The sequence below is a fragment of the Nerophis lumbriciformis genome, linkage group LG35, assembly GCF_033978685.3.
Source record: "Nerophis lumbriciformis linkage group LG35, RoL_Nlum_v2.1, whole genome shotgun sequence".
NCBI lineage: Eukaryota > Metazoa > Chordata > Actinopteri > Syngnathiformes > Syngnathidae > Nerophis > Nerophis lumbriciformis.
In genome coordinates, this window is record NC_084582.2 from 23606069 (window position 1) to 23750247 (window position 144179).

A 144179-nucleotide genomic window follows, 5' to 3' on the forward strand; every position below is an offset into this window, starting at 1 on the left:
CGTGTTGATATCGTTACAGCTACTACCTGTCGTGTTGATATCGTTACAGCTACTACCTGTCGTGTTGATATCGTTACAGCTACTACCTGTCGTGTTGATATCGTTACAGCTACTACCTGTCGTGTTGGTGTCGTTACAGCTACTACCTGTCGTGTTGATATCGTTACAGCTACGACCTGTCGTGTTGATATCGTTACAGCTACTACCTGTCGTGCTACTACTTGTCCTTGTACCTGTCGTCGTAGCGGTTAGCTGTTCCTGCTAGCTATTTGTAGTTTGCTTTCTCCTAGCTCTTTTGTTTGGTGTTTTCTTGTTAGCCATTAGCTGTTTCCAGTTTTTCTGTTTGCTGGTTCCTGTTTTCAGTTTTGGCTATTCCTAGTTCCTGGTTTGTGATTTTACCTTTATTTTATGAACATTAAATCATGTTTTCCTGCTCAACGCCTGCCGCCATCTCTGCATCTTGGGGTTCGTCACCTACACACACTGACAGATATAACAAACATAAACACACACGCACATGAGGACAATTTAGTGTGACAAAAGGGTTATTTTAAAGAATAAAGTGGTGATATAGCAAACATAAACACACGTACATGAGTACAATTTAGTGTGACAATAACATAACCTTCATGCTTCAAAAGTAGCAGTAAGGAACAATTTATGGATTCAAGGAACCATTGGGATAAATCAAGAGCTGGTAAGTCTTGTGTTGGTTTGTTTTTGTTGTTTTTTTGCACCTGCTAGCTCCACCTACTTATCATCATCATCATCATCATGGTCACTTCCATGCAAACAGGACTGAAGCAAAACCTGCAGCTGTCACTATGGACATCTCTATCCAATCAGCTTCCGGCTCTTTTTCAGTGCAGCAAAGGGCCTCAAATTAGCAGCAGCAGGCAGCTGACAAATGGTACACACACACACACACACACACACACACACACACACACACACACACACTGTGCTCTGATGACGTGTGTTCTTCACACTTGTTTGTTTTGACCATTAGAAAAGTGTTCCTGCTGAAGTGAACGAGTCAGAAGCGGACGTGTCCAAATGAGTGCGATCGCTACTTCACATGGAAGAGCTGCTGATGGTGTGTTTGACGGAGGAGCAGCTGGAAAGAGATACCGTAAATGGTAAATGCTGTACAATATTATTACCTTCCTGCAGTTGTTGGGAATACATTTATATTTCATTAACATTCATACAATAGTTCTTATTTAAAAGTGTTTATTTTTGAAAGGCAAGTTTCATGTTGAAGCTCCAATTCAATCTATTTGACTCATTTTCATTTCAAACACAACTGTCCGCTACAGAAGCAATGGTTATGTGTCTGCTAGTTTAGAGCAGGGGTTCTTCACCTTTTGAACTCTGGGCCGAACTGTTCAAATATTAACACGGAATTGGTGACACTACTCTTGTTTTTAGTCCGAGTCAATGATTATGTCTGACGTAGTTGAAGAGGATAAACATTGTCCAGTGACATGAAAGCACGTGTTGATCACAAAGATTATTGCCAAGGTTTAGGTCAAGCTGATTAGAAAAATTAATACTAATCAAAAATACTGGTGAAAAACAAATGTACAGTACATACAATTAAACAGTGCTAAAATAAATCACTTTTAACTAAGTTAATAAGTTATGATGATATACATGTTTCAGAAAGAAACAGTCAATACAATTGAAGTGCAAATGAAAACACAGCTTCACCACTTTAGTCATAATTTTTGCGCTGAAGAAACTGGCTTTAGCTCCAGACTTCTTCTGTTTGTTCGAGACAGAGTGGTGTATAAAGAGTATGGCCAACTAAACAACCGGCGCCATGTTTGCTACCAAGGACGTGTGCGGCTGTGCCAGGATGCATGCAATTGCTGTCGTTTTGACGTTAGTTTTTCTGACGAAATGAGCAAAAATAATATATCTATATATAGTTCTAATCATACTCCAGATCATAAACTTACAATAAAACTTTTATTTTGTTAAAGTGTAATTTTGCAGACGTATTTGACGCACTCGGCTGCTACATTCCTGCAGTGTTTCCTGACCAACACGCACCCGACGGCACAAAAAACATAAAAAAAATAAAATAAAAGAAAGACAGAAAACTTATTACCCTAATTTTTCCAACATGTTCATTAGCTTTGGACCAACAACCACGGAGAAGTTTAGTGTGAAGTATGTCAACTGTGGTGTCTGCCTGCAATGTAATCCTTATATGTATCACTCACTATATATTATTATACAAACCCCGTTTCAATATGAGTTGGGAAATTGTGTTAAATGTAAATATAAACGGAATACAATGATTTGCAAATCATTTTCAACCCATATTCAGTTGAATATGCTACAAAGACAACATATTTGATGTTCAAACTGATAAACATTTTTTTTTTGCAAATAATCATTAACTTTAGAATTTGATGCCAGCAACACGTGACAAAGAAGTTGGGAAAGGTGGCAATAAATACTGATAAAGTTGAGGAATGCTCATCAAACACTTATTTGGAACATCCCACAGGTGAACAGGCAAATTGGGAACAGGTGGGTGCCATGATTGGGTTTAAAAGTAGATTCCATGAAATGCTCAATCATTCACAAACAAGGACGGGGCGAGGGTCACCACTTTGTGAACAAATGTGTGAGCAAATTGTTGGACAGTTTAGGAAAAACCTTTCTCAACCAGCTATTGCAAGGAATTTAGGGATTTCACCACCGTAATATCATCAAAGGGTTCAGAGAATCTGGAGAAATCACTGCACGTAAGCAGTTAAGCCCGTGACCTTCGATCCCTCAGGCTGTACTGCATCAACAAGCGACATCAGTGTGTAAAGGATATCACCACATGGGCTCAGGAACACTTCAGAAACCCACTTTCAGTAACTACAGTTGGTCGCTACATCTGTAAGTGCAAAATAAAACTCCTATGCAAGGCGAAAACCGTTAATCAACAACACCCAGAAACGCTGTCGGCTTTGCTGGGCCTGAGCTCATCTAAGATGGACTGATGCAAAGTGAAAAAGTGTTCTGTGGTCTGATGAGTCCACATTTCAAATTATTTTTGGAAACTGTGGACGTAGTGTCCTCCGGACCAAATAGGAAAAGAACCATCCGGATTGTTATAGGCGCAAAGTTGAAAAGCCAGCATCTGTGATGGTATGGGGGTGTATTAGTGCCCAAGTCATGGGTAACTTACACATCTGTGAAGGCGCCATTAATGCTGAAAGGTACATACAGGTTTTGGAGCAACATGTGTTGCCATCCAAGCAACGTTACCATGGACGCCCCTGCTTATTTCAGCAAGACAATGCCAAGCCACGTGTTACATCAACGTGGCTTCATAGTAAAAGAGTACGGGTACTAGACTGGCCTGCCTGTAGTCCAGACCTGTCTCCCATTGAAAATGTGTGGCGCATTATGAAGCCTAAAATACCACAACGGAGACCCCCGGACTGTTGAACAACTTAAGCTGTACAACAAGCAAGAATGGGAATGAATTCCACCTGAGAAGCTTAAAAAATGTGTCTCCTCAGTTCCCAAACGTTTACTGAGTGTTGTTAAAAGGAAAGGCCATGTAACACAGTGGTGAACATGCCCTTTCCCAACTACTTTGGCACGTGTTGCAGCCATGAAATTCTAAGTTAATTATTATTTGAAAAAAATAAATAAAGTTTGTAAGTTTGAACATCAAATATATTGTCTTTGTAGTGCATTCAATTGAATATGGGTTGAAAAGGATTTGCAAATCATTGTATTCCGATCATATTTACATCTAACACAATTTCCCAACTCATATGGAAACAGGGTTTGTAACTCATCTTTCTCTTTTCTAACATGCTAAGTGAATACTTTTGTACTTATTCCCCATATTTCTGCACAACAACTCAGATATGCTAACATTGGCGAGCAGTAGAGATTATGGAGAGATTTTTGGTCAAAAAAGTAACAAGTGCCGAAAACACACAGCATCATCTCGAAGTTGGTAGCAGTCATGGCGCCCTGTGGTCACGTGAGTGCCTTTCGGCCAATCATCGAGGAAATGGCCTGAAACCGAGTTGGCCATGCTCTCGCTCTCTCTGTACACCACTCTGGTTAGAAATTTTCAGTCCTGCCCCAAATGGTGGGAAAGTGTATTACAACTGAGTACGCAGCGATCAAGAAACAATGGTTTGGAGAAAGAGGAAGTGATAGTGGAACGTGTGTGAGGTGCTGAAACACTCCACAGAAGGAATGTCAGTTAAAGTGTGTCAACTTAACATACAATATATACCTTTTGTAATTACACAATATTTTGGTATATTAAATGGAATTTTTACAGGTAATAAATCACCATTAAAACAATTAAAGTATTACATCACCATTAAAACAATGAAAGTATTAAATAACCATTAAAACAATTAAAGTATTATATCACCAATAACACAATGAAAGTATTAAATCACCATTAAAACAATGAAAGAATAAATCAACATTAAAACAATGACACCATTACATCACCATTTAAACAATGAAAGTATTAAATCACCATTAACACAATGAAACTATTAAATCACCATAAAAACAATGCAAATATTAAATCACCAATAACACAATGAAAGTATTAAATTGCCATTAAAACAATAAAACTATTAAATCACAATTAAAACAATTAAAACTATTAAATCACCATTAAAACAATGAAACTATTAAAACACCATTAAAACAATGAAATTATTAAATCACCATTAAAACAAAGATAGTATTAAATCACCATTAAAACAATGAAACTATTAAATCACAATTCCATCCATCCATCCATCCATTTTCTACCGCTTATTCCCTTTGGGGTCGCGGGGGGCGCTGGAGCCTATCTCAGCTACAATCGGGCGGAAGGCGGGGTACACCCTAGACAAGTCGCCACCTCATCGCAGGGCCAACACAGATAGACAGACAACATTCACACTCACATCCACACACTAGGGCCAATTTAGTGTTGCCAATCAACTTATCCCCAGGTGCATGTCTTTGGAAGTGGGAGGAAGCCGGAGTACCCGGAGGGAACCCACGCAGTCACGGGGAGGACATGCAAACTCCACACAGAAAGATCCCGAGGCCGGTATTGAACCCAAGACTACTCAGGACCTTCGTATTGTGAGGCAGATGCACTAACCCCTCTGCCACCGTAAATCACAATTAAAACAATTAAAACTATTAAATCACCATTAAAACAATGAAACTATTAAAACACCATTTAAACAATGAAAGTATTAAATCACCATTAAAACAATGAAAGTATTAAATCACCATTAACACAATGAAAGTATTAAATCACCATTAAAACAATAAAACTATTTAATCATCATTAACACAATGACATTATTAAATCACCAATAACACAATGAAAGTTTCAAATCACCATTAAAACAATGAAAGTATTAAATCACAATTAAAACAATGAAAGTATGACATCATCATTAACACAATGAAACTATTAAATCACAATTAAAACAATTAAAACTATTAAATCACCATTAAAACAATGAAACTATTAAAACACCATTTAAACAATGAAAGTATTAAATCACCATTAAAACAATGAAAGTATTAAATCACCATTAACACAATGAAAGTATTAAATCACCATTAAAACTATAAAACTATTAAATCATCATTAACACAATGACATTATTAAATCACCAATAACACAATGAAAGTTTCAAATCACCATTAAAACAATGAAAGTATTAAATCACAATTAAAACAATGAAAGTATGACACCATCATTAACACAATGAAACAATTAAATCACTATAAAACAATGAAAGTATTAAATCACCATTAAAACAATCCATCCATCCATCCATTTTCTACCGTTTGTCCCTTTTGGGGTCGCGGGGGGTGCTGGAGCCTATCTCAGCTGCATTCGGGCAGAAGGCGGTGTACACCCTGGACAAGTCGCCACCTCATCGCAGCCATTAAAACAATGAAAGTATTAAATCACCAATAAAACAATGAAAGTATTAAATCACCATTAAAACAATTAAAGTAGTAAATCACCATTAAAACAATGAAAGTATTAAATCACCAATAAAACAATGAAAGTATTGGCGGCTGGTGTCATCAAATGGACTTGACACACTAAAAATATTTTTTTTTGCTGACTTACAAATCAGTATGTATTTTTCTAACAGCTCAATATTTTGAAATGATATACAGAATGTTCAAAGCCAACTAGTCCTGTTTATTTGTGATGCACATTACTGCCACCTACTGGTCCGGCTGTCACACCTGCTGGCTGGAAATAATACAAATATTACATTTATCTTAATTGTTCTGCACCATGAAAAGAAAATATCTCCAAAATGTCTCATTTGTTTTTAATCATTGTAATATTTGTTGTCACATACAAGACAAGTTGTGTGTCTGCACATTGGATGTGAGTCTGTCCCTGCTACTTCTTCAAGGTCATTGTAATATTTGTTGTTACAAGTTTTGTGTCTGCACATCGCACGTTACACTTGTGTGTTTGTTGTCACATACAAGACAAGTTGTGTGTCTGCACATCGCATGTTACACTTTTTTGTGTTTGTTGTCACATACATGACAAGTTGTGTGTCTGCACATTGAATGTGAGTCTGTTCCTGCTACTTCTTCAAGGTCATTGTAATATGTGTTGTCCCATATAAGACAGGTTGTATGTCCGCACATTGGATGTTTGTCTGTTCCTGCTACTTCTTCAAGGTCATTGTAATATGTGTTGTCCCATATAAGACAGGTTGTATGTCCGCACATTGGATGTTTGTCTGTTCCTGCGACTTCTTCAAGGTCATTGCAATGTTTGTTGTCACATATAAGACAAGTTGTGTGTCTGCACATTGGATGTGAGTCTGTTTCTGCTACTTCTTCAAGGTCATTGGAATGTTTGTTGCCACATATAAGACAAGTTGTGTGTCTGCACATTGGATGTTAGTCTTTTCCTGCTACTTCTTTAAGGTCAATGTAATATTTGTTGTTACAAGTTTTGTGTCTGCACATCGCACGTTACACTTGTGTGTTTGTTGTCACATACAAGACAAGTTGTGTTTCTGCACATCGCACGTTACACTTTTGTGTGTTTGTTGTCACATGTATGACAAGTTGTGTGTCTGCACATTGATTGTGAGTCTGTTCCTGCTACTTCTTCAAGGTCATTGTAATATGTGTTGTCACATATAAGACAGGTTGTGTGTCCGTACATTGGATGTTAGTCTGTTCCTGCGACTTCTTCAAGGTCATTGCAATGTTTTTGTCACATATAAGTCAAGTTGTGTGTCTGCACATTGGATGTGAGTCTGTTTCTGCTACTTCTTCAAGGTCATTGGAATGTTTGTTGCCACATATAAGGCAAGTTGTGTATCTGCACATTGGATGTTGGTCTTTTCCTGCTACTCCTTCAAGGTCATTGTAATGTTTGTTGCCACATATAAGACAAGTTGTGTGTCTGCACATTGGATGTGAGTCTGTTTCTGCTACTTCTTCAAGGTCATTGGAATGTTTGTTGTCACATATAAGACAAGTTGTGTGTCTGCACATTGGATGTGAGTCTGTTTCTGCTACTTCTTCAAGGTCATTGGAATGTTTGTTGTCACATACAAGACAAGTTGTGTGTCTGCACATTGAATGTGAGTCTGTTCCTGCTACTTCTTCAAGGTCATTGTAATATGTGTTGTCCCATATAAGACAGGTTGTATGTCCGCACATTGGATGTTTGTCTGTTCCTGCTACTTCTTCAAGGTCATTGTAATATGTGTTGTCACATATAAGACAGGTTGTATGTCCGCACATTGGATGTTTGTCTGTTCCTGCTACTTCTTCAAGGTCATTGTAATATGTGTTGTCCCATATAAGACAGGTTGTTTGTCCGCACATTGGATGTGAGTCTGTTCCTGCGACTTCTTCAAGGTCATTGCAATGTTTGTTGTCACATATAAGACAAGTTGTGTGTCTGCACATTGGATGTGAGTCTGTTTCTGCTACTTCTTCAAGGTCATTGGAATGTTTGTTGCCACATATAAGACAAGTTGTGTGTCTGCACATTGGATGTTAGTCTTTTCCTGCTACTTCTTTAAGGTCAATGTAATATTTGTTGTTACAAGTTTTGTGTCTGCACATCGCACGTTACACTTGTGTGTTTGTTGTCACATACAAGACAAGTTGTGTTTCTGCACATCGCACGTTACACTTTTGTGTGTTTGTTGTCACATGTATGACAAGTTGTGTGTCTGCACATTGATTGTGAGTCTGTTCCTGCTACTTCTTCAAGGTCATTGTAATATGTGTTGTCACATATAAGACAGGTTGTGTGTCCGTACATTGGATGTTAGTCTGTTCCTGCGACTTCTTCAAGGTCATTGCAATGTTTTTGTCACATATAAGTCAAGTTGTGTGTCTGCACATTGGATGTGAGTCTGTTTCTGCTACTTCTTCAAGGTCATTGGAATGTTTGTTGCCACATATAAGGCAAGTTGTGTATCTGCACATTGGATGTTGGTCTTTTCCTGCTACTCCTTCAAGGTCATTGTAATGTTTGTTGCCACATATAAGACAAGTTGTGTGTCTGCACATTGGATGTGAGTCTGTTTCTGCTACTTCTTCAAGGTCATTGGAATGTTTGTTGTCACATATAAGACAAGTTGTGTGTCTGCACATTGGATGTGAGTCTGTTTCTGCTACTTCTTCAAGGTCATTGGAATGTTTGTTGTCACATACAAGACAAGTTGTGTGTCTGCACATTGAATGTGAGTCTGTTCCTGCTACTTCTTCAAGGTCATTGTAATATGTGTTGTCCCATATAAGACAGGTTGTATGTCCGCACATTGGATGTTTGTCTGTTCCTGCTACTTCTTCAAGGTCATTGTAATATGTGTTGTCACATATAAGACAGGTTGTATGTCCGCACATTGGATGTTTGTCTGTTCCTGCTACTTCTTCAAGGTCATTGTAATATGTGTTGTCCCATATAAGACAGGTTGTTTGTCCGCACATTGGATGTGAGTCTGTTCCTGCGACTTCTTCAAGGTCATTGCAATGTTTGTTGTCACATATAAGACAAGTTGTGTGTCTGCACATTGGATGTGAGTCTGTTTCTGCTACTTCTTCAAGGTCATTGGAATGTTTGTTGCCACATATAAGACAAGTTGTGTGTCTGCACATTGGATGTTAGTCTTTTCCTGCTACTTCTTTAAGGTCAATGTAATATTTGTTGTTACAAGTTTTGTGTCTGCACATCGCACGTTACACTTGTGTGTTTGTTGTCACATACAAGACAAGTTGTGTTTCTGCACATCGCACGTTACACTTTTGTGTGTTTGTTGTCACATGTATGACAAGTTGTGTGTCTGCACATTGATTGTGAGTCTGTTCCTGCTACTTCTTCAAGGTCATTGTAATATGTGTTGTCACATATAAGACAGGTTGTGTGTCCGTACATTGGATGTTAGTCTGTTCCTGCGACTTCTTCAAGGTCATTGCAATGTTTTTGTCACATATAAGTCAAGTTGTGTGTCTGCACATTGGATGTGAGTCTGTTTCTGCTACTTCTTCAAGGTCATTGGAATGTTTGTTGCCACATATAAGGCAAGTTGTGTATCTGCACATTGGATGTTGGTCTTTTCCTGCTACTCCTTCAAGGTCATTGTAATGTTTGTTGCCACATATAAGACAAGTTGTGTGTCTGCACATTGGATGTGAGTCTGTTTCTGCTACTTCTTCAAGGTCATTGGAATGTTTGTTGTCACATATAAGACAAGTTGTGTGTCTGCACATTGGATGTGAGTCTGTTCCTGCTACTTCTTCAAGGTCATTGCAATGCTTGTTGTCACATATAAGACAAGTTGTGTGTCTGCACATTGGATGTGAGTCTGTTCCTGCTACTTCTTCAAGGTCAATGTAATATTTGTTGTCACACGTTGTGTGTCTACACATCGCACGTTACACTTTTGTGTGTTTGTTGTCACATATAAGACAAGTTGTGTGTCTGCACATCGCATGTTACACTTTTGTGTCTTGTATTTTTTGTTGTGTGATGAATAATAGTTAAGTTAGTTATGGTTATGGTTTGGAACATGCATGCATACAACATGATACATCACACATGCATACAATTACAACATGATACATCACACATGCATACAATTACAACATGACACATCACACATGCATGCATACAACATGATACATCACACATGCATGCATACAACATGACACATCACACATGCATGCATACAACATGATACATCACACATGCATGCATACAACATGACACATCACACATGCATGCATACAACATGACACATCACACATGCATGCATACAACATGATACATCACACATGCATGCATACAACATGACACATCACACATGCATGCATACAACATGATACATCACACATGCATGCATACAACATGATACATCACACATGCATACAACATGACACATCACACATGCATGCATACAACATGATACATCACACATGCATGCATACAACATGATACATCACACATGCATGCATACAACATGATACATCACACATGCATGCATACAACATGATACATCACACATGCATACAACATGACACATCACACATGCATGCATACAACATGATACATCACACATGCATGCATACAACATGATACATCACACATGCATGCATACAACATGATACATCACACATGCATGCATACAACATGATACATCACACATGCATACAACATGACACATCACACATGCATGCATACAACATGATACATCACACATGCATGCATACAACATGATACATCACACATGCATACAACATGACACATCACACATGCATGCATACAACATGATACATCACACATGCATGCATACAACATGATACATCACACATGCATGTATACAACATGGTACATCACACATGCATGCATACAACATGATACATCACACATGCATGCATACAACATGATACATCACACATGCATACAACATGACACATCACACATGCATGCATACAACATGATACATCACACATGCATGCATACAACATGATACATCACACATGCATGCATACAACATGATACATCACACATGCATGTATACAACATGATACATCACACATGCATGTATACAACATGGTACATCACACATGCATACAACATGACACATCACACATGCATGCATACAACATGATACATCACACATGCATGCATACAACATGATACATCACACATGCATGCATACAACATGATACATCACACATGCATGCATACAACATGATACATCACACATGCATGCATACAACATGATACATCACAATTTCCAGTTTCTTTATTCAACATGTTTAAAAAGGAGTAGGAAGAAGCAGAGCCCCTTTTCCTTTACATAGCCTTAGCTGACACTTGTATTTACTTCATGTTCTCAAATTATTCACAATATACTCCATAAGTAATATCAATAAAAATAAATAGTAAGTTATATTTCATATGGTGAGATAAATAAAATTATGTAGAAAATGAATGGATGGATGAAATAAATTCAGAATGTTTATTTTCCTCTTTGTACTTTGTAAACACTTTAAATTTGAAGAGTTTCTCAAAGTGGATCATTTTAGTACTTTGTTTGATTTATTTGCTTAATTAATTCCATCATTTAATTCCACATACTGATATGCTAAATGTATTAAGTGTTGTACGTGTTGTACAGATGTTTTAAAACTAAGGTTATATTTCTCCTCCTTCGTTGAGAAGAATTGTTGTACATTCTTGGCTAGCAGGTTATAGTTTACATCATTTTAGATGTTTGCAAATGCACCAAATCATTGAATTTCAATATTTGTGATTCAATAAATAAAGTGTTTCTATGTTCTCTATATCCAACATGATGTATTATTATAAGTGATCTTTTTTGTAAGACCGTTAGTGAATGAAGTGCACATTTGTAGTTATTTCCCATATTTCTACACAATAACTCAGATATGTAACACTAGAGAGCAGTTGACAATATGAAGTGATTTATACAACACAGTTAGTGAATAAGTGTACTTTAGTCATTATTTCCCATATTTCTACACAATAACTCAGATATGTAACACTAGTGAGCAGTAGACAATATGAAGTGATTTTTGGTCCACAACATTTTTTGCTTTATTCATTATTGACGTTTTTCTTGCTGCTTTATGTTGTATATTTTTACATGACATTTCCAGTTGACTTTATCATCGATTATTATACCTAGAACTTTGGTTTCATTTAATCTTTCAATTTCTATTCCGTCTATTTGTATTTGTGTTTGACTTTCCCTTCTACTGTTACCAAATAACATTATTTTACTTTTACTGAGATTCAAAGATAGTCTGTTTTTGTCAAACCATCTTTTTAATGTGTTCATTTCTTCTGTTATTATTTGTATTGTCTTCTGTGTGTTCTCTCCTGAACAAAACACTGTTGTATCATCTGCCAATAATACTAACTTTAAGTCCTTTGTAACTTTACAAATGTCCTTTATATAGAGACTGAACAATTGTGGACCTAGTATTGATCCCTGAGGTACACCACAAGATGTATTTAGTGTTGTAAATGTGTGTTGGCCGAGCTTCACGTACTGTTTCCTGTTTGTTAAATAACTTCTAATCCAGTTAAAGACCAACCCTCTGATGCCATACCGTTCTAGTTTTTAAATTAAAATATTGTGATTAATTGTGTCAAATGCTTGAGTTAGGTCCATAAAACATTTTTTACTATCAATTGCATTGATCATCTCTTCCGTTATTTCCATTAAAGCCATCGAAGTTGATCTTGCAACGTTTGTTGTATTGCAGCATTTTTCACTTTCGGTTGTATTTGTTTGATGGTGTTTTTGGTTTTCAACCAGTGTTAAGTGCGTTTGGACATTGCTGAGCATTTGCATAATAATCATCAGAATGATGAAGAAGTCACGTCTTGAAATGTTTCACAATGTACAGACTTACACGTTGAATCAAACAAAGATATTCTAATTGACTCAATATGAAGGCCTTTTGAGGGCCTTTTAACATATCAATGTCAACTCAAAATAGACTTGAAATGCGCTCTTTTTTTAAGTCTAAATCTGAAAATACACAGTGTTACAAACCCCGTTTCCATATGAGTTGGGAAATTGTGTTAGATGTAAATATAAACGGAATACAATGATTTGCAAATCATTTTCAACCCATATTCAGTTGAATATGCTACAAAGACAACATATTTGATGTTCAAACTGATAAACATTTTTTTTTTGCAAATAATCATTAACTTTAGAATTTGATGCCAGCAACACGTGACAAAAAAGTTGGGAAAGGTGGCAATAAATACTGATAAAGTTGAGGAATGCTCAGCAAACACTTATTTGGAACATCCCACAGGTGAACAGGCAAATTGGGAACAGGTGGGTGCCATGGTTGGGTATAAAAGTAGATTCCATGAAATGCTCAGTCATTCACAAACAAGGATGGGGCGAAGGTCACCACTTTGTCAACAAATGCGTGGGCAAATTGTTGAACAGTTTAAGAAAAACCTTTCTCAACCAGCTATTGCAAGGAATTTAGGGATTTCACCATCTACGGTCCGTAATATCATCAAAGGGTTCAGAGAATCTGGAGAAATCACTGCACGTAAGCAGCTAAGCCCGTGACCTTCAATCCCTCAGGCTGTACTGCATCAACAAGCGACATCAGTGTGTAAAGGATATCACCACATGTGCTCAGGAACACTTCAGAAACCCACTGTCAGTAACTTCAGTTGGTCGCTACATCTGTAAGTGCAAGTTAAAACTCTCCTATGCAAGGCGAAAACCGTTTATCAACAACACCCAGAAACGCCGTCGGCTTCGCTGGTCCTGAGCTCATCTAAGATGGACTGATACAAAGTGGAAAAGTGTTCTGTGGTCTGACAAGTACACATTTCAAATTGTTTTTGGAAACTGTGGACATCGTGTCCTCCGGACCAAAGAGGAAAAGAACCATCCGGATTGTTATAGGCGCAAAGTTGAAAAGCCAGCATCTGTGATGGTATGGGGGTGAATTAGTGCCCAAGACATGGACAACTTACACATCTGTGAAGGCGCCATTAATGCTGAAAGGTACATACAGGTTTTGGAGCAACTTATGTTGCCATCCAAGCAACGTTACCATGGACGCCCCTGCTTATTTCAGCAAGACAATGCCAAGCCACGTGTTACATCAACGTGGCTTCATAGTAAAAGAGTGCGGGTACTAGACTGGCCTGCCTGTAGTCCAGACCTGTCTCCCATTGAAAATGTGTGGCGCATTATGAAGCCTAAAATACCACAACGGAGACCCCCGGACTGTTGAACAACTTAAGCTGTACATCAAGCAAGAATGGGAAAGAATTCCACCTGAGAAGCTTAAAAAATGTGTCTCCTCAGTTCCCAAACGTTTACTGAGTGTTGTTAAAAGGAAAGGCCATGTAACACAGTGGTGAACATGCCCTTTCCCAACTACTTTGGCACGTGTTGCAGCCATGAAATTCTAAGTTAATTATTTTTTGCAAAAAATAAAAAATAAAGTTTATGAGTTTGAACATCAAATATCTTGTCTTTGTAGTGCATTCAATTGAATATGGGTTGAAAAGGATTTGCAAATCATTGTATTCCGATCATATTTACATCTAACACAATTTCCCAACTCATATGGAAACGGGGTTTGTATTAGCCGCCCGCAATTACACTAAACTATGACGTTGAAGAGGAACTACACTTGTTTTTGTTTCCTGTCATTCCCAATCCTTATTTTTCTTTTAGTTATTCATTCTAAGTCGTAAAATGCGGCAAGTAAGAGGTGGCTAAAACTGCAGCTAGTGAGACTACACTATTCTGACCATAAAACCCTCCAAAAAATTGTCCAAAAAGTGCCAACAATACAATAATATTAACCAAGATTTAGCAATATTGTTACTATAAGCACTTTTGCAGACAAACTATGTTTAGCCGCGATCATAGAGATCAAACTAGCTTGGCAAGCTACAGTATTGACATACTGAGCAGCTACTGCTGCTGCTGCATTGCCTCTGAGTTAGTAAAAGTTAATTCTACATTTGGAGTCATGCCTCTCACTTGGATAATAGAGGTTTGTGGCCGCAAACTGAGAAGTCGGTCAACTTTGACATCCAACTGAGAAAGACACAAAAAGACGACGGTACGCTGCATTTTTTTTAACCAATTGTGAGGATTAGGATTAATTCTTCATCTAAACGGGAAAATATGAACATCCCATCAGTTGCAGACATTGTACAGTACGGGATTGTTTTATTATGTTTGAAATTTGTATATCATATTCAATACGTAGCAGTGTAGTGCCAGATGATGCTTAGGGAAAAGTGAATGTTGAGATGCGTCTGAGCAAAATGTGTAAATATTGCATGTTATTATGCATGTGCATATATACTTACAGTGTGTATATAAAACCATGATGGAGGCTTTTGGATGTTTTGTAGAGTGTTGTATAGGCGTAATAGACGACTCTAATTATCTCCATCTTAGCTGACTTTTGCTAATGTTTATTTACGAGTGAGAACGCATTTAAAAAAAAATACATATGTGGGCTTGTCTTACATAAGGATCGTGATTGATAGAGAAAATTCCCCCCAAAAGTGCAGTCCCCCTGTAAGCTAGAGGGCCACAGAATATGGACCCAAGTGATAGGGTGACAGGACTTGGTTTTTTTTTGTTTTCAAAGAAAATCTACTTAAATCAGAGCTACAAATACAAGGCAGCTCGCACAAATATGTAACAACAACAAAATAAATGTGACTAACTACGTTTGAGCAGGGACGTATAAATGCTAGTCACCTAGCATCCGTGCTAGTTTGAATTATTCTGTTAAATATTTAATAAACACACAGTCAGATCAATACAGTACGCTGCTTGATTTAAAAAAATGTTGACAGTAAATGATTGTGCATATATATATATATATATATATATATATATATATATATATATATATATATATATATATATATATATATATATATATATATATATATATGCATATATATGTATATATATATATATGCATATATATGTATATATATATATACATATATATACATATATACTTATATACATATATACATATATACGTATATGTGTAATCCATATACATATATATATACATGGACCAACATATATATATATATATATATATATATATATATATATATATATATATATATATATATATATATATATATTATATATGGTTGGATGGATGTATACATATACACATATATATGTATGTTTGTCTATGTATATATATATGTATATAGATTACATATATACATATATGTATATATATATATATATATATATATAGATAGATAGATAGATAGATATACATATATATATATATATATATATATATATATATATATATATATATATATATATATATATATATATATATATATTGATCCCTGGGGGAAATTCAGCACCACAGTTCGCTCACAATAGACAATAATGAATAATATAATATATATAATATATTATATATATAATATATAATATATTAATAATATAAATATATTATATATATATTCTACATTTAAGTGCAGTCAAGAAGGTGTGTATATAAAACCATGATATATATATATATATATATATATATATGTATATATATATATATATATATATATATATTAGAGATGAGCGGTTTGCGGACACAACCGCGGAGTCCGCGGATAATCCGCGGGTCGGGCGGGTGACATGACGAAAAAAATAGATTTTAAATAAATGCGGGCGGGTTGCGGTTGAACCAATTCGGAAATATATATACATAGTTAAATGTTGTTACCCACATACGAAAAACTTATAGATTTTATCGGTCCTTTAGGTGGAGCTGATGGTGCATCACCGAAAAAGAAAAGGATTGACTTCACAGAATGGGAGGAGGATACACCTGTGTTTGTTGATGAAGTAGAGGATTTTTTCTCTACAAACTTGCATCTCGACGGATCAGCAGAGGAAAATCTACTTTCCTTTTGGGGGAAACAAGGACAATCATTCCCACGACTACAGCACCTTGCCAAGAGAATCCTATGCGTCCCAGCAACAAATGGCGCAAGTGAGCGCTCCTTCAGCGCAGCAGGGCGCATTTTAGAGGCCAGGCGCTCTCGCCTGAATCCTGGCACTGTAGATGTCATTTTATTCCTGCATAGTGCTAACAAAAAAAAAAGTAAGTAGACATACAATTGGATATGTTAAACAAATTAGTCTACATTACCTAGGCTATACCAAATAAGGCCATGTCTAACCTATATTGAGTTCGGTCAGCTGAATAATTTTGATGGTTACGTGTTGTTTGGTCGCACTACAATGCAAAGGAATTAAGGCAATTGCGTTGTTTATTGTGTTTTTTTCTATTCGAGATATACTACTATGTGTGAATAATTATTTGGCCTCGCTTTCAAGTGAAGCGCATCTCCGATTGGCGACAATGTAAGGATATTTAGCCTGCTTTGTTTGTCGCGACCGTCTATTTTCATTATAATTCAAGTTTGATGATAAAGTGCAGTCTGATGGGTTTGATTTCCCCCCTTCAGCTTGTTGCCTTGGCCAATAAGTTGCAGGTAATTTATTATTATTATTTATTTAATTTATTTTTGTTTAAATAGGGATGACATACATATGTTATTGTATAATTTAAGTTTGTGCGCGTGATTGACAGCCTAAGGCTTATGAGGCACATTTTTTTTATTTTTTTTTATTTCAACTTAAAAACGTATGAGCCTATGCCTATGCCTACAACATAGGCTATGTGTTTATCTTTATTTTCCTGCCTGTCGTTGACAATGGAGATTGTCTGATATTTTGTCATGGCTGCAGATCAATCAATAAAGGTTCATCTTTGTCGCAAAATTGTTCACTGTTTCACTGTGCACCCCGCCCTCGTCCCTATTTGAGCATTATAACGTTAACAAGTTAATATTCATTGAAATAAATTCAGAAAAAACGAAAATATAGGCCTAGTCTTTCTAAAACATTTTTTAACTTCTTAAAAGCCTCGTTCTGCTTGCTGGAACTGCGCACACAAAGTGTGAGGAACGCACTCCTGATCTGAGGGCATTGGCAACAATAGTCAACACTTTCTTAATGGAAATGACAATAATACTATAATAATGATAAATAATATTATCACGCATTGAATGTCTCTGCTGCATTGGATCAGTCTCCTTTCTTTAACAGGCAAAAGCTTTCTAACCTCACTAATGCCTTGCATCGTCTATATTAGATATATAACAACTGGCGGATGGCGGGCGGGTGTGGTTTTGATAAATGTTGGTTGGGTGGATGGCGGATGGATGACGACTTTTGTGATGCAGTTGCGGATGAAATAATTGCCTATCCGCGCATCTCTAATATATATATATATACATTTATATACGTATATATATATATATATATATATATATATATATATAAAATGGTAAATGGGTGATATTTGTATAGCGCTTTTCTACCTTCAACTCAAAGCGCTTTGACACTATTTCCACATTCACCCATTCACCCACACATTTACACACTGATGGCGGGAGCTGCCATGCAAGGCCCAAACCACGACCCATCAGGAGCAAGGGTGAAGTGTCTTGCTCAAGGACACAACGGACATGACGAAGTTGGTAGAAGGTGGGGATCGAACCAGGAACTCTCAGGTTGCTGACACAGCCACTCTCCCAACTATATATATATATATATATATATATATATATATATATATATATATATATATATATATGTATATATTAGAGATGCGCGGATAGGCAATTTATTTCATCCGCAACCGCGGCAGAAAGTCGTCAACCATCCGCCATCCACCCGATGTAACGTTTGATCAGAACTGCATCCGCCCGCGATCCGCCCGTTGTTATATATCTAATATTAATAAAAATTTTTAAAAAAGGGTGAAAACTACGCGAATTGCACCTTGTGCAGACAAGATTTTTCGATCGGACACGGAGGAATTAGCGATGTAAAAGACCACGTTGGGACAAAAAAACACAAGTCTAATACCGTTGCTAGCGATACAAGTGGAAAACTTTCAACGTTTTTCGTCGCCCAAACAGATTCTTTGGATGTGATAAATGCCGAAGTTTTATTTACGGAGGCAATAATTGAGCATGGACTTCCAATCGCACTGGCTGATCACATGGGACAGTTAATAATGTAATGCAACCTTTAAAAATCATTACGCGGTGATCGCGATCCCAAAAATAAACTTTTCTTGCATGATAATGTCCAGAAAAATTCGCTTTATATTACTATAGAGTCCTTTTAACGAATGAGTTTGATGGTTTATCACAAACCTTAAATTAAAGAAGTCCTTTGTTCTCCTGCACCATGCATGCACAATCCTGTCGGCTGTATTTCACAGCACGACATACTGTTAAAAGTGTTTATACTATTTATACTTTCAATTAACAAATTGAAGTCTTGTGAAAGGTTGACAGGATAACTGGCATTAACTGTCAAAATAATTTCAAACTATTGAAGTTAGCTTACAGAATAAACATGTCAATCAACCCATATGATTTTTGCTGTAATATTTTTGTTTTGAAAAGTCACTGTGACTGATAGAAAAGTGATGGTTTTAGCAACATTTTAACCTGTCTGAATGCTAATAATCATTTTGCGAGCAAGCAGGTAAGCTACGCGGGCGGAGCGCGCGGAGTGACCCATGTTACGAGCCCCCGGCCACGGGGGTGGCGGGCTGCACGTGACGCCGGCCGCGGCGAAAGCGGACTAGGCGGGGTGTCGGTGCGGTGGGCGCGGTAGTGACCCTGGACGTGCGTCGGGCCCTTCTCGCGGATCGCCTCAGCTACGGCTCCCGGTGGGGCCCTCTCGGGGGAAGGAGCCTCGGTCCCGGACCCCGGCGAGGCGTCCCTCCGCTCCGTAAAAGTGTCCATCTCTTTTTTTTTTTTCTTCAGGTTGTGGCATATGCTGCAGGTGCCTGCTCGTTTTTCGTATGTGGGTAACAACATTTAACTATGTATATATATTTCCCAATTGGTTTAACTGCCACCCGCAAAAAAAAATAAAATAAAAAAAATAAAAAAAATATCTAATTAATCCGCCCGACCCGACCCGCGAGCGGATAAAATCTTATTTTTTTAAATTTCATCCGCCCGATCCGCGGATAATCCGCGGACTCCGCGGTTGTGTCCGCAAACCGCGCATCTCTAATATATATATATATATATATATATATATATATATATATATATATATATATATATATATACAGTATGTGTTTCAAACAGGAGGACTAATGTGTGAAAGCAGGCGTGCACGTGTGCGTGTGCACGCTTCATTGAAAGAGTCTCTCTCTCTCTCACCCCCCACCCGACCCCTCCTCCTCCTCCTCCTCCCTCATCTCCCCCTCCGCTCCCCGCGCGCAGCCTGGGTGGTCTCCCCCCTTGCCCTCCCTCCTCGCTCTCTCTCTCTCTCTCTCTCGCTCGCTCTCTTTCTCTCTCTCTCTCCGCACTTGGGTGAGCAGTCGCCTAGCAGCTAATAATAGGCGATGTTTGGGAGTCATTTGCTTCTTCTTCTCGGCCAATGGGAGCCGCAGCACTTTTCCATCTAACTCCCTTTTCACAGGCAGGATCCTCCAGACCTTGGCGCGACCAGATCGGAGGTGGACCTGACTCCCGGACTACTACTACTACTACAACTATAGTACTACTAGTACTACTACTTGTACTACTACTACTACTACTACTACTTGCACTACTCCTCACTGTGCGGACACGCTGTGTGCGGGCGGATGACGACTGAAGGATCGCCGGGGATTTGTGCGCATGATGTGGGGATGCAGTTCCGAGACTGCTGCGGCTCCAAGGACGACTAGAAGACTTTCTTCCAAGCGGACGCATGTCGGATTACCGCCGCCGGCCTCTGTGAAGTCGCACCCGCTTTGTGTCGCCTCTCCGGACCATGCCGTCGGATCGCGGGGTTCCGGGAGCCGCCGGCGTCTTGGGAGATTTCCCCCCGAGTTCCAGGCGCTCCCAGCCGGCCGCCGACTGCTGCCAGGCTGCCTTGGCGCTTAAACACAAGTCAAAGGTTGGTCAAAGCTGCTGTTGGGACTCTTACTCTGAAGGCTCACAGCACAGTGAGCCCAGGCTCTTGTTTTGAAATGCTGTAGAGGAATTCACTGATTGACTTTGATCTGACAAAGCATCTTTGGATGCTTGGATGTGTTCCAAAGGTTTGTAGCAGACTGCAGGAACAGAGCACGCCATCCATGTCAGAAATAATGGCAAACATTAGATGAACACATTCCAAACGCTGCTAATTGTGTTGCATCATGGGAGATCCTGCCCCAGCTCTAGAGTAGGTTCAGGTAGCGTGTTTGTGTTGCATTATGGGCGATCCTGCCCCAGCTGTAGAGTAGGTTCAGGTAGTGTGTTTAAGTTGCATCATGGGCGATCCTGCCCCAGCTCTAGAGTAGGTTCAGGTAGCGTGTTTGAGTTGCATCATGGGCGATCCTGCCCCAGCTCTAGAGTAGGTTCAGGTAGCGTGTTTGTGTTGCATTATGGGAGATCCTGCCCCAGCTCTAGAGTAGGTTCAGGTAGTGTGTTTGAGTTGCATTATGGGAGATCCTGCCCCAGCTCTAGAGTAGGTTCAGGTAGTGTGTTTGAGTTGCATTATGGGAGATCCTGCCCCAGCTCTAGAGTAGGTTCAGGTAGCGTGTTTGTGTTGCATTATGGGAGATCCTGCCCCAGCTCTAGAGTAGGTTCAGGTAGTGTGTTTGAGTTGCATTATGGGAGATCCTGCCCCAGTTCTAGAGTAGGTTCAGGTAGTGTGTTTGAGTTGCATCATGGGCGATCCTGCCCCAGCTCTAGAGTAGGTTCAGGTAGCGTGTTTGTGTTGCATTATGGGAGATCCTGCCCCAGCTCTAGAGTAGGTTCAGGTAGCGTGTTTGTGTTGCATTATGGGAGATCCTGTCCCCGCTCTGGAGCAGGTTAATGTAGCGTGTTTGTGTTGCATCATGGGCGATCCTGCCCCCGCTCTAGAGTAGGTTCAGGTAGTGTGTTTGAGTTGCATCATGGGCGATCCTGTCCCAGCTCTAGAGTAGGTTCAGGTAGTGTGTTTGGGTTGCATCATGGGAGATCCTGCCCCCGCTCTGGAGCAGGTTCAGGTAGCGAATTCGCTCCCAAAGACAGCTCCTGTTTTCTGTGTTTCTACTGGCACGGAAAGGTCGCCCATGTGACACCTGTTGCCATGTTCTTGTGCTCCTCAGGTGGGTCACAAAGCTCCTCTGTGGATCCAGGCCAGGTTCCAGACCCTGCTCTTCTCTCTGGGTTGCCACATCCAGAGGCACTGTGGCAAGGTGCTCTTCATCGGACTCTTAGTGTTCGGGGCTCTTTCGGTCGGACTCCGAGTGGCAGCCATCGAGACGGACATGGAGCAGCTGTGGGTGGAAGGTGAGTTCCACATGACTTCTCCACTTCAAGCTGGAATGCTCTCCATAAGGTGCTTGCTTACTTTTGGAAAGGGGGAGTCTGGAGGTTCTCAACTCCTGTTTCCATTGTGGCAGAATGTGTAGTAGTTGCAGTGCTGTTAGTGGTGTCCATCAGGACCAGTCCACACACACACACACACACACACACAAACACACACACACACACACCGTCCTGCATGGGTCAAAGCTATGGCACGTTTTCAGGGGCAGAAGCAGCTTGATTTGGTTTTTCACACCGGCCAAATTCCTTTTAAACCCCCAGGCTTTCAGTCTGATCCCTGCAGCAGATGGACTGTGAATGGTTGGCCATCTTTGAGAGGGGAAGGGGTGGGCTGGTGGGCTCCCTCCCTCCTCCCCCCGAACTCCCTGTGTGGTCCCTAACTATTCTTGGATTCCATTCAACAAGAGGCAGCCCCCCCTCCCGACCACCACCTCCTCCTGGTCTACCTCCTGCTCACAGTAGAAAAAAAAGCCAGTGAAGTTGACCCACCTGTTTTGCACGCTCTAAAAGCGCCTCAGCAGTTGGTGAATATAAACACACCCTAGAGGGGCTTTTTGGGGGTCTTGTTTGCATAAATGAGTGTGTTCATAAACACCATCAGATAAATGATTGTGTTCATCAACACCGTCAGATAAATTATTGTGTTCATCAACACAGTCAGATAAATGATTGTGTTCATCAACACCGTCAGATAAATTATTGTGTTCATCAACACGGTCAGATAAATGATTGTGTTCATAAATGCCATCAGATAAATGATTGTGTTCATAAACACAGTCAGATAAATGACTGTGTTCATCAATACCGTCAGATCAATGATTGTGTTCATAAATACCATCAGATAAATGATTGTGTTCATCAACACCGTCAGATAAATGATTGTGTTCATAAACACCATCAGATAAATGATTGTGTTCATCAACACCATCAGATAAATGATTGTGTTCATAAATACCATCAAATAAATGATTGTGTTCATCAACACCATCAGATAAATGATTGTGTTCATCAACACCGTCAGATCAATGATTGTGTTCATAAATACCATCAGATAAATGATTGTGTTCATCAACACCGTCAGATCAATGATTGTGTTCATAAATACCATCAGATAAATGATTGTGTTCATAAACACAGTCAGATTAATGATTGTGTTCATCAACACCATCAGATAAATGATTGTGTTCATCAACACAGTCAGATAAATGATTGTGTTCATAAACACCATCAGATAAATGATTGTGTTCATCAACACCGTCAGATAAATGATTGTGTTCATCAACACCGTCAGATCAATGATTGTGTTCATAAAAAACATCAGATAAATGATTGTGTTCATCAACACCGTCAGATAAATGATTGTGTTCATAAACACCATCAGATAAATGATTGTGTTCATAAATACCATCAGATAAATGATTGTGTTCGTAAATACCATCAAATAAATGATTGTGTTCATCAACACCATCAGATAAATGATTGTGTTCATCAACACCGTCAGATAAATGATTGTGTGGAATAGAATGTGTGCCACTTGTGTTGCTATGGGATGGAGTGTGTGTCAGTTGTGTTGCTGTGGGATGGAGTGTGTGTCAGTTGTGCTGCTGTGAGACTGGAGTGTGTGCCAGTTGTGTTGCTGTGGGATGGAGTGTGTGTCAGTTGTGTTGCTGTGGGACTGGAGTGTGTGCCAGTTGTGTTGCTGTGGGATGGAGTGTGTGTCAGTTGTGTTGCTGTGGGACTGGAGTGTGTGCCAGTTGTGTGGCTGTGGGATGGAGTGTGTGTCAGTTGTGTTGCTGTGGGACTGGAGTATGTGCCAGTTGTGTTGCTGTGGGACTGGAGTGTGTGTCAGTTGTGTTGCTGTGGGACTGGAGTGTGTGCCAGTTGGGCGGTATAGCTCGGTTGGTAGAGTGGCCGTGCCAGCAACTTGAGGGTTCCAGGTTCGATTCCCGCTGCCGCCATCCTAGTCACTGCCGTTGTGTCCTTGGGCAAGACACTTTACCCACCTGCTCCCAGTGCCACCCACACTGGTTTAAAAATGTAACTTAGATATTGGGTGTCACTATGTAAAGCGCTTTGAGTCACTAGAGAATAGCGCTATATAAATATAATTCACTTCACCAGTTGTGTTGCAGTGGGATGGAGTGTGTGTCAGTTGTGTTGCTGTGGGATGGAGTGTGTGTCAGTTGTGTTGCTGAGGGGTGGAGTGTGTCAGTTGTGTTGCTGTGGGATGTAGTGTGTGTCAGTTGTGTTGCTGTGGGATGGAGTGTGTGTCAGTTGTGTTGCTGTGGGATGGAGTGTGTGTCAGTTGTGTTGCTGTGGGATGGAGTGTGTGTCAGTTGTGTTGCTGTGGGACTCCAGGAAGCCAGGAGGCATCCCCCCTTTTAAAAATGCTGTGCCTTTAAGAGGCGGCCATGTTGTAAAGTCTCTTGTTTCCACCACGTTGACAAAGCCTCAATGGAGAGCAAAGTGCTGGTGGCACAAGGAGAAGTTCTTTCTCGCTTTTCTCCCGCACACAAATCCAGGAAAACACTGGCACGCTGCACAGAAAGCGCAAGACAAAGCTAATAAGACGGTATCATGGTGAGGGGTGTTTGTTTCATTCACTCCGTTTGTGCGGGTCAAATATTGTGGTTTTTTTTTTAAATGTTTTTATTTTAGAACAATTTTCTTTTTGTGTGACAAATAATGGCCGATAATTAGTTATTTATTTATTTATTTGAAGGAACATTGCTTTACTTGACTGGGATAGTGCACATTCATAAAAAATTGCTGAAAATTTACCAGAATTTTTCATCTATTGTCGCAAAAATTACACAAATACCGTGGTATATGTTTATATATTTCAATGTTTTTTTTCCTCCAGAAAACAATTAAGTCACTTTTTTCACTAAATACCACTTGGCTTTCCAAGTACCACCATAGTGACAACATTAATAAACAGTAGTGTAGTAGACCTAAGTATTCATTAAGTACCACCATAATGACAACATTAAATACAGTAGTGTAGTAGACCTAAGTATTCATTAAGTACCACCATAATGACAACATTAAATACAGTAGTGTAGTAGACCTAAGTATTCATTAAGTACCACCATAATGACAACATTAAATAGAGTAGTGCAGTAGACCTAAGTATTCATTAAGTACCACCATAATGACAACATTAATATACAGTAGTGTAGTAGACCTAAGTATTCATTAAGTACCACCATAATGACAACATTAAATACAGTAGTGTAGTAGACCTAAGTATTCATTAAGTACCACCATAATGACAACATTAAATACAGTAGTGTAGTAGACCTAAGTATTCATTAAGTACCACCATAATGACAACATTAAATAGAGTAGTGCAGTAGACCTAAGTATTCATTAAGTACCACCATAATGACAACATTAAATAGAGTAGTGCAGTAGACCTAAGTATTCATTAAGTACCACCATAATGACAACATTAATATACAGTAGTGTAGTAGACCTAAGTATTCATTAAGTACCACCATAATGACAACATTAAATACAGTAGTGTAGTAGACCTAAGTATTCATTAAGTACCACCATAATGACCAACATTAATCTACAGTAGTGTAGTAGACCTAAGTATTCATTAAGTACCACCATAATGACAACATTAATATACAGTAGGGTAGTAGACCTAAGTATTCATTAAGTACCACCATAATGACAACATCAATATACAGTAGTGTAGTAGGCCAAAATTTTCATTAAAACAAGGCAGAGGTTTTATATAACAAGCATGTTTCCTATTTTTAGCTACTGCACTAGTGGTACACCTACCACTGCACTAGTGGTACACCTACCACAGTTTACTAATGTAATTCATAAAATGGCCTATTTATTATTGTTGTTCATGTTTGTTTTGTCCCTGCATGACTTTAAAGAGATGAACACCATCTTAAATTCTGCACTGAAAAACAGATCAGTAAGAGAGAGTCCCGACGTTATTGTCATTTTTCCCAGCCTGCGTGTCCAATGTTTATTTTTATGGCTGCGGGACTTTACAGGATGTGAAGTTCATGTTGAAAATGTACAAAATACTTTGCTGAATTTGTTTCAATTCAAAGTAAGACCTGAACTACTGCAAACATGTCACTGTGACAGCACTTGTTGGGATATTACAGATATTAACAGTTCATTGCTGTAAAGTTGAAGTCTTAGTTCCAGTCTATTACAGTCAATGTGGATTACAACGTGAAGAAGAACTGCCGTACCTTTACAGTGTTTCTTTGCTTTTGCCGCATACACAACATGTTTTTTATTGCTGTGAAAATGTGTTTTTTTGTTGCTGCGGGATGCTCATGTTACTGAAATAGAAACCTGTGCGTGTTGTCTCGGTTCTCAAACTTTGGTACGAGTACCGCTAGCGGGACACGAGGTCCATCCAGTGGTACGCAGAAGAATCGCTCTTCAATCTATGTAACATTAAATCAATTGATATTTAATTATTATTTAGGCCTACTACGCTACTGTGTTTGAAATGTTTGGAGAGCCAAATGTTTTTTGAGGTGGTGCTTGGTGAACAAAGTTGGAGAACCACGAGGTAGATTAATCATTTGTTGAGTCACTGCCCGACTTTTACAACATGTGACACTCATGTCGTTAAAACACAGCACTTGAAACACAACAAACTGCTGCTAATTGCTTGTGAGATCAGGTGTGGATGTTGTCTTCACACCACACACCTGGTCAGGTGTCGTCTTCACACACCTGGTCAAGTGTCGTCTTCACACACCTGGTCAGGTGTTGTGTTCACACACCTGGTCAAGTGTCGGTCTTCACACACCTGGTCAAGTGTCGTCTTCACACACCTGGTCAAGTGTCGGTCTTCACACACCTGGTCAAGTGTCGGTCTTCACACACATGGTCAGGTGTCGTCTTCACACACCTGGTCAAATGTCGTCTTCACACACCTGGTCAAGTGTCGTCTCCACACACCTGGTCAGGTGTCGTCTTCACACCACACACCTGGTCAGGTGTCGTCTTCACACACCTGGTCAAGTGTCGGTCTTCACACACCTGGTCAGGTGTCGTCTTCACACACCTGGCCAGGTGTCGTCTTCACACACCTGGCCAAATGTCGTCTTCACACACCTGGTCAAGTGTCGTCTTCTTGCGTAAAATGTTTGTCTGCTTTGTGAGTGTGTGTGTTTACGTACCTGCTTTGTGAGTGTGTATGTTTACCTACCTGCTTTGTGAGTGTGTGTGTTTACCTACCTGCTTTGTGAGTGTGTGTGTTTACCTACCTGCTTTGTGAGTGTGTGTGTTTACCTACCTGCTTTGTGAGTGTGTGTGTTTACCTACCTGTTTTGTGAGTGTGTATGTTTACCTACCTGCTTTGTGAGTGTGTATGTTTACCTACCTGTTTTGTGAGTGTGTGTGTTTACCTACGTGCTTTGTGAGTGTGTGTGTTTTCTTACTTGCTTTGTGAGTGTGTGTGTTTACCTACCTGCTTTGTGAGTGTGTGTGTTTACCTCCCTGCTTTGTGAGTGTGTGTGTTTACGTACCTGCTTTGTGAGTGTGTGTGTTTACCTCCCTGCTTTGTGAGTGTGTGTGTTTACGTACCTGTTTTGTGAGTGTGTGTGTTTACCTACCTGTTTTGTGAGTGTGTGTGTTTACCTATGTGCTTTGTGAGTGTGTGCGTACTTGCTTTGTGAGTGTGTGTGTTTACCTACCTGCTTTGTGAGTGTGTGTGTTTACCTCCCTGCTTTGTGAGTGTGTGTGTTTACGTACCTGCTTTGTGAGTGTGTGTGTTTACCTACCTGCTTTGTGAGTGTGTGTGTTTACCTACCTGCTTTTTGAGTGTGTATTTACCTACCTGCTTTGTAAGTGTGTGTGTTTACCTACCTGTTTTGTGAGTGGGTATGTTTACCTACCTGTTTTGTGAGTGTGTGTGTTTACCTACCTGCTTTGTGAGTGTGTATTTACCTACCTGCTTTGTGAGTGTTTGTGTTTACCTACCTGTTTTGTGAGTGTGTGTGTTTACCTACCTGCTTTATGAGTGTGTATGTTTACCTACCTGCTTTGTGAGTGTGTATGTTTACCTATCTGCTTTGTGAGTGCGTATGTTTACCTACCTGCTTTTTGAGTGTGTATTTACCTACCTGCTTTGTGAGTGTGTGTGTTTACCGCCCTGTTTTGTGAGTGTGTGTTTACCTACCTGCTTTGTGAGTTTGTGTGTTTACCTACCTGCTTTGTGAGTGTGTGTGTTTATGCACCTGCTTTGTGAGTGTGTGTGTTTACCTACCTGCTTTGTGAGTGTGTGTGTTTACCTACATGTTTTATGAGTGTGTATGTTTACCTACCTGCTTTGTGAGTGTGTGTGTTTACCTACATGTTTTATGAGTGTGTGTGTTTACCTACCTGCTTTGTGAGTGTGTGTGTTTACCTACCTGCTTTGTGAGTGTGTGTGTGTTTACCTACCGACCTGCAGGACCACCAGGGCTTTGTCCAAATAGCACTTTTTAGAGCAGAACTAGGTGCACACCTGCGTAGAAGTATCTTAGTCTGAGGAAATCACCTCCCACTTCCAAGTGTGAAAGTCGAGCTCGGCAACGTGTGACTCGGGCCCTGGAGGGGGGGATGCAGGAAGAGGAGAGTGATGGTGGAAGACACCGAGGAGGAGTGAGAGAGGGGGGGGGGGGGGGGGGGGGGGGGGTCAGGAAGATTGGAAGTTTACGGCTCGCTGACATTCTTCCATTTGCCTTGTCTGGTGTTATCAGTGTGGTGAGGTGTTGCTCTTGTATAAAAGAAACATCTGCGGCGGGAAAAGAGGGAAATGTTTCTGTAGAGAAAGGAGTTGAGGTGAGCCGTGACGGCACGTTCAGTGTCCAAACACCAGTGCTGGGGAGACTACATCGGAGAGAGGGGTCCTGTGTACAGTAGAGCAGCATAGCCATGGAGCATCCACACCAGGCCTACAATGCTGGAGAACGTTGGCACCAAAATCACCAAATGTACTGTGTTGGAAGGGCTTCTCTGGAGACAAACCCCGGCAGGTAAATGTTACAAGTCATCAGCGCGAGGCCCAGGTCCGACAGAGAAAGGCGCTCTATGAGGCATTATTGGAGGGGAATATGCCCCAGCTAGATAAATAAACTCCCAGTGCTCAGGACCTCACTGGTGGAGAACAAACAAGAGCAGAGTCAACCTGGGTCACCTCCCAATGTTTATTTTTTACACTCCATCCTCCAGTCCAAGTCATGCCTTGCCTTTCTCAAACACACACACACACACACACACACACACACACACACACTGAGCAGGACCAGCCCTCAGACAACACGAAGCTTTAGACGCATGTTCATCAGACCTGACCAGAAGAAACACACTCGGTGGATTCATCATTGCACATTACACTCAACTTAAGAGGAGAATTGGTATGCTTTAAACGTTTGAGTTACAAGCATCCCTGGCATGAGTTGGTGTACCAGAGTGGACCCTGTAAAATCACACCAAAACCCTGCGGTCTTAAGTTGTAGCCAAAGACGGACATAACTTTGTTTTCCAACCATGGAAAGGACGAAAGAGAGTGTGAAGGCCAAGAACATTAAAATCATGTCCAAACAGTGGATTTGTAGCCATGAAAATATGGGAAAGCTGCAGAGGGTGTGTTTGATGGAGAAGCAGCCAGAAAGAGAATAGTGTAAGATAAATGATCATTACGTTACTTACTGTAGTTGTTGGATTTTGTACAATGTTTCTTTTCTATGAGTTATTTTTTCCTTTTAAAGGGCATGTTACATGTTAAAATTGTAACAAGCACCCAATACATTGATTTCAAAGATTTCAATGGGCAACGTTGATTTGAGATGCAAGTGTTTTGAGATAAGAGCGCCGCCACAGAACCAATGAAGCTCGTAAGTTGAGGTGCTACTGTATTTTACACCTTATGTGCTGTATCGTTTAGCTGATCATGAGGTAACACTAACCATCCATTTGTTATATTATAAATTTGGAGGGAGACTGTGCTGAACCCCTTTCCATCAGTGTAAGCTCTTAGGTGATGTGCGATACCACAGTAAAGTTCAGGCTGGTATCGGCGATACCAATCCGATACCGATGCTTTGTGCAAACATTTATAACGTGTCTGCTTTGTGTGTTTTGAAATAGTAACATTTCTATTTAAAAAACAATAAAACTGTAAGAAAAAAGCAAACATTTGGAATGTATGAGAAACAGCTGACATTTTAAAGTTAAAGTTAAAGTTAAAGTACCAATGATTGTCACACACACACTAGGTGTGGCGAAATTATTCTCTGCATTTGACCCATCACCCTTGATCACCCCCTGGGAGGTGAGGGGAGCAGTGGGCAGCAGCAGTGGCCGCGCCCGGGAATCATTTTGGTGATTTAACCCCCAATTCCAACCCTTGATACTGAGTGCCAAGCAGGGAGGCAATGGGTCCCATTTTTATAGTCTTTGGTATGACTCGGCCGGGGTTTGAACTAAGGCTGAAACGACGCGTCGACATAGTCGACGTCATTGGTTACGTAAATACGTCGACGCCGTTTTTGTGCGTCGGCGCGTCGCATATTTACGTCACGCTACTTTACTGTCATGGCGGAGCGCAAAGCAGACGATGCGAGCGAGGGGAAAAAAGCACGCCAAAAGTCGTCAAAAGTGTGGGAGTATTTCAATAAACGGCCTAATAATGTTGTTGTATGCACACTGTGTCGAGCGGAAATGGCCTATCATAGCAGCACAACGGCTATGAACGAACATTTGAAAAGAAAACCCCCGACAGCGTTCTTGCCATCACCATCAACAAGTTAATCGTCCGCGTGCGTATACGTTGTCATTATTACACAAAAACATGAATGTGTCATTTGTATCTGCGTTGTAAATTCATAAACTAAAGCACCGTTTCGCTCTGAGAGGCGCGTTTGGCGTGCCTGTTCAGTGTTTACAAAGACGCGCTCCTCTTTAACGCTGTGGAGAGGCGGCGGCGGCGGCGGCGAGCGAGCGGCGAGCGGCGGGGCGCGCCGGGAGCGACGCCGCAATCGTGCCCAGGTGCGCGATCCGCGCAGTTGGAAGAGAAAAGACTTTGTGTAAAATTAAAAGATTGTAAACCTGGCAAAGCCGTCTGGCGTTCAGTCTGTCGGTCCTGAAAGAACCCCACGGCACAAGACGTGTCACAAACGCTAACGTTAATTAGTTGTGCAAATACCTTTTACAACATTAACAGTTACATATACTATGTACAAACCAACAATTAACTTTCACTTTAATCATACTATCATTGTTGTGTTATTAAGCAAAATAAGCAATACTTTTACTTTTGTTGAAATGTTTACACTGTACACTTTTTTGTATTGGATGTTTAGCTTTATTTTTGCACATTTTAGCAAATAAGCAATACTTTTACTTTTGTTGAAATGTTTACACTTGTTACAGAATATTTCCGTTTTGCACTTTTTTGTATTGGATGTTTATCTTTATTTTTGCACATTTTAAAGCAAAATAAGCAATACTTTTACTTTTGAAATGCTTATACTATTGCAGAATATTAAGATTTGCACTGGATGTTTACTTTTATATTTGCACATTAAAAAGCAAATAAGCTACTTTTAATTGTGTTAAATGTTAAAAGTTTTAAATGTTTACATTGTTACAGAATATTTTGTCATGTTGTTGTCAATGTTGACTGAGTGGCCATACTTTTTTTTTTGTAAATAAAAGCCATGCCTTTTGAAAAAACTGGCCTACATTTATTTTTTCCTCTTCATTTTAAATTTAAAAAAAAATCGGTAAAAGGAAAAATAATCTATAGATTAATCGAAAAAATAATCTATAGATTAACCGATTAATCGAAAAAAATAATCTATAGATTAATCGATAGAAAAATAATCGTTAGCTGCAGCCCTAGTTTGAACTCACAACCTACCGATCTCAGGGCGGACACTCTAACCACTAGGCCACTGAGTAGGTAAAATGAAAAATAATAATATACTTAGTCACCTATAACACAAAGTGTTGTCTTTAAACATATATAATATCTGTATTTTAGCTTTTAAAATCATTTTTACAAAAATTCATCCAAATGGCCCACCATACCTGACTTTTCGGCCCTCTGTGGAAAACGTTTCGACATCCCTGATGTAAGATATTATAAACTCCCCCCAAAAAATACAGTATATATACCTAAAATAATAAACAAAGTTTAGTTGTTAAAAAAGTAAAATAACACTAAACTATGAATTAATTTTAAAAATGACAACAACCATAATAAGCAATATTATTATTATGAATATTTTCGCACAGGCAAAATTTTTGACACACTAAGTTAGGCATTTACACATTTTTATTATTAATATTTCTTACATGGGGAAAAAAACAACAGCAAAAATTTAATAAAAAAGAACAAAAATAAGTGTGTAATGAGAAAAAGCTGAAATGTTCCAACTAATAATTAATAATAATATACTTACTAAGTGGCACAATATCTGTTTTTAGCATTTAAAAAAATAAAAAATATCGTACATTTTGACTTTTCAGTGTGCGTTAGAGGTGGGAATCTTTGGCCACCTCACGATTCCATCAGGTTTTAATTATGGATGCATCTTGAATTGATGTATATTGATGCACTTTTACATTTATTTTCCTTTCACTTGCAACTTTAAAAAAAAACAGTGTATTTGTAATAATAAACAGTTAAATTAATGTATAAAAATCATTTAAATGTGTGACCATAAAATAGATGTCGGACCTCTGGGTGAGCTGCACTTTACAACTGTCTGCATGACTTTATTTACAATAAATACATCGATTATTGACGTTTACTAATCGATTTTATAATCGTACATGCCGGAATTGCGATGCATCTAAAAATCGATTATTTCCCCCACTTCTACCAAAGCAGTGTTTTTCAACCTTTTTTGAGCCAAGGCACATTTTTTTCATTAAAAAAAAAACGGAGGCACACCATCAGCAGACAAAGTTAAACAATGAAACTCCACCAGGTTGTCGTGCCTTATTTTGAGTTTGTTGTTGTTTCCTGTGTGTCGTGCTTTAGTTCCTGTCTTGCGCTGTTATTTTGGTGACTCTTCCTGTTTTGTTGGTGTTCTCCTGTAGCAGCTTCACGCCTTCCTTTGAGTGCTATTGACCGCACCTGCTTTGTTTTCACAATCAAGACTCTTTAAGTTGTGCGTACGCTATCCTTCTTTGTGGGGACATTGTTGATTGTCATGTCATGTACGGGATGTGCTTTGTGGACGTCGTCTTTGCTCCACACGCTGTAAGTTTTTGCTGTCGTCCAGCATTCTGTGTTTGTTGACTTTGTAGCCAGTTCAGTTTTACTTTTGTTTTACATAGCCATTCCTATGCTTCAGTGCCTTTTCCTAGCGGGAATTGCCTTGTTATTTTTTGGTTTAAGCGTTACATACCTTTGTACCTGCACGCTGTCTCCCGCTGTGCTCTGCATATTGGGATCACGACAAACCATCCTCGACGCGTTCCGACTTCTACAAAGCAATGAACTACCTGCTGCCACCTACTGGTATGGAGTATTACAAGATTACCCTGCCAAGCTCTACACAGCACAGGCACTAGACAACGGCACATTATCATGATTATTGATTTGCAAAAAAATATTTTTTGGACCAATTAGGTGAAGTTGCATAATTTCCCACGGCACACCAGGCAATATCTGATGGCACACAGTGGTTGAAAATCACTGTACTAAAGTATGGATATTTGGATTTAAGATTGGATATTAGAGCATAATTGTCAGGCTTGCCCCTGACAGTTTGGTTGTGTTTTAGTTTTTCCTCTGTGTGTAGTATTTCCTGTCAGCGCTCTTGTTTTGGTTCTGTTTCCTGTTTGTCTCCCTGAGTGCTGTGTCCCCTCAGCGGTGGCTGACTGGCACCTGGCCACACCTGGTGTCAATCAGCCAGCTGCTATTTATACCTGCCCTACCCTCCAGTCACTGCTGGATTATTGTCATTGTCATTGTCGCTAATACTTGTGGTCACTATTCACAATTAAATTAGCCTTTGTGCTATTTTAGTTCATAGCCAAGTTTGTTCTCCGCCTTGTGCGCGCCTTTTGTTGTTACCCTTTTGTTTGTTTTTTTGCTATAGTGCTAAATTAAATCATGTTTTCTCGCTCAATGCCTGCCGTCATCTCTGCATCTTGGGGTTCGTCACCAACAAACTGACAATAATACGACATCACTTCCCATAGCTGACGTGATGCTGGTCTCCTTGAAACAGCGCGTCTGCTGGTTGCAGCCGAGTACTGCGCTCTAATTGGCCTCAATTCCTTCAACTAATCAACATTGGAGTCCTCCATGCAGAGATCTTTAACGATGATTATTAAGCCTGCTGCTATCTTGTACGAGCCTGTCAAAGTCCAAACTGTCAGAGGAGCCCCAGATAAAAGCGTCCTGATGGAAAGTGGGCGGCGCCCTTCCTCCCGCTCGCCCAGGAGCCCGCTTTGTCTTTTGCGGTGCGCGACATAAAGCGACACCAGTCACCTTTGCAGCGTTTACAGCGCCGTGGTATAAAACCTTGAAGAGCGACGTGGAGGGAGGACTGGACAGTTTCTTGCTGTAAAAAAGAAGGAGAAGAAAGAAATGATCAATTCATTTCTGCTGTGAATGAGACCAGCAAGGTGGAAAAGTTGTGCCTTTCAGGCGGGGATGAATGTATGTTGCAAGCACACATTAAGCAGTATTAGCGCTCAGTGGAGTGTCTAATGTGACTATTTTCCACACTGCCCATGATTAGCATAATTAGCCTATACATATGGAAATGGAAAGTGCCTAAATGCCAGCTCTGCTGGAAATTGATGTGCACGTCTGAATAGAATGTAAGTGAAACAGGTTTTTTTTTCCTACTGTTCCTCCGGCCAGGAGGATCTTTCTCACATCCACGTATGGATGGGGATTCTATTCTGACCCTCACTAACAGACCAGCGCAACACAGAAGACTGTATTTCCCTAGGTCAGCTCGCCGAGTGCCAGCACCCCCCTACACTGAAAACTCTCGCAGCCTCCAGTCTGGCATTGTTTTACAAGCTGGGAACGTTTTGGTCCGTTTGTTGTGAGAAAGAGAAGAGGGAAAAAAAAATGTCTCGCTTTATTTGATTCCGCTGTTTGTTGGGGAAACATGTGAAAGAAATGACAAAAGAGTACGTGAAGGGTGGCCCATCGGACTCTGCTGGGTCCACATGTGACAAAAGGAGATTGGTTCTTCAAGAATGTGGACCGGGTCACGTCCTGTGCGTAATGTATTTTTCATTCGGGATATCAATGAATGTACTGTAACAAATTAGCACAGTCCAATACTGTAACATTAACCTTTATATTTCACAACAATGAACTGTTATTTTACAATAAGACAGTAATATCTAGGGATGTTCGTATCAGGGTTCTACCCGGCCGATCCCAATCATCCATGAGTGAGATTGAATCAAACTGTACATTTTCATGTATTTATGCCATTCCTTAGTCCCTTTTATTGCATCACAACAAAGTCAAGAGTACACTATAACTCAACTACGTATCTGCTACGTGTTGAAGTCCGTCCGTCCTCATTTGTCCATGGAATTATTCCCAAAGTTTGTAAACAATCACAAAAGAAGTTATTTTGAAAAAATACAAATATCGACCCAATCAGTTTGGTATCAATCATGTACTGATACGAAACTATTGACGTGATGATTGTTGATAATGATACTTAAGAATCTAAAAAAAAAATGCAGTTCATGAGGTGCTTATTTTAGCTTAGGGGAGCATATCCATCCATTTTGCACCGCTTATTCCCTTCGGGGTCGCGGGGGGCGCTGGAGCCTATCTCAGCTACAATCGGGCGGAAGGCGGGGTACACCCTGGACAAGTCGCCACCTCATCGCAGTTAGGGGAGCATAATTAGCTGCTAAAAATAAATACAGTGTCAGCCAGAGGGGATCGGCATTTAAAGGCAATAATCACATACTTTTTCATCCCAATCGGCCGATACCTATCGATCGGCACATCCCTCGTAATATCACAGCAAATAACTGTCAATTCAAACTAATTTGCCTTTTCAGGGGTTCCGTAGACTACATTACGCAATGGTGTGCAGTCGGTGTGTTGTATAACCCAGAGAGTTACTAGTAGGGATGATGTTTGATAAGAAATTATCGAGTTCGAGCCTATTATCGAATCCTCTTATCGAACCGATTCCTTTTCGATTCTCCAGATAGGTTGTTGTATAGGGAAAAAAACACACAATATTTGGTTTAACAAAAGCTCACTTTTATTATATAAGAAAAAAATAAAATCTAGTAAATAAATAAATGTTGACTGTTACCCCCCCCCTAAAAAAATAAAATAAATAAATATTGACTGTTGGTACCCAAAGTTTTAAGTGAGATTTTTAAGAAAAACAAATATATACAGTAACACAAAAACAACCTGTCTCTGTGATCACTATAGGTGTATAAATAATAATATAGTGTTAAATAAAATCGGTCCCTTGGGCACGAAACTGAAAATAATACAGCTCTCCAAAAAGTGCACTTCTGCTGCTATTTGACATAACTGTTTGTTTTGATGCTTTGACATTTTTGCACTTTATTTCTCTATTGAAAGAAAATTCTATGAAGAGAAAAGTTGTTTGCAAATGTGGTTACAATGCTAAAAAATGAAAAGTTAAAGCTAAAAAAATAAATACACTTTATTGAGTTAACATTATTTCTTTATAGGGGGAAAGATGTGATGTTATGAGCTAGGGAATATAACAACTACACTACCCAGCATGCAACGGGAGTGACGAGCATGCGCGGTAGCCCTGAAAAGTGTTGTTGCATGTCGTTAACCGGCAGCTAAGAATGAGGTTATGAGCACGCTGTGAAAGTAAACGTCAAGAACTCAGCCAACACGCCTCGTCTGCATTATTTATAATTAGACAGACAACAAATATACAGTGGGATTTTGTTTTGTTTACAAGGAAAGAAAAACAAAAGTTCAAAAAGGGAGATCATGTCATATATGTTGTGTATATATATGTATGTGCTGCGGTTGCTTTAAGAACGTTGCGACAGCTGCCGTAAAGGAGGTGCGTTGCTAGCCTGGTTGCTATGTTTCCGGTTGGTGGTAAAAGTGTTCGTCATGTCTTTGTACCCTGCTCAAATCTCTCAGTAAAGTTATTCATTGGATTATACCTTTTGTTTTGAACTTTATTACACATTGGAGCGCTTTTTCCGGTCCATTGTTTTTTCTGCTTTCGCTATCTGCGACTAATGACTGAGCTACATGACGTCATTTCTTGTGATGTCTCACGGGGCATCTCTGGTCGGGACGGGATTCGTTCCCAGGGATTCGAATAAAGAACCAACTCTTTTTCTTTACTATAGTGGTCTCGATAACGGGTACCGGTTCTCAAAAAGGGATTTGAGTCCGAGGACTCGGTTCTTTTCTTATCGAACAACCGGGACAACCGGTTTCGAGTATCATCCCTAGTTACTAGTGCAAGTTACAGTCATTAACCGTAAAATCACTATTTTGCAGTTACAGTAAATTGCTGTAAAGATACAGCATATTTAATATAGTATAATAACATGTTATATATATTATATTATTTATACGTTACGTTTATTATATATTATATATATATTATAATATATTTAGTATATTAATACATCCGTATTTTTCGGACTATAAGTCGCAGTTTTTTTCATAGTTTGGCCGGGCTCCAGTGCAACTTATGTATGTTTTTTTCCTTTTTTATTATGCATTTTCGGCAGGTGCGATTTATACTCCAATGCGATTTATACTCCGAAAAATACGGTACTGCCAAACTAATGTAGTCCTTGTGGACTTTACAATGAATGTTTTTCAATACAAGACATTTTGTCTAATATACTCGTGTCCCTGCTTGGAAGCAAGCACTTATGTCGCAGGTAGAAGAAGAAGAAGCTTTCAACCCTCCTCTTTTTGGGGGTCTTCCTCCAGAACAGCGTGGGGCCTTTCAGAAGCCCCCCCCTAATCCAGCTAATCTACCACGCTCAACTTTGAAGGTGGCCTGTCCTGACCTAGTGTGGCCTGGAACCAGGGACTATAGGCCTGGACCTCACCACCACCACTAGTTTGGCTGTTCTCCGAGCCTTACATATATTTACATATATATATATATATGTGTATGTATATATGTATATATCGTTTTCTCAGCTATAGGGAAATCTGAGCGTTGTGCTTTATTCCAAAGGGAAGGGTCAAAAGGAGAGGAAATGACTGGTTGGAGCCCAGCGTTTATACCGGACCACACACATACATTTGAGCACACAGACGTTCATACAAACATTATGTCTGCACAGCGTAGTCACGGAGCCATGTCAAGGCTTGTTTTGACGTTTTTTCCTTCTTAGACGTTGGGAAATGAAGCTCTTTAAAGCCAGCGTAAGAATTGTTTGTCAAGGCAATCTTTATTCACTTTTACCACCGTGGACTCACAGTTAAATCCTCAAAATGCTTCCGTAGTGAATGAACAATCCACTTGGCTGTTAAAACCACAGTCTCCTTACTTTAAGGGTTTTTTTTTTCTTATAAATGTACAAAAATACAACTTTTCTGTATATTGTATGCATGTATTTGTATATAGGTACACATATGTATGTATATACGCTAAGGAGAACTTAATTTTCCAGGAAGTGTCTCTTTAAGAGAGTGTGGGGGCACGGCAATGAAGAAAGAGGGGAGGAAAAGAGAGAAGTGGTTAGTGGAGTTGTGTTGAGGTGTTTGAGGCCGGACCAGGGCGAGGAGAGAGCGAGAGAGAGAGAAAGAGAGAGAGAGAGAGCTTGGGTGGTCCAGATGGGAGGAAGGAGACACAAATAGCTATAATTTACTTCAGCAGGCCTGTAATTACAGAGTCTCTCTCTCCGAGCCACCCAGTTCCTGTTCGCATCAAAACCCCAAACGCTGTAGAGGTTAACGTTTGAAATGTCAAAAAAGGTTTAACAGATGTCAACGAGGCGCAAGGATGGAAGATGTTGCACTTTTGTCTTTTGGGGGTTTTTTCGGGGGGGGGCGGGGACAGTTGAATGAAATAATCCGTAAACATTTTGTGTGGAATTGTTGCTCAATCAATGGTGACTTCAAAGTCATGTTTGTGTAACCACATGTGTTGCTCTTCTTCTCCTGACAAACACACCACATGGTGGCACTGTTTTTACACCCCCCTAACTTGGAGTGACTTGAAATTTCTCCCTAGAAAATTTTAAGGCGTGTCGCCGAATGCCCATGGAAATTGGTGCGCACCTTTGGTAGCCTGACAGGCACATGTGTGTAAAGTTGGAGCAAGACTATTCGTCTAAGGCTTATACAACTTTGAGGATGTATTACGTGCCATACAGACAATACTATTTTCATATCATGATAATGTATTTTAGCTGTGCAATATATCCCAAATGGCCTCTTAATAAGTGCAATAATACTGGACTGTGAAACAGAATAATGTGCACTAACCTGTCACCTTACGCCTCTGTCACTTTATATATGTATATATATATATATGTGTATGTATATATGTATGCATATATATATATATATATATATATATATATATATATATATATATATATATATATATATGTGTATGTATATGTATGTACCGTATTTTTCGGATTATAAATCGCAGTTTTTTTCATAGTTTGGCCGGTGGTGCGACTTATACTCTGGAGCGACTTATGTGTGAAATTATTAACACATTACTGTAAAATATCAAATAATATTATTTATCTCATTCACGTAAGAGACTAGACGTACCGATAGAAGAGGAAGCGGCGCATTGTCTACCTTTGGAGTTGGCAGAGTTGTTTAGAAGCGACATTGAGGAAGAAGATTTCATGGGATTTAGCGATTAGGAGTGACAGATTGTTTGGTAAACGTATAGCATGTTCTATATGTTATAGTTATTTGACTGACTCTTAATATAATATGTTAACATACCAGGCACGTTCTCAGTTCGTTTTTTATGCGTCATATAACGCAGTGGTCCCCAACCACCGGGCCGCGGCCCGGTACCGGTCCATGGATCGATTGGTACCGGGCCGCACAAGAAATAAAATAATAAAAAAATAAAAAATAAGTAAATAAATAAAATAATACAAAATAATATTTTTTTTAATTTTTTTATTTTTTATTTTATTAAATCAACAAAAAAAACACAAGATACACATACAATTAGTGCACCAACCCAAAAAACCTCCCTCCCTCATTTACACTCATTCACACTCATTCGCACAAAAGGGTTGTTTCTTTCCATTGTTAATATTTATGGTTCCTACATTTTATATCAATATAGATCAATATAGTCTGCAGGAATACAGTCCGTAAGCACACATGATTCCGGTCCGTGGGACAACTTTTCAAGCGTTGACAAAAAGTTACAAAAAGTTTGGGGACCAATGATATAACGTACACTTATTCAGCCTGTTGTTCATTATTCTTTATTTATTTTAAATTACCTTTCAAATGTCTATTCTTGGTGTTGGATTTTATCAAAATATATTTCCCCAAAAAATGTGACTTATACTCTAGTGCGACTTATATATGTTGTTTTCCTTCTTTATTATGCATTTTTGGCCGTTGCAACTTATACTCCGGAGCGACTTATAGTCCGAAAAATACGGTATGTGTATATATGTATATGTATGTGTATATGTATATATATGCATATGTATGGACATATGCATGTAAGTGGATATATACATATATATATATATATATATCTTCTTTTTTACCTTTTTACTATTTATATTAGTATATCATTGTGTATGCACCTTAGGGGATCTGCTCCAATGTCATTGTTCTTTGAACCTGTTCACTGTAATTATGACAATAAAACTCTATTATATTCTATTCTAAATCACTAAACCTCACCTGCAATAAACCTTTCTTACAAGCTGGAGGAGTTCATGACCAGGACTCGCTAAACATGCTACACTACACACATGACAATGCATTGCTAACCGCTAAGCCAGAGCTCTTGAGTGTGTACTGAGATGGGTGGATCGACCGTAATGTAGTATCAGTATTGTTTTACCCTTTTTTATGTGTTTTTGTTATTGTTTACCAACTGAAGTAAAAAGAGCCAAAACATTTTATTTGTATGGTTATTAGACGTCTTGTATGTCATTTTGAGGGGATAAGGCGGGAGTCGGCAACCGGCTGCTCTTTCGCGCCGCCCTAGTGGCTCCTTGGAACTTTTTCAAAAATGTGTGAAAATGGAAAAAGATGAGGGAAAATCTTTTTTTGTTGTTTTAATAAGGTTTGTGTAGGAGGACGAAAATGACACAAACCTTCCTAATTGTTATAAATCCCAGTGTTTATATTAAACATGCCTCACTGATGACAGTATTTGGCAAGCGCCGTTTTGTCCTACTAATTTCGTCGGTCCTTGAACTCACCGTAGTTTGTTTACATGTTCAACTTTCTCTGATGCTGCCACAGAAAGACGTGTTTTATGCCACTCCTTCTTTGTCTCATTTTGTCCACCGAACGTTTTATGCTGTGTGTGAATGCACAAAGGTGAACTTTGTTGATGTTATTGACTTGTTGGAGTGCTAATCATGCATTTTGGTCACTGCATGACTGCAAGCTAATCGATGCTAGCATGCTATTTAGGCTAGCTGTATGCACATATTGCATCATCATGCCTCGTTTGTAGGCATATTTGAGCTCATTTAATTTCCTTTACTTGTGTCCTCTGTGTATTTAATGTATGTCTCATGTCTCACGACACATTATCTGTATGTTATATTGGCTGCATTTATAACAGTTGTTTGTGTGCCATGTTGTTCCAGACCACAGCAATTGTTACCCAGCTTGCAAAGATTGTAATAAATCCACTAGAACTTGACTTTAACTTGGACACACACATCTATACCTTTGGCCATTCTAAGACAGTCATTTCCAGGAGTTATCTCACCTTCTGAGAAGCCTCAGTTTTACCCGTGTTTTCCAAATTCTCTAACTTGTGGTTAGAGTGTCCGCCCTGAGATCGGTAGGTCGTGAGTTCAAACCCCGGCTATAAAAATGGGACCCATTTCCTCTCTGCTTGGCACTCAGCATCAAGGGTTGGAATTGTGGGTTAAATCACCAAAATGATTCCCGAGCGCGACCACCTCTGCTGCTCACTGCTCCCCTCACCTCCCAGGGGGTGGAACAAGGGGATGGGTCAAACGCAGAGAGTAATTTCACCACACCTAGTGGGTGTGTGAGAATCATTGGTTCTTTAATTAATTTCTGGCGACGATTTGTGTCAGCCTGCAACATATAGTCATTTTGAGAGTAGGCTAATATAACTTATATAGACACTTACATCATGTGTTGTCTTTATTATAACACTTATATAAGACTTTTATAGTCATTTTGATAGTAGGCTAATATAACTAATATAGACACTTACATCATGTGTTGTCTTCATTATAACACGTATATAAAACTTTTAAAGTCATTTTGATAGTAGGCTAATATAACTAATATAGGCACTTACATCATGTGTTGTCTTCATTATAACACTTATATAAAACTTTTAAAGTCATTTTGATAGTAGGCTAATATAACTCATATAGACACTTCCTTCATGTGTTGCCTTCATTATAACACTTATATAAGACTTTTAAAGTCATTTTGATAGTAGGCTAATATAGCTAATATAGACACTTACATCATGTGTTGCCTTTATTATAACACTTTAATTTTTTTTTGTATTTTTGTTCCAATATGGCTTGTTCGACACTTTTGGTTGCCGACCCCTGGGATAAGGAAAATATATAAGTATTTGTGCAATTTGAGCACATCCCATACGGGGCGCCACTATTGTTAATTCTAGTTACAGAATGTGACAACATTGAAACAGGAGTTGAGAACGTTCAAAAAGCAAACGGGCATCCCTGCTGGATCATTTCCAGTGCTAACCACTGGAGCCAGGAGGAAATGACCTGTTGCCGTCTAACGTCTGTGTCAACATTCAGAGGAATGTCCATTTTGGGGATGGCACGGGCGACTGCAAATAAACGAGGTGATGCGATATCCTCAAGGTAATTAAAGCCGTGAAAGTGCAACGGATAACTATTGGACGGCGTCTCCGAGGGGGCCACCCCAGCTCCAGCCTGATCTCACACTTTCTTTGGCCTCCTACTTTGTTTTTTCTTTTCTCCCCATCAATTTTGGACCGCTCCAGGGTTTTGGGGATGGGGGCGACTACAGACTCTGGCAAGGAGTTAAGAATAAGACGAGGTAAAGTCGGGATGGAGTGCTGAAAGTGACCAAAAAAGTGACAGGAGTTAGAATTAGGGAGGAGATACTTTCCAAAGGCCCGCCGTCCTCGTTATTGTCATGTAGCGGGACAGCGAGGGGGCCAGACTCTTGTGATCCAGCGCGGCATGTTTCATGTCCACTTGGCACAGGCACATGTTTCATGTCCACTTGGCATGTTTCATGTCCACTTGGCATGTTTCATACCCACTTGGCACAGGCACATGTTTCATGTCCACTTGGCACAGGCACATGTTTCATGTCCACTTGGCATGTTTCATATCCACTTGCCACAAGCACATGTTTCATGTCCACTTGGCACAGGCACATGTTTCATGTCCACTTGGCACAGGCACATGTTTCATGTGCACTTGGCACAGGCACATGTTTCATGTCCACTTGGCACAGGCACATGTTTCATGTCCACTTGGCACAGGCACATGTTTCATGTCAACTAGGCACAGGCACATGTTTCATGTCCACTTGGCATGTTTCATACCCACTTGGCACAGGCACATGTTTCATGTCCACTTGGCACAGGCACATGTTTCATGTCCACTTGGCACAGGCACATGTTTCATGTCCACTTGGCATGTTTCATGTCCACTTGGCACAGGCACATGTTTCATGTCCACTAGGCACAGGCACATGTTTCATGTCCACTTGGCATGTTTCATGTCCACTTGGCACAGGCACATGTTTCATGTCCACTAGGCACAGGCATATGTTTCATGTCCACTTGGCAAGTTTCATACCCACTTGGCACAGGCACATGTTTCATGTCCACTTGGCATGTTTCATGTCCACTTGGCATGTTTCATGTCCACTTGGCATGTTTCATGTCCACTTGGCACAGGCACATGTTTCATGTCCACTTGGCACAGGCACATGTTTCATGTCCACTTGGCATGTTTCATATCCACTTGCCACAAGCACATGTTTCATGTCCACTTGGCACAGGCACATGTTTCATGTGCACTTGGCACAGGCACATGTTTCATGTCCACTTGGCACAGGCACATGTTTCATGTCCACTTGGCACAGGCACATGTTTCATGTCAACTAGGCACAGGCACATGTTTCATGTCCACTTGGCATGTTTCATACCCACTTGGCACAGGCACATGTTTCATGTCCACTTGGCACAGGCACATGTTTCATGTCCACTTGGCACAGGCACATGTTTCATGTCCACTTGGCATGTTTCATGTCCACTTGGCACAGGCACATGTTTCATGTCCACTAGGCACAGGCACATGTTTCATGTCCACTTGGCATGTTTCATGTCCACTTGGCACAGGCACATGTTTCATGTCCACTAGGCACAGGCATATGTTTCATGTCCACTTGGCAAGTTTCATACCCACTTGGCACAGGCACATGTTTCATGTCCACTTGGCATGTTTCATGTCCACTTGGCATGTTTCATGTCCACTTGGCACAGGCACATGTTTCATGTCCACTTGGCACAGGCATATGTTTCATGTCCATTTGGCATGTTTCATGTCCACTTGGCATTTTTCATACCCACTTGCCACACAGGCACATGTTTCATGTCCACTTGGCATGTTTCATGTCCACTTGGCACAGGCACATGTTTCATGTCCATTTGGCATGTTTCATGTCCACTTGGCATGTTTCATACCCACTTGGCACAGGCACATGTTTCTTGTCCACTTGGCACAGGCTCATGTTTCATGTCCACTTGGCATGTTTCATGTCCACTTGGCATGTTTCATACCCACTTGGCACAGGCACATGTTTCATGTCCACTTGGCATGTTTCATGTCCACTTGGCACAGGCATATGTTTCATGTCCATTTGGCATGTTTCATGTCCACTTGGCATGTTTCATACCCACTTGGCACAGGCACATGTTTCTTGTCCACTTGGCACAGGCTCATGTTTCATGTCCACTTGGCATGTTTCATGTCCACTTGGCATGTTTCATACCCACTTGGCACAGGCACATGTTTTATGTCCACTTGGCATGTTTCATGTCCACTTGGCACAGGCACAGATGCCCCCGGCTGGCCAAGTCTTTTCAGGGCAACCTCCTGTAATTAGGAGCATTCCTGCAGCCTCTTTCACCGCTGGATGTCTCTGACTCACCTCTTCAATCACATACACTTACTTGACTTTTGATTGGATTCTGTGCAGCGCCATCATCCATGTGTGCAGCGCCACCATCCATGTGTGCAGCGCCACCATCCATGTGTGCAGTGCCAGCATCCGTGCATGTTCCCCCAACCCCTTATGAGACAATGTCTACACAATATATTACATCCTGTTCCACAAATACATGAGTTTGTTTCTATTTGAATAAATATGTAAATTAATCCATCTAATTGCTCATTTTAGCATTTATATCATCCTATGTACTGTGTTACTATTAGGTCCTAAAGTGGGTACTTTTACAGGGATTGACCCAATTCTGTGGGTAGTACCGTATATCGATTGACGTAACATCGGACGTTGCCACTTTTCCATGACGTGACCACTGGGTGGGATCAAACACACGCTAACGGGCTATCTATCTCCAGGTTATGTTACCACTTTCCATGCCATGCCATGCAAAATTGATAATTTTGCATGGCATGGCATGGAAAGTGGTAACATAACAAATTTGCTAATTTTGCATGGCAATTTCAACACCTCCAAATGTGTAGATGAGAAAATACAACGCAGATGCCTGTTACAATCAAACAGTTGCTGTGTAATAAATACGATACTTGCAGTATAAACACTTTTTAAGGCACACCAATAGACTAGAATCATCTTAATGGCAAAGACTACTTCCTAGCTTTTCAACACAACATTACTGCTTTCAAACGTCTTGGAATTGCAACTGCATGCAAAGTCTACTATATAACACTGTACTTGCAAATGAGACTCAGAAGTGTAAGACATCAAGATAATACAACAGTTATCATTATCAGCTCAGTGCTACATGAAAAACATGATGTGATTGTAAAACTAATGAATATTTATTAACACAAACGCACACAGAAGTACCGAAGTTGGTATCAAACTTGATTGGTTCTATTTATTTTATCAATATATTATGTCAGTCTGAAACCGTGATTTGTGTACCAGTAGGGGTACACATGTTCCATCTCGTGGCACACCAAATCATTGTATTTTCCTATATTCAAACCCAGTGTTACTGTTCAAACTGTGTGTAATGTTACAGTGGCCAAAAATATTAGGTATACTTGTCAAATAAAACCATGTCCTCGTTTTAAATTAATACCTTGGCCTACTAAGCTTCTGTATTTTAATGTTGGCTATTATGGTGGTACTTAATGAATACTTAGGTCTACTACACTACTGTATTTTAATGTTGTCATGATGGTGGTACTTAATGAATACTTAGGTCTACTACACTACTGTATTTAATGTTGTCGTATGGTGGTACTTAATGAATACTTAGGTCTACTACACTACTGTATTTTAATGTTGTCATTATGTTGGTACTTAATGAATACTTAGGTCTACTACACTACTGTATTTAATGTTGTCGTATGGTGGTACTTAATGAATACTTAGGTCTACTACACTACTGTATTTTAATGTTGTCATGATGGTGGTACTTAATGAATACTTAGGTCTACTACACTACTGTATTTTAATGTTGTCATTATGGTGGTACTTAATGAATATTTAGGTCTACTACACTACTATAATGTCATGATGGTGGTACTTAATGGATACTTAGGTCTACTACACTACTATAATGTCATGATGGTGGTACTTAATGAATACTTAGGTCTACTACACTACTATAATGTCATGATGGTGGTACTTAATGAATACTTAGGTCTACTACACTACTATAATGTCATGATGGTGGTACTCAATGAATACTTAGGTCTACTAGTTGGAGAGTGTTTTCTGAGGTGCTACTTGGTGAAAAAAGTTTGATAATCACTGTATTATGTGTTAAAACATTTTCAAAAGATGTAATATTTTGTTATATTCCTAATTAGTATTATGTTTTTACACAAAAAGGAAAATGGAACTGTTTTATATTTTCTTATTTCACTCAGTTTAATAATAAAAGTGTCAAATCTGTTTCCAGATTAAACAAACATACATACATTGAAGTCCTTCCTTCTTCTATTGAAGTAACAAAGTCACTCACGTGTTACACTGTCTTGGCATCATGCAAACTGACATTTTGTAAAGAAAGCGAGGTGATTTTTTTTTTTTAGTTGGTGTGTTGAAGTTGTTGTTAAAGTGATCATCAGGGCTAACATGTGTTTGACGACAGGAGTCAATGAGAAGCTTGTATTCGTCATTTCTTCTGGCCAGTGTTTGAAGTGCCTTTGTCAAAAGTGTGTGTGTGTGTGTGTGTGTGTGTGTGTGTGTGTGTGTGTGTGTGTGTGTGTGTGTGTGTGTGTGTGTGTGTGTGTGTTCTGGCAATGCTTACTTAATGGGGACATCGATCTGTTTACACCTTTAGGGTACCTCACTCAGACGGTATGGGGACAAAAAACAGGTCCCCTAAAGGGAAACCTTTTTAAATGATAGTCAGATCCATTCTGAAGATGCCTAAGTGATGTTTAAGCTTTGGCCCATAAAACATGTTTACTGGTTAGTTTGAGTGTGAGACATTTGCACAGCAGACAACTTCATTACTGCTAAATAGCAGTTTTCAGTAATGTCACAGAAGATGCAGGATTTGCTTTAAAGGCCTACTGAAATGCGATTTTCTTATTTAAACGGGGATAGCAGGTCCATTCTATGTGTCATACTTGATCATTTCGCGATATTGCCATATTTTTGCTGAAAGGATTTAGTAGAGAACATCGACGATAAAGTTTGCAACTTTTGGTCGCTGATAAAAAAGCCTTGCCTGTACCGGAAGTAGCAGACAATATGCGCGTGACGTCACCGGTTGTGGAGCTCCTCACATCTGCACATTGTTTACAATCATGGCCACCAGCAGCGAGAGCGATTCGGACCGAGAAAGCGACGATTTCCCCATTAATTTGAGCGAGGATGAAAGATTCGTGGATGAGGAAAGTGAGAGTGAAGGACGAGTGGGTAGTGGGAGCGATTCAGATAGGGAAGATGCTGTGAGAGGCGGGTGGGACCTGATATTCAGCTGGGAATGACTAAAACAGTAAATAAACACAAGACATATATATACTCTATTAGCCACAACACAACCAGGCTTATATTTAATATGCCACAAATTAATCCCGCATAACAAACACCTCCACCCTCCCGTCCATATAACCCGCCAAAACACCTGCACAACACACTCAATCCCACAGCCCAAAGTACCGTTCACCTCCCCAAAGTTCATACAGCACATATATTTCCCCAAAGTCCCCAAAGTTACGTACGTGACATGCACATAGCGGCACGCACGTACGGGCAAGCGATCAAATGTTTGGAAGCCGCAGCTGCATGCGTACTCACTGTACCGCGTCTGCGCATCCAACTCAAAGTCCTCCTGGTAAGAGTCTCTGTTGTCCCAGTTCTCCACAGTCCAATGGTAAAGCTTGACTGTCATCTTTCGGGAATGTAAACAATGAAACACCGGCTGTGTTTGTGTTGCTGCAGCCGCCCGTAATACACCGCTTCCCACCTACAGCTTTCTTCTTTGCTGTCTCCATTGTTCATTGAACAAATTGCAAAAGATTCACCAACACAGATGTCCAGAATACTGTGGAATTTTGCGATGAAAACAGACGACTTAATAGCTGGCCACCATGCTGTCTCAAAATGTCCGCTACAATCCGTGACGTCACGCGCTGACGTCATCATACCGAGAAGTTTTCAGCAGGATATTTCGCGCGAAATTTAAAATTGCACTTTAGTAAGCTAACCCGGCCGTATTGGCATGTGTTGCAATGTTAAGATTTCATCATTGATGTATAAACTATCAGACTGCGTGGTCGGTAGTAGTGGGTTTCAGTAGGCCTTTAATGTTTAAGTGGTGAAACTTCTTATAAGAGGACAGCTGTAGTGCTTTATTCTGAGGATCATGTCATATTTAATTTGAACTTCTTTTTTTTTTTTTTTATTGTCCTCAGTAGTCACGTACAAATTTGTGTAAATTATGCAAAATTGTTTAAATTTGGTCCCCATGAATCATATTAACTCTTTTTCCCCAGGGTCCCCGGTAAGAATGATCAGCACAGTACTTCATCAAGCCAGAGATTTAAAGACGTGTATGAGCTAACTGGGCAGTGGAAATTTGACCTCATTTTTGTTATGCTTCCACAACCTGTAGAAAGGGTGGTCCCCACTAGTGATGATCAAAAACTTGGTCCCCATTCCAAATGATAACCAGTGTGTGTGTGTGTGTGTGTGTGTGTGTGTGTGTGTGTGTGTGTGGCGTTGATGGGCAAATACGTGTTTCAAGCTCATTCCTACCTGTATTTGTCTTGCAGCTGGCAGCCGAGTGAGCCAGGAGCTGGGCTACACCCGAGACAAGCAAGGAGAGGAGTCCATGTTCACCTCACAGATGCTCATCCAGACCCCCAAAGAAGAGGGCAGCAATATTCTTACCCAGCATGCTTTGCTGCTTCACATGGAAGCGGCGCTGTCTGCCAGCAAGGTGCAGGTGTCACTGTTTGGAAAGTAAGTGACAACTTCCTGTGGGGTTTTTTTTTCATACAAATAGTTGATTTCAATCGATGTATTTTTGCTCTCCCAGGTCCTGGGATCTCAACAAAATATGCTATAAATCTGGAGTCCCTATAATAGAAAATGTCATGATAGAAAGGGTAAGTCATTGCATTATTATTAGTATTTGCTCTTGATGTTTAATGATGTGCATTTGCTCTTTTCTGCTGCAGATGATTGACAAGCTCTTCCCTTGTATGATCATCACTCCATTGGATTGTTTTTGGGAAGGGGCCAAGCTGCAAGGAGGCTCCGCTTATCTCCCGTAAGTCTCACCTTCAGAACATTTCAATACTGCATAGACAGCTATACTTCTTTCATCACCTTGGCGGTAAAGCCTCTTTTTTTTTTTTTTGCGCTTTTCATGAATGAGCTGCGTAACATAGTGTTGATGCTAACACCATGAATTGATTAACGTGGCCCCCGACTTAAACAAGTTGAAAAACGTATTCGGGTGTTCCCATTTAGTGGTCAATTGTACGGAATATGTACTGTACTGTGCAATCTACTAATAGAAATGTCAATCAATCAATCAAAAAGCTTGTCAGAGTTAGCCTAAAAGCTACTTAGTTTGTGATTTAACCATTGTAGTTGTATTTTGTTTAATGATAGTTAAATGGGTAACTTTTGTATTAGGACCACATAAGCAGTTTGTTAGCTAACACCTGCTCGCTTGCCAAAGTTAGCACATAGCCTGGAGGCTACCACACAAACACCTTTTGTCGCCATAATAACACGTTGTTAACAGTTAAATGTGTATTAGTAAATATTTATGCAATCAGACCTTATTTGTGTTAGAACAGGGGTCGGGAACCTTATTGGCTGAGAGAGCCATGAAAGCCAAATATTTAAAAATGTATTTCCGTGAGAGCCATATAATATTTTGTAACACTGAATACAACTAAATGCGTACATTTTTAAGTAAGACCAACATTTTTAGAGTACGTATAATAAGTCTCTTATTCTTTTAAATAACATTGTTGAGCGTGGCTACCGCTGCTGCTCACTGCTCCCCTCACCTCCCAGGGGATGGAACAAGGGGATGGGTCAAATGCAGAGGACAATTTCACCACACCAATGTGTGTGTGTGACTATCAGTGGTACTTTAACTTTAACTTTAACATAATTCTGAAGCTAACCAATAATAAATACAATACTTCTGACCATTAATGCGACTTCTTGAACAGGTGCGGTAGAAAACGGATGGATGGATGGAATAAAATGCATGAGAATATTTTCTCTTTTCAACGTTATTTTTAACACTGTGATTACCAGCTGAATTATTCATTACTTATCGTGTTAAGCAATGTCAGCTAAGATTTATCTGAGAGCCAGATGCAGTCATCGAAAGAGCCACATCTGGCTCGAGAGCCATAGGTTCCCTACCCCTGTGTTAGATTATGCCTCATTTGACTCTTTTTATTTGAACATTTACATGAATTAGAATCACATAATGTTATGCTAGCATGCCAAAATTAGCGCATAGCCGGAAAGCTACCACACAAAAAACCTTGTTTCATCCAAATAACAAGTTGCCAACAGTTAAATGTGAATAATTTACTTCATTCGTATTATATTATTTCTAATTTGACTCTTTATTTGAACATTACATTACAATAAATCAGGTTAAGTAGCACCTGTTAGCCTGCCAAGGTTAGCTCATAGCCTGAGCAGACACCTTTGTTCATCATAATAAGTTGAAAGTGTATTTTTGCCTAATTCTTCATTCCTTATGTCTACTATATTATTGATCATTTGACCCATTGAACATTTACAATAAAAGCGACTTGCAGGTGATGCTACCTTAAATAGCAGCTGTTAGCCTGCAAAGTTAGCTCGTCGCCTGAAGCTAACATGCCAGCACCATTTTTTTTCGTCACAATAAATTGCTAAGACTGTAAATGTTTATTCCTCTGTCAAGTAAGAAAAATTCAAACAAAAGTTATGTAGGACAGCATCGGGTTAGATTTCTGTTGACGCCATGTTGGACCCCCTATGGAGACCCCAGAGAAGGTGATTATTTGGGGTGTGATGGAAAGATTCAGTGGTGTGTTTTTTTGAGTGACAGCGGCCATCCTAATAGAGTTCTTTTAGGGAGGAAGAGGAGGGGGGCAGGGAAATTGAAAAAGAGAAAGTAGAAAGAGGGAGATGGCTGCGCGGGGTGGTTGGGTTGGTAGAGCCGGCAGGGCAGCCCTTTGGGTCAGACAATGGTAAGCATTCTTTCAGTTTACGAGTGAGGGTCCATCAGTGCAGGGGCCCCGGCGGAGGGTGGAAGGGAGGGGGGGTGCTGGCGGCTAACACTCGCCATTCTCATGCTAATTCTCCCAAGTTGTCCAACAAATAAAACGGGCGGCATTCAAAGCTCAAGTCCCTGGAGAAAGACACGGAGAGGCAACATGGCGGCTACCAGCGCACTTCTTCTTTGCAACGCTGTCAGAGAGTACCAGAAGTGAGAGTTCAATGGAAACGTGTTTATGTCAAGGACATTGTTATGTTGCACCCCCCCATCTCTTGCGTTCTCCTCGGTTATTAATGATGCATTGTGGGAGTATTTTTATTTGTAGAGAAGCAGCCACCGTTTGTTGTTTATGGCAGCAAGAAAAGAGAGAGTGTGTGAGGACAATCTTGCTTCAGTCAAGTTTGTGGATTCTTCCTTTTTCTCTGCTCTTGGATTCAGCTTGGACCTCTTACCTCTCCAAGAACCTTATCAAGATGTTTGGCAGGCAGAAGTAATTGTTGTGGCATGGAGGATTGTGTCAGTGTGAAACAGGATAATAACGGCCATTTCATCCTGTCGGAGAAAGCTTTTATTCTGTCATCTTCTGGGCTTGCTCCACAGTGCAAAATGTCCATCTTCTGTTCTTGCTCCACGGTGAAAAATATTCATCTTCTTTGCTTGCTCCTCAGGGGGATGCCGGACATCCAGTGGATGAATCTGGATCCCGTCAAGCTGATGGAGGAACTGAGTCAATTCACGTCCCTGGAAGGATTTAAGGAGATGTTGGACAAAGCCCAGGTAGGTTCTACCATTATTGTGGTGTCTACTGTTGTCTAAGGTGTGCTTGTGTAGGTGGGCCACGCCTACATGAACAGGCCTTGTTTGGAGCCGTCAGACCCCGACTGTCCTCTCAGCGCGCCCAACAAGGAAGAAGAAGAGGTACGACTTGATGCTCTTGAAAGCTGCGAGAAAGATGGCTTCAAAAATCATGTTTCTGCTCTCCTTTAGAGCCCGGATATTGCCGGGCATCTCCGAGGCGGTTGTCATGGTTTTAGCCAGAAGTTCATGCACTGGCAGGAGGAGCTGATCCTGGGAGGGCGCGTGAGGAACACCCAGGATGCTCTGAAGAGGTGAGCTTATTTTAGGAGGAAGCAGCTGTCCATCAGCTGTGGAATCTGTGCAGGCCCTAATAACCCAGAAGACACATGCTCGGAATACCCGGTGGATCGGTTTCCTGCGTGACCCGGCTGCAACGCAGACCAATTAAAGATAACATTTGTAGTGTTTCTTAACCACAGGGCCAGGTCGCCAGCATTGGCACTCAGTTGTAATACACTTTTTCACCACTTGTGGCAGTAATGACAATCTCAAACAGAAGAAGTCAGGCGCTAAAGTCACAGTTTCTTAAGCGCAAAAAATTATGACTAAAGTGGTGACATTGTTATGTTGCACCCCCCCATCTCTTGCGTTCTCCTCGGTTATTAATGATGCATTGTGGGAGTATTTTTATTTGTAGAGAAGCAGCCACCGTTTGTTGTTCAGAACCCAGACTGCGAGCGCATCGGGTCAGAACCCAGACTGCAATTGCATTGGGTCAGAACCCAGACTGCGAGAGCATTGGGTCAGAACCCAGACTGCAATCGCATTGGGTCAGAACCTAGACTGCGAGCACATTGGGTCAGAACCCAAACTGCAAGCACATTGCGTCAGAACCCAGACTGCGAGAGCATTGGGTCATTGGGTCAGAACCTAGACTGCGAGCACATTGGGTCAGAACCCAAACTGCAAGCACATTGCGTCAGAACCCAGACTGCAATCACATTGGGGCAGAACCCAGACTGCAATCTTTTCTTGCTGCCATAAACAACAAACGGTGGCTGCTTCTCTACAAATAAAAATACTCCCACAATGCATCATTAATAACCGAGGAGAACGCAAGAGATGGGGGGGTGCAACATAAACAGTTTAGTTAAGAAGCATTCATTATTGAGTTGATTTATTTTAGCGCAACATAATTGTATGCCAATTTATGAGTCCCAGTGTATTAGGTTAGTGCTTATTTCCCTAATCAGCCTGACCTAAGCCTACTGTCAGCTTTATGTCTTAAATATATAATAATGAATATCATATTGCGAGGTTGCAAACTGTGGGTTGGATATCATTATTTAACGTGACTAAAATCAAGACTACTAATTCATGTCAATATTTGAGTGGGTCCCGGGACCCTCTGTAGTGGAAAAGTTGGGCCCCGAGGTCAAAAAGGTTAAGAAGCCCTGGTCTAAGCGACTAAAGAAGAATTCACATTTTTCCACAGTCAACTCCGTCAATAAGAAACTCTCCCCCGACTGGCTTCAAGTGCATTGACAAGTCAGTCAGAACCCAGACTGCGAGCGCATTGGGTCAGAACCCAGACTGGAATCACATTGGGTCAGAACCCAGACTGCGAGCGCATCGGGTCAGAACCCAGACTGCAATTGCATTGGGTCAGAACCCAGACTGCGAGAGCATTGGGTCAGAACCCAGACTGCAATCGCATTGGGTCAGAACCTAGACTGCGAGCACATTGCGTCAGAACCCAAACTGCAAGCACATTGCGTCAGAACCCAGACTGCGAGAGCATTGGGTCAGAACCCAGACTGCAATCACATTGGGGCAGAACCCAGACTGCAATCGTGTTGGGTCAGAACCCAGACTGCGAGCGCATTGGGTCAGAACCTAGACTGCGAGTGCTTTGGATCAGAACCCAGACTGCGATCGCATCGGGTCAGAAACCAGACTGCGATTGCATCGGGTCAGAACCCAGACTGCGATCGCATTGGGTCAGAACCTAGAATGCGAGAGCATTGGGTCAGAACCCAGACTGTGGGCGCATTAGGTCAGAACCCAGACTGCAACCGCATTGGGTCAGAACTCAGACTGCGAGCGCATTGGGTCAAAACCCAGACTGCAATTGCATTTGGTCAGAACCCAGACTGCGAGCGCATCCAGACTGCAATCGCATTGGTCAGAACCTAGAATGCGAGAGCATTGGATCAGAACCCAGACTGTGGGCGCATTGAGTAAGATCCCAGAATGCGACCGCATTGGGTCAGAACTCAGACTGCAAGAGCATTGGGTCAGAACCCAGACTGCGACTGCATTGGGTCAGAGCCCGGACTGCCACCCAAACGGGTCTTAACAGAGCTTAGAATGATTCCCCGTCCATCTGCAAGAGTTCCACTTTACACACAGATGTGAGTTACATAATTTTCGAGCCGTGCTTCTGCCAAGAAAACCTTAAGAAGACATGTGAGATGTCAGCCCAGAAGATCAGACGAAGCAGATACCAGGAACACCTTCTTCTTTAGAAGCTCTTGTAAGCTCGGGGACAACACAGACTCCTCAGCACACTCACTAAAAAAGCAGGACTTTCTCAGACGTGTGCTGTATCTAATGTTAAGTGTTTTCTTTGTATTCTTCTGCAGCGCTGAGGCTCTCCAAACCATGTTCCTGTTGATGAGCCCTAAGCAGTTGTATGAGCACTTTAAGGACGACTACGAGATCCACGACATCAACTGGAACCAAGAAAAGGCTACGGCCATCCTGGAGTCTTGGCAAAGGAAGTTTGTTGAGGTAGGAAGTGACTTTTATTTTTAATTTCACATCAATGAGTGATGATTAAAGCTGCGCAAGCGGTTGGAATGTTGGCCTCGCAGTCAGGAGATAGAGGCTTTGAATCTCTTGTGGATTCCAAATGTTCTCCCTGTGCAGTCCTAGATACACTTCATGAACCACTCTAAATCAGGCCTCATCAACTCAGTTCAATTCTTGAGAGACAAACATTCCTAAAAACATTCCTAAATGCTCCTGTTGTCTAGAGGAACTTGGACCACTGTAAACACATTGCTATTTGAACCTTGCTAGCAAACACAACTCTTGGGTCTCGGTTTCAATCCATCGCACCTGGACTGTTGGGTTGTCTTAGAGGACGTTTGGTCTCTAATCCAAGTAGACGTCATCAGTTCTTGTCATAGACTTAGATTGGTCACATCTAGTCTTAGACTTAGATTGGTCACATCTAGTCTAGTAGCTGGTGCCAAAACCCAAAATATGTGTACTCCAAAAACCAGCCTACTCGGATTAGAGACCAAACGTATTCTAAAACAAACCAAACAGTCCAGTTGCGATTGATTGAATGTCCTGAAATGACAATGACCTGATGAATGAGATCATAGACAAAACACTGGGGTCCAAACTTGTGATTTACAACTGAGGCGTTCACAGAGCAACCCTTTGAGTCCTCTCCTTTTTGTCAGTTTTTTCACTTTTTTTTTTTTCGTAATGTGATTGATGTAACTAAGGTGTCGCTGTAGCTTGTTTACTTCAGATGCAGTCAGTAGTCATTTGTTAAAGTTCTCTAGGTATACTAGTGGTGTTCCCCAATGTTCCGTTTTAGGTCCTCGTTTTTTCATCATTTGGGCTATTTCAGTGGTGGCCCGCCAGTTCAGTTGGAAAAACTGGTGAGAGACTCACATTTTTGCAGCAGAGTCTTCAAAGCACTAGAGTGCTGTCATAGAGATGATCTTTGACACGGTGGAAGAGGAGTTTGTGCCTCACAATACGAAGGTCCTGAGTAGTCTTGGGTTCAATCCCAGGCTTGGGATCTTTCTGTGTGGAGTTTGCATGTTCTCCCCATGACTGCGTGGGTTCCCTCCGGGTACTCCGGCTTCCTCCCACCTCCAAAGACATGCACCTGGGGATAGGTTGATTGGCAAAACTCAATTGGCCCTAGTGTGTGAATGTTGTCTGTCTATCTGTGTTGGCCCTGCGATGAGGTGGCGACTTGTCCAGGCTGTACCCCGCCTTCCGCCCGATTGTAGCTGAGATAGGCTCCAGCGCCCCCCGCGACCCCAAAGGGAATTAGCGGTAGAAAATAGATGGGATGGACAGCTTTTTTGCAGAAGGTCTGTAAAAACAGCAGAGTGCTCCTGTAACTCTGACAAAATAAATGAACCAAAATCTAAGGACGCTGATTTGTCTGAAATATACAAAATATGACTAATAGTCAAGGGAAAAGTCCACAATTGAGTTGAATAGCTCTGCTCTAAATTGTCTCGATTGTGTGAGTATGAATGAATATTTGTATTAGTGTGCCCTATGATTGGCTGGGATAGGCTCCAGTCATTTTTAACAAGGAAGAAAATGGGTAGATTTCAAGCATTCACACAATGATGTCATACTTCCACCTTCTTACACTCCCTGGTGGAATTCCATCCACTTCCTGGTAAGCAAATGGCAGCCCAGTGCGTGTGTGGCAGCTTATGGGAACTAGCTGTTGTGGGATAGCTGACACCACTGAGAGGAGGCGGGTCCAATGACGTTTGGGAAGTGACGACAACCACACTCCTACCAACCACAAGGAAGCGTATAACAACAACGTTGCAAACGAAGCGTGTTCACGGCGGCCTCCAAAGTCATGTGATCCCATTCCTTTCACCTTTGACCCGGCAACCTCTGGCATCTGTGCTCATTACTCCTCGCTTGTCATACGTGAAAACACACATCCGTCTTCCCTTCAAAGGGATTTTTCTTTCTGTTCAAATACGGTGGCGTTGAAAGGGACATGCATGCGCTGGCGGTACTTCCACATTAAATAAACACCTTTGTCTTCACGTTGCGGAGGTGGACAATCTCTTCATGCTAACCAGGAGATCTGGAAGTACTTTGTGGTGATTTATGGGCTGTTTATCCCTCAGGTGGTCCACCAGAGTATCCCCTCAAACTCCAGCCAGTCCATCCACGCCTTCTCCACCACCACCCTCAACGACATCATGAAGTCCTTCTCTGATGTCAGCGTCCTGCGGGTAGCCGGAGGGTACCTGCTCATGGTGAGCGAAGCCACTGATTTGTTCATCAATTATGACCGATTACTGAAGATTTGACTCCGTCTCCAGCTGGCCTACGCCTGTGTGACCATGCTGAGGTGGGACTGCGCCAAGTCCCAGGGGGCGGTGGGGCTGGCTGGCGTGCTGCTGGTGGCCCTGTCGGTGGCAGCGGGCCTGGGTCTGTGCTCCCTGCTGGGACTCTCCTTCAATGCTGCAACCACTCAGGTACAAGGTGATGTCACCTTCTAATGCCGTCAACTCTCGCTGAGCCTTGGTGCTTCTCATCCCAGGTGCTTCCCTTCCTGGCACTTGGAATCGGTGTGGATGACATGTTTCTTTTGGCTCACTCCTTCACAGAGGCTGGGAGTAACATTCCCTTTAAGGTACCTTCCTTTCCTCATCCCTCCTCTCCTCCCCTCCTCTGTCCTTTCCTCTAACTTGTGCTTTCACCGCCCAGGAGCGAACGGGCGACTGTTTGCGTCGCACGGGCACCAGCGTGGCTCTGACTTCCATCAACAACATGATGGCCTTCTTCATGGCCGCCCTCGTGCCCATCCCGGCCCTGCGAGCGTTCTCCTTGCAGGTACTTTTGCTCTCTCACACGCACAAAGAAGCCCTGTGGCTCCTTTGAAAGTGAAAGGGATAACTTAAGAGAGGTGACATTTATTCAGGGCTTTGTTCCCTTCTTTTTATGGCTGCTGCTGCTGCAACAACAGCGCCAATTGTTTTTTTCAAAAAACGTGTGCATGTCTGTATGTGCGTGCAATGAGGAAGAATCAGCGCTGAGAGAGAGCGAGAGGATCCGTATATCACTGGGCCATCAAGGCGGTTTGCTGTGATGTGTGACTAACTCTGGGTGGTCTGCTAACACACAAACACACACTGCCGCTAACACACACTGCTGCTAACACACAACGTCAGCTGGGGGGTTGCAGTGAGGCCTGCTGGAGGCTGATGGTTTCGCTCAGACCTATACATATATATACTTTCTAATCCTGTCGGCTCTCTCCCTGTCTGGCCTGCTTTGCGTTCCTGGACCAAAGTATTACTTTCCTCTCAGGACTGTGGTCGGAGATGCTGGAAAAAAAAATTCCATCTCGCTCCAGAGTGTCTGTAATTTGACATGTTCCCAATCTCCTTTTGTTTATCTCCTTCCTCTCTGTGGTTAATTCTCCCTGCAGGCGGCCATCGTGGTGGTGTTTAACTTCGCCATGGTGCTGCTCATCTTCCCCGCCATCCTCAGTTTGGACCTCCACCGACGTGAGGACAAGCGTTTGGATGTCCTGTGCTGCCTGTACAGCCCTTGTGCCGACCGGGTCATCCACCTGTCCCCCCACCAGCTGTCGGACACTTCGGAGCCGCCCACGCACACACATCAGTACCCGACGGGTTCCACCATCACCACCAGCACGCAAATCACCACCACGGTGCAGGCCTTCACTCAGTGCGACGCGGCCGGGCAGCACATCGTCACCATCCTACCGCCCACTTCTCAGATCTCCACCAGCCCCACGTCCATCGTTGTCTGCCCCGCTTCCCAATCGCAAGGTAAAGGACTGAAAACATCATGGAGACCCAAGTGCAGCACATTGTAAAAATGGTATTACAAAAAAAAGGGGAATAAAAGAGCCAACAAGTGAAATGTAACAAGAAAAAGTTGCAATTTTGGCTTTAATAACACAAAGCTGCCATGCGGGCTGTTTTAAAAAAAATCTGTACTAATATTCAAATACAATCAATGTTGTTATGAATTATTGGCCAAAAAAAGACTTCAATTACTTCACATCAATATTCCACTTTGAATTTTTTTGGGGGAAAACAATGCATATTTTTGTGTTTGCCATAAAAAAATTTGTTTTTTTTGGACAAAAAACCCCCATAAACAGACAGATTGAGCTGAAGTTGATCTAGAGATGTTGGCGTTGAAAGCACACACAAAAATACGTATGACTTTTTAATAACGGTTATATGAGTGGGGCCCTTTTAAGAATTCTATTGGATTTTTCTTTAAACTGTCCTTGCGCAAAAATAATAATCAATCAAAATCAATGTTGTTATGAATTATTGGCCTAATTAAGGCTCAAATTACTTCACATCAAATATTCCACTTTGAAAAAAAAAATTTCGGAAAATATTTCATATTTATTGTGTTTGCCATAAAAAAACTATGTTTTCTTTGACAACAAAAAACCATAAAAATTCAAAACTTATAATCGACAGATTGATCTGAAGTTGATCTCGAGATTTTGGCGTTGAAAGCAAAAATATTAAAATAATAACGCTTAAATAAGTGGGGCCCTTTTAAGAATTTTTGTGATTTTCTTAAACTGTCATTGCTCAAAAATAATAATGGATCAAAATCAATGTTGTTATGTATTATTGGCCAAAAAAAAGGCTTTAATTACTTCACATCAATATTCCACTTTGAAATTTTTTTCGGGGAAAACAATGCATATTTTTGTGTTTGCCATAAAACAGACAGATTGATCTGAAGTTGATCTAGAGATTTTGGCGTTGAAAGCACACACAAAAATACGTATGACCTTTTAATAACGGTTATATGAGTAGGGCCCTTTTAAGAATTCTATTGGATTTTTCTTCAAACTGTCCTTGCGCAGGCCCAGCGATGAGGTGGCGACTCGTCCGAGGTGGCGACTCGTCCAAGGTGTACCGCGCCTTCCGTCCGATTGTAGCTGAGATAGGCTCCAGCGACCCCCCGCGACCCCAAAAGGGACAAGCTGTAGAAAATGGATGGATGGATGGATGGATGTCCTTGCGTAAAAATAATAATCAATCAAAATCAATGTTGTTATGAATTATTGGCCTAATTAAGGCTCAAATTACTTCACATGAAATATTCCACTTTGAAAAAATTTTTTGGGGAAAATACTGCATATTTATTGTGTTTGCCATAAAAAAAACTACGTTTTCTTTGACAACAAAAAACCATAAAAATTCAAAACTTATAATCGACAGATTGATCTGAAGGTGATCTCAAGATTTTGGCGTTGAAAGCAAAAATATTTAAATAATAACGCTTAAATAAGTGGGCCCCTTTTAAGAATTTTTGTGATTTTCTTAAACTGTCATTGCTCAAAAATAATAATGAATCAAAATCAATGTTGTTGTGAATTATTGGCCTAATTGAGTCATACCAAAGACTATAAAAAATGGGACCCATTAACTCCCTGCTTGGCACTCAGCTTCAAGGGTTGGAATTGGGGGTTAAATCACCAAAAATGATTCCCGGGCGCGGCAACCGCTGCTGCCCACTGCTCCCCTCACCTCCCAGGGGGTGAACAAAGGGATGGGTCAAATGCAGAGGACAAATTTCACCACACTTAGTGTGTGTGTGACAATCATTGGTACTTTAACCTTTAACTTTAATTCAGGCTCCAATTACTGTGTGTATTTTCCTTAAAAAGGAAGGGTTTCTTTCCCAAAAATGTCATGAAAAAAACTAGATGTAAAATGGATTTATATGACTTGTTTTGAACATTTTTAGGACTGAGACCCTTTGAGGAGAGCTCTAAAGGTAAAAAAATGGTATTGGTTTTGAAAATGAAAAATATCAAAATAGCCACCACCTGCTTTGATCTTTCAGTGTGCTGCCCTCAGTGGTAAAAGTTTGGACACCCCTGGTGAAGACAACTGACATTTTGACGTGTTCTTCCACAGCTATCACACCTACACCCACCACCCCGGTTCAGGACCCCTACGGCTCCCAGCTCTTCACACCTACCTCCAGCTCCACGCGGGACCTCCTCGCCCAGGTGGAGGACTCCAAATTGCGAAAGAAGTGCGTTCCGCTCCCATTCCTCCACTGGAACTTGTCCCACTTTGCCAGGGACAAATACGCCCCGCTGCTGCTCAAGCCCAAGAGCAAAGCCATGGTGGTCCTTCTCTTCCTGGGCCTGCTGGGACTCAGCCTGTACGGGACCACCATGGTGCACGACGGCCTCTACTTGACTGACATTGTGCCGCGTGACACCAAGGAGTACGACTTCATCGACGCCCAGTTCAAGTATTTCTCCTTCTACAACATGTACCAGGTGACCATGGACGGATTCGATTATGCTCGCTCGCAGCGCCTTCTGATCCAGCTCCACAACGCCTTCAACTCTGTTCGCTACGTGGTCAGGGACGGCGACGGCAGACTGCCGCGCATGTGGCTGCACTACTTCCAGGACTGGCTTGGAGGTACTGTTATTGTTCTCATGTGAATACAGTGACCGTTATGTCAGACGCACACCTTTGTTCAGGTGTGCCTGCAGTCAATGTTGGGGGTGGGGGGGTGAGTGAAAGTTCACCCCCGTCCACCTGGGCTCAGGGGTGGGGCAGCAGACAGATTGGGGCGGGGTCAGAGGCTATCTTTTGCATGTCCTGGGGCTAGGACATGTCAGAGACCCAGTCGGGAGGAAGTAATAGCTAACAGCTCAATCAAAACCAGCTGCGCAAAAGCAGACAGAAAAGGAAACTTGATATTTCAATTTTCCAAACACACACGAAGGCTCCTCTTGTCCTTCAACAGAAATGACAACCACCGTCTCTTTTGGCAGGTCTTCAGGCTGCTTTTGACGCAGACTGGCTGGCGGGGAGGATCACCTCGGACAGCTACCGAAATGGCACAGAGGATGGCGCTCTGGCCTACAAGCTCCTGATCCAAACCGGCTCCAAGAAAGACCCCTTCAACTACAGCCAGGTACGACAGGAGGTCCCTCCAGCGCCAACATATCTCTGTGTTCTGACCCCGCCTCCATGTGTCGCTCTAGCTGACAACTCGTCGGCTGGTGGATGCGGAGGGTCTCATCCCCCCGGAGGTGTTCTACATATACCTCACGGTCTGGGTCAGTAACGACCCTCTGGGCTACGCCGCCTCACAGGCCAACTTCTACCCCCACCCTCGAGAGTGGATCCACGACAAGTACGACACCACCGGGGAGAATCTGCGCAGTAAGTCTCCCAGGAGCATCCTCGGTCTAGAACCACGTCTCACCTCCAACCTTTTTTTCCATACCTGGCAGTTCCAGCTGCAGAGCCACTGGAGTTCGCTCAGTTCCCCTTCTACCTGAATGGCCTGCGGCAAGCCGGCGACTTTGTGGAAGCCATCGAGAGCGTGCGGGCGATCTGTGACGAGTTCAGCCGCAAGGGCGTGCTCAACTACCCTAACGGGTACCCCTTCCTGTTCTGGGAGCAGTACATAGGCCTGAGACACTGGTTCCTGCTGTCCATCAGCGTGGTGTTGGCGTGCACCTTCCTGGTCTGCGCCCTCCTCCTGCTCAACCCGTGGACGGCCGGCATCATCGTGAGTCGCCCACTTATGCAATATTGTCCGCCTCGCCCTACCCCAACAACATCATTAGCCCCCTTCCTCCCTCGTGTCTTCCTCTCGCTTTCTTCTCAGCACAGCTCAATAACCTCGTCCAACGGGGGGGGAGGGCCCTTTTTCTCTGCGGAGGGCCAGCGCGCACACACATACGGGGACCTTTTGTCATTGTAATGTGGGCAAGGGGTAGCCTTAGAAAGACTTTGCCCTCCCAAAGCCTCTACCTCCAACTCCATCACCGCTTTTGTCAGAGGGAGAGCGAGGGGCTGGGGGACAGGACGGATCTGCCCAGTCGCGACCTTGGCCCGCTCGACCCATCCATCAGGGGTTGTGTGAGCCAGTCTGAGTGTGGAGTCGTTTCACACACAAGCTGGCGCCCCTCCCTCAAATGCAGCCATTTGGGGGTGGGCTGAAGTGAAGAGTTGCAGCTTCCATTGCTCCACACACACGTATGTGTGCATCCGCCCGCCTGGGGAAGCTTTTTAGTCAGCCTGACTGTGGCCGAGCTGTAAAAACGGCTTTTATCTTTTTGTAATTTAACCTGGGGCCCCCCGGCGGGATCAAAAGCAATGAAGTAAGCATTTCAATTTACACGTGGTAGTCACATTCACGCCAAACTGGCCTTCGCCGGCCGAGACATGAACATGAAGGACGCTATTGTCTCGCTCTCTGTCAATCATTACGAGCACCTCTGAAAAGCATGGTGGGATGGAGGAGTATTAGCCCTAGGGTGGGTAATTTGACGCCGCCCGACTGAGAACCCGAAGGTCAAAGATTGCGTGGGGTGAAAAGGCAAAGGAGCTCAGCTCACTTCACCTTTCATCTTCACCTCCATTTTATCAGGCTTTTTCTCAGCCAGCACCCTTCCTGTGTGTTCAGGTGTTCATCCTGGCCATGATGACGGTGGAGCTGTTCGGCATCATGGGTTTGATCGGCATCAAGCTCAGCGCCATCCCCGTGGTCATCCTCATCGCCTCGGTGGGCATCGGAGTGGAGTTCACCGTTCACATCGCACTGGTGAGTCTGCCCCAAATAAACCATTCATTGATGATTCAATTGAGTGCGCTCCTTATTTGGTCCTAACTACCGTACTTTCCGGTATAGACCGCACCCACTAAATTTGAGAAACATGTTTTTTCCATATATTATTACCGTATTTTTCGGAGTATAAGTCGCACCGGAGTATAAGTCGCACCGGCCTAAAATGTATAATAAAGAAGGAAAAAAACATATATAAGTTGCACCGGAGTATAAGTCGCACCTGCCAAAAATGCCTAATAATGAAGGAAAAAAACATATATAAGTCGCACTGGAGTATAAGTCGCATTTTTTGGAGAAATTTGTTTGATAAAACCCAACACCAAGAATAGACATTTGAAAGGCAATAAGGCGTAAGAGACTAGACGTATAAGATTTCATGGGATTTAGCGATTAGGAGTGACAGATTGTTTGGTAAACGTATAGCATGTTCTAGACGTTATAGTTATTTGAATGACTCTTACCATAATATGTTACGTTAACATACCAGGCACGTTCTCAGTTGGTTATTTATGCCTCATATAACGTACACTTATTCAGCCTGTTGTTCACTATTCTTTATTTATTTTAAATTGCCTTTCAAATGTCTATTCTTGGTGTTGGCTTTTATCAAATACGTTTCCCCAAAAAATGCGACTTATACTCCAGTGCGACTTATATATGTTTTTTTCCTTCTTTATTATGCATTTTCGGCCGGTGCGACTTATACTCCGGAGCGATTTACCGTATTTTTCGGAGTATAAGTCGCACCGGTCGAAAATGCTTAATAAAGAAGGAAAAAAACATATATAAGTCGCACCGGAGTATAAGTCGCACCTGCCAAAAATGCCTAATAAAGAAGGAAAAAAACATATATAAGTTGCACCGGAGTATAAGTCGCACCTGCCAAAAATGCCATATATTATTACCGTATTTTTCGGAGTATAAGTCGCACCGGAGTATAAGTCGCACCGGCCTAAAATGTATAATAAAGAAGGGAAAAAACATATATAAGTTGCACCGGAGTATAAGTCGCACCTGCCAAAAATGCCTAATAAAGAAGGAAAAAAACATATATAAGTCGCACTGGAGTATAAGTCGCATTTTTTGGAGAAATTTGTTTGATAAAACCCAACACCAAGAATAGACATTTGAAAGGCAATAAGGCGTAAGAGACTAGACGTATAAGATTTCATGGGATTTAGCGATTAGGAGTGACAGATTGTTTGGTAAACGTATAGCATGTTCTATATGTTATAGTTATTTGAATGACTCTTACCATAATATGTTACGTTAACATACCAGGCACGTTCTCAGTTGGTTATTTATGCCTCATATAACGTACACTTATTCAGCCTGTTGTTCACTATTCTTTATTTATTTTAAATTGCCTTTCAAATGTCTATTCTTGGTGTTGGCTTTTATCAAATACGTTTCCCCAAAAAATGCGACTTATACTCCAGTGCGACTTATATATGTTTTTTTCCTTCTTTATTATGCATTTTCGGCCGGTGCGACTTATACTCCGGAGCGATTTACCGTATTTTTCGGAGTATAAGTCGCACCGGTCGAAAATGCTTAATAAAGAAGGAAAAAAACATATATAAGTCGCACCGGAGTATAAGTCGCACCTGCCAAAAATGCCTAATAAAGAAGGAAAAAAACATATATAAGTTGCACCGGAGTATAAGTCGCACCTGCCAAAAATGCCATATATTATTACCGTATTTTTCGGAGTATAAGTCGCACCGGAGTATAAGTTGCACCGGCCTAAAATGTATAATAAAGAAGGAAAAAAACATATATAAGTTGCACCGGAGTATAAGTCGCACCTGCCAAAAATGCCTAATAATGAAGGAAAAAAACATATATAAGTCGCATTTTTTGGAGAAATTTGTTTGATAAAACCCAACACCAAGAATAGACATTTGAAAGGCAATAAGGCGTAAGAGACTAGACGTATAAGATTTCATGGGATTTAGCGATTAGGAGTGACAGATTGTTTGGTAAACGTATAGCATGTTCTATATGTTATAGTTATTTGAATGACTCTTACCATAATATGTTACGTTAACATACCAGGCACGTTCTCAGTTGGTTATTTATGCGTCATATAACGTACACTTATTCAGCCTGTTGTTCACTATTCTTTATTTATTTTAAATTGCCTTTCAAATGTCTATTCTTGGTGTTGGCTTTTATCAAATACGTTTCCCCAAAAAATGCGACTTATACTCCAGTGCGACTTATATATGTTTTTTTCCTTCTTTATTATGCATTTTCGGCCGGTGCGACTTATACTCCGGAGTGATTTACCGTATTTTTCGGAGTATAAGTCGCACCGGTCGAAAATGCTTAATAAAGAAGGAAAAAAACATATATAAGTCGCACCGGAGTATAAGTCGCACCTGCCAAAAATGCCTAATAAAGAAGGAAAAAAACATATATAAGTTGCACCGGAGTATAAGTCGCACCTGCCAAAAATGCCATATATTATTACCGTATTTTTCGGAGTATAAGTCGCACCGGAGTATAAGTCGCACCGGCCTAAAATGTATAATAAAGAAGGAAAAAAACATATATAAGTTGCACCGGAGTATAAGTCGCACCTGCCAAAAATGCCTAATAAAGAAGGAAAAAAACATATATAAGTCGCACTGGAGTATAAGTCGCATTTTTTGGAGAAATTTGTTTGATAAAACCCAACACCAAGAATAGACATTTGAAAGGCAATAAGGCGTAAGAGACTAGACGTATAAGATTTCATGGGATTTAGCGATTAGGAGTGACAGATTGTTTGGTAAACGTATAGCATGTTCTATATGTTATAGTTATTTGACTGACTCTTACCATAATATGTTACGTTAACATACCAGGCACGTTCTCAGTTGGTTATTTATGCCTCATATAACGTACACTTATTCAGCCTGTTGTTCACTATTCTTTATTTATTTTAAATTGCCTTTCAAATGTCTATTCTTGGTGTTGGCTTTTATCAAATACGTTTCCCCCAAAAATGCGACTTATACTCCAGTGCGACTTATATATGTTTTTTTCCTTCTTTATTATGCATTTTCGGCCGGTGCGACTTATACTCCGGAGCGATTTACCGTATTTTTCGGAGTATAAGTCGCACCGGTCGAAAATGCTTAATAAAGAAGGGAAAAAACATATATAAGTCGCACCGGAGTATAAGTCGCACCTGCCAAAAATGCCTAATAAAGAAGGAAAAAAACATATATAAGTTGCACCGGAGTATAAGTCGCACCTGCCAAAAATGCCATATATTATTACCGTATTTTTCGGAGTATAAGTCGCACCGGAGTATAAGTCGCACCGGCCTAAAATGTATAATAAAGAAGGAAAAAAACATATATAAGTTGCACCGGAGTATAAGTCGCACCTGCCAAAAATGCCTAATAAAGAAGGAAAAAAACATATATAAGTCGCACTGGAGTATAAGTCGCATTTTTTGGAGAAATTTGTTTGATAAAACCCAACACCAAGAATAGACATTTGAAAGGCAATAAGGCGTAAGAGACTAGACGTATAAGATTTCATGGGATTTAGCGATTAGGAGTGACAGATTGTTTGGTAAACGTATAGCATGTTCTATATGTTATAGTTATTTGAATGACTCTTACCATAATATGTTACGTTAACATACCAGGCACGTTCTCAGTTGGTTATTTATGCCTCATATAACGTACACTTATTCAGCCTGTTGTTCACTATTCTTTATTTATTTTAAATTGCCTTTCAAATGTCTATTCTTGGTGTTGGCTTTTATCAAATACGTTTCCCCAAAAAATGCGACTTATACTCCAGTGCGACTTATATGTTTTTTTCCTTCTTTATTATGCATTTTCGGCCGGTGCGACTTACCGTATTTTTCGGAGTATAAGTCGCACCGGCCGAAAATGCTTAATAAAGAAGGGAAAAACACATATAAGTCGCACCGGAGTATAAGTCGCACCTGCCAAAAATGCCTAATAAAGAAGGAAAAAAACATATATAAGTCGCACTGGAGTATAAGTCGCATTTTTTGGGGAAATTTGTTTGATAAAACCCAACACCAAGAATAGACATTTGAAAGGCAATTTAAAATAAATAAAGAATAGTGAACAACAGGCTGAATAAGTGTACGTTATATGAGGCATAAATAACCAACTGAGAACGTGCCTGCTATGTTAACGTAACATATTATGGTAAGAGTCATTCAAATATCTATAACATATAGAACATGCTATACGTTTACCATACAATCTGTCACTCCTAATCGCTAAATCCCATGAAATCTTATACGTCTAGTCTCTTACGTGAATGAGCTGAATAATATTTTTTGATATTTTACGGTAATGTGTTAATAATTTCACACATAAGTCGCTCCTGAGTATAAGTCGCACCCCCGGCCAAACTATGAAAAAAACTGCGACTTATAGTCCGAAAAATACGGTATACAGTCGCGGTCAAAAGTTTACATACACTAGTGAAGGACATAATGTCATGGCTTTCTTGAGTTTCCAATCATTTCTACAACTTTTTTTTTTTTTTTTGTGATTGGAGCACATACTTGTTTGTCACAAAAAACATACATGCAGTTTGGTTCTTTTATGAATTTATTATAAGTCTACTGAAAATGTGAACAATTCTGCTGGGTCAAAAGTATACATACAGCGATGTTAATATTTGCTTACATGTCCCTTGGCAAGAAGAAAACGTCACTTCTACTTTTCGGTTGGAAGCACTAAATGGAAGGACACCGCAGCACCTGCAATGAGCGAACTCGTCCAAAAGACGGCAAACAATAACACACCTGTTCAGTGTCTGTTTTTTTTTTTTTTTTAAACTATTTATATTTCCTTATGGCCGTCAGCAAAGAAGAAAAATCCGTTAATCAGCCGCATCCGTTTTATAAGCTGCAGAGTGCAAAGCGTAAGAGAATTGTCGCGGCTTCGACTGGAATTTGTTGTAGTTGATCCACGCGTGCGTCACGCCAGAACACTTGGATTTGTCTTATCCCAAAAACCAAGCCAGGCGTGCCCACCTCAGACCTGCTCCAGTTGCAGCACCAGAACTCATCTAGGCCCAGCCTCGCCACCACAAGCCCACGTTTTGTGTGATGGGCAACTCATTTCTCCTCTCCACCTTTCCTTCTGCGGCAGGGTTTCCTGACAGCCCTTGGCAGCAGAAACAGGCGCTCGGCCCTGGCTCTGGAGCACATGTTTGCCCCGGTGGTCGACGGCGCCATTTCAACACTGCTGGGCGTTCTCATGCTGGCGGGGTCGGAGTTTGACTTCATCATGAGGTGAGACCTGTGTGTGTGTGTGTGTGACACCATCCATATGTTGCATTGGGTGGCCCCACTGGTTTGTGAGTGTGGGGCCAGCTTCACTGTGGGATGGTTGCAAGCCTGGTGGGGGGTCAGAGTTGCATGCAGGTTATACTCTATTTAAGCACACGCACACACAGCAACAAACATGCACCTGGTTCTGTCACTCTGGACAAACACACACACACACAACAAATGGGGCAAACATGAAGGGTGTGTAGCAGCTGCTGGTAAACATGGAAGTGTTCTCCCACTGGGTGGTGTCTCTCGCACAAACATTCCTCTGATCCTTCTTATTTGCTGCTATTGTACAGAAAAAAAGAGGCTAAATTTGTCAGATGGTGCGTGGGCCACCAACAGACATGGATGTCCTGCGTTTGTGTGCGTGCGCTCCCTTTCTACCGCCGTTTCATGGTCAGAGTGGAAAAAAAAAAAAAAAAAAAAGGCAAATAGCTCAATGTTTTTCAGCTGAATGCGGTCGGGCCCAGAACCCGAAACCACAGCCTTGAGCTCACAGACTGCAGCACATAAAAAGCACAGTTTGTGTGCAGAAGGCAGGGGGGCGGCGGGGGTGTAATAGGTGTGCAGTGCTGATTGGTTGATTGTTTTGTGAGGGAAGAATGGAGGTGAGGAAGTCTGGGGATCTCTGCTGGAGGTCCAGAGCGTAAATATGCTGCAGTAAACATCTCCTGGCCTTGTAACGCGCCCAATAAACAGCACGCCTAATTCGCCCCACACACACACTCACACACATGCGTAAACACCCCTGCCCTGGTTCTCACATACGACTCCCCAGACCCCGACGGCGAATGGAAAAGATTAAAGTTTACATAAACAACAGAATTCCGAAAGAGCGAGACGCCGTTGGAGGTCTGACTCCGCCCCTCGTGCTCTCAAGACTGGGGGGTGGGGGGGGGGTTAAATGGGCACAATGCCCAAATGTGATTTCAGCGCCTGCACGTCAGTTTGAGAATGTGCGTAGCTTCAAAGCCGTGTGGTTAGAAGTGAAGCAGACAGAGGATGAGGAAACATGTCATGAAGTCTTCTCTGCTCCAGCTGAGCAGGAACAATCTTTGTTCATATCCTTCTTGTCTTCATCCATTCTTTCTTCTCTACCTCTTTTAGCATCGCACTGTCTGCTTTCTCTTAGCCTTTAAGTGGAGTGCTCTCTCTCATTTTCTCACAAGTTCTTTCTTGTGGCGTGCCTCTATGGCCAGCACGCCACACAGTCATAGCACACGAGGGAGGGGGGCGTCAAAGAGCATTATAGTTGTCCCTGTGCTTGTGTCGCTCCCACACACGTGGTGTTTACATGTTGTCCCTGTGCTTGTGTCGCTACCACGCACATGTGGTGTTTACATGTTGTCCCTGTGCTTGTGTCGCTACCACGCACATGTGGTGTTTACATGTTGTCCCTGTGCTTGTGTCGCTACCAGGCACATGTGGTGTTTACATGTTGTCCCTGTGCTTGTGTCGCTCCCACACATGTGGTGTTTACATGTTGTCCCTGTGCTTGTGTCGCTACCACGCACATGTGGTGTTTACATGTTGTCCCTGTGCTTGTGTCGCTACCAGGCACATGTGGTGTTTACATGTTGTCCCTGTGCTTGTGTCGCTCCCACACACATGTGGTGTTTACATGTTGTCCCTGTGCTTGTGTCGCTACCAGGCACATGTGGTGTTTACATGTTGTCCCTGTGCTTGTGTCGCTACCAGGCACATGTGGTGTTTACATGTTGTCCCTGTGCTTGTGTCGCTCCCACGCACATGTGGTGTTTACATGTTGTCCCTGTGCTTGTGTCGCTCCCACGCACATGTGGTGTTTACATGTTGTCCCTGTGCTTGTGTTGCTACCAGGCACATGTGGTGTTTACATGCTGTCCCTGTGCTTGTGTCGCTACCACGCACATGTGGTGTTTACATGTTGTCCCTGTGCTTGTGTTGCTACCAGGCACATGTGGTGTTTACATGTTGTCCCTGTGCTTGTGTTGCTACCACGCACATGTGGTGTTTACATGTTGTCCCTGTGCTTGTGTCGCTCCCACACACGTGGTGTTTACATGTTGTCCCTGTGCTTGTGTCGCTACCACGCACATGTGGTGTTTACATGTTGTCCCTGTGCTTGTGTCGCTACCACGCACATGTGGTGTTTACATGTTGTCCCTGTGCTTGTGTCGCTACCAGGCACATGTGGTGTTTACATGTTGTCCCTGTGCTTGTGTCGCTCCCACACATGTGGTGTTTACATGTTGTCCCTGTGCTTGTGTCGCTACCACGCACATGTGGTGTTTACATGTTGTCCCTGTGCTTGTGTCGCTACCAGGCACATGTGGTGTTTACATGTTGTCCCTGTGCTTGTGTCGCTCCCACACACATGTGGTGTTTACATGTTGTCCCTGTGCTTGTGTCGCTACCAGGCACATGTGGTGTTTACATGTTGTCCCTGTGCTTGTGTCGCTACCAGGCACATGTGGTGTTTACATGTTGTCCCTGTGCTTGTGTCGCTCCCACGCACATGTGGTGTTTACATGTTGTCCCTGTGCTTGTGTTGCTACCAGGCACATGTGGTGTTTACATGCTGTCCCTGTGCTTGTGTCGCTACCACGCACATGTGGTGTTTACATGTTGTCCCTGTGCTTGTGTTGCTACCAGGCACATGTGGTGTTTACATGTTGTCCCTGTGCTTGTGTTGCTACCACGCACATGTGGTGTTTACATGTTGTCCCTGTGCTTGTGTCGCTCCCACGCACATGTGGTGTTTACATGCTGTCCCTGTGCTTGTGTCGCTACCAGGCACATGTGGTGTTTACATGTTGTCCCTGTGCTTGTGTTGCTACCAGGCACATGTGGTGTTTACATGCTGTCCCTGTGCTTGTGTCGCTACCACGCACATGTGGTGTTTACATGCTGTCCCTGTGCTTGTGTCGCTACCACGCACATGTGGTGTTTACATGTTGTCCCTGTGCTTGTGTTGCTACCAGGCACATGTGGTGTTTACATGTTGTCCCTGTGCTTGTGTTGCTACCACGCACATGTGGTGTTTACATGTTGTCCCTGTGCTTGTGTCGCTACCAGGCACATGTGGTGTTTACATGTTGTCCCTGTGCTTGTGTCGCTCCCACGCACATGTGGTGTTTACATGTTGTCCCTGTGCTTGTGTTGCTACCAGGCACATGTGGTGTTTACATGCTGTCCCTGTGCTTGTGTTGCTACCACGCACATGTGGTGTTTACATGTTGTCCCTGTGCTTGTGTCGCTCCCACGCACATGTGGTGTTTACATGCTGTCCCTGTGCTTGTGTCGCTACCAGGCACATGTGGTGTTTACATGTTGTCCCTGTGCTTGTGTTGCTACCAGGCACATGTGGTGTTTACATGCTGTCCCTGTGCTTGTGTCGCTACCACGCACATGTGGTGTTTACATGCTGTCCCTGTGCTTGTGTCGCTACCACGCACATGTGGTGTTTACATGTTGTCCCTGTGCTTGTGTTGCTACCAGGCACATGTGGTGTTTACATGTTGTCCCTGTGCTTGTGTTGCTACCACGCACATGTGGTGTTTACATGTTGTCCCTGTGCTTGTGTCGCTACCAGGCACATGTGGTGTTTACATGTTGTCCCTGTGCTTGTGTCGCTCCCACGCACATGTGGTGTTTACATGTTGTCCCTGTGCTTGTGTCGCTCCCACGCACATGTGGTGTTTACATGTTGTCCCTGTGCTTGTGTTGCTACCAGGCACATGTGGTGTTTACATGTTGTCCCTGTGCTTGTGTTGCTACCACGCACATGTGGTGTTTACATGTTGTCCCTGTGCTTGTGTCGCTACCAGGCACATGTGGTGTTTACATGTTGTCCCTGTGCTTGTGTCGCTACCAGGCACATGTGGTGTTTACATGTTGTCCCTGTGCTTGTGTCGCTCCCACACATGTGGTGTTTACATGTTGTCCCTGTGCTTGTGTCGCTACCACGCACATGTGGTGTTTACATGTTGTCCCTGTGCTTGTGTCGCTACCAGGCACATGTGGTGTTTACATGTTGTCCCTGTGCTTGTGTCGCTCCCACACACATGTGGTGTTTACATGTTGTCCCTGTGCTTGTGTCGCTACCAGGCACATGTGGTGTTTACATGTTGTCCCTGTGCTTGTGTCGCTACCAGGCACATGTGGTGTTTACATGTTGTCCCTGTGCTTGTGTCGCTCCCACGCACATGTGGTGTTTACATGTTGTCCCTGTGCTTGTGTCGCTCCCACGCACATGTGGTGTTTACATGTTGTCCCTGTGCTTGTGTTGCTACCAGGCACATGTGGTGTTTACATGCTGTCCCTGTGCTTGTGTCGCTACCACGCACATGTGGTGTTTACATGCTGTCCCTGTGCTTGTGTCGCTACCACGCACATGTGGTGTTTACATGTTGTCCCTGTGCTTGTGTTGCTACCAGGCACATGTGGTGTTTACATGTTGTCCCTGTGCTTGTGTTGCTACCACGCACATGTGGTGTTTACATGTTGTCCCTGTGCTTGTGTCGCTCCCACGCACATGTGGTGTTTACATGCTGTCCCTGTGCTTGTGTCGCTACCAGGCACATGTGGTGTTTACATGTTGTCCCTGTGCTTGTGTTGCTACCAGGCACATGTGGTGTTTACATGCTGTCCCTGTGCTTGTGTCGCTACCACGCACATGTGGTGTTTACATGCTGTCCCTGTGCTTGTGTCGCTACCACGCACATGTGGTGTTTACATGTTGTCCCTGTGCTTGTGTTGCTACCAGGCACATGTGGTGTTTACATGTTGTCCCTGTGCTTGTGTTGCTACCACGCACATGTGGTGTTTACATGTTGTCCCTGTGCTTGTGTCGCTCCCACGCACATGTGGTGTTTACATGCTGTCCCTGTGCTTGTGTCGCTACCAGGCACATGTGGTGTTTACATGTTGTCCCTGTGCTTGTGTTGCTACCAGGCACATGTGGTGTTTACATGCTGTCCCTGTGCTTGTGTCGCTACCAGGCACATGTGGTGTTTACATGTTGTCCCTGTGCTTGTGTCGCTACCAGGCACATGTGGTGTTTACATGCTGTCCCTGTGCTTGTGTCGCTACCACGCACATGTGGTGTTTACATGCTGTCCCTGTGCTTGTGTCGCTACCACGCACATGTGGTGTTTACATGTTGTCCCTGTGCTTGTGTCGCTCCCACGCACATGTGGTGTTTACATGTTGTCCCTGTGCTTGTGTCGCTCCCACGCACATGTGGTGTTTACATGCTGTCCCTGTGCTTGTGTCGCTACCACGCACATGTGGTGTTTACATGTTGTCCCTGTGCTTGTGTTGCTACCAGGCACATGTGGTGTTTACATGTTGTCCCTGTGCTTGTGTTGCTACCACGCACATGTGGTGTTTACATGTTGTCCCTGTGCTTGTGTCGCTCCCACGCACATGTGGTGTTTACATGCTGTCCCTGTGCTTGTGTCGCTACCAGGCACATGTGGTGTTTACATGTTGTCCCTGTGCTTGTGTCGCTACCAGGCACATGTGGTGTTTACATGTTGTCCCTGTGCTTGTGTCGCTACCAGGCACATGTGGTGTTTACATGTTGTCCCTGTGCTTGTGTCGCTACCAGGCACATGTGGTGTTTACATGTTGTCCCTGTGCTTGTGTCGCTCCCACACACGTTAGGCCAATGAGAGATGCCACATTAGGTCTATCCAAGTTGCGCCACACCTTCCCCGAGTTCGGTGCAAAACTTGGGCAAGAAACATTTCTGCAGCAAATTCCTAGAATGCTCCTGAACTTGGAGCAGAGTAAACACGTCCTTGCATTTTAACATGGGCTCATAAAACTCCTGATTGACCTAACTGAGGCGCTCCTCAAAGCACACCTTTAAGTCCCCTCCATTTTGGCAGTTACGCATTGTTTTCCTTACATGATTTATGTAACAAAGGTGTTGCTGTAGCTTGAAGACTTCAGATGCAACTTCCTTCGTTACACTAGTGGTGTTCCTCAAGGTTCCATCTGAGGTCCTCTCTTTCTCATCATTTGGACTATTCAAGTGGTGGCCCACAAACAACTTTTGCAGCAGATTCCTAAAACACGAGAGAGGATTTCTGACTAGGACTTAAAAACAGCACTCCTGTAACTCTTGACAAAATAAATAGACCACAATTGAATGTCGACTGTAGAGGACGCTGGTTGTCTGGAAAATACTAAATAAGACGAATGGTGAATGACGTCTTTAACTTTCTGTAAATGTGGCCTCCAAAACTCTCCATTGTCCACAGGTGTGTGGTTTGACTATATGTGGCTTCTTGATTGGCTGAGAGAATAATAATGTTGACTTCTAGGATATGTAGTCCTATACAATCAGCACAAACACTAATTAATAATAATGTTGACTTCTAGGATACGTAGGTCTATACATTCAGTACATACACTAATTAATAATAATGTTGACTTCTAGGATACATAGGTCTATACATTCAGTACATACACTAATTAATAATAATGTTGACTTCTAGGATACATAGGTCTAGACAATCAGTACATACACTAATTAATAATAATGTAGACTTCTAGGATACGTAGGCCTATACAATCAGTACATACACTAATTAATAATAATGTTGACTTCTAGGATACGTAGCTCTATACAATCAGTACATACACTAATTAATAATAATGTTGACTTCTAAGATACGTAGGTCCATACAATCAGTACATACAATAATTAATAATAATGTTGACTTCTAGGATACGAGGTCTATATAATCAGTACATACACTAATTAATAATAATGTTGACTTGTAGGATACGTAGGTCTATACAATCAGTACATACACTAGTTAATAATAATGTTGACTTCTAGGATACGTAGTCCTATACAATCAGTACATACACTAATTAATAATAATGTTGACTTCTAGGATACTTAGTCCTATACAATCAGCACAAACACTAATTAATAATAATGTTGACTTCAAGGATACTCAGTCCTATACAATCAGCAGATTCACTAATTAATAATAATGTTTACTTCTAGGCAGAGGTGGGTAGAGTAGCCAGAAATTGTACTCAAGTAAGAGTACTGTTACTTTAGAGATTTATTACTCAAGTAAAAGTAAGGAGTAGTCACCCAAATATTTACTTGAGTAAAAGTAAAAAGTATGTTGTGAAAAAACTACTCAAGTACTGAGTAACTGATGAGTAACATACACACACATATCATATATATATATATATATATATATACATACATATATATATACACACACATATATATATATATATATATATATATATATATATATATATATATATATATATACAGTATATAATTTATATTTATTTATTTTGCCGTTTTTGTTTACATGATAAAGGTGTTTTAATGAATATACATGCATGTTTAACACATATAGATTCCTTTCTTTCATGAAGACAAGAATATAAGTTGGTGTATTACCTGATTCTGATGACTTGCATTGATTGTAATCAGACAGTAGTGCTGATAGCGTCCACGTTTTCAAATGGAGGAGAAAAAAGTTCCTCCTTTCTGTCTAATACCACATGAAAGTGGTTGATTTTTGGCATCTTATTTGTCCAGCTTCCATATTCGTTTTTATACACTTTACAAGAAATACATTGGCGGCAAACTCCGTAGCTTGCTAGCTTGTTTGCGCTGGCTTTCGGAGACTCTTGTTTTGAAAGCGCAGGCGCGATGGAGCGGCACTTTTATTGTGAAGACAGGAACTGTGCAGTCAGTCTTTAGGCTTTTGACAGAATGTACGGTTGAAATAAAAGGGTCTTTTTTCCTTCACACTTTTGATTGATTGATTGAAACTTTTATTAGTAGATTGCACAGTACAGTATATGTTCTGTACAATTGACCACTAAATGGTAACACCCCAATAAGTTTTTCAACTTGTTTAAGTCAGGTCATGTGACCGCCTGGCTCTGTTTGATTGGTCCAACGTCACCAGTGACTGCATCTGATCGGTGGAACGGAGTGAACGTCACCAGTGACTGTATTTGTTGAAACACAGGCACTATGAAGGTCTGTTTGACAGACCAAAACAAACAAAGCGTGCATTAACAGATCGATAAAAAATAGTAGCGAGTAGCGAGCTGAATGTAGATAAAAGTAGCGGAGTAAAAGTAGCGTTTCTTCTCTATAAATATACTCAAGTAAAAGTAAAAGTATGTTGCAATAAAACTACTCTTAGAAGTACAATTTATCCCAAAAGTTACTCAAGTAGATGTAACGGAGTAAATGTAGCGCGTTACTACCCACCTCTGCTTCTAGGATACGTAGTCCTATACAATCAGTACATACACTAATTAGAATAATGTTGACTTCTAGGATACGTAGGTCTATACAATCAGTACATACACTAATTAATAATAATGTAGACTTCTAGGATATGTAGGCCTATACAATCAGTACATACACTAAATAATAATAATGTTGACTTCTAGGATACGTAGCTCTATACAATCAGTACATACACTAATTAATAATAATGTTGACTTCTAGGATACGTAGGTCTATACAATCAGTACGTACACTAGTTAATAATAATGTTGACATCTAGGATACGTAGGTCTATACAATCAGTACATGCACAAATTAATAATAATGTTGACTTCTAGGATACGTAGGCCTATACAATCAGTACATACACTAATTAATAATAATGTTGACTTCTAGGATACGTAGGTCTATACAATCAGTACATACACTAATTAATAATAATGTAGACTTCTAAGATACTCAGTTCTATACAATCAGCAGATACACTAATTAATAATAATGCTGACTTCTAGGATACGTAGTCCTATACAATCAGTACATACACTAATTAATAATAATGTTGACTTCTAGGATACGTAGGTCTATACGATCAGTACATACACTAAATAATAACAATAATAACACTTATTGAGCCTGTTGTTCACTATTCTTTATTTATTTTAAATTGTCTTTCAAATGTCTATTCTTGGTGTTGGCTTTTATCAAATACATTTCCCAAAAAAATGTGACTTATACTCCAGTGCGACTTATATATGTTTTTTTTCTTCTTTATTATGCATTTTCGGCCGGTGCGACTTATACTCCGGAGCGATTTATACTCCGAAAAATACGGTGTATCAGTATGTGGAATTAAATTATGGAGTGGATGAAGTAAATAAATCCAACAAAGCACCAATATGATTCAGTTTAAGAACTACAAGTGTTCACAAAGTACACACAACAACAATTATGATGAACATCTTCAACCCTTTTTAGAGATAAAAATAATGTATGTATTTGATATTTTTTTACTTACTATGGTATATTATTTATTTATTCACTGTTCTAGGAAATGGGATAAAACTGCTATGGTATGAAAAAGGGTAGGATTAAATAAGCTCAGCTTCTTCCTCCTCCTTTTCGGACGTGCTGTAATGAAACAAGTGGAAACATGTGATGCATTACATTGTTCCACATACACTGGAACTGAACTGAAACTGGAGTGTGCTAGTTGTTACACATCTCCTTCATGTTGTCATCTTCTCCTCTCAGGTATTTCTTTGCCGTGCTGGCTATCCTCACGCTCCTCGGAATGCTCAACGGTCTGGTTCTGCTCCCGGTCCTCCTCTCCATGCTGGGCCCCCCGGCCGAGGTGGACCCGGCGGACGACGCCGGCCGCCTCCCCGCACCTTCGCCCGAGCCGCCGCTGCCACCGCCAATGGCTCACCACGGCTACTTGGCCGACCACCACCACGACCCCCGCCAACAGGCCTTCCCCGCCGAGACGTCGGACTCGGAGTACTACTCGGAGGTGACGAGCACTTCCGGGCTGGGCGAGGAGGAGCACAAGTACTGCGACCGCAGCTCGTACGCCGTGCCGTCCCACATTCTGCTGGAAGCCAGCAAGAATCCCAACTTGCCTAAAATAAAGGTAAGTGTGACCACACTGACTTTGTTTTGGAGCTGAAAGTCAATCCTTGGGTTTGTGTGGCAGGTGGTGAGGGAAAAGGCAGCAGGAGCAAGGATAGAACCCTCGTCCCAGCAGGTGACATGTTGGGGCGGAGCCACGCAGCCAGCTCACTTACCTGGGCGGACTACTCAAAGCGGCCCCAGGTCGCAGAGCGGCAGCAGGGGGCCGAACAGGACTAAAAAGCCCACTGGCTACAGCAACTCCTCCGGGGGGGCCGTCACCATGGTGACGGCCACGGCCTCCGTGACTGTCGCCGTGCATCCCACTTTACCCGGAGCGGCGTACCAAGGCTACATGCACCAAGGTTTTGACACGGACACTGAGTCAGACTGCTTGGAGGCCACCAAGAGGACCTTTTCCTCGTACAAGAGAGACTCTTCGGAGCTCCAGGACGTGGAATCGCTGCGGGATCACCGGCACAAACAAGGTGAGGCAACCATTTTGGACCTCAAGTTCGAACCCCGCCCACAACCTAACCTAACAAAAAACTCCTCTTCTGTGTTCCAGGCGTGTCGAGGATCCAGACGGCCAAAGGGTGCTAGTCTTTGCTGCTGTGGAAAATGTACATAAGATAGGATTTATTTGAAGGAGAAAATGATATATTTTAATACTAAAAAGAGGGAAGCTATTTAAAAGAACTTTGGATATACTTGTGTCCTTTTGACTTTTGTTTGGCCCCTCTGTGGTGTGTAGAACGTCTTCTACGTCCTATGAAGATGTCACAATGTTGCTTTTTGCTGCTACACAAAGTCATATGCCTTAAAATAATGCAGTAGCCCCTCCCCCTCCCCCTTAAAGCCACACACACGTTTGAACTGCACAACATTGTACTGTGAGATCGAGACCATTTCTTAACAACGTGCCTTTTTTTTCCCGTCCTCATCCTCATCCTGTCAGCGTCATCAGTGCAGTTTCATCTACTTGAAGGTGTCATTTTGTCGGAATCATAAGGGAGTCTTCTTGTGTTTGTATTTGTATGGAATATAAGCTATTATTTGACATTGTCGTTTTATCTTTGTGTCCACTTCACTTGCTCCACGTTCTCCTGCTCACATCCTGACAGTTTAATATCCGTTTCACTTTTTAATGGCAGCTTTGCTTTGTGCAACGTGAAAAACGGAACAAATTCATGGTAATTAACCACCGTTGCCAGGAGGTCGAGGGGGGGCTTGTGCATTGTTTGTTTTTAAGATTGAAAAAAATTGTAATGTCATGCCATATAAATTATTTATATTAAAATTTATTTTTATAGTTTGTACAGATGTTAGTATTTAGACTGAAGTTCTATTTTTAAAGAGTAAATATATATATTATATATAAATATATCTATTTGTTGCTGAGTTTGATTTGTGTTTGCATTTAGGAAAAGGGGACGGGGTCATTATTGTTATGTGTGTGTGTGTGTGTGTGTGTGTGTGTGTGTGTGTGTGTGTGTGTGTGTGTGCTGGTGCAGGAGGAGCATGAAGGTGTGTAGGGTTGTGTCACTTTCACCTTCTTGGCCCGTCATGTCATTGTTTTCCCCCAAACATCAATGTCTAAAACACTGTGACTTCAGAAAACTATGCTCAAGAAACTCTTCCTGTTATGTGACCTCTAAGTTCTCTCACCTGCCATAGAAAACTAACAAAATAAATTGAATGAGGAAAAAAAAAACTTTCTGGATGACGTTCTTTACTTTGGGTGTTTGGTCATTATAATGTGTGTGTGTGTGTGTGTGTGTGTGTGTGTGTGTGTGTGTGTGTGTGTGTGTGTGTGTGTGTGTGTGTGTGTGTGTGTGTGTGTGTGTGTGTGTGTGTGCGTGCGTGCGTGTGTGTGTAAGTGTGTGTGAGAGCAACCTTGGAAAACAGGATCTCACACAAACATCCTATCCTTTGTACACACACCTAGACAATGTGTTGATGTATTGTGCAAACAATAATGACATTCACGCACATGCAGTCCTTCACTTCCCTCTCCGCACACATGCACACACACACACACACACACACACACACACACACACACACACACACACACACACACACACACACACACACACACACACACACACACACACACACACACGCACACACACACTGACTGGGCCCACCTGTGTAGATGAAAGGTAGAGGCTGTAAATTCCTTTCCTTCTCTCACACACACACACAACAGTTTGTCTGCATCTGATACCTTGGTCCTCTTAAGTGTGTGGCAGCACAACCAACCTCCGCACTAAATATCCCACACAAAGTGGAGCTTGACAAACAACTGCTACACTCAAAGTGAATGGAAAATGTCCTAACATGTTTAAATTGGCAGGCTTTGTCAAAAAAAAAAAAAAAAATTAAAAAAAAAAAAAAAAAAAAAAAAAAAAGGCTTTGCTACACATCTTAAAATACAGCCTGGAGCCATGTCAACTGACTCAACTAACAGTCAGTAAGCAGTACCAGTTTTAGGTATGGGTCACATGGGTCATTTCCCGGGGGGGAATATATTATCCATCTTTTTCCGCTTCTCTGAAAAAAGTGGGTTCGCGGGGGCAGCAGCCTAAGCAGACATCCCTCTCCCCAGATCTTGTTTGTGCGTGGCCCATTAAAGCCATGCAATGTTTACTTTTTCTGAAAGGATCCAAGCGGTGAGATTAACACGAGTCTGGCAGTTCCCTCTTGGTGTGACGTCATCTACACAGCTGTAGCCCATTTCCCCGCCTCGCCATGTACAAGTATTACTTTGAACACTAAATTTCACGTTTTGTCACCCTGGTCCATGATTATTTCAAAACTGATATGGATAACATTATTAGCAAAAATCAATCAATCAAATAATCTCAATTTCTAGACGTCTATTCAACATCCGGCCTGCCAAAGCTTTTCATTTGGTCCACAGAACATCAGCCAAATAGTTTTGATGAAACCATTCAAACTAGGGTTGATGATGTGTGCAGTACTCCCACCACCCCACAGGGAGCAACAGTGAGACATATGTGTCACAGTGAAGCAGTAGTGGGTGAGTAGAAGAAGCTCATTCAACCCTGAGGTAAAAATCTAAATAAATAGCAAAAATATGACTTTTAACAAGGACTGGACAACAAAGTAGGGATTTTCTATCCTCGAGTCTTTGTTTCCTGGCGGACCTTTTAAGTGACGGACACATTGATCCAGACAAGCAGCAACAATGGTAGAAATCCATAAGTGTAAACTTCATCACCAAACTTCGTCAAACATTTGTAAGTAGACATCATTTGTGCACAGGGGCGGATTAAGAAATTTTGGCCCCCTGGGCCTGACATGGTCTTGGCCCCTCAACCCCGCGCGTGCACGCGCACACACACGCACGCACTATGCAAGAAATACTGTATACTGTGAACAGACATGCACACTGTACTGTACAGAAGAGTGCACATACTGCACACACACTATTAGGTATACCACACAGACAAGCACAGGTTTCACACAGACACAATAGGGGGAGGGGATAAATGGCCTAAAAATAAAAATTTTGGAAAATGATTACGCCCACTTCAGTGATGGTGCATTGGGTCATTTGAGAGATATTATGTATTGGAAGTTGGTACCTATCATGAAATAAACCCCCCACCCCACCCAAAAAACTAAATTGGACATGATTTTTGCCCCCTTTTCCTCCCTTCTATCATTAAAAATAAAATAATATCTTAGGAAAACACTTTGGCATAACGGCAGCTGTGCAGCAAATTGAGGCTCAAAGTCTGTATCTATTTTGTGGGAAAGCTTGAGGAGGAGAAGGAGAAAGGTAAAATGATAACACATGCATCGGAGAGCACCACAAAGAAAGGTGTAGGCCAGTTCATGGTACAAGGGCTGCATGCAGGTCAAGATAGCCCATTTCCTCTGCCTGTCTTACCCATTCACCGAGAGACCACTGAGGACATAGAAATGCAAGTGGATATGGGGTTCGAAATACTGGCGTCGGTCAGAGGAGTCAATGTGGAGGATGTTTATAAACTTGTAGATGCACATATGACTGACAGCACAGAGCACAACAAAGGCTTTTCAAAGCTGTTGGCAGAGATGAACAACTTGGAAAAACCAGCAGGGCAGATCTTTTGTGGCACCCACACTACACTGGGCTTCAGCAGTGCCATGAATAAAGTGATGCGGTTGGCGGAGGCCGATATGAAGATGGAGCAAGTGCTACAGAGTTTCATGGTGGATCTGGATGTAGACAGCAAGAATGCTATAGTGGCTGGACAGGCACTGGACATGTCCTGAACTCAGTGTCAGACGTGGCTGCCGAATACTTGGATGAAGTGAAGCAGCTGACAGATCTCATGCTGCCCCATCTGAAGACTGTCCTGGCCAGGCAGAGGATGGACTATGGGATGGATGAGGAGACCTTCCCAATGGACCCTGTCAGTGAACAGGCTAGTAACATTGATGGCACCCCTGTGCACAACATTGGGATGGAGAGACAATGTGGCAAGGTGGACTACAGACTGAAGAAGTTGGGCACACTGAACGCAGTCAATAGGTCAATAATTTTACAGAAGAGCCAGGAGCTTCAGAGGTTTCAAGGCAGCAGCACAAGCAAAAAGAGAGGTTGAACTCAACTGGAGTAAACTCATGAAGGCAAAATTTGAGAGTTGGGCTGACGAGAAACAAGAGATGGCTCAAAGACAGGAGAAGAAGAGACTAGACATGCTGGACACACTGAAATCTTTTGGTGGCCCCTTCACGATAGTGGGGAAGTTGAAAAGTTCCTTGTCGATGAAAGTCTGAACAAGAATGCAAAGCTGCAGAGAATGAAGCTTGAGGTTCAGTTTGCCAGAGAAAGCACCAAGCTTCTGCCTAAAGTCAATCCTATCTTCAGAATCCAGGTGACAGACATTTCCCAGAAATGGCGAAAGTGCAATTCTCCCAGTCATAATGGATACTTAGAATTTTATGGTGGTGGTAAGTATTCATGAAAACAGGTAGCCTAACATTAGTGAATGGGTGAATTCTGGAAATAACAACCTAAAAATCTTACACAGTGCACCTTTAAGCAAGGGGTTTCTTTCGTGCTTTCAATTTCGCAAAATCATCCACCACATCATTGAAGTCCAACTCTCTTGTCAGCTCACTCTCAATTGCCATTAGAGATAACGCATTTAATCTTTTCCGAGTCATTCTTGTGCGCAGCTCATTTTTGACTCTTGACAAAAGAGAGAATGAGCGTTCTCCCTCACAGTTACTGGCCGGTAGAGTGAGAAAAATCTGTAGCGCAATGTATGTATTAGGAAACGTAGGCTGTAGTCCAAAATGTATTATTGTTTTGAGCAGTCCTGAAGGGGTCCTCTCCTCATCAGTGTTGTTGAGCTGTATAAAAGATTTGAACTGTATAAGCTCCTGTCCAAGACTTTCATTGAGGTCAGATGAGTATGATTCAGTGATAATCTTGACCTTGTGAAGGACTGAAGCATTGGACTCTGTATCCAAAGAGAAAAGGACACTGAACAAATTGTTCAGATGTTTGTAGGCCTCCAGACGGTGATTAAGGCTTGAACTCAGTTGATCAATAGAGGCAATAAATGTCTCTATTTGAAACAGTTGCCTTCCCTCAAGCACAACATCTGGGGATGCTGATTCATCAGCAAACTTTTTACGTTTCTTCGTCCGTTCAGCCCTGTAAGATGGGGTGCCACCCAACATGTTTAAGGCTTTCTGCTCAAAATGATCAAATAGATCTCTTTGGGAGAGAACAAAGGTGCGCAGAGATTCCAGCAATCTAACTGCTGTACCAAGGTCCATGTCTGCTTTTTGAAGTTGCAGACTTGTGGCCTGAAATCTGGACAGAACAGTGTCCCAAAAGCCTGCCATGAAGGCCATCTCAAGTGAATCCAGCTTCCGCACTAGACTGTCAGCTTCAGTTTGTGTGTCTCGTTTCTCTGTGTCATCAATGGAAATACCCTGTAGTGCTGCTCTTATTTTACTGTAGTTCTGCCACAGTGCTTTGGTAGATTCTGCACGGCAACTCCAACGCGTGTTGGATAAAGCTTTAAGTGTGAGATCTATGTTGGAATTGCCAAATACCCTGTCCCATCGGTGTGTGGATGCAGTTGTGAAGTTGTAAATAGACTGAATCAAGTCAAAATACTTAGAGACTTCATTTCCACATCTGTCAATGCTGTTGACTCCCACCAAATTCAAAGAGTGAGCTGCACATGGAATATAGTGTATTAATGGGTTGCTTTTCTTTAAGTGAGCCTGCAACCCATTATACCTCCCTGACATGTTGCTGGCATTATCATAAGCCTGCCCCCTGCAATTTGACAGCTCTAACCCTAGATTTTCCAACACAGACATGACACAGTTAGCCAAACTTTCACCTGTATGGCTAGTAATGGGCTCAAAACCCACAAAGCGTTCAACAACACTGCCCTCTTTGCTAACAAAACGGAATATGAATGTCAATTGGTCCACATGAGATAAATCTGGGGTTGAATCCACAATGATAGAGTAGTATTTGCTTGCTTGCAGTTCATCTGCTATAGCCTGTTTGGTTTTTGCACCCATCAATTCAATGAATTCCTCACAAATGGTGGAGGACAGATATGAGGTATTACCTCGACCCATCTGCCCAAACTTTCTGATGTGATCCTTTAGAAAGGGATCAAATTCAGCCAGGACCTCCAGAATACCAAGGTAGTTCCCATTGAGAGGAGACCCTAACGATTCATTTTTACCCCTAAATGCAAGGCCCCTTTCTGCAAGGAATTTAATGACTGCAACAACTCTTTGTAACACCTGCCTCCAAATAGCTGCTCTCTGCCTGAAACTGTTTGAACTGGTCTGCATCAACTGTGGCACCTGTGGCGCGGTTCAAGACTGCTTGCATGCAGGTTATGTGCTCAGCACTTCGCTCATGTTCACCAAATCTTTCTGAGTGTTTCCAATCACAATAGCCTGTCACAAAAGAATGCGTTTTTGGGGAAAACAGTTTGCATGCAAAGCAGTAAACATTACCAGTAGAGGGAGAGTACATCATCCACTCTCTTTGTACTCGTTGTCCATTGGGCAGGTGTGAAGTAAAATGTTCATTGTTTAGGCATCGGGTTTTGCCTCCTAGCCCACTGTTCCTCACAGAAGCAGGATAATGGCTGTGACGGTTGTGAAATGATTTTGCACCTCTTTGAATAAGAACTTCCTTCATTGACTCAGTGAGGGTATCAGCCCATTTAGCGGGATCACTAGGTAGAGTTGTCACTGTAGATGGTGTTGAAGAAAGATTCAACTCATTTTCTATGCTGTCCAGAGGTGCAGTGACCTCACATTCATCCGAGCAACTGGCTACTGCTGAGTTGGTTGACTCATTAGCATCCGAAGCATTTGGTTCAGTGCGTACACTTGTAGTGGTCTCAGGATCTTGGGAGCTACATGCTAGCTCAGGTGCATTGCTAACCTTAGCTGAATTTGCAGTAGCATTTATAGAATTGCTTTCAGCAGATGTCTTTGTACTGAAGAAGCTGGAGATATTTGGAACACTCTCAAGTAAAACTGATTCCTTTTTTTTCTTTTCTTGCTGAATTTTTTTTCTAGCTCCTCCACTTAGACGTTTATGATCCATATTTCCCTTCTTTCTGTGCACATTGGCTCTTTGCCTATCACAACAGCTTAACCAACTGTGTGTGTGTGTGTGTGTGTGTGTGTGTGTGTGTGTGTGTGTGTGTGTGTGTGTGTGTGTGTGTGTGTGTGTGTGTGTGTGTGTGTGTGTGTGTGTGTGTGTGTGTGTGTGTGAGTGATGCAATTTTCAAAACTAGCAATCTAGCATTAACAGTCAAAAGCAGAAATCAGCTGATTTCTATAAGAACTGATAACAGATTTCCAATCAATGCTAAACTCAGACAGCGAAAGTCACTAGATGACGTTTTGAGTCGCCAGTCATGTATGGCCAAAAGTCTCTAAATCGAATGCCAACGTTGCTTAATCGCCAACACACTGGGACTCACTGAAGGACTGACAGTGAATAAAAAAAGATGATTAAGATAATTGTGTACTTTTCTCTTCTGATATTTTCACTAAGGACCCCAAGCTATCTGCATGCAGCAACAATGTCTGACAGACAGGAGAGCGGAGTGGTCAGTGATGAATGGCAAGGGAACAGACTGATTTGTACTGAGGAGAAAGAGAGAGCCAATTACAGTGAAATAAATTCCAAAAGAGCCAAGTGACTAGCTGAAGGCAGGGACAAATGCCTTGGAGTGACCAACAAGAGTGCAAAGTACCAAATGGCAAAATGTGGGAAGACCAACAGGCAGATCTGCTTTTACCACTTATCTTCACAACCAAAAAGTCGCTAAATGATGTTTTCAGTCGCTAGCCAGGTATGGCCAAAAGACGCGAAATCTAGCGGTAAAGTCGCTCAATCACACTGACAGTGAAACAAATCATTTTTAAAAAGATAGTAATCGTACAATGTCTTGTACTTTTGTCTTCTTTCTTAATATTTCTCAAAGGACACCAAAATGTCGCTATCTGCAGGCAGCTTGCTAGCTATGATGGCAGCAACAATGTACCTTAGAGTGACTGACCAACAAGAGCTCAAAGTACCTAATGGCAAAATGTGGAGAGACAGACACAGTAAATTGCATTAAGATGAAGAGAACTGTTGCTATTATTAATTTTAACAACAACCAGAAAGTCGCTAAATGTCACCAGCCAGGTATGGCCAAAAGTCGCTTAATTGGCCACACACAGTAACAGAGAAACAAACAAACAAACAAAAAAGATCATAAAGATAATAGTTGTACAACTTTGTGTACTTTTGTCTACTTTCTAAATATTTTCACAAAGGACACCAAAATGTTGCTATCTGCAGGCAGCTTGCTGGCTATGATGGCAGCAACGATGTCTGCCAGACAGGAGAGAGTGGTCAGTGACGATCGAATCGATAAAATGACAAAATGGGTCAAAGACCAAAAAGTTATTAACTGACAGCAGTGACAAATGTCAGACTGTAAACTTTTTTGAAAGAAAAGGACAAAATGGGAAGATGCTGATAATAACAGCAAAATGGAAAATATAAGAATTTCCAAGTAATGCTCAACTCAAGTGTGTGTGTGTCGTGTGTGTGTGCGCGTTAAACTTCTTGTGGAATGATTTCAAATTATCTCTGAGTCTGAACTGAGGGAAAGGAAACCAAATTTTGAGCAGTCACTCACGAGTTCAAAGTACCAAATGAGGAGATTCTAAAAGAACAGACCGGTTTATGAAAGACTCGATGGGGGAGGGGCACAGCTAAGAATACTTGAGTGAGATTCTGTGATCCAAATTCGAGATAGAGCTTTTTGATAATGATAATTTGTCAGAGTAAGGTTGTGTAATCAAAATTTGAGAATGAGCTTTGCCAATCAATCAAGAATATTTGCATTAAATTCTGTGATCAAAATTCAGAAACAACCTTTAATAATTGATAAAGAATATGTGAGTGAGGTTGTGTGATCCAATTTGAGAATTAGCGTTGATAATAATAATTGAGAGCCTCTGGCCCTCTGTGGATCGTGGCCGCGGGGCCAAGTTGGCCTGGCCCCTTGGGGCCTCTGACCCTCTATGGATCGGGGCCAAGTTGGCATGACCCCTCGGGGCCTCTGGCCCTCTATGGATCGTGGCCGCGGGGCCAAGTTGGCCTGACCCCTTGGGGCCTCAGGCCCTCTGTGGGTCGCGGCCGCGGGGCCAAGTTGACCTGGCCCGTTGGGGCCTCTTACCCTCTATGGATCGTGGCCGCGGGGCCAAGTTGACCTGGCCCCTTGGGGCCTCTGGCCTTCTGTGGGTCGCAGCCGCGGGGCCAAGTTGGCCTGGCCCTTTGGGGCCTATGACTCTCTGTGGGTCGTGGCCGCGGGGCCAAGTTGACCTGGCCCCTTGGGGCCTCTGACCGTCTATGGATCATGGCCGCGGGGCCATGTTGGCCTGGCCCCTTGGGGCCTCTGGCCCTCTGTGGGTCGCGGCCGCGGGGCCAAGTTGACCTGGCCCCTTGGGGCCTCTGACCCTCTATGGATCATGGCCGCGGGGCCAAGTTGGCCTGGCCCCTTGGGGCCTAAGATTATTATTTTTGCAAAAGTAGTTTTGCATGCGTCGCGGCCGCGGGGCCAAGTTGGCCTGGCCCCTTGGGGCCTCTGGCCCCCTGGGCCTGGGCCCGGTAGGCCCGTTCATTAATCCACCTATGTTTGTGCATAAATATATTTAGTTTTTGTATTGAAATTGCTGACTTTGTGATGTCTCTTGTATTCGTCGTGTTGTATTCGTGTTGTTTTTTTGTCAGAAAGTAACGTTCAAACCTCTTTTAATACCTGTAGTGATACATTTGACCAGTAGAGGGCGACAACGCGAGTAGTGATAAAAGGAGGGTGTGGTGTGTAAATGTTGTTTAATTTCTATATTTGTCAACATTTGTAGTTTGTTGTGTGAATATATCAACATTAAACCTTCTGTTTTATTTATGTAAAAATACACAATGGATGGTAAATACTTTTATGTTTATATTCTCAGTGTTACAAGCCTTACAGTGACGTGCAGTCACTAGAGGCAGGTGAGGCGGGGCCTCACCTGCCATCATGGAAAGAAAAAAAATGTAAAAAGAAAAAAATAAATTAAATTGTTATATGTATCCAGTGATTATACTATAAAGTTATTTTCCATTTAACTTCACCAGTTTTAGATTATTTTTATTCAAAATCGCTGAATTTTCACATTTGTCGTTCAAATACTGAGAAGAGACGGTGCGGTGAACAGCAGCCAGTTGAGGCACGTCACTCAGTGCCGCAACATGGATTGCGTAATGACTCGGCTAACTGCTAGCCTGCTGTGCAGTGAGACTGTATTGCTATATGAACTATATTATACATTTCCATAGTTTAGTTAGCTGTGGTATATAATGTACAGTGTATTTTGTCAACAACTGTATGTGTGTAAAGTATTTCTTGTCTGAGCGATCATAAAACGGCTGCAAAAGACGCACTGTGTGAGGCTCGCCTCCTGCACCCCCGCCGTAGAATTGTTATATCAATTAAAGCCCACACTTAAACTTTCCACGTGCAAGATTGAATCTATTTAAAAAAATTATTTCATAAGAAGCCAAAAAGTGCAAAAACAATAATGTTGGTGTTGGAGGAGTTGTGAATGACTACAGGGACACAACATTAGATACACCTGCAGACTGCAGGTGTACCTAATTCACAACTCCTCCAACACGAACATTATTGTTTTTGCACTTTTTGGCTTCTTATTAAATAACTTTTGTAACCTATTTTCATGGGCTTTCCTCTTTGTGATGTTAAGTTCCTGTTATGCGCTGTTATACAGTATATGCCTTGAGCTCTTATTTTGAAGGCGCTAAGAGCGGAAGTTATGTCACGTTGCAGAGGTTTTTGAAAGAAGGTAAATAAAGTGGTCCTCGTGTAAACTGGAGCCTCCGTGTTTGTTATTTTGTAGTTTCATACAGTATAGGCGACATTTATAAACCCTCGGTTACACTTTTTTAAATAGATTCAATCTTGCACGTGGAAAGTTTAAGTGAGTGCTTTAGTTGCGGCGCATGGACTTAATTTCTAAGTAAAGGTAAGACCATAATAACGTTTTTTTTATTAAATGTGCTTTTTTGTGTGCTACAGTTTGTATGTGTAAAGTTAAAGTTAAGTTAAAGTACCAATGATTGTCACACACACGCTAGGTGTAATGAAATTTGTCCTCTGCATTTGAAAAATAAGGACGATATAATTAGCACCGTATCTGTTATCAAAAAACTTTAACAAAAAACGCTCCAAACAGGAGGAAGAAAATAACGACTATAAAACTTAACTACTCTAATCAATGTAAACAAAAATCACTCAACAAACGTTGAGGAAAAAATCTTTAAGGAAAAATAATAACTCACCACTGCGGTAGAAAAAGGTAGGATAACAAAAGTCGCTCTGAGGGAGGAAAAAAGTCAATTCAAAATTACAGCGTGGGATCTTCTGGGAGCAAGGACGTAGACGTGAGGCAAGGCATGGACATGAACAGGGACATGGAACGCAAGACAGGCACGAAAGCTCGAGACAATCTGGCACAGAACAAGGGGAGGCTTGGGCTTATAAAGAACATGAGGGTAATGGGAAACAGGTGGAAACAATCAAGGGTCAGGAATGATGTCAGACTGGTGACACAAGAGGAAGGACCCGTGATCTGAAACAAGAGGAGTTGCTTTTCAAAATAAAACATGTAAATCACAAGACAGAAAAAACCAAGACAAGACTTCCCTCACCGCGGTGTGACAGTACCCCTCCCTTTAGGGCCGACACCTGACGGCCCAGATTGTCCGGGATGGTTTCTATTGAAATCCTCAATGAGGGTGGAGTCCACGATATGCCGAGAAGGCACCCACTGTCTCTCCTCTGGTCCATACCCTTCCCAGTCCACCAGGTACTGTCTGCCCCGGCCCCTGCTGCGAACTGCTAACAACTTCTTTACTTTGTAAACAGGACCGCCCTCAATCATCTCGGGTGGTGGAGGGGGCGTGGTGGCTGGAACCAGCGGGCTTACTTTGACGGGTTTCACTCGGCTGACGTGGAAGGTTGGGTATACACGCAGGGATCGGGGCAGACGAAGTCGTACAGCAGAGGGTCCGATGACTTTGGTGATAGAGTATGGACCTATGAATCGTGGTGCAAGTTTCTTGGATGGTACTTTGAGTCGCATGTCTTTGGTCGAGAGCCATACTCTATGCCCTGGCTGATATGCAGGAGCGGGTTTCCTTTTACGATCCGCTGTCTTCTTCATCCGGTCTCTTTGTCAGATCAGCACCTGACGAGCTGCTGCCCAGATGCGTCGGCAGCGTCTGACCAGGGCATGTGCCGAGGGGACCGATACTTCCGGCTCATTGTCTGGAAAGACTGGAGGTTGGAAACCATAAGCAGTTTTAAACGGAGAGAACCCTGTGGCAGATGTAGGTAGTGCATTGTGAGCATACTCAACCCAGACCAGGTGTTTACTCCATGTAGAGGGATTCTGGGACACCAGGCACCGGAGGTTGGTTTCCAGTATCTGGTTGAGGCGTTCGGTCTGGCCGTTGGCCTCCGGGTGATAGCCTGAGGTCAGGCTGGCTTTAGCTCCGATGAGTCTGCAGAAATCCCCGGTACGAGACAATGTCCGGTCAGAGACAATGTCTTTCGGGAAGCCGTGAATCTTGAAAACATTGTCCATCATGATTTCTGCCGTCTCCTTAGCGGAGGGCAACTTAGGCAAAGCAATGAATCTCACCATTTTGGTGAAACGGTCCACTACAGTTAGGATAGTGGTGTTACCTTGAGAGACCGGGAGCCCCGTGACGAAGTCCATAGAGATGTCGGACCACGGTCTGGAGGGAATAGGTAGGGGCTGCAACAGACCCATACGGGACCCGGATGATGTCTTGTTCCGAGCGCAGACCGAACATGCCTCCACATACTCCCGAACCTCCGGTTCCATGGATGGCCACCAAAATCGCCGAGAGATGGCGAACATCGTTCTCCGCACTCCCGGGTGGCATGAAAGCGGGGAGGTGTGAGCCCAATGGATCACCTGTGAGCGCAACCCAGTCGGAACAAACAAGCGATTACCTGGGCACCCACTAGGTGGCGGGGTTCCACCATTTGCCTGCTTCACCTCATCTTCTATTTGCCAGGTAGCCACTCCAACCACACGGGACAGTGGAAGGATAGTTTCTGGTTCCTTGGCAACAAGCTCGGGGTCGAAGCGTCGAGACAGGATGTCTGGCTTGACGTTTTGAGACCCCGGCCTGTAAGAGAGAGAGAAAGAGAAACGGTTAAAAAAAAAAGTGCCCACCTGGCCTGGCGAGAGTTGAGTCTTTTAGCCTTCTTTATGTATTCTAGATTTTTATGGTCTGTCCAGACAATGAACGGAAGATCGGCCCCCTCAAGCCAGTGTCTCCATTCTTCAAGGGCGAGTTTGACCGCCAACAACTCACGGTTGCCAACATCATAGTTCTTCTCTGCCTTGGACAGACGTTTAGATAAGAAGGCACAGGGATGCATCTTGCCATCCTTCTCAGATCGTTGTGATAAGACGGCTCCGACTCCTTCGTTGGAGGCGTCCACCTCCACCACAAATTGGCGTTGCGGGTCTGGCATGGTGAGAATAGGAGCCGAAGTGAAATGCTGTTTTAGGTTCTGGAATGTCTTTTCAGCTTCTGGAGTCCATTGGAAATGTACCTGAGTGGAAGTGAGGGCATGGAGAGGGGCCGCTATAGTGCTAAAACCTCTAATAAACCTCCTGTAGAAATTAGCAAATCCTAGGAACTGCTGAACCCTTTTGCGGCTATCAGGAGTGGGCCAGTCGGTAACTGCGCTAATCTTAGCCAGATCCATCTGGACCTTTCCCGGAGCTACTATAAAACCCAAGAAGGAGATAGTATTAACATGAAATTCACTCTTTTCAGCTTTGACATATAGTTGATTTTCTAGTAGTCTTTTAAGGACCCTAGTCACGTGCACTTGGTGGGTATCAATGTCTGGTGAATAAATTACAATGTCATCTAGGTATACATACACAAATTGATCAAGGAAGTCTCTGAGTACATCATTTATCATAGTTTGAAAAACAGCGGGTGCATTGGTGAGTCCGAATGGCATGACCAGATATTCATAATGTCCACTGGGAGTATTAAATCCAGTTTTCCACTCATCCCCCTCCCTTATACGAATCAGGTGATAGGCATTACGTAGATCAAGTTTGGTAAATACCTTAGCTTGTTGGATTTGGTCAAATACTGATGTCATGAGAGGAAGAGGGTACCGGTTCTTTATGGTGATGTCGTTGAGTGGACTGTAATCGATGCACGGTCTCAAGGAACCATCCTTTTTGCCCACAAAGAAGAAACCGGCACCCGCTGGTGATGAGGAAGGACGGATCAGCCCCGCTTTTAATGAGGCTGTGAGGTATTCCTTCATGGCCGTCCTCTCTGGACCGGAAACAGAATACAGACGACCTTTGGGTATGTTGGATCCTGAGATCAAGTCAATGGCGCAGTCGTATGGACGGTGTGGAGGAAGAGACATGGCTTTGGTTTTGCTGAAGACTTCTTGTAGCTGGTGGTAGCATGGGGGTACGGATTTCAAGTCTGGGTACTCCGATTCTGTGGTGGGGTTTGCAGAAAACAGGTTGAGTTGCGCTACACTCTTTTCGTGTGTAGCGCCTAAAAAACAGTCATTAATACAGTCCTTTCCCCATGCTTTAATTTCACCTGTCCTCCAGTCTATCTGGGGGTTGTGTTGAAACAGCCAAGGTAGTCCCAAAATCAAAGTGTGTGAGGCGGCTTTGAATAGATATAAGCGAATCTTTTCTTCATGGTCCTTAATGTTTATGCGGATGAGTTCTGTGGCATGAGTAATTACAAATTACAATCCTTCCCATCAAGAGCTTTAGCTCTAATTGGTCGAGCTAATGGTTCAGCTTTGATCCCTAATTTTGCAGCCAAAGACCAGTCCATCAAACTCTCGTCTGCCCCTGAGTCAATGAGCGCCCCAATGTTTGTGACTGTGTGATGTTTTACCTGAATCCTGGTGAGGGTACGCTTATTAGGAGTAGAAGTAGTTGGTAGACTCACTCCTATGGGTCGTTTAATTGGACAGGTGGCGACGAGGTGACCCGGTTCCCCGCAGTAGAAACACCTTCCTTCTAGCTGTCGACTTTGGCGTTCCTCCTGTGTCAGCCACGCTCTCCCCAGCTGCATGGGATCCTCACCTTCCATCAGGGGGCTGGAACGACTCGACCCAGGTGGAGTGGTGTAGAAATCCGGTCCGTGTTGCGTCTGATAATGTGCCGCTCCTCCCGTGGTGGAGGTTCGTGCGCTCCGATGTCGTCTGAGCTGCGTGAGTCTGTTGTCGGTACGGACGGCGAGCGCAATAAGCTCGTCCAACCTAGCAGGTAAGTCTAGTGGGACAAGTAGATCTTGAATAGGGACTGCCAGTCCTTTCAAAAAAGTGTCATAAAGAGCAGCGGAGTTCCACCCGCTCTCTGCCGATAGCGTGCGGAATCGGATGGCATAATCACAAACCGAGTCTCGACCTTGCCTCAGTCTGCTCAGCTCCTGTGCCTTCTCTCGGTTGTCGGTGACAGGATCAAATGTCATTCGTAGTGCAGTCTGGAAATCCGTGAGTGAGTTGCATACCGCTGAACCTCGGCCCCATTCGGCGGAAGCCCAGGCCTTGGCTCTACCCGTCAAGTGCGACATCATAAAAGCAATCTTCGCTCTCTCAGTGGGGAAGGCGTGAGGATTAAATTCGAAATGAATTGAACAGTCTATCATGAATGATTTGCTTTGTCCTGTTTCACCTGAATATGATGCTGGAGGTGCCAATTTACTTCCGGCTCCGGCGAATGACGTAGGCGGTGGTTGGACAGGTACGGGTGCCGATGCGGCAGATTGATGAATCCGCATGGCCATCTCCTGCAGCTGGGTGGTTAGTCGGGTCATATGCTCGGCCATAGCCGTCTGGAAACCCTCTTGGCGTCAGAGGCGTGTTTCCTGATCCTGTATGGCGGCGGAAAAATGTCCTTTCTCTGCTGAGTCCATACTGGCCAAATTGTAATGTCAGGCTTGGACGGAGGAAGGGACTCAGATGCAGAGAGGTGATTCCAAATAAAGCTTTTATTTTGAAATACTCTTTAAGCCTCCAGAGCCGAGTAAATTCAATTACTATGAAATACAAAAATACTATTGACAAAATGTTCCAAAAGGGAAAAACCGAAAATCACTCCAAAAAAGGAGGAATACAAAAATAAGGACGATATAATTAGCACCGTATCTGTTATCAAAAAACTTTAACAAAAAACGCTCCAAACAGGAGGAAGAAAATAACGACTATAAAACTTAACTACTCTAATCAATGTAAACAAAAATCACTCAACAAACGTTGAGGAAAAAATCTTTAAGGAAAAATAATAACTCACCACTGCGGTAGAAAAAGGTAGGATAACAAAAGTCGCTCTGAGGGAGGAAAAAAGTCAATTCAAAATTACAGCGTGGGATCTTCTGGGAGCAAGGGCGTAGACGTGAGACAAGGCAAGGCATGGGCATGAACAGGGACATGGAACGCAAGACAGGCACGAAAGCTCGAGACAATCTGGCACAGAACAAGGGGAGGCTTGGGCTTATAAAGAACATGAGGGTAATGGGAAACAGGTGGAAACAATCAAGGGTCAGGAATGACGTCAGACTGGTGACACAAGAGGAAGGACCCGTGATCTGAAACAAGAGGAGTTGCTTTTCAAAATAAAACATGTAAATCACAAGACAGAAAAAACCAAGACAAGACTTCCCTCACCGCGGTGTGACAAAGTGCAAAGAAATAAAACTGAGGAAGGAAAATAATTCAAAAGAAGGAACATCAATCCAACAAAACTTTTAGAGCGTTTGTTTCTTCATGTTGTTAACTATCTGCATACGCTGGAAACTAGTAGTGAGGGCAGAATAATGAATTTATTGACAGTGCAGTGTGAAAGTCAATGTGTTTACTTTGTAATTAAGTAAACATAGTGTCAAACAAATATAACCTGTGGAGGTACTTTTTGATGAAATATCCACATTTGGATGTCCGGCCCCTGAGCTCTTGGGCTCTTGAAACCGCAGCCCTCTTCATGATGTAGTTATCACACTCTTCATGTTGTAGTTGTCACACTCTTCATGATGTAGTTATCACATGCTTCGTGATGTAGTTATCACACTCTTCATCATGTAGTTGTCACACTCTTCATCATGTAGTTGTCACACTCTTCACGATGTAGTTATCACACTCTTCACAATGTACAAACCCTGTTTCCATATGAATTGGGAAATTGTGTTAGATGTAAATATAAATGGAATACAATGATTTGCAAATCCTTTTCAACCCATAGTTAATTGAATGCACTCCAAAGACAAGATATTTGATGTTCAAACTCATAAACTTTTTTTTTTTTTTGCAAATAATAATTAACTTAGAATTTCATGGCTGCAACACGTGCCAAAGTAGTTGGGAAAGGGCATGTTCACCACTGTGTTACATCACCTTTTCTTTTAACAACTCTCAATAAACGATTGGGAACTGAGGAAACTAATTGTTGAAGCTTTGAAAGTGGAATTCTTTCCCATTCTTGTTTTATGTAGAGCTTCAGTCGTTCAACAGTCCGGGGTGTCCGCTGTCGTATTTTACGCTTCATAATGCGCCACACATTTTCGATGGGAGACAGGTCTGGACTGCAGGCGGGACAGGAAAGTACCCGCACTCTTTTTTTATGAAGCCACGCTGTTGTAACACGTGCTGAATGTGGCTTGGCATTGTCTTGCTGAAATAAGCAGGGGCGTCCATGAAAAAGACGGCGCTTAGATGGCAGCATATGTTGTTCCAAAACCTGTATGTACCTTTCAGCATTAATGGCGCCTTCACAGATGTGTAAGTTACCCATGCCTTGGGCACTAATACACCCCCATACCATCACAGATGCTGGCTTTTGAACTTTGCGTTGATAACAGTCTGTATGGTTCGCTTCCCCTTTGGTCCGGATGACACGATGTCGAATATTTCCAAAAACATTTTGAAATGTGGACTCGTCAGACCACAGAACACTTTTCCACTTATCAGTTGTCCATCTTAGATGATCTCGGGCCCAGAGAAGCCGGCGGCGTTTCTGAATGTTGTTGATAAATGGCTTTCCCTTTGCATAGTAGAGCTTTAACTTGCACTTACAGATGTAGCGACCAACTGTATTTAGTGACAGTGGTTTTCTGAAGTGTTCCTGAGCCCATGTGGTGATATCCTTTAGAGATTGATGTCGGTTTTTGATACAGTGCCGTCTGAGGGATCGAAGGTCACGGTCATTCAATGTTGGTTTCCGGCCATGCCGCTTACGTGGAGTGATTTCTCCAGATTCTCTGAACCTTTTGATGATATTATGGACCGTAGATGTTGAAATCCCTAAATTTCTTGCAATTGCACTTTGAGAAACGTTGTTCTTAAACTGTTTGACTACTTGCTCACGCAGTTGTGGACAAAGGGGTGTACCTCGCCCCATCCTTTCTTGTGAAAGACTGAGCATTTTTTGGGAAGCTGTTTTTATACCCAATCATGGCACCCACCTGTTCCCAATTAGCCTGCACACCTGTGGGATGTTCCAAATAATTGTTTGATGAGCATTCCTCAACTTTATCCGTATTTATTGCCACCTCTCCCAACTTCTTTGTCACGTGTTGCTGGCATCAAATTCTAAAGTTAATGATTATTTGCAAAAAAAAAAAGTTTATCAGTTTGAACATCAAATATGTTGTCTTTGTAGCATATTCAACTGAATATGGGTTGAAAATGATTTGCAAATCATTGTATTCCGTTTATATTTACATCTAACACAATTTCCCAACTCATATGGAAACGGGGTTTGTACTTTACACAGTGAATTCCAGCTCTATTATTCACCACTGCACCATCATACTTTAAGCAGTGAATTACAGCTCTATTATATACTACTGCACCATCATCCTTTAAGCAGTGAATTATTCACCACTGCACCATCGTCCTTTAAGCAGTGAATTATTCACCACTGCACCATCATTCTTTAAGCAGTGAATTATCCACCACTGCACCATCATTATTTAAGCAGTGAATTACTGTATACACCACTGCACCATCATCCTTTAAGCAATGAATTCCAGCTCCTTGGCTCTGGTTCATTGTTCCTCTTGTAGGACTCAATAAAGTTTGTTTAAGTCTAAACCATACAAGAATTAGTTTGTACCTGCTGCCATCACACGCGTAAATAAGGCGATCGCGTTGTGATTTGATTGATTTATTATGCCATAACGCTTTAATCACAATGATTTTATTGGTTTATTATATTTGATTGTTCCACAGTGTGCTGTATACTGCTGATTATTTGTGGATTTTTAAAATGTTTTTATCTTTTCTATGATTTGTGTTTGCTTGCTTCATTCGGTCTTGACGCTGAATTACAAATGTCTGCACAACTATTTTACCTGGAGTACCATTAAAAAAAACCTTGACCTTATTTGAATAGCCCTGTGTTGCTTCCTGTTCTTTACACATTTCCTCAAGCATCTTGAGGAAAACATCAGTAGAAGAGGACACAAAATAGAATACAAGCAGCTAACCTCTTATATTTCTTGTTTTGATCACTGGGTCTGCTCTTCTTTCTCAGTTTTTCCGCAGGATCTGACTATCTTTCTCCCCTCGAGTTACCTCCAGATTTTCGGAATGGCATTTAGTCCTTTGTTTTTTCCCCCATCCTAACACTGATCAAATCCTTCCTTCTTCAAAGTCACACTCCTCCATTTGCACCAGTCGATTTGACTGGAGAGGACCATACCTTCCTCACATTCCCATCATTTGGAAAAGTATGAAGTTGTTTTGCTGCAAACTGCAATAATGCATCTGGCAGACATATTTCATCATTCTGTTTGATAATAACGGGATTGGGGATGAAGATGCAACCAAAACACAAACTAGACAATATGAAGTTGGCTCCGTGCAGTCTTCTGTAGGTGATGTCAGCAGGCTGATGCTGGCCCGCCCACGTCTTGGAGCTAGAAGTCAGTGTTCCAAAATGTGCTGAAACTCGTTAGAAAACAATCCTAAAATCACAACTGTGTCTATTTGGGTGGAATTTGACCTGTAGGCATAATTTTTGGGGCCATAACTGTGAAATAAGAGTTGAAGTAAATGTCAGCATTACAGGGGTCATTTAAACTAACCTAGCATGATGTTTCTGTTCGAATGTTAGCGTTGTAGCTAACATAACTATGCTAGTGTTGCTAACGTTCGTGTCCCACTCTGTAACGGAACTTTGCTGTATCTGTATCCGACTTTAAAGTTTCCCAATCGAAAGTTAACAAAAAATCACCATTGACAACCTTAAGAAACAATGTATTAATCATTTTAGGGTCAGAACAGGTTGTGATAAATGCTAATATTAAACACAAACTTATAGAGTTATGTAATGTTTCACTTGACTTAAAGGCCTACTGAAATGCGATTTTCTTATTTAAACGGGGATAGCAGGTCCATTCTATGTGTCGTACTTGATCATTTCGCGATATTGCCATATTTTTGCTGAAAGGATTTAGTAGAGAACATCGACGATAAAGTTCACAACTTTTGGTCGCTGATAAAAAAGCCTTGCCTCTACCGGAAGTAGCAGACGAGTAGCGTGACGTCACAGGTTGTGGAGCTCCTCACATCAGCACATTGTTTACAATCATGGCCACCAGCAGCGAGAGCGATTCGGACCGAGAAAGCGACGATTTCCCCATTAATTTGAGCGAGGATGAAAGATTCGTGGATGAGGAAAGTGAGAGTGAAGGACTAGAGGGCAGTGGGAGCGATTCAGATAGGGAAGATGCTGTGAGAGGCGGGTGGGACCTGATATTCAGCTGGGAATGACTAAAACAGTAAATAAACACAAGACATATATATACTCTATTAGCCACAACACAACCAGGCTTATATTTAATATGCCACAAATTAATCCCGCATACCAAACACCTGCCCCCTCCAGCCCTTATAACCCGCCAATACAACTCAAACACCTGCACAACACACTCAATCCCACAGCCCAAAGTACCGTTCACCTCCCCAAAGTTCATACAGCACATATATTTCCCCAAAGTCCCCAAAGTTACGTACGTGACATGCACATAGTGGCACGCACGTACGGGCAAGCGATCAAATATTTGGAAGCCGCAGCTGCATGTGTACTCACGGTACCGTGTCCAACTCAAAGTCCTCCTGGTAAGAGTCTCTGTTGTCCCAGTTCTCCACAGGCCAATGGTAAAGCTTGACTGTCATCTTCCGGGAATGTAAACAATGAAACACTGGCTGTGTTTGTGTTGTTGCTGCAGTCGGCCGCAATACACCGCTTCCCACCTACAGCTTTCTTCTTTGCTGTCTCCATTGTTCATTGAACAAATTGCAAAAGATTCACCAACACAGATGTCCAGAATACTGTGGAATTTTGCGATGAAAACAGACGACTTGGCCATCATGCTGTCCCAAAATGTCCTCTACAATCCGTGACGTCACGCGCTGACGTCATCATACCGAGACGTTTTCAGCAGGATATTTCGTGCAAAATTTTAATTTGCACTTTAGTAAGCTAACCCGGCCGTATTGGCTGTGTTGCAATGTTAAGATTTCATCACTGATATATAAACTATCAGACTGCGTGGTCGGTAGTAGTGGGTTTCAGTAGGCCTTTAGGTCCTACTTGCCACTGAAACTACTTGAACAATTACACAGATTGATCCATTTGGAGAGACTGGAGGAGATGCGGATGAAGACACAGGGCTGCGGAGCTGGCGCTGAGCGCCGGGACGGACAAGCTTTACAGTGTCTTGGTTGAATGATCAGAAAAAGAATCAGAATAGTTTGTATTGCCATTATTTGAAAAAGGGTTCACAAACTAGGAATTTTTCTTGGTGCAATCGTGCAAAATAAAACAGATATAACACAGAATAGGTAATAAAATGAGCTGTAACTGAGCTATCAGATCTTGTTATTGTTCATGTGAATGATGGCTGAGGGGAAAAAAATGTTCAGGTGGCAGGAGGTGTGGGTCTGGGTGGACCGTAGTCTCCTGCCTGAGGGGACAGGGGAGAATAGTTTGTGTCCAGGGTGAGAATAGTCAGCTGTGATCCGACCCACACGCCTCCTGGTCCTGGAGGAGAACAGGTCCTGGAGGAATGGGAGCTTGCAGCCAATAACCTTCTCAGCAGCACGTACCATGCGCTGCAGTCGATGCTTATCCCGAACTGTGGCGCCGGGGAACCACACGGTGATGGAGGAGGTGAGGATGGACTCGATGAAGGCTGAGTAAAACTGCACCAGCATCTCGGTCGGCACCTTGGTCTCCTTAGACGCATCCTTGCTCGTCCATGCGGACTGGACACTGGCCGAGGGTTGGTGGGCGGCCGAGGGTGGAGTCGGCTCTCTTGGTTGCTTTGTTGGGTCTGCTCCTGTCTGTGGCCATGCTGACCCCACACCAGCAGACAATGGTGTGGAACACCGCAGAGGCCACCACAGTGTATATGTTTTGTTTTTTTGTGTTGTTGTTTTACTTTTGTTGCTGTATGTAGAAATGGCTGGTTGCATCAGCTCTGCTCTTTTAATATCTTTAATGTCCTTTGAGTTCTTTGATGTTTCCCTCTTACACACATGTTTCTATGTGCTATGGCTATGAGTTTTTTCCCCCCCTTGGCCTCAGTCTGGACCTCCTCTCCAGGGACCCCCTCCCCAGCGTTTACCTGTTTCTCACCTTTTTGGTAAGGGGCCCCGGAAGTTGGCAGACCCGTCAGCGATCCTGTTCTGTCTCCCTGTAATGTTTGTCTGCTCTTCAATGGGATTGTGCTGACAATCTTAATTTCCCCTCGGGGATTATTAAAGTATTTCTGATCTGATCCATGAATGGACTTTATAGACCCTGAGAGAACTAAAATAATACACAGCACCACCTGGTGGGACACTGCCCTACCTGCCTTAAAACAGAGCAGCGACAACAGGAAGTAAGTTTGTCTGTCTTCCCCTCACAAACTATTGTCGCGTTCTTTGTCTCAGAATCAGAAATACTTGAATAATCCCCGAGGGGAAATTAAGATTTTCAGAACAATCCCATTCAAGATCAGACAAACGTTACAGGGAGACAGAACAGGATCGCTGACTGGTCTGCCAACTTCCGGCACCCCTTACAAAAAAGGTAAACGCTGGGGGTGGGGGGGATGTTGCCCGAGAGGGGGGGATTGGGGAGTCTGCTAGCACATGCTAGACCATAGCGCACCTATTCAAAGATGGTGTACAAAAAACACACACTATGTGTGGGCCAAGATGGCAGTGCAGATACCTCTCCTGATCTGAAGGTGTGAGCACTGGAGGGAAAGAAAAGCCAATGAGGGACAAAAGGCTGAACTTGTGATCTGTTGATGGTGTGTGTGTGTGTGTGTGTGTGTGTGTGTGTGTGTGTGTGTGTGTGTGTGTGTGTGTGTGTGTGTGTGTGTGTGTGTGTGTGTACTCCGCTTGGGTGGCCTGAGGATGAGCGGCCATTGTTGCAGGAATTCAATAGGGCTGATTAGTGAAGAAGAGTGTGTGTTGTTGAACAAAACATGAACCAGCATGCGTGTCAGGTTTGGTTTGTGTTTGTACTTTTGCACTGAGCGCAGCATGCGGGGAGAATGGAGGAATTAGCAGCAAGAGAGCAGACTGGAAGGTGACATAGCAAACATTCTAAAAGTGTCTCTGCTCTCCCTTGGAAAGCCACAGCACATCCATTGCTTTGATGAAGAAGTGGCCGTAGTAGATGGTCATGGTACGTCTTGACCAGGTACACCATTAACGATGGATGGTGAGGTGACATGTGACAAGAACAGTAGATCTTTAACAATGGATGGTGAGGTGACATGTGACAAGAACAGTAGATCGTTAACAATGGATGGTGAGGTGACATGTGACAAGAACAGTTGATCATTAATGGATGGTGAGTTGACATGTGACAAGAACAGTAGATTACTAACAATGGATGGTGAGGTGACATGTGACAAAAACAGTAGATCACTAACAATGGATGGTGAGGTGACATTTGACAAGAACAGTAGATCGTTAACAATGGATGGTGAGGTGTCATGTGACAAAAACAGTAGATCACTAACAATGGATGGTGAGGTGACATCAGAGGTGGGTAGTAACGCGCTACATTTACTCCGTTACATCTACTTGAGTAACTTTTGGGATAAATTGTACTTCTAAGAGTAGTTTTAATGCAACTTACTTTTACTTTTACTTGAGTATATTTATAGAGAAGAAGCGCTACTTTTACTCCGCTACTTTTATCTACATTCAGCTCGCTACTCGCTACTAATTTTTATCGATCTGTTAATGCACGCTTTGTTTGTTTTGGTCTGTCAGACAGACCTTCAAAGTGCCTGCGTTACTGGTGACGTTTCACTCCGTTCCACCAATAAAATGCAGTCACTGGTGACGTTTGACTCCGTTCCACCAATCAGATGCAGTCACTGGTGACGTTGGACCAATCAAACAGAGCCAGGCGGTCACATGACCTGACTTAAACAAGTTGAAAAACTTATTGGGGTGTTACCATTTAGTGGTCAATTGTACGGAATATGTACTGTACTGTGCAATCTACTAATACAAGTTTCAATCAATCAATCAAAAGTGTGAAGGAAAAAAGACACTTTTTTATTTCAAACGTACATCCCGTCACAAGCCTAAAGACTGACTGCACAGTTCCTGTCTTCACAATAAAAGTGCCGCTCCATCGCGCCTGCGCTTTCAAAATAAGAGTCTCCGAAAGCCAGCGCAAACAAGCTAGCAAGCTACGGAATTTGCCGCCAATGTATTTCTTGTAAAGTGTGTAAAAACGAATATGGAAGCTGGACAAATAAGATACCAAAAACCAACCACTTTCATGTGGTATTAGGCAGAAAGGAGGAACTTTTTTTCTCCTCCATTTGAAAACGTGGACGTTAAGCACTGCTGTCTGATTACAATCAATGCAAGTCATCAGAATCAGGTAATACACCAACTTATATTCTTTACAACATGAAAGAAAGGAATCTATATGTGTTTAACATGCATGTATATTCGTTAAAACACCTTTAACATGTAAACAAAAACGGCAAAATAAATAAATATAAATTATATACTGTATATATCAATGTATGTGTATATATGTGTATATATATATATATATATATATATATATATATATATATATATATATATATATATATATATATATACCGTATTTTCCGCACTATAAGCCGCCCCGGGTTATTAGCCGCACCTTCAACGAATGGCATATTTCAAAACTTTGTCCACCTATAAGCCGCCCCGGACTATAAGCCGCGCCTACGCTGCGCTAAAGGGAATGTCAAAAAAACAGTCAGATAGGTCAGTCAAACTTTAATAATATATTAAAAACCAGCGTTCTAACAACTCTGTCCCAAAATGTACGCAAATGTGCAATCACAAACATAGTAAAATTCAAAATAGTGCAGAGCAATAGCAACATAATGTTGCTCGAAAGTTAATGTCACAACACACAAAATAAACATAGCGCTCACTTTCTGAAGTTATTCTTCATTCGTAAATCCTTCGAATTCTTCGTCTTCGGTGTCCGAATTGAAAAGTTGGGCAAATGTGGGATCCAAAATGGCCGGTTCCGTCTCGTCGAAGTCATCGGAGTCAGTGTCACTGTTGTCCAGCAGTTCTGTGAATCCTGCCTTCCGGAAAGCTCGGACCACAGTTGTGACCGAAATATCTGCCCAGGCATTTACGATCCACTGGCAGATGTTGGCGTATGTCGTCCGGTGTTGTGCCGGAAAACGCACCCCTGCCATAATATGCACCCCCTGACGCGGGAGCGCGCTTACGTCACTCGGTTGCATCACTCGTCTCGAAAAGTATATCTAACTCGGCTGTTGGCTGAAATCGCCTCTTTTAAATCGCCTCTTTCGGCATAAAAAAGTACATAAAGTGAAATAATCCAAGTTTTCTTTACTTGTGCTTTACTTGTGGATGAATTAAAAATTGTGAGCCTTTAATGATTTCGCCGTCATTCAAGTGGCTGAAATCGCCTCTTTCGGCATAATAAAGTACATAAAGTGAAATTATCCTTACTTGTGGATGGATTCCAAATTGTGAGCATTTAATGATTTTGCCGTCATATTTGTGGATGGATTCCAAATTGTGAGCATTTAATGATTTCGCCGTCATTAGATCAGATAAGGCGAAAACAATAACCAATTAATATTGGAATATTTGCTGTCCCGAAAATGTAGTATTGTCTACCAATTGACAGCTATACTGTAAAGAATATGTACACCAAAGTAAACCTCTATATGTACTTTTTTAGAGACATCAAGAAGAACGAATGTTTGCTGCTTCATTCGACGTGTTGTCGTGATCCAATACTCGTATTTTAAAAATCTGACATTTTCTTTAACTTTAACGAGCTTATGGGTGGATGGATGAATAAATAAATGAATGCATCTGATGTCTACCTTTGATTTGGTTTTAAGAAGTTTCAAATTGAACATTCACAAATAACGGGGGGGGTTTGCATTTCCCACCTGCCATAAAATGCACCCCCCATCTATCTCTGGTTAGGAACGTCCTAGGGACATGAAACTCACCCTGGTTACTCATCATAGCCCCCCAGGTATACACTGAAAACTATGTGAAAATTGGACTACCAGAACTGGAGTTATGGGGGGGGGGGGGGGGGGGGGTGAATTTCACACCTGCCACAGAGTGCACCCCCCATCTATCTCTGGTTAGGAACGTCCTAGGGACATGAAACTCACCCTGGTTACTCATCATAGCCCCCCAGGTATACACTGAAAACCATGTGATGATCGGACTACCAGAACTGGAGTTATGGGGGGGGTGCATTTCACACCTGCCACAGAATGCACCCCCCATCTATCTCTGGCTAGGAAGGTCCTAGAGACATGAAACTCACCCTGGTTACTCATCATTGCCCCCCCGGTGTACACTGAAAACCATGTGAAAATTGGACTACCAGAACTGGAGTTATGGGGGGGTGCATTTCACACCTGCCACAGAGTGCACCCCCCATCTAGCTCTGGTTAGGAAGGGCCTAGAGACATGAAACTCACCCTGGTTACTCATCATAGCCCCCCAGGTATACACTGAAAACCATGTGATGATCAGACTACCAGAAGTGGAGTTATGGGGGGGGTGCATTTCCCACCTGCCATAAAATGCACCCCCCCATCTATCTCTGGCTAGGAAGGTCCTAGAGACATGAAACTCACCCTGGTTACTCATCATAGCCCCCCAGGTATACACTGAAAACCATGTGAAAATTGGACTACCAGAACTGGAGTTATGGGGGGGGGTGCATTTCCCACCTGCCACAGAATGCACCCCCCATCTATCTCTGGCTAGGAAGGTCCTAGAGACATGAAACTCACCCTGGTTACTCATCATAGCCCCCCAGGTATACACTGAAAACCATGTGAAAATTGGACTTCCAGAACTGGAGTTATGGGGGGGGTGCATTTTACACCTGCCACAGAATGCACCCCCCATCTATCTCTGGCTAGGAAGGTCCTAGAGACATGAAACTCACCCTGGTTACTCATCATAGCCCCCCAGGTATACACTGAAAACCATGTGATGATCAGACTACCAGAAGTGGAGTTATGGAGGGGGTGCATTTCCCACCTGCCATAAAATGCACCCCCCATCTATCTCTGGCTAGGAAGGTCCTAGAGACATGAAACTCACCCTGGTTACTCATCATAGCCCCCCGGGTGTACACTGAAAACCATGTGAAAACTGGACTACCAGAACTGGAGTTATGGGGGGGGGGTGCATTTCCCACCTGCCATAAAATGCACCCCCCATCTATCTCTGGCTAGGAAGGTCCTAGAGACATGAAACTCACCCTGGTTACTCATCATAGCCCCCCGGGTGTACACTGAAAACCATGTGAAAATTGGACTACCATAACTGGAGTTATGGGGGGGTGCATTTCCCACCTGCCATAAAATGCACCCCCCATCTCTCTCTGGTTAGGAAGGTCATAGAGACATGAAACTCACCCTGGTTACTCATCATAGCCCCCCGGGTGTACACTGAAAACCATGTGAAAACTGGACTACCAGAAGTGTAGTTATGGGGGGGGTGCATTTCCCACCTGCCATAAAATGCACCCCCCATCTATCTCTGGCTAGGAAGGTCCTAGAGACATGAAACTCACCCTGGTTACTCATCATAGCCCCCCGGGTGTACACTGAAAACCATGTGAAAATTGGACTACCAGAACTGGAGTTATGGGGGGGGGGTGCATTTCCCACCTGCCATAAAATGCACCCCCCATCTATCTCTGGTTAGGAAGGTCCTAGAGACATGAAACTCACCCTGGTTACTCATCATAGCCCCCCAGGTATACACTGAAAACCATGTGAAAATTGGACTACCAGAACTGGAGTTATGGGGGGGGTGCATTTCCCACCTGCCATAAAATGCACCCCCCATCTGTCTCTGGTTAGGAAGGTCATAGAGACATGAAACTCACCCTGGTTACTCATCATAGCCCCCCCGGTATACACTGAAAACCATGTGAAAATTGGACTACCAGAACTGGAGTTATGGGGGGGGGTGCATTTCACACCTGCCACAGAATGCACCCCCCATCTATCTCTGGCTAGGAAGGTCCTAGAGACATGAAACTCACCCTGGTTACTCATCATAGCCCCCCCCCGGTATACACTGAAAACCATGTGATGATCGGACTACCAGAAGTGGAGTTATGGGGGGGGTGCATTTCCCACCTGCCATAAAATGCACCCCCCATCTTTCTCTGGTTAGGAAGGTCCTAGAGACATGAAACTCACCCTGGTTAGTCATCATAGCCCCCCAGGTGTACACTGAAAACCATGTGAAAATTGGACTACCAGAACTGGAGTTATGGGGGGGGGGGGGTGCATTTCACACCTGCCACAGAATGCACCCCCCATCTATCTCTGGCTAGGAAGGCCCTAGAGACATGAAACTCACCCTGGTTACTCATCATAGCCCCCCCGGTATACATTGAAAACCATGTGATGGTCGGACTACCAGAAGTGGAGTTATGGGGGGGGGGGGGGGGGGGGGGGGGGGGGGGTGCATTTTCCCACCTGCCATAAAATGCACCCCCCATCTATCTCTGGCTAGGAAGGTCCTAGAGACATGAAACTCACCCTGGTTAGTCATCATAGCCCCCCGGGTGTACCACTGAAAACCATGTGAAAATTGGACTACCAGAACTGGAGTTATGGGGGGGGTGCATTTCCCACCTGCCATAAAATGCACCCCCCCCATCTCTCTCTGGTTAGGAAGGTCATAGAGACATGAAACTCACCCTGGTTACTCATCATAGCCCCCCGGGTATACACTGAAAAACCATGTGAAAATTGGACTACCAGAACTGGAGTTATGGGGGGGGGGGTGCATTTCACACCTGCCACAGAATGCACCCCCCATCTATCTCTGGCTAGGAAGGTCCTAGAGACATGAAACTCACCCTGGTTACTCATCATAGCCCCCCCGGTATACACTGAAAACCATGTGATGATTGGACTACCAGAAGTGGAGTTATGGGGGGGGGTGCATTTCCCACCTGCCATAAATGCACCCCCCATCTCTCTCTGGTTAGGAAGGTCATAGAGACATGAAACTCACCCTGGTTACTCATCATAGCCCCCCGGGTGTACACTGAAAACCATGTGAAAATTGGACTACCAGAAGTGGAGTTATGGGGGGGGTGCATTTCCCACCTGCCACAGAATGCACCCCCCATCTATCTCTGGCTAGGAAGGTCCTAGAGACATGAAACTCACCCTGGTTACTCATCATAGCCCCCCGGGTGTACACTGAAAACCATGTGAAAATTGGGACTACCAGAACTGGAGTTATGGGGGGGGTGGCATTTCCCACCTGCCATAAAATGCACCCCCCATCTCTCTCTGGTTAGGAAGGTCATAGAGACATGAAACTCACCCTGGTTACTCATCATAGCCCCCCGGGTAATACACTGAAAACCATGTGAAAATTGGACTACCAGAAGTGGAGTTATGGGGGGGGGTGCATTTCACACCTGCCACAGAATGCACCCCCATCTATCTCTGGCTAGGAAGGTCCTAGAGACATGAAACTCACCCTGTTACTCATCATAGCCCCCCGGTATACACTGAAAACCATGTGATGATCGGACTACCAGAAGTGGAGTTATGGGGGGGGTGCATTTCCCACCTGCCATAAAATGCACCCCCCATCTATCTCTGGCTAGGAAGGTCCTAGAGACATGAAACTCACCCTGGTTACTCATCATAGCCCCCCAGGTATACACTGAAAACCATGTGAAAATTGGACTACCAGAACTGGAGTTATGGGGGGGGGGGGTGCATTTCCACCTGCCATAAAATGCACCCCCCATCTATCTCTGGTTAGGAAGGTCCTAGAGACATGAAACTCACCCTGGTTACTCATCATAGCCCCCCGGGTATACACTGAAAACCATGTGAAAATTGGACTACAGAACTGGAGTTATGGGGGGGGGGGTGCATTTCACACCTGCCACAGAATGCACCCCCATCTATCTCTGGCTAGGAAGGTCCTAGAGACATGAAACTCACCCTGGTTACTCATCATAGCCCCCCCCCCCCCCCCCCGGTATACACTGAAAACCATGTGATGATCGGACTACCAGAAGTGGAGTTATGGGGGGGGTGCATTTCCCACCTGCCATAAAATGCACCCCCCATCTATCTCTGGCTAGGAAGGTCCTAGAGACATGAAACTCACCCTGGTTACTCATCATAGCCCCCCGGGTATACACTGAAAACCATGTGAAAATTGGACTACCAGAACTGGAGTTATGGGGGGGGTGCATTTCCCACCTGCCATAAAATGCACCCCCCATCTATCTCTGGCTAGGAAGGTCCTAGAGACATGAAACTCACCCTGGTTAGTCATCATAGCCCCCCGGGTGTACACTGAAAACCATGTGAAAATTGGACTACCAGAACTTGAGTTATGGGGGGGGTGCATTTCCCACCTGCCATAAAATGCACCCCCCATCTCTCTCTGGTTAGGAAGGTCCTAGAGACATGAAACTCACCCTGGTTACTCATCATAGCCCCCCCGGTATACACTGAAAACCATGTGATGATTGGACTACCAGAAGTGGAGTTATGGGGGGGGTGTATTTCCCACCTGCCATAAAATGCACCCCCCATCTCTCTCTGGTTAGGAAGGTCATAGAGACATGAAACTCACCCTGGTTACTCATCATAGCCCCCCGGGTGTACACTGAAAACCATGTGAAAATTGGACTACCAGAAGTGGAGTTATGGGGGGGGTGCATTTCCCACCTGCCACAGAATGCACCCCCCATCTATCTCTGGCTAGGAAGGTCCTAGAGACATGAAACTCACCCTGGTTACTCATCATAGCCCCCCGGGTGTACACTGAAAACCATGTGAAAATTGGACTACCAGAACTGGAGTTATGGGGGGGGTGCATTTCCCACCTGCCATAAAATGCACCCCCCATCTCTCTCTGGTTAGGAAGGTCATAGAGACATGAAACTCACCCTGGTTACTCATCATAGCCCCCCGGGTATACACTGAAAACCATGTGAAAATTGGACTACCAGAAGTGGAGTTATGGGGGGGGGGTGCATTTCACACCTGCCACAGAATGCACCCCCCATCTATCTCTGGCTAGGAAGGTCCTAGAGACATGAAACTCACCCTGGTTACTCATCATAGCCCCCCCGGTATACACTGAAAACCATATGATGATCGGACTACCAGAAGTGGAGTTATGGGGGGGGTGCATTTCCCACCTGCCATAAAATGCACCCCCCATCTATCTCTGGCTAGGAAGGTCCTAGAGACATGAAACTCACCCTGGTTACTCATCATAGCCCCCCAGGTATACACTGAAAACCATGTGAAAATTGGACTACCAGAACTGGAGTTATGGGGGGGGGGGTGCATTTCCCACCTGCCATAAAATGCACCCCCCATCTATCTCTGGTTAGGAAGGTCCTAGAGACATGAAACTCACCCTGGTTACTCATCATAGCCCCCCGGGTATACACTGAAAACCATGTGAAAATTGGACTACCAGAACTGGAGTTATGGGGGGGGGGGTGCATTTCACACCTGCCACAGAATGCACCCCCCATCTATCTCTGGCTAGGAAGGTCCTAGAGACATGAAACTCACCCTGGTTACTCATCATAGCCCCCCCCCCCCCCCGGTATACACTGAAAACCATGTGATGATCGGACTACCAGAAGTGGAGTTATGGGGGGGGTGCATTTCCCACCTGCCATAAAATGCACCCCCCATCTATCTCTGGCTAGGAAGGTCCTAGAGACATGAAACTCACCCTGGTTACTCATCATAGCCCCCCGGGTATACACTGAAAACCATGTGAAAATTGGACTACCAGAACTGGAGTTATGGGGGGGGTGCATTTCCCACCTGCCATAAAATGCACCCCCCATCTATCTCTGGCTAGGAAGGTCATAGAGACATGAAACTCACCCTGGTTACTCATCATAGCCCCCCCGGTATACACTGAAAACCATGTGATGATCGGACTACCAGAAGTGGAGTTATGGGGGGGGTGCATTTCCCACATGCCATAAAATGCACCCCCCATCTATCTCTGGCTAGGAAGGTCCTAGAGACATGAAACTCACCCTGGTTAGTCATCATAGCCCCCCGGTATACACTGAAAACCATGTGAAAATTGGACTACCAGAACTGGAGTTATGGGGGGGGGGTGCATTTCACACCTGCCACAGAATGCACCCCCCATCTATCTCTGGCTAGGAAGGTCCTAGAGACATGAAACTCACCCTGGTTACTCATCATAGCCCCCCCGGTATACACTGAAAACCATGTGATGATCGGACTACCAGAAGTGGAGTTATGGGGGGGGTGCATTTCCCACCTGCCATAAAATGCACCCCCCATCTCTCTCTGGTTAGGAAGGTCATAGAGACATGAAACTCACCCTGGTTACTCATCATAGCCCCCCGGGTATACACTGAAAACCATGTGAAAATTGGACTACCAGAACTGGAGTTATGGGGGGGGGGGGGGGGGTGCATTTCACACCTGCCACAGAATGCACCCCCCATCTATCTCTGGCTAGGAAGGTCCTAGAGACATGAAACTCATCCTGGTTAGTCATCATAGCCCCCCGGGTGTACACTGAAAACCATGTGAAAATTGGACTACCAGAACTGGAGTTATGGGGGGGGTGCATTTCCCACCTGCCATAAAATGCACCCCCCATCTCTCTCTGGTTAGGAAGGTCATAGAGACATGAAACTCACCCTGGTTACTCATCATAGCCCCCCGGGTATACACTGAAAACCATGTGAAAATTGGACTACCAGAACTGGAGTTATGGGGGGGGGGGTGCATTTCACACCTGCCACAGAATGCACCCCCCATCTATCTCTGGCTAGGAAGGTCCTAGAGACATGAAACTCACCCTGGTTACTCATCATAGCCCCCCCCCGGTATACACTGAAAACCATGTGATGATCGGACTACCAGAAGTGGAGTTATGGGGGGGGTGCATTTCCCACCTGCCATAAAATGCACCCCCCATCTATCTCTGGCTAGGAAGGTCCTAGAGACATGAAACTCACCCTGGTTAGTCATCATAGCCCCCCGGGTGTACACTGAAAACCATGTGAAAATTGGACTACCAGAACTGGAGTTATGGGGGGGGTGCATTTCCCACCTGCCATAAAATGCACCCCCCATCTCTCTCTGGTTAGGAAGGTCATAGAGACATGAAACTCACCCTGGTTACTCATCATAGCCCCCCGGGTATACACTGAAAACCATGTGAAAATTGGACTACCAGAAGTGGAGTTATGGGGGGGGTGCATTTCACACCTGCCACAGAATGCACCCCCCATCTATCTCTGGCTAGGAAGGTCCTAGAGACATGAAACTCACCCTGGTTACTCATCATAGCCCCCCCGGTATACACTGAAAACCATGTGATGATCGGACTACCAGAAGTGGAGTTATGGGGGGGGTGCATTTCCCACCTGCCATAAAATGCACCCCCCATCTATCTCTGGCTAGGAAGGTCCTAGAGACATGAAACTCACCCTGGTTACTCATCATAGCCCCCCAGGTATACACTGAAAACCATGTGAAAATTGGACTACCAGAACTGGAGTTATGGGGGGGGGGTGCATTTCCCACCTGCCATAAAATGCACCCCCCATCTATCTCTGGTTAGGAAGGTCCTAGAGACATGAAACTCACCCTGGTTACTCATCATAGCCCCCCGGGTATACACTGAAAACCATGTGAAAATTGGACTACCAGAACTGGAGTTATGGGGGGGGGGGGTGCATTTCACACCTGCCACAGAATGCACCCCCCATCTATCTCTGGCTAGGAAGGTCCTAGAGACATGAAACTCACCCTGGTTACTCATCATAGCCCCCCACCCCGGTATACACTGAAAACCATGTGATGATCGGACTACCAGAAGTGGAGTTATGGGGGGGGTGCATTTCCCACCTGCCATAAAATATACCCCCCATCTATCTCTGGCTAGGAAGGTCCTAGAGACATGAAACTCACCCTGGTTACTCATCATAGCCCCCCGGGTATACACTGAAAACCATGTGAAAATTGGACTACCAGAACTGGAGTTATGGGGGGGGTGCATTTCCCACCTGCCATAAAATGCACCCCCCATCTATCTCTGGCTAGGAAGGTCATAGAGACATGAAACTCACCCTGGTTACTCATCATAGCCCCCCGGGTATACACTGAAAACCATGTGAAAATTGGACCTCCAGAGGTGGAGTTATTTGCATTTTCAGGCAGGACGTTCAGGCCAGCCGCCTGAGAATGCACCCCCTATGTTTTTCTTGGTATGTACAGTGTCCCCAGCTCTTGGTACATGGGACTTCTCTAACAAAGTTTACCTCACAATAGAGATAAAGTCCCTGTCACACCAAACATCATAAATACATCGGTATTACGATAATATAATCTGAAACCAGTCTTGTAATTAAATAGGTTTTTTCAGGTCAGAGGAGAAGAAATATAATTTCTTATCAAACAAGGTATAATGCAATTTATTTTAATACAAACAAATAACAAAATCCACCAATAGTTAAATAATTTATATATACAATATTCAAAGTCAAACGTCAAATAAAGTGAACACAAAGACAAGAACACTTTTTGGTAATAAAATGTAACTCCTCATAAAAAACTATACATCTATAAACAGAAATATTATTATATATTGGGCAGAAGGGGATAACATAAATATAGTTTAATACTTCCAACACTCCCCTCATCATGGCACAGGTAATCCCCATCCACATCTGGCCTCAGGACACACTCATGGTGAAACCACCTATCACAGATGTCACAGCAGATCTAAGGTGGGGGAGGAGGATGGAGGTGAGGAGGCAGATAAGTTGGGCCATTAAATGTATATAAATTCCGAATTTAAATAATTCATCATTATCACTGTTACAGCTCCATATCGAGACTTCACAGCCACAGAATCCACTTGCTCATACTACACATGAAATGGACTGAACTTTTTCCAGCTTCTGAATGAAATGAGGGAGTAGGTCATGGAAGAGTTCAGTAAACTGTTCTGTATTTGTTGGTTTCACTAACATTTGTAGGGCTTATTACAATGTTTTATTTTTTTACTTCTATCATTCAACCAATTTGTACACAAACACATTAAAACAGAAGGTACACTGTTTGAACTCATACGCATTATGCATTGTCACCAAAATACATTTTCCATTTTACTACAATAATGATGTTATCTACTCCCTGCTATTTCACAGCCTGACTGTATTGCACAGTGAAAACGTACCCATTGAGGGTTATCGCTCTCCTCCATCCCACAGCTGTGACAGACCTTGCTGAGATCATCTGTTCCGAAAAAGAGTATGCATCAATATTCAGTCTCGAATTTCTTCAAATATCTTGCTGAAATTAAAATAAACTCCAGTAATATGTAATTGTATTAAGCTGTCCTGATTATTTGATTTAATCTGTGCCATCAATATTTTTTATGGTTTAAAAATGTTAGTGGCAAACCTCATTTGAAATACGTCATCATTTACCGAGAAAAAAATCTGTTTTTAAATGTGTTAAAGTAAAGCAATATGTTAAGCAGTCAACCAATTTTCAAATTCTTAAAATCAAGACTGTCTTGTATTACCTGGAGCAGGGGTCCCCAAACTACGGCCCACGGGCTGGATCCGGCCCCCCAGCATCCAAAATCCGGCCCACAGGAAGTCCCAAGTTAAACAAAAAGTTTTAATTTTTAATTTTTTAATTTTTTTTTTTTTTTAAATCTTTCTTTTCTAATCCATTTTCTACCGCTTGTTACTCTTGGTGTCTCCTAGCTGCTCAGGCAAATCATATTGTCTAAAAATGAATTTTCCCATAGATAACGTGACAATGTTAAATGTTGATGAACATCAATGTTAATTGATGTTAAATGACAAAACAGATTATAAAGACAATGTATATATGTATATATACATACATATATATATATATATATATATATATATATATATATATATATATATATATATATATATATATATATATATATATATATATATATATATACAGCCTGGCCCCCGGCCAAAATTTTTTAACCCAATGCGGCCCCCGAGTCTAAAATTTTGGGGAACCCTGACATAGAGGGTTAAAAGAAAGTGAGACAGTAGGACCCAGAGGACCCCTTCCACACATGCACTATTAATGTTACTTAAATAATTCCAGAATATCCAGCATTTATAAATTGGTACAACATAGTGTCTTGTACCAAGGTTATGGGCAATTTCAGTTTAGAACTAAGCATTTGGATACAGTGCTGTACATTCCTCTATAATGATTTACCCATTCCCCTGTCATTTCAACTGAAGGGCATGGGATTTAAAACAGCTCAAACATCAAGTAATTAATATTGATCTGCTAAAAATAAAATTCACCTGTTTCTTGAAGGAGAATAGTGGCAATATCCAGTCTGAAATTGTTCACAGCCGAAAGGTGCGTCTCAATGTTAATTGGCTGCCCTTTCAATATTTTCTCTGCAAACTAAAAAAAACTTAGCTTAGCGTATAAGCATCTTATGATAAATACATAAACTAGCAAGATGATAAGATCCATGTTTTTACTTTGAGCAACAAATGATTATACGCAAGTTATTCTTGTTAACATCAAAATTTTGGGATATTTAATGGTACATATCACAAACATGTAAGAAACCAGGTCATGGATTTCTCTTATGAAAAAAGGTAATGACCTTGAGGTTGTCCACATTGTTTCAGTAGTTTACAGTACACTTACTTTTAAGGCCAGGACACCACATGATGTGCCATCTTGCTGGCGTGCATGGGCCAGAGTGCTGCATGTCCACCTTGTCACATTGCAGTCTTTCTTTCGCATAAAGGCCCTTAATGATAGAAATATTACTTGTAAAAAACTATCGCACCATTGTCATTTAGCAGCTCTTAGAGCTGCTTTTTGTCTGACGTTATAGTGCAAGTACTATGTATCAGACATCATCCTTTAATGGAAAAAAATACCTTGTTGACTCCAGGCATCTCTGAATGTTCCTTTTAGATTCCCCCAATGGATCCAAAAAAAGGCATCTCCTCTCATGTGGGTAGATGACCTTTGTATTTTTAACATGGAAACAAGATAAGTGAGGCACAAACCTACTATTAGACAGATTCATCTGTAAGATTGAAATGGTACATGAAAATATTTTAGACTTCAGAAATGGCATTTGAAAGGGAGTTTCACCCTTGAAAGTATAGAGGGCCTTCAAAACCACTGATACAGATCTTATAAAAGCAAGATTTGCACAGTACTTCTCATCTCACCGTCAACATCCAGTGGTGGTGTTCATTCATGATTCCCACAAGGATGGAGAATGCCATTGGATGGAGCTGTAAAGAAGAGGAACTAATGAAAATGTATTGCATAATCAAAGAAACAAATTCCATGTGCATAACAATCTCCTATACATACTGTCCGGAGTCTTGGTATTTTCCCGAGCCAAATTTCCGTCATCGAAAAACTGTCGATGACACAAGCCTCTCCTGCACGTGTTTTATTGTGGTTCCTCACAAGACAGGTAAGGTAGGCATTGATTACCTATGAAAGATTGAAAAATAAATCAATTGTGCGTGAGACATGCAGTTCCATATGTTGACTGACTCTGTGTGTAAATGCTACATATATTCAGTATGGAGGACCAGTTATCAACTAATTTTGCCGGTCAGCAAATTGCAATTTATGTATTATTAACTTTATTAATAGAAAATAATCCTGATTAAAATGTGTATAGTCCAGAATTGCACATATGTGAAGTGATGTAAAGGCATCAGACAAAAATGACAGCATAATACCTCGCTCTCAAGCTCCTGGCTGGGACCAACATTCTGGATGTCCCAAAAATATAATTGAAACTTTTCAATCTTTGAAAGAAGGACATGGGCCTTCTTCCCTGCAAATGCCTCTTTCACATCTGCAGAAGATGAACCATATCAAACCATGAAACATGCTGTATTCATTACCGTATTTTCCGCACTATAAGGCGCACCGGATTATTAGCCGCACCTTCAATGAATGGCATATTTCATAACTTTGTCCACCAATAAGCCGCCCCGGACTATAAGCCGCGCCTACGCTGCGCTAAAGGGAATGTCAAAAGAACAGTCAGATAGGTCAGTCAAACTTTAATAATATATTAAAAACCAGCGTTCTAACAACTCTGTTCACTCCCAAAATGTACGCAAATGTGCAATCACAAACATAGTAAAATTCAAAATAGTGCAGAGCAATAGCAACATAATGTTGCTCGAACGTTAATGTCACAACACACAAAATAAACATAGCGCTTACTTTCTGAAGTTATTCTTCATTCGTAAATCCTTCGTCTTCGGTGTCCGAAGTGAAAAGTTGGGCAAATTTACGATCCACTGGCAGATGTTGGCGTCGTCTGGCGCTGCCTCCTCGTCTTAGTGAAGGTGTGTTCGCCTTCTGTCCTCCATTGTTCCCACGCAGTTAGCAGTCTAGCTTCGAATGCCCCGTTGACACCAATATCTAGCGGCTGGAGGTCTTTTGTCAATCCACCCGGAATGACGGCGAGTATTGAATTAAGCGCGTAAGCGTGTCTCTCAATGTGCTGTTATGAGCTAGCAAATATAACAACTACACTACCCAGCATGCAACGATAGTTACGAGCATGCGCGGTAGCCCTGAGAAGCGTTGTTGTATGCTGGGAGTTCGAATGTGGTTATGAGCACGCTGTGAGAAAACGTTGAGAACTCAGTTAACACGCCTCGTCTGCATTATTTATAATTAGACAGACAACACACTTAATAGGAGCCATTTTGGGGTCTTTACATAAACACACAAATGGAAATGAAACGTCACATATCCCAGCATGCACCGCGCGCTTCTTCTACGGGGAAAAAAGATGGCGGCTGTTTACCGTAGTTGCGAGACCTAAACTTTATGAAAATAAATCTTAATATTTATCCATATATAAAGCGCACCGGGTTATAAGGCGCACTGTCAGCTTTTGAGAACATTTGTGGTTTTTAGGTGCGCCTTATAGTGCGGAAAATACGGTAACCTATTATTATACCATAAAACCCCTTCTCAAAAACATATTTTCCATTTCAACCACAATTCTTAAAAATGTTACGATTTCCTTTTCTGAAAATTATGAGTTGTGTTCATTTTGCATGAATGCAACAAAGGAGTAACAAGCGTTACGCTCATAACTTTTTTTTTCCAACTGAGTAAGCACAGAATGACAAAAAACTTACATTTTTGGACTGAAGTTTTTTTATATTTTGGAGTTTTTTCCTCTACCTCTCCAAAACAAGCAGATGGAGGTGAGGAGGCTGGTGCAGCTGGAGGTGAGGAGGCTTGTGCAGCTGGAGGTGAGGAGGCTTGTGCAGCTGGAGGTGAGGAGGCTGGTGGAGGTGAGGAGGCTTGTGCAGCTGGAGGTGAGGAGGCTTGTGCAGCTGGAGGTGAGGAGGCTGGTGGAGGTGGAGGTGAGGAGGCTGGTGGAGGTGAGGAGGCTCGTGCAGCTGGAGGTGAGGAGGCTGGTGGAGGTGGAGGTGAGGAGGCTGGTGGAGGTGGAGGTGAGGAGGCTGCTGGAGGTGGAGGTGAGGAGGCTGGTGGAGGTGGAGGTTCTGTTATGGTGGATTTGGCCAGACGAATGACGGTGGGGCGGAGTGTGTTTGCTAGATATGAAGCAGCGGGTGTCTGAGGTGGTGTAGAAGGGGTTGTGGAAGACTGTATTTGATGAGGTATACGCGGCACTTCAAGCCTAACCTTGGTGAGGTGGTCAATGTTCACCCTCCGGAAAACTTTACCATTTTGTCCTTCCAGATCAGCACTTTTTCCCTCCAGTGCTATTACTGTGTACGGGCCCAGGAAGTTTGCCTCCAACTTCCCACCCTTCCTCTGCTGGTTCCTGACGTTCTGCCGCCAGACCTGCTCTCCAACTTTAATATTTGCCCTTGGTGCACCTGTTGTCAGCCTCCGCCTGGTGCGCTCCTGCTGCTTTGCCACATTGCTGAGCACAATATCCCTCACGCTCTCCAGCCGCTCTATGTCCTCCCCCAGAGCTTCCTCTACCACAATGGCCTTAACACTGCTGTCCAACTGTGAACAAAAAAGTGTTTTGCAGGAATTTTTTTCACATGTTTTTCACAGGAGACAGTGTAGCTTGTTTGCCTTTGCATTAACACTGTTTCCAGTTGCATTTACAGAGCAAAGTTTCTTTTGAAACTCTTAATCAAATCATGGTAGGATTTCTTCACTAACCCTGTAGTGCTCAGGGACCTCTGATGGGTAGCGGGCCTCTCTCCCAAACATCAAAAAAAAGGGGAGTACGACGTCGTCACTTGTTTTTTGGTTCGGAGCCCAAACATAATGGCATCTAGGTATTCGTCCCAAGTTTCAGGTTTTGTGCCCACAAGTTTGCTGAGCGCCCTGGAAAATAAAACATATTCAAATTTTAAATTACAATTTGCATTTGTCAAAAACCTCACAATTGAATTGTACTAGCGTAAACTGAAGACCACATAGATCATATTTAATGAATAGATTGACCCCATAAAAGGTAGGAGCTATATTTCCTTCACCTTTGGATGGTTCCATTCATCCTCTCCACCAAACCATTAGTCTGAGGATGGTAGGGGGCACAGAGGCTCCGCTGGATTCCCAGCTTGGCACACACACTCCTGTTAATCTGTAAATGTAGAGTGCACATATGTCTTAGGATATGTAGCATTTTGTATTAACCACAGAAAAGTTTATATGTAAAAATTAATGTGGGAACCCTAATATTTGGAAGCTGTTACAATGCACACATGAATTCAGTCAAATAGTTGTCGTGGTTTCCATATTTACCGCATTGACAAATTCTGTGCCTTGGTCCGTCAATATTCTTTTTTGTGCCTCAAACTGATGAAAAGGTTTTATAATGCATCCGGTCACCTCTGCCGCATTTTTGGATTTGAGTGGATAAGCTTGTGGCCATTTAGTATAATAATCAATCATGACACAGATGTATTGATTGTCATTTTTTGTTTTGGTTAATTTTCCCACCAGGTCCATGCCTATAAGCTCAAATGGGTGTGTGACCTAAAAAAGTAGAATAAAGAAGATTAGGAGCAGGATCATTGGAGACAGTTTAATAATTTATTGGGTGTAAATAAATACAAATATCAAAATCTATTTTAATATGTTAACATGCTGTTGTGTAGTACTAATTAACCTGTTTTTACAGCTTCCTCTGTGACCCTCGGACTCAGAGCAAAGCCATGGAAGAAAAAAAATATATAAAATATATTCACCTTTATAGGTGTGTATTCCACCTCCTTTTTTATTATGGGCTGGCTGGCCTGGCAAACGGTACAATCGGCCACCTGCAAAAAACACAATTCATATGAACAACGTTACCATCAACTGGCAACATTTGGTGACTGTCATTTCATATTGTGTAATAAAGGAAAGTTCTAGTAGGATTAGATAAAAAGCGAAATTGCTTCAAGTGTCATTGAATTACCCATTTATCAATGTCTGCGACCATTCCAGGCCAGAAAAATCGCCTGGAAATGGCGTCTCTGGTCTTTTTTTGTCCCGTGTGGGCTCCTATGGCACTGGCATGGAACTCAGTGAAGACATCATTGGCCTCTTTACTGTCCACACACAACCTTTGTTTTTTGGAGGATCTGGTCACACCGATGTAGTACATTTGCTCTCCTAAGAAATACATTGGAAAATATATCAACCCCAAGAAACATTTTCTTGTGAAGGTTGCTACATCCAGATGGGTTTGCTATCATGTTGAGACACCCAATGTTAAAGATGAATTGGATAAATAAAAATTTGCCATGGAGTGCTCCATGGCAAAGCTGCAACTGCATGAAATGTTAAAAAGTTGTATCAAGTAAAATGATTTGGAGAGAAACCTGTAGCAAAATAAAAGAAAAAAATGGAGACACAGGCAAAGGAAATATTATCGCAACAAGAGATTACTGTGTAAGATTTCCTGCAATAACCATTGTCCATCCTTACCTAAGGCACCACTTACCCATAATCTGGGTCACAAGGTAGGAAAACATCCTGGGCAGGTAACAAGTCCATCACAGGACACACACAATTGACTCACACGTTCAAACCTAGGGGCCTACTTTTAAATAGTGTCTTCTAATAAAATAATATGAAGGATTTGGAAGTGGATTTAAAATACAATGACAGGGAAGTTAAGTAAACAATTATAACATCTTTAAAAATTATTGATAACACAATTATATGATACCATTATTGTCACAGTGTGCAAGTTCTGTATCTGCAAATGTATTATTGGTTTTCATATTTTTTTCACATTCCCAGGGTAATAACATAAACACATGTCAGAAAGAACATGCTATCAGATGCCAAAGTTGTCAGAAAAACTCTCTAGCGCCAACATATATCGCTCTAAGTAGTTTACTAAGTGTCTTGGATAATACTTGGGGAGTCAATCCTGCATGGTTGCATACTGTAGCTAAAGGTAGGCCAATATGACATGTGACTTCTTCAAATCTCTTGAATATAAAAGTTTCTGAAAATGCCACTCACCTTCAACATTGTACCTTGCAGACTTTCGGCGAATTTCATTTTTTTCTACTTTGGAGATGGCCGTTGAATAAATACCTTTTGTTTTATAGTCGAAAATGGCTCTATACAGCGAAGGATCCATTTCCACTAGCAAATTAAAAAGGTGAAAACAACACTGGGCCGATGTTTGAATCCAAGGGAGAGAAAAAATAATGCTTAAAAATGTGTAAAGAGCGTTTTAATTATGTTTAGATAATGCTATCTTGAAACCACTTTGGAAATTTGCCAAACTATTGATTTTCCTCAGAATCTGAAAGCAATCTATTAAGTGCGACCGCGGATTGATACTTGGCAATGGAAAAAAACCCGTGGTGATATGTCGCCTTCAAAGGGATTTAAATGATTTTGTTGCAATTCAACATACATTGATACACAATAACGTAAAATCAACTATAATTAGTTTATTCAAATTTACTCTAGAGTTTAATCGAGAAAAGAAAACGTAAATTGTGAGAAGTTAATGGCTTGCTTTAAATGATATTGTTAATTGCAATTCAACATACATTGATACACAATAACGTAAAATCAACTATGATTAGTTTATTCAAATTTACTCTAGAGTTTAATGTAGAAAAGAAAACGTAAATTGTGAGAAGTTAATATGGCTTGTGTGATATTTAGATATACGCTGGTTGCGTGGTGACGTCAATACGCACTAGCTAGTGGACAATGTTAGAACAGTTACGCCTGATGCATAAAGTACACCTACAAACATTACAGCTTGATATTGTTGCAATTCAACATACATTGATACACAATAACGTAAAATCAACTATGATTAGTTTATTCAAATGTACTCTAGAGTTTAATCGAGACAAGAAAACGTAAATTGTGAGAAGTTATATGGCTTCCTATCAAAATCATTGGCAAATAAAAACAAACGCAGTAAGTTTGGTATAGGTTTTTATTTATTTTGTGTTACATAGAAATAACACTGCACTTCTTCTGAATTGGAACATCCAAAAGGAACCAACTTTGAAACCATAATTTTCTTTTCTTCTGGAAACATGTTAAGACACCAATAAATTCTGTGTTTTGGATTGACACAGCAGTGTGTGTGTGCGTGTGTGTAATATATATACATTACCGTATTTTCCGCACTATAAGGCGCACCTAAAAACCACAAATTTTCTCAAAAGCTAACAGTGCGCCTTATAACCCGGTGCGCTTTATTACGATTAATTTTCATAAAGTTTCGATCTCGCAACTTCGGTAAACAGCCGCCATCTTTTTTCCCGGTAGAACAGGAAGCGCTTCTTCTTCTACGCAAGCAACCGCCAAGGAAAGCACCCGCCCCCATAGAACAGGAAGCGCTTTAAGCAACCACCCGCCCCCGGAAGAAGAAGAAAAAACGCGCGGATATCACCACAAAATGGCTCCTACAAAGGACAAGGATCCGGTTCATAAAAAGACGCAATCTCTCCATCCGCACACGGATTACTACCGTATTTCACAGCAACTGATATTCCTGTGAACTGCACTGTGGAACGGGAGCACGTACGGTGAATATTCGCACCACAGGGAATGAGAAGTCATCCTTCACTGTGGTTCTAGCTTGCCATGCTAATGGCCAGAAACTTCCTCCCATGGTGATATTCAAAAGGAAGACCTTGCCAAAAGAGACCTTTCCAGCCGGCGTCATCATAAAAGCTAACTCGAAGGGATGGATGGATGAAGAAAAGATGAGCGAGTGGTTAAGGGAAGTTTACGCGAAGAGGCCGGGTGGCTTTTTTCACGCTGCTCCGTCCATGTTGATATACGACTCTATGCGCGCCCACATCACAGATGGTGTCAAAAAACAAGTGAAGCACACAAATACAACACTCGCCGTCATTCCGGGTGGATTAACCAAAGAACTCCAACCGCTGGATATTGGTGTCAACAGGGCATTCAAATCACGAGTGCGAACGGCGTGGGAAAAATGGATGACCGAAGGCGAACACACCTTCACTAAAACGGACAGACAGCGCCGGACGACATACGCCAACATCTGCCAGTGGATTGTAAATGCCTGGGCAGATATTTCTGTCACAACTGTGGTCCGAGCTTTCCGGAAGGCAGGATTCACAGAACTGCTGCACAACAACAGCGACACTGAATCCGATGACTTCGAAGAGACGGAGCCGGCCATTTTGGAACCCACGCTTGCGCAACTTTTCAATTCGGACACCGAAGACGAAGAATTCGAAGGATTTACCGGTACGAATGAAGAATAACTTCAGAAAGTGAGCGCTATGTTTATTTTGTGTGTTGTGACATTAACGTTCGAGCAACATTACCGGTATGTTGCTATTGCTCTACACCATTTTGAATTTTACTATGTTTGTGATTGCACATTTGTACATTTTGGGACAGAGTTGTTAGAACGCTGGTTTTCAATATATTATTAAAGTTTGACTGAACTATCTGACTGTTTTTTTGACATTCCCTTTAGCGCAGCGTTTTTTTGACATTCACTTTAGCGCAGCGTAGGCGCGGCTTATAGTCCGGGGCGGCTTATTGGTGGACAAAATTATGAAATATGTAATTCATAGAAGGTGCGGCTAATAATCCGGTGCGCCTTATAGTGCGGAAAATACGGTATATATATATATATATATATATATATATATATATATATATATATATATATATATATATATATATATATATATATATATATATGTATACACACATATATAGACATTTTTAGAACAGCAATATCCCCCCCACTGCAAGGAAAGGGCTACGATGAGTAACCAGGGTGAGTTTCATGTCTCTAGGACCTTCCTAGCCAGAGATAGATGGGGGGTGCATTCTGTGGCAGGTGTGAAATGCACCCCCCCCCCATAACTCCAGTTCTGGTAATCCAATTTTCACATGGTTTTCAGTGTATACCCGGGGGGCTATGATGAGTAACCAGGGTGAGTTTCATGTCTCTAGGACCTTCCTAACCAGAGATAGATGGGGGGTGCATTTTATGGCAGGTGGGAAATGCACCCCCCCCATAACTCCAGTTCTGGTAGTCCAATTTTCACATGGTTTTCAGTGTACACCCGGGGGGCTATGATGAGTAACCAGGGTGAGTTTCATGTCTCTATGACCTTCCTAACCAGAGAGAGATGGGGGGTGCATTTTATGGCAGGTGGGAAATGCACCCCCCCCATAACTCCAGTTCTGGTAGTCCAATTTTCACATGGTTTTCAGTGTACACCCGGGGGGCTATGATGAGTAACCAGGGTGAGTTTCATGTCTCTAGGACCTTCCTAGCCAGAGATAGATGGGGGGTGCATTTTATGGCAGGTGGGAAATGCACCCCCCCCCCATAACTCCACTTCTGGTAGTCCGATCATCACATGGTTTTCAGTGTACACCGGGGGGGCTATGATGAGTAACCAGGGTGGGTTTCATGTCTCTAGGACCTTCCTAGCCAGAGATAGATGGGGGGTGCATTCTGTGGCAGGTGGGAAATGCACCCCCCCCCCCCCCCCCCCCCCCATAACTCCAGTTCTGGTAGTCCAATTTTCACATGGTTTTCAGTGTATACCTGGGGGGCTATGATGAGTAACCAGGGTGAGTTTCATGTCTCTAGGACTTTCCTAACCAGAGATAGATGGGGGTGCATGCACTCTGTGGCAGGTGTGAAATGCCCCCTCCCCCATAACTCCAGTTCTGGTAGTCCAATTTTCACATGGTTTTCAGTGTATACCGGGGGGGCTATGATGAGTAACCAGGGTGAGTTTCATGTCTCTAGGACCTTCCTAGCCAGAGATAGATGGGGGGTGCATTTTATGGCAGGTGGGAAATGCACCCCCCCCCCCCCCCCATAACTCCACTTCTGGTAGTCCAATTTTCACATGGTTTTCAGTGTACACCGGGGGGGCTATGATGAGTAACCAGGGTGAGTTTCATGTCTCTAGGACCTTCCTAGCCAGAGATAGATGGGGGGTGCATTCTGTGGCAGGTGTGAAATGCCCCCTCCCCCATAACTCCAGTTCTGGTAGTCCAATTTTCACATGGTTTTCAGTGTATACCGGGGGGGCTATGATGAGTAACCAGGGTGAGTTTCATGTCTCTAGGACCTTCCTAGCCAGAGATAGATGGGGGGTGCATTTTATGGCAGGTGGGAAATGCACCCCCCCCCCCCCCCCCCCCCCATAACTCCACTTCTGGTAGTCCAATTTTCACATGGTTTTCAGTGTACACCGGGGGGGCTATGATGAGTAACCAGGGTGAGTTTCATGTCTCTAGGACCTTCCTAGCCAGAGATAGATGGGGGGTGCATTCTGTGGCAGGTGTGAAATGCACCCCCCCCCCCCCATAACTCCAGTTCTGGTAGTCCAATTTTCACATGGTTTTCAGTGTATACCTGGGGGGCTATGATGAGTAACCAGGGTGAGTTTCATGTCTCTAGGACCTTCCTAGCCAGAGATAGATGGGGGGGTGTATTCTGTGGCAGGTGTGAAATGCACCCCCCCCATAACTCCAGTTCTGGTAGTCCGATCTTCACATGGTTTTCAGTGTATACCTGGGGGGCTATCATGAGTAACCAGGGTGAGTTTCATGTCTTTAGGACCTTCCTAACCAGAGATAGATTTGGGGGTGCATGCACTCTGTGGCAGGTGTGAAATCATCCATCCACCCATAAGCTCGTTAAAGTTAAAGAAAATGTCATATTTTTAAAATACGAGTATTGGATCACGACAACACGTCGAATGAAGCAGCAAACATTCGTTCTTCTTGATGTCTCTAAAAAAGTACATATAGAGGTTTACTTTGGTGTACATATTCTTTACAGTATAGCTGTCAATTGGTAGACAATACTACATTTTCGGGACAGCAAATATTCCAATATTAATTGGTTATTGTTTTTGCCTTATCTGATTTAATGACGGCGAAATCATTAAATGCTCACAATTTGGAATCCATCCACAAGTAAGGATAATTTCACTTTATGTACTTTATTATGCCGAAAGAGGCGATTTCAGCCACTTGAATGACGGCGAAATCATTAAAGGCTCACAATTTTTAATTCATCCACAAGTAAAGCACAAGTAAAGAAAACTTGGATTATTTCACTTTATGTACTTTTTTATGCCGAAAGAGGCGATTTAAAAGAGGCTATTTCAGCCAACAGCCGAGTTAGATATACTTTTCGAGACGAGTGATGCAACCGAGTGACGTAAGCGCGCTCCCGCGTCAGGGGGTGCATATTATGGCAGGGGTGCGTTTTCCGGCACAACACCTGCGCTGTCTGCCTGTCTTAGTGAAGGTGTGTTCGCCTTCGGTCATCCATTGTTCCCACGCCGTTCGCAGTCGTGATTTGAATGCCCTGTTGACACCAATATCTAGCGACTGGAGGTCTTTTGTCAATCCACCCGGAATGGCGGCGAGTATTGAATTAAGCGCGTAAGCGTGTCTCTTAATGTGATGTTATGAGCTAGCAAATATAACAACTACACTACCCAGCATGCAACGATAGTGACGAGCATGCGCGGTAGCCCTGAGAAGCGTTGTTGTATGCTGGCAGTTAGAATGTGGTTATGAGCACGCTGTGAGTAAACGTTGAGAACTCAGTTAACACGCCTCGTCTGCATTATTTATAATTAGACAGACAACACACTTAATAGGAGCCATTTTGGGGTCTTTACATAAACACACAAATGGAAATGAAACGTCACATATCCCAGCATGCACCGCGCGCTTCTTCTACGGGGAAAAAAGATGGCGGCTGTTTACCGAAGTTGCGAGACCGAAACTTTATGAAAATGAATCTTAATATTTATCCATATATAAAGCGCACCGGGTTATAAGGCGCACTGTCAGCTTTTGAGAAAATTTGTGGTTTTTAGGTGCGCCTTATAGTGCGGAAAATACGGGTATATATATATATGATATGTGTGTGTATGTTACTCATCAGTTACTCAGTACTTGAGTAGTTTTTTCACGACATACTTTTTACTTTTACTCAAGTAAATATTTGGGTGACTACTCATTACTTTTACTTGAGTAATAAATCTCTAAAGTAACAGTACTCTTACTTGAGTACAATTTCTGGCTACTCTACCCACCTCTGGGTGACATGTGACAAGAACAGTAGATCGTTAACAATGGATGGTGAGGTGACATGTGACAAGAACAGTAGATCATTAATGGATGGTGAGTTGACATGTGACAAGAACAGTAGATCACTAACAATTGATGGTGAGGTGACATGTGACAAGAACAGTAGATCGTTAACAATGGATGGTGAGGTGACGTGACAAGAACAGTAGATCATTCATGGATGGTGAGGTGACATGTGACAAGAACAGTAGATCGTTAACAATGGAGGGTGAGGTGACATGTGACAAAAACAGTAGATCGTTAACAATGGATGGTGAGGTGACATGTGACAAGAACAGTAGATCATTAATGGATGGTGAGATACCATGTGATAGGAACAGTAGATCACTAACAATGGATGGTGAGGTGACATGTGACAAGAACAGTAGATCGTTAACAATGGATGGTGAGGTGACATGTGACAAGAACAGTAGATCCTTAACAATGGATGGTGAGTTGACATGTGACAAAAACAGTAGATCACTAACAATGGATGGTGAGGTGACATGTGACAAAAACAGTGGATCACTAACAATGGATGGTGAGGTGACATGTGACAAGAACAGGGCATACAAGTTTCACTAAAGTGAGACTTTAGCGTCAGGATGCATTCTGCCTTTTTCGGTCTTTTTTGTTGTGGATTGCTACTTGAGTCTGATGTCCTCAGCTCCACTGTGAGTACTTTGAGATGTGTTAATCAAATGTCAAGTGCAGTACAAATAAAATCTATTATTATTATTGGTGGTCTTATTTAATTAGAAATAAAAAAATCACCTGCCATGTTTTCTGTGCTGGCTCTTCTGTCTCATCTGTCTTCTCCATTGCATCTCTTCTACATCTCTGCCCTCAAGTTCTTCTGATCTCTCTTGGACAGTTGCTATTGATTGGCTGTCATAGAAGTTGATGGTTGACATCATTGACTCATTTGCATAATTGTGGACTCCATCCGTTTCCTGGGCACCACCATCACCCAGGACCTCAAGTGAAAGCCGACCATCAGCTCCCTCATCAAGAAGGCCCAGCAGAGGATGTACTTCCTGTGGCAGCTGAGGAAACTTAAGGTGCCGACCAAGATGCTGGTGCAGTTCTACACGACCATCATCGAATCCATCCTCACCTCCTCCATCACCGTGTGGTTCCCTGGCGCCACAGTCCGGGACAAGCATCGACTGCAGCGCATCGTACGTTCTGCTGAGAAGGTTATTGGCTGCAGGCTCCCATCCCTCCAGGACCTGTTCTCCAGGACCAGGAGGCGTGTGGGTCGGATCACAGCTGACTCTTCTCACCCTGAACACAAACTATTCTCCCTTTTCCCCTCAGGCAGGAGACTACGGTCCATCCAGACCCACACCTCCCGCCACCTGAACAGTTTTTTCCCCATGGCGGACTCATGAACAATAACAAGATATGATAGCTCATGTTATTCTATTCTGTGTTATATGTGTTTTATGTTGCATGATTGCACCAAGAAGAATTCCTAGTTTGCGAACCCGTTCTCAAAAAACCATTCTGATCTGATTCTGATTCTGATAATTGATTACAATGGACACATGGAATAACGGGGTGGAAGGCTTAAACATGAGTTAAAAAATGCAAATTAAGATTAGAACTGTAAATGATTGTTCTTACGTTTATTCTTAGTTTAGGTGTATTTTCCTTTGTCCTACATTGTTGAATGTGAGAGCAGTGACTCTCAAACTGTGATACGTGTACCACTAGCGGTTCTCGGGCAACATCTAGTGCTACGGCAAATAATCACTTGATTATTTTCCTAATTTAAAACTACTACGCCACTGTATTTTAATGTTGTTATGGTGGTACTTGGCGAGCCAAGTGTTTTCTGAGGTGGTGCTAATAGTGTAAGACCTACTGTGTTAAAGTATCAAATATGATCAAAAGATTAAAGCTTGTAATATTCACGAACGAACCAAATCTATGACTGGTTTATAAACATGAACGATTGGTTTGTTTTCAAGTGAAGCGTGACACTCAGTATGTGTCCATGCACTAAATTAGTCCGATTTCTGAAATAGTTTGGCTCTAAATAAGCCTCCTATGGCCCATGGAAACACCTTAATCCGACCGTGTTCGGTTTTTGAAAAGTGGGACTAACACACCTGGATTATGCGATTGGTAACCAGATCTCGCGAGGGGGTGTTTGTGGCCGTAGAGGACACTTGGTATCATGTGTGCACCAGTCTTAACATGCGGGATACAACCCGGAAACAGATACCATTCAATAAAAACATAGCAACAATTGTGATGAAGAGGAAACTGTTAATTAAAGGGGAACATTATCACAATTTCAGAAGGGTTGAAACCATTAAAAATCAGTTCCCAGTGGCTTATTTTATTTTTCGAAGTTTTTTTCAAAATTTTACCCATCACGAAATATCCCTAAAAAAAGCTTCAAAGTGCCTGATTTTAACAATCGTTATATACACCCGTCCATTTTCCTGTGACGTCACATAGTGATGCCGATACAAACAAACATGGCGGATAGAACAGCAAGCTATAGCGACATTAGCTCGGATTCAGACTCGGATTTCAGCGGCTTAAGCGATTCAACAGATTACGCATGTATTGAAACGGATGATTGTAGTGTGGAGGCAGGTAGCGAAAACGAAATTGAAGAAGAAACTGAAGCTATTGAGCCATATCGGTTTGACGCCCCGATGCAAGATGGCGCCAGTATGTGCTTTGGCCTGCCGTCTCTCGCTGTCAGCTCTGTTCGTTTTTGTGTTTTTTGCGTCTATTTTTGTCTCTGTCAGCTCACTGCTTGTGTATGACCGCCAAACACTGTTGGATCTTTGCCCCTCTCCCACTGATATGATCAACTTCGACGTTGGTTTTTCGACGTCCCAGTCAGCTTTTTCACCTGGCCGGATTCCTGCCTTCCTTTCCCGCCCCCTGGCTCCTCTCCCCCGGCGGAAGCGTCTCCGGCGCCGCGGTAAACGTGGCGGCCAGCTGGTGAAAGTTAGGGCACTCCTGGCCCGGCTTCCCGTGGCTCCCCGAAGGAGGAATGGTGCGGTATCCGGTCTCCTCCTGCACCCACGCTCGCTCGATCCTATCGGCTCCTGGCTGGTTCCTATCGTTGGTTTGGAGGAAGAAGCTTGCCGTCGTCGCTCCTGCTGTCCCCGCCCCCGGAGGCGCGGGGTGGATCACCGCCACCTGCGGGCTGTGTGTCGGGCCCCACCCGGATTAATTGCGGCCTTGGACGTGCTGGCCCCCGCCAGGTTCGGTCTTGTGAACGCAAGATCTTTGACAAACAAAACTTTTATCCTGAAGGATTTCTTCACTTCCCGCGGACTGGACTTCCTCTGTGTGACGGAGACATGGCTGAGAGCCGGTGAGTCCGCCCCTCTTAATGAACTTCTGCCTCCGGAGTGTTCCTACTTTAATTCCCCACGGCCGTCCGGTCGAAAAGGAGGAGGATTAGCAGTCGTTTTTAAAAATGACTTTAAATGCCGTCAGATCCGCCTACAATCCTCCTTTTCAAGCTTCGAACTGTGCATGTTTGAACTGGGTCTTTCTGATGTCGTCCTGTGTGCCGTCATCTATCGACCACCCAAGTACCACAAAGACTTTATAACTGACTTTTCTGAATTTCTGGGTGAAATCCTGCCCAAATATAATCGTGTCCTTATTGTGGGTGATTTTAATATTCACACCTGCTGTCCAGATGAGCCGCTTTCCAGGAGCTTCCTGAATATAATCGACCCCCCCCCCCCATAACTCCAGTTCTGGTAGTCCAATTTTCACATGGTTTTCAGTGTATACCTGGGGGGCTATGATGAGTAACCAGGGTGAGTTTCATGTCTCTAGTACCTTCCTAGCCAGAGATAGATGGGGGGTGCATTTTATGGCAGGTGGGAAATGCACCCCCCCCCCCATAACTCCACTTCTGGTAGTCCAATTTTCACATGGTTTTCAGTGTACACCGGGGGGGCTATGATGAGTAACCAGGGTGAGTTTCATGTCTCTAGGACCTTCCTAGCCAGAGATAGATGGGCGGTGCATTCTGTGGCAGGTGTGAAATGCACCCCCCCCCCCCCCCCATAACTCCAGTTCTGGTAGTCCAATTTTCACATGGTTTTCAGTGTATACCTGGGGGGCTATGATGAGTAACCAGGGTGAGTTTCATGTCTCTAGGACCTTCCTAGCCAGAGATAGATGGGGGGTGCATTCTGTGGCAGGTGTGAAATGCACCCCCCCCCCCCCCATAACTCCAGTTCTGGTAGTCCAATGTTCACATGGTTTTCAGTGTATACCTGGGGGGCTATGATGAGTAACCAGGGTGAGTTTCATGTCTCTAGGACTTTCCTAGCCAGAGATAGATGGGGGGTGCATTCTGTGGCAGGTGTGAAATGCACCCCCCCCCCCATAACTCCAGTTCTGGTAGTCCAATTTTCACATGGTTTTCAGTGTATACCGGGGGGGCTATGATGAGTAACCAGGGTGAGTTTCATGTCTCTAGGACCTTTCTAACCAGAGATAGATGGGGGGTGCATTTTATGGCAGGTGGGAAATGCAAACCCCCCCCCCCCGTTATTTGTGAATGTTCAATTTGAAACTTCTTAAAACCAAATCAAAGGTAGACATCAGATGCATTCATTTATTTATTCATCCATCCACCCATAAGCTCGTTAAAGTTAAAGAAAATGTCATATTTTTAAAATACGAGTATTGGATCACGACAACACGTCGAATGAAGCAGCAAACATTCGTTCTTCTTGATGTCTCTAAAAAAGTACATATAGAGGTTTACTTTGGTGTACATATTCTTTACAGTATAGCTGTCAATTGGTAGACAATACTACATTTTCGGGACAGCAAATATTCCAATATTAATTGGTTATTGTTTTTGCCTTATCTGATTTAATGACGGCGAAATCATTAAATGCTCACAATTTGGAATCCATCCACAAGTAAGGATAATTTCACTTTATGTACTTTATTATGCCGAAAGAGGCGATTTCAGCCACTTGAATGACGGCGAAATCATTAAAGGCTCACAATTTTTAATTCATCCACAAGTAAAGCACAAGTAAAGAAAACTTGGATTATTTCACTTTATGTACTTTTTTATGCCGAAAGAGGCGATTTAAAAGAGGCGATTTCAGCCAACAGCCGAGTTAGATATACTTTTCGAGACGAGTGATGCAACCGAGTGACGTAAGCGCGCTCCCGCGTCAGGGGGTGCATATTATGGCAGGGGTGCGTTTTCCGGCACAACACCTGCGCTGTCTGCCTGTCTTAGTGAAGGTGTGTTCGCCTTCGGTCATCCATTGTTCCCACGCCGTTCGCAGTCGTGATTTGAATGCCCTGTTGACACCAATATCTAGCGGCTGGAGGTCTTTTGTCAATCCACCCGGAATGACGGCGAGTATTGAATTAAGCGCGGAAGCGTGTCTCTTAATGTGATGTTATGAGCTAGCAAATATAACAACTACACTACCCAGCATGCAACGATAGTGACGAGCATGCGCGGTAGCCCTGAGAAGCGTTGTTGTATGCTGGCAGTTAGAATGTGGTTATGAGCACGCTGTGAGTAAACGTTGAGAACTCAGTTAACACGCCTCGTCTGCATTATTTATAATTAGACAGACAACACACTTAATAGGAGCCATTTTGGGGTCTTTACATAAACACACAAATGGAAATGAAACGTCACATATCCCAGCATGCACCGCGCGCTTCTTCTACGGGGAAAAAAGATGGCGGCTGTTTACCGAAGTTGCGAGACCGAAACTTTATGAAAATGAATCTTAATATTTATCCATATATAAAGCGCACCGGGTTATAAGGCGCACTGTCAGCTTTTGAGAAAATTTGTGGTTTTTAGGTGCGCCTTATAGTGCGGAAAATACGGGTATATATATATATGATATGTGTGTGTATGTTACTCATCAGTTACTCAGTACTTGAGTAGTTTTTTCACAACATACTTTTTACTTTTACTCAAGTAAATATTTGGGTGACTACTCATTACTTTTACTTGAGTAATAAATCTCTAAAGTAACAGTACTCTTACTTGAGTACAATTTCTGGCTACTCTACCCACCTCTGGGTGACATGTGACAAGAACAGTAGATCGTTAACAATGGATGGTGAGGTGACATGTGACAAGAACAGTAGATCATTAATGGATGGTGAGTTGACATGTGACAAGAACAGTAGATCACTAACAATTGATGGTGAGGTGACATGTGACAAGAACAGTAGATCGTTAACAATGGATGGTGAGGTGACGTGACAAGAACAGTAGATCATTAATGGATGGTGAGGTGACATGTGACAAGAACAGTAGATCGTTAACAATGGAGGGTGAGGTGACATGTGACAAAAACAGTAGATCGTTAACAATGGATGGTGAGGTGACATGTGACAAGAACAGTAGATCATTAATGGATGGTGAGATACCATGTGATAGGAACAGTAGATCACTAACAATGGATGGTGAGGTGACATGTGACAAGAACAGTAGATCGTTAACAATGGATGGTGAGGTGACATGTGACAAGAACAGTAGATCCTTAACAATGGATGGTGAGTTGACATGTGACAAAAACAGTAGATCACTAACAATGGATGGTGAGGTGACATGTGACAAAAACAGTGGATCACTAACAATGGATGGTGAGGTGACATGTGACAAGAACAGGGCATACAAGTTTCACTAAAGTGAGACTTTAGCGTCAGGATGCATTCGGCCTTTTTCGGTCTTTTTTGTTGTGGATTGCTACTTGAGTCTGATGTCCTCAGCTCCACTGTGAGTACTTTGAGATGTGTTAATCAAATGTCAAGTGCAGTACAAATAAAATCTATTATTATTATTGGTGGTCTTATTTAATTAGAAATAAAAAAATCACCTGCCATGTTTTCTGTGCTGGCTCTTCTGTCTCATCTGTCTTCTCCATTGCATCTCTTCTACATCTCTGCCCTCAAGTTCTTCTGATCTCTCTTGATCTCCCGCAGTTACGAAGGACAGTTGCTATTGATTGGCTGTCATAGAAGTTGATGGTTGACATCATTGACTCATTTGCATAATTGTGGACTCCATCCGTTTCCTGGGCACCACCATCACCCAGGACCTCAAGTGAAAGCCGACCATCAGCTCCCTCATCAAGAAGGCCCAGCAGAGGATGTACTTCCTGTGGCAGCTGAGGAAACTTAAGGTGCCGACCAAGATGCTGGTGCAGTTCTACACGACCATCATCGAATCCATCCTCACCTCCTCCATCACCGTGTGGTTCCCTGGCGCCACAGTCCGGGACAAGCATCGACTGCAGCGCATCGTACGTTCTGCTGAGAAGAATATTGGCTGCAGGCTCCCATCCCTCCAGGACCTGTTCTCCAGGACCAGGAGGCGTGTGGGTCGGATCACAGCTGACTCTTCTCACCCTGAACACAAACTATTCTCCCTTTTCCCCTCAGGCAGGAGACTACGGTCCATCCAGACCCACACCTCCCGCCACCTGAACAGTTTTTTCCCCATGGCGGACTCATGAACAATAACAAGATATGATAGCTCATGTTATTCTATTCTGTGTTATATGTGTTTTATGTTGCATGATTGCACCAAGAAGAATTCCTAGTTTGCGAACCCGTTCTCAAAAAACCATTCTGATCTGATTCTGATTCTGATAATTGATTACAATGGACACATGGAATAACGGGGTGGAAGGCTTAAACATGAGTTAAAAAATGCAAATTAAGATTAGAACTGTAAATGATTGTTCTTACGTTTATTCTTAGTTTAGGTGTATTTTCCTTTGTCCTACATTGTTGAATGTGAGAGCAGTGACTCTCAAACTGTGATACGTGTACCACTAGCGGTTCTCGGGCAACATCTAGTGCTACGGCAAATAATCACTTGATTATTTTCCTAATTTAAAACTACTACGCCCCTGTATTTTAATGTTGTTATGGTGGTACTTGGCGAGCCAAGTGTTTTCTGAGGTGGTGCTAATAGTGTAAGACCTACTGTGTTAAAGTATCAAATATGATCAAAAGATTAAAGCTTGTAATATTCACGAACGAACCAAATCTATGACTGGTTTATAAACATGAACGATTGGTTTGTTTTCAAGTGAAGCGTGACACTCAGTATGTGTCCATGCACTAAATTAGTCCGATTTCTGAAATAGTTTGGCTCTAAATAAGCCTCCTATGGCCCATGGAAACACCTTAATCCGACCGTGTTCGGTTTTTGAAAAGTGGGACTAACACACCTGGATTATGCGATTGGTAACCAGATCTCGCGAGGGGGTGTTTGTGGCCGTAGAGGACACTTGGTATCATGTGTGCACCAGTCTTAACATGCGGGATACAACCCGGAAACAGATACCATTCAATAAAAACATAGCAACAATTGTGATGAAGAGGAAACTGTTAATTAAAGGGGAACATTATCACAATTTCAGAAGGGTTGAAACCATTAAAAATCAGTTCCCAGTGGCTTATTTTATTTTTCGAAGTTTTTTTCAAAATTTTACCCATCACGAAATATCCCTAAAAAAAGCTTCAAAGTGCCTGATTTTAACAATCGTTATATACACCCGTCCATTTTCCTGTGACGTCACATAGTGATGCCGATACAAACAAACATGGCGGATAGAACAGCAAGCTATAGCGACATTAGCTCGGATTCAGACTCGGATTTCAGCGGCTTAAGCGATTCAACAGATTACGCATGTATTGAAACGGATGATTGTAGTGTGGAGGCAGGTAGCGAAAACGAAATTGAAGAAGAAACTGAAGCTATTGAGCCATATCGGTTTGACGCCCCGATGCAAGATGGCGCCAGTATGTGCTTTGGCCTGCCGTCTCTCGCTGTCAGCTCTGTTCGTTTTTGTGTTTTTTGCGTCTATTTTTGTCTCTGTCAGCTCACTGCTTGTGTATGACCGCCAAACACTGTTGGATCTTTGCCCCTCTCCCACTGATATGATCAACTTCGACGTTGGTTTTTCGACGTCCCAGTCAGCTTTTTCACCTGGCCGGATTCCTGCCTTCCTTTCCCGCCCCCTGGCTCCTCTCCCCCGGCGGAAGCGTCTCCGGCGCCGCGGTAAACGTGGCGGCCAGCTGGTGAAAGTTAGGGCACTCCTGGCCCGGCTTCCCGTGGCTCCCCGAAGGAGGAATGGTGCGGTATCCGGTCTCCTCCTGCACCCACGCTCGCTCGATCCTATCGGCTCCTGGCTGGTTCCTATCGTTGGTTTGGAGGAAGAAGCTTGCCGTCGTCGCTCCTGCTGTCCCCGCCCCCGGAGGCGCGGGGTGGATCACCGCCACCTGCGGGCTGTGTGTCGGGCCCCACCCGGATTAATTGCGGCCTTGGACGTGCTGGCCCCCGCCAGGTTCGGTCTTGTGAACGCAAGATCTTTGACAAACAAAACTTTTATCCTGAAGGATTTCTTCACTTCCCGCGGACTGGACTTCCTCTGTGTGACGGAGACATGGCTGAGAGCCGGTGAGTCCGCCCCTCTTAATGAACTTCTGCCTCCGGAGTGTTCCTACTTTAATTCCCCACGGCCGTCCGGTCGAAAAAGAGGAGGATTAGCAGTCGTTTTTAAAAATGACTTTAAATGCCGTCAGATCCGCCTACAATCCTCCTTTTCAAGCTTCGAACTGTGCATGTTTGAACTGGGTCTTTCTGATGTCGTCCTGTGTGCCGTCATCTATCGACCACCCAAGTACCACAAAGACTTTATAACTGACTTTTCTGAATTTCTGGCTGAAATCCTGCCCAAATATAATCGTGTCCTTATTGTGGGTGATTTTAATATTCACACCTGCTGTCCAGATGAGCCGCTTTCCAGGAGCTTCCTGAATATAATCGACTCATTTAACTTTGTACAGTCTGTGTGTGGTTCTACACATGAACGCGGGCATACACTCGATTTAGTGCTCTCGTATGGTTTGTGTGTTTTTAATTTGGACATTTGCGACGCTGTGTTCTCTGATCACATGCCGATCCTGTTTGATATTGCCACGCAGTGTCCAGTTAAATTGTGCGCACCGCCCCAACGCTCTCGCATGTTTAATTCTTCGTCTCCTGCTCGGTTCTCCTCTATTTTTTCGACTCTTTGTGATGATAATTCTGCAGCATCTGTGTGTCTGAATACTGAAGAGTTGGTTTCTGGGTTCAACTCTATCTGTTTACAAACACTGGACACGATCGCGCCTTTCAAATGCCGCCGCGCTAAAGCAACGCCTCAGCCCTGGTTGAATGACGTCACTCGGGCTGCCAGGCGCGTATGTAGAAGAGCAGAGAGAAAATGGAAAAAAGACAGGCTGCATGTGTCCTTTGCCATTTTTAAAGAAAGCCTGTTTTCCTTTCAGATGACTGTAAAAGCAGAAATTAATATATATCTATCTCAGATTATATCTTCTAACTGTAACAACCCCAGAGTTTTGTTTAAAACTATTAACACTGTCATTGATACTCCCAAATCTGCTGGTTTTGATGCTTCTTTTGAATTCTGTGAAAATTGTCTCCATTTTTTCACTGACAAAATTGTGTCAACTAGAGCCAGTCTATCTCAGCCTTCATATGACCCTTCTGTTCCCCTGCATTTCTCTTCTGTTTTCCATCAGTTTGAGCCGGTGTCCTTTTCTTTTTTAAGTGACACAGTTAGTCATATGAAGCCCTCTGGTTCTCCTGCAGATGCCCTCCCACCTCGCCTGTTTAAGGAGGTACTTGCTACTATTGGATCAAGTGTCCTTAACATTATCAATAGTAGCCTCTCTTCTGGAATAGTTCCAGTAGAGTTTAAACATGCAGTGGTACGACCTCTACTTAAAAAACCCAGCCTCGACCCCTCTCTCCTCTCTAACTTCAGACCTATCTCTAATCTTCCATACATTTCCAAAATATTAGAGAAGGTTGTCTACAGTCAGTTGTTGCCCTTCTTAGAGGATAATGGTATCACTGAGCTGTTCCAGTCCGGTTTTAAAGCCCTCCACAGCACAGAGTCAGCGCTTCTAAAAGTTTTTAACGATATCCTCCTGTCCACTGATTCTGGTAAATATGTTGTCCTGGTGCTTTTAGATCTGTCTGCTGCGTTCGACACCGTCGACCACGCCACCTTAATCACTCGTCTTGAGAACTGTGTGGGCATTAAGGGCGCCGCCCTCAACTGGTTCCGGTCGTACCTAACCGACAGGAGTTTTTGTGTAAAAGTAGACAGTTTTATGTCGTCCACAGCTCCTTTACCACATGGGGTCCCCCAGGGCTCAATCCTTGCCCCAATTTTATTTGCGCTTTACCTTCTCCCCCTTGGCTCTATTTTTAGGAAGTACAGTATTGCATTTCATTTTTATGCCGATGATTGCCAGATTTATTTTCCCATGGCACAAAATAACACGGTTCAACGTCTTATTGACTGCCTACACGACATCAAAGTCTGGCTTTCAGCTAACTTCCTGAGCCTAAATGAAGATAAAACAGAAGTTATGTTGTTCGGTCCAAGTCGCTCTCCCTCCCCCAACGTTGACCTCGGCACTCTGACCCCGTATCTCAGCGACTCTGTCACAAACCTGGGGGTAAAGTTTGACTCAGATTTTAAATTCGAAAAACAAATCAGCAGCGTCGTTCAAAAAAGCTTTTATCAATTACGCCAAATAGCGAAAGTGAAACCGCTTCTATCAAGACATGATCTTGAGAAATTAATCCACGCTTTTATCTCGACTCGTCTTGATTATTGTAATGCCCTGTATGTTGGCATTAGCCAGGCCTCCCTCGCCCGCCTGCAGCTCGTGCAGAACTCTGCTGCTCGTCTGCTAACACAGACCCGCAGACGTGAGCACATCACCCCTATTTTAGCGTCCCTTCACTGGCTCCCTGTGCGTCACCGAATACATTTTAAACTCCTTTTATTTGTTTTTAAATGTCTAAACAACCTCGCGCCAACCTATCTCTCCGACCTCCTTCAGCCTTACTGCCCCACCCGATCCTTAAGATCAGCCGATCAGCTGCTGTTGACGGTCCCTGACACAAGGCTGAAGCTTAGAGGTGACAGAGCTTTCGCCGTTGCTGCTCCCAAGCTCTGGAACGACCTACCCCTGAGTGTTAGACAAGCCTCCTCTCTTCCTGTTTTTAAATCTCTCTTAAAAACATACTTTTATTCCATGGCTTTTAACACTGAGTGATATCCATCCTGCAATGGCGCCCCATAATACACCTGCTGTGATCCTGTTTTTATGTTTTTATTAATTCTATTTTAATTATTTATTTTTTATCGTGTTCTGTTTGTGTTGTGTTGTGTTTGCTCGGTACTCGTTTTATCTTTTAACCTGCTCATTGTACAGCACTTTGGCTACCCCTGTGGTAAATTTTAAATGTGCTCTATAAATAAAGTTGATTTGATTTGATTTGATTTGAACCGTATGCAAGCGAAAACGACGAAAACGACACGACAGCCAGCGACACGGGAGAAAGCGAGGACGAATTTGGCGATCGCCTTCTAACCAATGATTGGTATGTGTTTGTTTGGCATTAAAGGAAACTAACAACTATGAACTAGGTTTACAGCATATGAAATACATTTGGCAACAACATGCACTTTGAGAGTGCAGACAGCCCAGTTTTCATCAATTAATATATTCTGTAGACATACCCTCATCCGCTCTCTTTTCCTGGGGGTCTGGCGGCAGATTTCTTTGACTTTATCGTTGGAAATGCATCTGCTTTGAGTGTCGCAGGATATCCACACATTCTTGCCATCTCTGTCGTAGCATAGCTTTCGTCGGTAAAGTGTGCGGAACAAACGTCCTATTTCTTGCCACTTTCGCATCTTTGGGCCACTGGTGCAACTTGAATCCGTCCCTGTTCGTGTTGTTACACCCTCCGACAACACACCGACGAGGCATGATGTCTCCAAGGTACGGAAAACAGTCAAAAAAACGGAAAATAACAGAGCTGATTTGACTCGGTGTTTGTAATGTGTTTGAGAAAATGGCGGATTGCTTCCCGATGTGACGTCACAACGCTCCGAGAGCGAATAATAGAAAGGCCAAAATTCACCCATTTAGAGTTCGGAAATCGGTTAAAAAAATATATGGTCTTTTTTCTGCAACATCAAGGTATATATTGACGCTTACATAGGTCTGGTGATAATGTTCCCCTTTAAAGAACAGAATATTTTCAAGTGCATCGATGGTAGAAAAAGAAGAAACTGAGATTTATTTAAGAAGGTAGTTAGGGAAATGTAAAATGCCGACTTAATTCGGACTTTCAAACGGAATATGAATGAGATGAAAGATATTGGAACAGGTATATTAAAGGTGAATAATACAGCGTACACAAACGCTGCATTTGTGCACTCCAAACTGATTCATGTTCCGCACAACGGGCAAGATAGTCCAGAACAATAGCAACCGTCCTCTGGATATCACCAACGCTCTTTTCCTTCATATTTAAAACTCCTTCCATCAATCCACAGAGCCTTTTGAATGAACTCTGAGACATTCAAAAGTTTTGTTTCCCTGATTTTTGTCCAAAAATTCCTTCAAAAAAACTCTTCCGCCGGTCTGTCCTTGTTTTGAACCTGCATCCGCCTGATACATTCTTGGTAGTAGCGTCATGTTGGTAGCACAATCCAACATCATTTGTTGATGTTGTCTGCTATTTAACATCAGCATAGCCATTAGATACCTAATATTTGTAATATGTGCCAATATTACAGCGGACATCACTTAAATCAAGTTGTAAGGATCCGCAGATCGCGAGTGTGACGTCATTGGTCAACCGGAAAAGGAATTAATGTATCCGCACTAAAATCAAATAGTGCCCCCCAGTGTACGGGAGGCACATGGCATATGACCAATAGTCACATTAGAGAAAGTGCATGGACACTTGGACTGTACACGTTGGTGTGAAAATACAACAAACAGAAGTACATGAGAAATCAGACTCATTTAGTGCATGGAAACGTACTCTGTAGATCAAGACAGGAACGGCGTCATATTTGCACAGAGTAGTTGAGTGTGTCCTCTCTGCTCTGACGACAATGGAATTGAACTTTATGGTCATTGCGCTTAAAAATACAATAATTAGTTTTCAGTACCAGCTGTCCAAGAGCAGACACAGTTAGAGGCTGCTTGTTCAGGACATTAACTGCAGAGTTTTACACGCTTTCCTGTCTCCAAAACATCCCAAAAAGTTGCTAGATCAGTGGTTCTTAACCTGGGTTCGATCGAACCCGAGGGGT

At 42.8% G+C, this 144179-nt stretch overlaps 1 protein-coding gene across 1 annotated transcript; it reads left to right on the forward strand.

Annotated features, from left to right (window-relative positions):
• The first annotated feature begins 20587 nt into the window (after positions 1-20587).
• On the forward strand, positions 20588-81813 carry ptch2 (patched 2). Its single transcript, XM_061928140.1, has 23 exons — positions 20588-21083; positions 22264-22447; positions 50153-50342; positions 50419-50488; positions 50561-50652; positions 53295-53403; positions 53458-53544; positions 53614-53735; positions 56070-56217; positions 58341-58472; positions 58539-58694; positions 58760-58852; positions 58927-59052; positions 59651-60017; positions 62148-62669; positions 63029-63171; positions 63242-63422; positions 63494-63774; positions 64675-64812; positions 69978-70120; positions 79692-80070; positions 80134-80536; positions 80617-81813. The coding sequence occupies exons 1-23, from the start codon at positions 20958-20960 to the stop codon at positions 80649-80651; spliced, it is 4227 nt and encodes a 1408-aa protein (XP_061784124.1). The 5' UTR covers positions 20588-20957; the 3' UTR covers positions 80652-81813.
• The last annotated feature ends 62366 nt before the right edge of the window (positions 81814-144179 follow it).

What these genes read in the sequence shown, in the direction of transcription:
- ptch2 (XM_061928140.1), top strand. Translation starts at nt 20,958, where the DNA reads ATGCCGTCGGATCGCGGGGTTCCGGGAGCCGCCGGCGTCTTGGGAGAT. An exon ending in TCAATGCTGCAACCACTCAG is followed by an intron (nt 58,695 to 58,759) that starts GTACAAGGTGAT and finishes TTCTCATCCCAG; the next exon opens with GTGCTTCCCTTCCTGGCACT. An exon ending in GGATCACCGGCACAAACAAG is followed by an intron (nt 80,537 to 80,616) that starts GTGAGGCAACCA and finishes TCTGTGTTCCAG; the next exon opens with GCGTGTCGAGGATCCAGACG.